Genomic DNA, 144,179 nt, shown 5'->3' with positions numbered 1-144,179 from the left:
AAACATGTTATGCTGAGATGAGAGTCCCTGAGAGTATGACTGGTCTGATGGTTGAGATCGAAACTGTGATGCTTGTCCATTTGGTACAGCATTTGGTCTCCTACATAACAATTTAAAAGAAAATATATATTAGAATATCGAAAACAAGAGATTTCAGGAAAATCCACAGTATTAGCCTAATCACAGTTAATACTTGAAATCATATTTAATTTGTTACGTTTTTGCAAGAACTTCACATAAACAGACGCAAGTTGAAAAGAGCAAGAAACAAAGAAACAGAAGCAAATTCGAACAATCAAATTCCCATAGGCTAGTTGCTGTGAGCATCATGGAAAGAAAATGAAATGCTAAGACTTCCTTTTCCTATCAGAAAGTGAAATCGGTACCTACAATGAGTTACAAAACGCTTACTGAAACAAAATCTGTGAATCCAATCATTCTAATCTCTTTTTCTATGTTTTCTCAGCGATCAAACAGAACCAATTAGAGCCAGAAGCGATTGAGATCCATGTGCTTCACAGGTCAAAAATTTATTTTCCTAGGCGTACTTCCATACAAATCAAACGAAAGATACTGTGAATTACAAATCGAACCTGAAGTTCATAAGAAAAAAAACAAATTCGAGCTCACAGTTTACTCAAATAAGTGAAAATCTGAGATGATAAGACGCTTCAGATTCAAAACTCGATTTTATCAGCATTTTTCCTATATTCTCGCGAGCCAAACATAACTCTCGTGCATGAAAGGATGCAGACTGAGATCGAACCTAGATAATTTGTCATCTAAACACAAGAAGTAGAAAGAAAGAAAAATCAAATAACAAGCTAGATTAAGTGAAAACTTTCTGAAACAGTGAAAATTAGAGATTTCAACAACTTCGACATTTTTGTGAATCATTTCCCTGCGTTTTCTCGTGAACCAAACAGCACATTGCGATTGAATAATGAAAATTCAGAAAGAAATTACCGAACCTTGTGTGAGGAGGAAGGACGGAGATGGAGCTGAGATCACAGACCTTGTTGATCTTCAACTTCATTCGCTCGAATCAGTACGACTTTGAGGTCGTTTGGGCTCTACGGAAAATGCAGAGTGGAAAACTACGAGATTAGAAGAGAGATCGACCTTTGATTTTGAAAAAGTACTCGAGGGATCCTTTATATAGGAAGCCTGGCGGGAAAGGGGTTCGAGAATTGCTTAGATTGGTTTAATGGGCCGGACTATAGTAAACAATTTTGTTACTGAGGCCCATTATTCATCCAATATTTTGGGCTTATGAGTTTGGAAGCCTTTTAAGTGTAAGCAGAGGGAGGCTGGCTACATAAGATGCTTATATTGCATGTTTCCAAATCGGAACCATTGATTATGTTGGTTCTCGTCTCTGAATATGTAATTCAAATTTTTAATTCACAAGTGAAATTTAGGGCATGAGTAGCACTTGATCCCTTTTGAGCCTCCCAATTCCATGCTTTGAACTCCCCCTAGATTCACAATTGAGTTTTGAAATATCACTCGAGACCTGCCTCGAGTAGCAGTTGAGCGCTCTCAAGGTCTCTCGATCAATGCTTGAACACCTCCTAGATTCATAAGTTAATTTGAAATGTAATCACTCCTGACCCACCTCAAGTAGCAGTTGAGCTCTCTCGAGACCCCTAAAATTCTTCAACATGTTCAAATGTGATTGATATTTAAAATTTTCTAATTCGCAATTTAGTGAGGTAAATGTTTGTCCGACAATAGAACATTTTGACAATTTATTATGTGTGAGTTTTTCATTTTCTTTGGGGCCTCAATTTCATTACAGCATTGCATTGAATCATAAGCAAGGGATGAGACAATGTCAAAATCCATCCTAGTAGATTCCTCACTCCTTCAGGGCATGTTTGGTGGGTCGACATGATTGGTCATGGCCAATTAAATTGAATTTGTAATCCAACTGTGAGAATATGATTTTTGAGGGCCGGAGTGAGGCTGATCGAAATAGTTACTAATGAGTCAATATTATATTATATATTGTCCTAATCTTAGTTTATTTTGGTTATTATTTTGAAAGAATATAGGACTTTCGACTTCATCTTAAGCATAAAGTAACGAAATAGACGAATTTTGGAGTGATTCTAATTGAAGGATGTTCGTGAATCGTTCAAGATGATTGTATTAAAGTTTCAGATTTTTCTACTTAGCCGTTTGATTGTGCAATGAAATAAAAGCCCAGCGCGCAACTTTCCCAGATTAACGTTTTTGGACGTTTTGGATATTTTAGAGGTCAAGATGGCATATTTTGAGGAAGATTTTCCTTCTGAGGATTTGTAGGGGACAACTTAAGCTTTCAAAAGAGACATTTTGGGACCAAATCAGAGTTGATTTGGTCGGTCAAAAGTATGATTTTATGAGAAATTTGAATTTCAGTTTAAATAGGAAACCTTTTATTTTCTTTTTTATAATTTATTATGTTTCCTAGTTTTATTCTAAGACATTTTCTAGGTATGGTTTTATTTTGTAATAGTATAAATAAGGTTATTTAGCCATTAGAGAGGGAGAAGGGGAGTAGAACACGCGTACTACTTTAGCGAGCTTTTGAAGTTTATATTCAAGGTGTTTTCTTTCCTTGTTTTTAATAATATTTTGTTTTATAATTGTTCTTAACTAATTTCTTTTGATAGGGCAAGGCCACGAGCCTTCACAAGAATATGTAGTTTCTTTTCAATTTACTTATGATATTATGCATGTATATTTTGAATTATTAATCACCGTTTTAAACTATCTAAGTGTCTTAGTGATTCGCAACCATTAGGATATTTAAAAAGGTAATTTGATGCAATTTTGGTCAGAAGGTTCCCTGAAATTGGCACTAGCTTATTGTGGTTATCTACACTAAAGAGGAGGAGGGTGGGTTTAGCCTCACAATGGGCTAGCAATAATGTGGTTCAAATTCGCCTTTGGCGAGAATTGAACCTAAGATATCTCACTTATAAATGAAGAGGAATACTGCTAGACCGTAGTATTAAGTGGCATAAAAATGTTGGTTAAGACGGAACAAACATAATACTCAATCCATTTTCTATGCATTTTATTATCCTCAATTGTTAATGCTCTAATTACTAATTAGTATATTAATTTCATATACTAAATCCATTTTCAATGCGTTTGTATAACACTTAAAACGATTTAGTTTTGAACATTTACATTGTATCATCAACATAGAAAAATCTGGACTCGGTTGAGACATGGACTGGGCAGTTTCAAGCATGCTAGAATTTCATAGAGGTGTATTTATATTTATAGGAATAGGTTCAAGGGACAAATAATTTGACAAATATATTTACACTTCTTTTTAGGCATTAGATTTTATAACATTCACAATGGTCTTGATTAAGAGTAATGTTGAAAATGTTAAGGGAAATTTTATTTAAACCCATTTAACCTCTTTTTACACCAAACTTAAATTTTAAATGTTAATTGTCTATTTTACCCTATTGCATAATTACTATTAAGTACAAAATGAAACACTATAATTAAACTCTGCGATCAGTCTTTGTTTATCCTACATTCATTCTGGCTAAAACTCTAATACCTCTCATAGAAAAAAATAAGTTTTTTTATTGATGGATGGTGATTTTGAAGTTTTGAATCCTTCAACCAAGGTATGACTTAATTTATGAATTTTTTGTTTGTTTGATTTCAAGTTTTTAGAGTGTAGAAGTTACTTTACTATAATTTTTTTTCAACAAATAGAAGCATCCTGAAGCGAAAACCATGATTCCTTTGCATTATCTTGCTTGGCAAAGGAGGAACAAAACGTCCAGATGATGGCATCAATGCTCGAGGATCAGCTCCAGTTCCAATCAGTACATGTACAATTTTCTTGTGTAATGCAACAGAATGAATCTGCATTACAGATCTTATGAAAGCTTAATTTTTTTTCTTTTAATAACGCAAGCATTACGAAAATTGCACCTCAACCCTTAAGGTCTTGCAATTCACAAACAAGCCTAGTACAAGCAAATCATGACGACACATTGATACTTTACCCAGCCATTGCCCCAAAAACCAAGGCTGACTAGATGTTTGCAGAGGAAAGTTATTAGCTTGGCAGAGTGGAGCATAACAGGGACAAAGACCGACAATCACTAATGTTCAATGGGTGTAAAAATAAATTCACATATTAAATTTGGTATATGAGGATATATTAGGTGTTAAATTTGGGTTTAAAGATATATTAATAGTTTAGTTAAAAATCAAATGGGTGCAAAGGGTAAGTTGGGTGTTAAATAGATTAGATGGGTTTAAATAAAATTTCTCAAATTTTAAACATTAAGTGACATGGATGATGACATGGATTATAATTAATAAATAAACAATTATATGTTATGAATAAGAATCAACTAATAGATTTAAACTCAAAACAACGTTGAAATCCAGGAATAGGGACTAGCCACGAACGTAAGAAGGAGAAGAGAAAATCCATCATCTTCACTCCATGTTGATTTGATTCAATTGATATTGTTAGAAATTTAATAATTTAAATATTAGTATTATAAATATTTAAATATTAAATATTCAAGTGAATGGAAATTAAAATAGAAAAATGGGTTAGTCTTGAATTGGCTATATATTAGCAGTCTGCAATAGTTCTTTTTAATTTTATTTTGTTATGAAAGTGGATATGGGTTTGACCGGTTCTTGTTTGAATTCAAACAAGAATTTTGAAAGACACGTGTATCAGTGCCCACATGTATAAGTTCCTTTTTTTTTTTTAACCAATGTGTCCTTCAAAATTCTTGTTTGAATTCAAACAAGAACCGGTCAAACCCATGTCCACTTTCATAACAAAATAAAACTAAAAAGAACTATTGCAGACTGCTAATATATAGCCAATTCAAGACTAACTCATTTTTCTATTTTAATTTCCATTCACTTGAATATTTGATATTTAAATATTAATAATACTAATATTTAAATTATTAAGTTTCTAACAGTCCCCACATGAATGAAAATTAATAAAATTTAATGCAAATGAAGATGCAAACACATAGAGAGAGTTTAATTGGACAAATACCGTATGTGGAGAGGTGGCTTTTGGCTTTGAACCTTCCTTAGTGAAATATTATCGGATTTACTGGCTAATCAGTGAACGCGATGTCTTGAACTGCTCAGCCGTTGATGTAAACCAAGACAATAATATTCACACGGTATTCCTCCGAACACATATGGTTCTACGGTTGGTTCATTTTGGCCCTGAACAATTCTCGGTAATCCTGAGTACTTTAGAGAATTCAGCCTTATAATTCTCATAGAATCGGCCACTTTTCACACTCATGTAGGTGATATCCCATTAAGAGTATCTTGCACAATACCCCACTTGTTATTTCCAAGTATAGGAATCATTAAAAGCAATGCTTATCCTAAACACGTTGCAGATAACACTGTTTCATCATAGGACATGGGTAGGAGATTATCTCCGCAGTGCTCCCACTGAATCATCCACAATTCAGTTGTCATTTTGAACCTAGATCTTGGGATCTCCAGTCAACTAGGTTGGGTTGCCATTATGGTGATTCTTAAGACATAGGCTTTAAACCCACTCCCCTCAATGACTTATAAACTTGCTTTCTAGTCAAACCTTTAGTAAACGGATCCGCTATATTTTCTTTTGACCTTATTTAATCAATGGTTATTATACTACTTGAGAGAAGTTGCCTAATGGTATTATGTCTACGACATATGTGTGGAGACTTACCGTTGTACATATGATTTTGTGCCCTTCCAATCGCTGATTGGCTATCACAATGTATACTTATGGCAGGCACCGGCTTTGGCCAATTAGGAATATCCTCTAAGAAATTGCGAAGCCATTCAGCTGCTTCCCCTGCTTTGTCTAAAGCAATGAACTCAGATTCCATAGTGGATCTAGCTATACACGTTTGTTTAGAGGATTTCCATGAAATGGTTCCGCCTCCAAGAGTAAAAACATATCCACTCGTGAACTTTGAGTTTTGTGTATCAGATATCCAGTTAGCATCATAATAGCCTTCAAGTACTGCTGGATATCTTGTGAAATGCAATCCATAGTTCTGTGTAAGTTTCAAATAATCAAGAACCCTTGCAATTGCCTTCCAATGATCCTTTCCAGGATTGCTCGTGTATCTACTCAATCTGTTAACTGAATATGCAATGTCTGGACGTGTGCAATTTGTAATGTACCTTAGATTACCAATTATGCGTGCATATTCACTTTGAGATATACATTGACCAATATTCTTTGATAAATGCAAATTAACATCATATGGTGTTTTTGCAGGACTACTTACATAATTACTAAATTTTGTAAGTATTTTCTCAATATAATGGGATTGAGATAACATTAGTCCTTCAGATGTTTTAGAAATCTTGATTCCTAGTATAACATCTACAACTCCCATATCTTTCATATCAAACTTACTAGCCAACATTCTTTTGGTAGATTTAATAATCTCATGATTACTACAAATAATTAGCATATCATTGACATATAGACATACAATGACATATCCCTCTTGTGTGCTTTTAGTGTAAACACATTTGTCACACTCATTTATTTTAAATCCATTTGACAACATTGCAGTGTCAAACTTATGGTGCCATTGCTTAGGTGCTTGTTTTAAACCATAAAGTGATTAAACAAGTCTACATACCTTTGTCTCTTGGCCATGCACTATGAAACATTCAGGTTGTTCCACATAAATTTCCTCGTCCAAATCACCATTTAGAAAAACAGTCTTGACATCCATTTGATGAATCTCAAGATTATGAATTGTTGCAATAGCAATCAACATACGGATGGATGTTATACTCGTGATTGGCGAATATGTATCAAAATAGTCTAAGCCTGCTCTTTGCTTATAACCTTTGGCGACAAGTCTTGCCTTATACTTGCCAATAGATCCATCTGCTTTCATCTTCCTTTTGAAAATCCATTTATAACTTCAAGGTTTATTTCCAGGAGGAAGATCCACCAATTCCCATGTATGATTTTGCATGATGGATTCAATTTCAGCATTAATAGCCTCTTTCAAAAATGGAGCTTCTAGAGAGGATATAGCTTCTTTATACGTTTGAGGGTCATTTTCTAGTAAGTAAGAAAATCAGGTCCAAAAGACATTGATACTTTAGCCCTCTTACTACGTCTTGGTTCAATTTCTTGTACATGTTCTTAGTCAACAGAATTATCATTACTTTCTTTATGACTGCTATTAAAGTCATCATAAGTTCTTTTCAAAGAACTTTTTTCTTGTGCAATTTTCCATGGAAATACATTTTCAAAAAATGTAGCATTTCTTGACTCAATTATTGTATTAACATGTACTTCGGGATTATCCGATTTATGTACAAGAAACCGATATGCACTACTATTTATAGCATAACCAATGAAAACACAATCAATGGTTTTAGGTCCTATTTTAATCTTCTTAGGATCAGGGACCGTGGCCTTAGCTAGACACCCCCAAACTTTGAGAAATTTATAAGAATGCTTTCTACCTTTCCATAATCATAAGATGTCTTATCTAACTTCTTATGAAGTAATTTATTGAGAATGTGGTTTGTAGAAAGCAATGCTTCTCCCCACAAATTCTAAGTCACCCCAGAACTTATCAACATAGCATTCATCATTTCTTTCAATGTACGATTTTTGCGTTCAGCAAGTCCGTTTTGTTGAGGTGGATAAGGAGCAGTAGTTTGGTGAATAATCCCATGTTGAGTACAAAATTCAGAAAAGGGTGCAACATATTCACCTCCCATGTCGCTTCTTATAACCTTTATCTTTTTGCTAAGTTGATTCTCAACTTCGATCTTATAATTTGTGAATGCTTCTAAGGCTACATCTTTGCTTTTTAGCAAATACACATAGCAGTACCTTGTGCAATCGTCTATAAAAGTAATAAAATATTTCTTGCCTTCTCTAGTTTGCACAAACTTTAGATCACAAATATCAATATGAATTAATTCTAGAGGTTATGTACTTCTTTCAACAGAGTGAAATGGTGCTTTAGTTGACTTTGCTTCCACACAAGTTTCACATTTATAACTTATATCAGTATGAAACTTAGGTAATAGGTCCAAGTTAATTAGCCTACGTATAGTATCATAATTTACATGTCTTAACCTCCCATGCCATATATTTGGCGATTCCACAATATAAGCAGAAGAATTAATTTTATTGATAATTTTGGGTACAACAGTCATTACATTCATTTTGAAAAGGCCATCACTAAGATATCCTTTCCTAACATACATTCCACTATTTGATAGTACAAATTTATCAGACTCAAAACCAAACGGAAACCATTTTTGCTCAACAATGGTCAGAATACTAAGTTCTTTCTAATGTCAGACACATGAAGCACATCGTTAAGAGTGAGTTCCTTTCCAGAAGTCATCTTTAGAATTACCTTTCCTAGGCCTTGAACCTTGGATGTAGAAGAGTTCCCCTTGAACAGTTGCTCTCCATGAGTAACTTCTTGATAGGTGGTAAACATTTTTCTATCAGAGCAGATGTGGCAAGTAGCCCCATTGTCAACCCATCATTCCTTCGTGTTTCCCACCATGTTGACTTAAGATACCACAGCCGCGAGATTTATGTCAGAGATCTCTTTGGACAACCTCTTTTCCTTGGTTATGTGTACCTCATTATTCTTCCTTTTGGAATTGTCTTGGCCTTTGCGGTTTCGACATTCGCTAGCATGGTATCCTATCTTGTTGCAAACAAAGCACTTGCCTTTGAACTTCTTAGAATTCCCTTGGCTTGAACTTTCACCAGAATGCTTCCTCTTTTTGTTATTCTTTGACCCACCCTCCACAATGTGTGCCTTGGCTTGCATAAGTTGACTGTTAGACTTCTTTTCGGAGCCACGATTATCCTCCTCAATCCTCAATCTTACGATTAAATCCTCAGGTCCCATCTATTTGCGCTTATGCTTGAGATAATTTTTGAAATCTTTCCAAGCAGACGATAATTTTTCAATTACTGCAGCCACTTGAAAGGTCTCACTTAGCGACATCCCTTCAGCACGTATTTCATGAAGAATAAGTTGTAGCTCTTGGACTTGATTGATAACTTTCTTGGTGTCTATCATCTTGTAGTCAAGAAATCGACCAACCATTAATTTCTTCATGCCAGCATCTTCGGTCTTATATTTCTTGTCAAGAGAGTTCCATAAGGCTTTTGCACTTATAATTGGACTATACACATTGTATAGTGCATTATCTAATGCATTGAGGATGTAATTCTTACAAAGAAAATCATAATGATTCCATGCATCTACTGCAACTACTTCTTCTAGGGTAGTTCCAGACACATGTGCATCTTCAGTCAGAAACTTCGCCAAGTTCAAAGTGGTGAGGTAAAATAACATTTTCTGTTGCCACCTCCTGAAGTTTGTCCCATTGAACTTCTCAGGCTTCTCACCATGATTTGTAGAAGTTGGGATCACCACAGGCACAACACTCGCAACTGACGTGTTGCCCAATTTACTAGAAGAATTAGTAGCATCATCCATTTTCCCTTAAGAGAGAAAATCACACAATTCAATATATTATAATTAAAGTAAAAAAAAACAACAAAGTATTTAGGAAACAAACAGACGTTAATTTCTTAATACTATAACCCACTATCAAATAAACAGTTCATGCCATACAACATAACCTTAACGCTCAAGCTTCACAAAATTAAAATTTAATGCAAGGCATGTAACCAACTAATTAAGAATATAATAATAATAATAATAATAATTATTATTATTATTATTATTATTATTATGATTATTATTTTCAGTAAATAAAACAAAACCACCGCTTCATATGCAAGATTAGATACTATATTGTCCCATAAAGTTAATCAGGACCAAGTATTACTAGCGTGATAATTTAATTCTCAAACAAACATAGCAATCAATCCAAAATCTTGTCTTAAGTTGTTGGAAAAACTATGGAAAAACTGTTATATATTCTTTTAAAAACTATTAAATAATACATACTAAAATTTCAATAAATGCAAGAAGAACAAGGAATAGAAGAATCTTAAGAGATCGAGACTAGAATTTGATTTTATAGCCTTAAGACAAAATTGCCCCTCAGTGGTGCCTCAAGGTTTGCGTTGGCAAATGTCTCCCAGGATACAATGATCTTTCTCTTTGCGGAAGTAGCACTCCAATCCACAAAGGACATCGAAACAAAAGTGTTTAAAACTCTTTCTTTCTTGAACACTAAACTACTCTAATTTCTATATGATTTTTGGATGCAAAAGTATATCTAAAATGCTTGACTTGGTAGTCTATTTATAGGCTTTGACATGCCCATTTTCAAAGGTTGTGTCTGCTTCCAAAAGACAAAGGATGCAATCTTTGTTCAACAATCATATCCCAACCTTGTGGAAAAGCTGGAGGAAACCACTTTGGTTTCCAAGTGATTCGAACAAAATAAGGCGTCTGATAGTTGGTATCAGTGCCCACATGTATCAGTTCCTTTTTTTTTAACCAATGTGTCTTTCGAAATTTTTGTTTGAATTCAAATAAGAACCAGTCAAACCCATGGCCACTTTCATAACAAAATAAAACTAAAAAGAACTATTGCAGACTGCTAATATATAGCCAATTCAAGACTAACCCATTTTTCTATTTTAATTTTCATTCACTTGAATATTTAATATTTAAATATTAATAATACTAATATTTAAATTATTAAATTTCTAAAAGATATAAAATTAAGAATCACACAAAGCGTATCAAGCTATCGCTCGATCTTTTGAATCATTTTGTTAGGTCTTTTTTCCTGATATCTTTGAGTGATAAATTTGATTGAGGAAAACAATTTTTTCCCTCATTGGCCAAGCATAAGAACAATCTGAATGGGAAAACATATCTCCCGATAAATGGTCAAAACACATGCGCTTGTAGAGTAAAGAGATCAAGAAAGGTTTTTTTTTTACCAAAGATCAGGAAAATAAAGACCAAGAGAAGATCCATATGCGGTAGAGCAATGGAGGTCTCTTACCCTCCCCTTAAATTTGAAGTTCGAACGCTTACGATTCTTTCTTATTTTTTTTCTTCCAGTTTTTATTATTTTTAGCTTTATTTATTATTTATATTATTAATTATAATCCACGTCATTTAATATTCAAAATCCTTCACATCACTCTTAATCAAGACCTTTGGATGTTATAAAATCTAATGGCTAAAAAGAAGTGTAAAAATATTTGTTGACACACCCTGACCCGGAATGTCCACTAGAACTCCGAATCGAGCTGTTCTGGCCGACACCTAGAGTGTGACGAAGCCATAAAGTGTGATCATGTGGCAAAAGTGAATAAATTTAAACCTAAAAGTGTTTAAATACAAGTGCACCGTGAGCGGAAATGAACCCATTTCACACATGACATCAGAGCATAAGTAAAGTATAGTAGAGTGGATTGAAAATCATACCATTGAAGGTAATCTCCAATACCAAGACTTGCCACAAATCCTCGTTAATACGAAAGCTCTGCTACTAGACCTGGAGGGATAAAACAAAAGTAAGGCCAAAAAATAAAGCTTTAATAAAATATGAAATCAAAAGTATACTAGCATTAAATCCAGAAGTATACCACATCACATCATCTCATTAGCAATATAAATAATCAAGTACTTAATAACCCATACTAGCACACCAGTCGGAGTCACATGTGGTGACCTGTACGACTACAACTATATCTCATCAATCAATGTTAGCTCATAAGTCGGAGTCACCTATAGTGACCTGTACGACTATCCATATCTCATCACATATGCTAGCTCATAAGTCGGAGTCACCTATAGTGACCTGCACAACTTATCCATAACTTATCATATATCCCTGCACACGAGTCGGAACCACCTATAGTGGTCTGTACGACAAAACTTGGTGTAAATAAGTACGCTCAAGTGCTACGATCACGTGAAGGCTGTGCAAATAATCGTTGGTCACCTATGAGTCAGAACCACCTATAATGGTCTGTACAACAAGCATGTGCACCTACCTTGGATCCAAGGTGAGCGTAAGGTACGGGAGGTGAACATCACGTGAAAGACTATGCCCTGGCCACGGGCAGGAGCACTAACACCAGATTGCAGGTTTATGAGCTCTCAATGCATCTCATATGACATAGACAACTCATAGGCAACCTGTACGACAATGTCAGAGTTGCCTAAAACATAAATGTGATCATGCCATAACTCAAACATTTCAACTAATACCATAACTCACCTGAACTTACCTTAGTGTTTTGTGTTCACCTTCGCACTTCAAAGCATTCACAATAATTATGTGCAGGTAATATACACATGGATATGCCATAATGCAAATCTAAAACTCAAGCATATCATAGTATTTTTCCAATATATACATATATATAAGGTGGCGTAAAATGCATAATCTATAACGCACTACTCCTGAATTATTTATTTTCTGAAATAATTATCGGGGATAAGTCCAACTAAACACTAGTTTAATTAACTATTATTACTTACGTTTCCTTATTTCTTGATTCCTTACACATTGATTTATGACCAACATTCAATCACTAAAAACATAAGGTTAAATCTCATATTTTCACCAATTTCCTTCACATTGCTCAATTCCTAAACAAGGTTTTTATTTCAAATATTGTATGGCTGCATCTAACGTCTCGTTAAACTGCCTATGTACTCTAAACAGGGATCAAGTCATTCGTAGTTCACATTAGTACTTCAAAGCATTCACAGTAATTATACGCAATAAGCAATTTATAAACATTGTGGAATTGTCAATCACACATATATATATATATATATAATATACTATAAAAAGGAAAAGACCCACTTACCTGAGGTCCACGCTACGACTCCCTAGCATGCATATTGAGACATCACGAACCATCGTCGCCTATGACCAATTATCAAATCACATCTCAGAGTTTGTACCAATAAAATACACAATTTACCTAAAACACATCCCTACGTATTCAATTCGGAAGATTTGCATCACGGATTTCCAATCCGTTGCTTCCAAAGATCCATATTATACTTCTAGAACAACATCCTAAAGTCCCATTACGATCCAACGATCGGATCTCCACCAATTGTCAAAACCAAGTGGCGGTTAACCTTTTATTTTATGAACTTACAAATCCAATTTTGGGAAGATCTGTATATCAGATTCCCGATCCGTAAGTTCCTATGGTCCTCAAATATTACGTACTATAACGTATTAAAGTTTGGTAACGATCCAACGGGCGGATCGTCGATTCATACAATGACATATTAACTTAACGTAGAGAATTTAGATTCCAACAATCAACCTACGTCATACAACTACCAAAACTGAATTCAATGCATCTAATTAGCCTAAGAATAACATCAACGGCCCCCTGGCTACGCGCCGCCGCACCAGCCGCCGTGGGTGGCGGTCGGCCGCCCTGGCTCGTCGAAAAACTCAACTATTTCTAAAAATTCTCAAAAATGACAGAAATGAAGATCTCAAAGAGTAGAGCAAACTTTATACTTGTGGTCAAGTACAATTTGGCCTGGAAAAGGCTCCAATTTTGCTAAAATCCTTCGGAAACCCTAGATTTGGTGTCTTCGATCAGTCACCTCCGGTGCTCTGCCACCTCCAAGGTTGTTTGGGCTTTGTTCTAGACCTCAAGGGAAGTCAATTGATGGTGGTAATTGTATGGAATTGTTTCAGAAATGGTGGATTGCCGCCGTGGGTGCCCTCGAAGCCATCGGTGCAAAATCACAAACTCTAAGCTTAAAATCCACCAATTAATGGATGAAAAAGGAAGAGGGGAGGTCATGGGGTTGTTTACAGGTGGTAGTTTGGGTTAATTCACTGGAATTTGGCCAGGAAACCATCAATTTCTATGGTTCTCGTCGACCGGGTCACACGGGTCGAGGAAGACCCGTTTTGGTTCCCTCATTTTCTTCTTCTCTCATTTCCCTCCTAGTTCTTCTCTCTCATTCGTCACTCTCCCTCTCTCCTCATTTCTGATTGGGCAATGCCCATCTTTTTTCTTTTTTATCTTTCCCTTCTCCCCTCCGTTTCTTCTTCTCCTTCACATTTCTTACCCTAAGAAAATCTTAAAATAATATAATGGTACTTATGAAATTATATAAAATAATAAATGGTAATATCATTACTCCAATCTGCTTCTACTTGCGCCTACACAGCCATATTGTCGAGTACTACTGGAATACGCTAAAAGAATATTTTGTACGTCTCATTATACGTTGGTCAAGGAAAGTCAATACCCTCACCTCTAAGGGCATTTTTGTAAATTCACACTTTTAAAATTTATAAAATCGTAGAATTAGGAACGAGTTGTCACATTTGTCCCTCGATCTTATCCCATATTTATCTAGTATATATATGCAATTATATATGCTGATTAAAATTTTGCCAAATATCAAAACATATGTTTTAGCAAAAAAATTAAGATAATCAATATTAAATTCATTTAACCTACTGAAAATGAGATTCAAATTTGAATGTAGAAGAATGAGCTCACTACTATTATCAATTTGGCTAGGTTCATGTCTGCGGGTATCATAGCATGTTGGTATTACTATTGGTATAATGGTATAAAAAAATTGTTTTCACATATTATTGATGAATTTAGTGTTTTTTTTTTTTAATCAACCATATACTTACACTAAAGAGTAGAAAAAAAAACGATCGAACTCGTTATTTACGAGATTTTAACTTAAGCTTTATTTGTTAATCAGGATACATACAAGTGGAATCAATTTGTGTGGTAGCAAAAATCCGCCGTCTTCAATCTTGACGAATTTGTACCTACAAAACAATCAACCCTTTTAATCAAAAGACCAAAGCCTCACGCGCCCACGAGTTTGGGCAATGGGTCTCTATACCTAAGTTAGTTTCTCTAAGAACAATGAGTGTTTTAATTAGGAGATAATATCTTAGGATAATGAGGTAAGTATCCTTGATTGATGGTGATGAGGATTCCTTACTTGTTTGAGTTGTTTTTTAATCACGAATGTATTAAATATAAGATTTGGTGATTAATCTTATCTTTAAGGCCTTTGACTTTTCCATGCCACGAGTAGGGGAATCTTGAGCAGTCGTAGTCAGCTGCTTGAATCTTCAGGATGTTGAGATGGGCGTTGGAGTATTTGAGAGCCATGCCCATTCAATGAGGACAATCCTGTCTTTCTTGATATAAAATCCATGTGTCGCCTCCATAATTTTTGAAAATATTTTTGGCTCCTTCTTTATGCTACTAGCCTACTACTTTTTCTTTTAAATTCCTTAGTATGCAACCCAACATGATCCTCCTTGGGTCCTTTTGGTGAAGATCCTGGAGATCTGTGAATCGTGTTCGTTCATCATATATTGTACGGTCAGTTTTTGTCAAGTATTGTTTATGTTTATTTTTAAATAAAAATATTTAAAATAATTTCTGACCGCACGATGTACGATAAATAGACACGATTCATAAATCTCAGGATCCTCACAATCGGATTCGGAATCGTTTGCAACTCTCTCTATGTACTTATGGGCATGGTGATGGACCAACTGTACTTTATGTGGATTATGTACACGTTCTGGAATCTGCACATACTTTCTGCAACATCAAATATCTTATAATTATAATGATTTTAATGATTTATAACTATAATTTATATTTCACAAACCACGGTTTGTTTATGTTTAATATATCCTTAAATCATTTTTTATTTTATTTTATCAACCTTTACTCTAAGCTTAATGATGGTGATAAATTAAGGTCATTAATTAATTAAGTTTCATCACCAGACGAATTGATCAACAAATGGAAATGCTTAATGTCCCTTTCTTTGGCTATTTATGTATATTTTTTTTTCCTTTTTTTCCTTTTCTCTCTTTACTTTTGCTTTCATCTCAAAGACTTCACCCAAGTCACTGATAAGTGATAACAGATTGTGGAATCTTCTCATCAGAACCAGTAATTATAATGTCATCAACATACAGTAAGTCGATTAACTCTGATTAAAGAGTAAATCATATATCTAAGATTTTTTTCTTAACAAAGAATGAAGTATTATTAGGTTAGAAGTAAAGGTTATCGCTAGACGTCTGATTATTTTTGCGTGTTTATGTTTTCTTAGATTCTGTTGCATTTATAAGTGGAGTATTAGTATTAAAAATTACGTTGGTGAATGATGTCTTTGTCTTTAACCCACTACATTATGAAAAACTTTACTAGTTCTTTTTAGTGTAACTTAAGAGCAGTAATATTGTTTATAATTAAAAAAAAATATGTTGTGTTGTAACCATGCAATAGGGACTGGCGGCTTTACCCTCCCGGCATGAGATGTACTGTTCTTCTAATTATCAATGAAAGTTTCCTGCCGTTGCTTTCAAAAAAATGCAATAGGCTAACGACTATAGTAATATCTTATGCAAATTTTTTATTTACAAATGATATTGTACACTAATCTATACTACAAAGGGAGGATTTGAACCAGTTCACAATAAATTGAAGAATAAGACCTTAACCACCACAGAAATTCACCGCTTGTGTATTCCAAAGCAATTTTAGTGGTCTACTTTTTTCTAGTATACTATGCAATTTAAGTCTATTCTAGCTACATGGAGAAAAAGACAAAAGAAAAGAAAAAGAAAAGAAAAAGAAAAAAGAAAAAAAAAGAGGCTATGTTGGAAAGGTATATAAGGTCATCTCCAACCGAATGGTCCAGAGGGGCAAAAAGCCGAAAATAGCCTGAAAACCATCTCCAACCGAGGGTTAGGCTAGAGGGCTCTGGAATCTGGGAGGGCTGAAGGGTTGGCCACTTCCAGCTAGCTAGCCAGCCCCGGGCTGGCCAATTTTTTTTTTTTTTGAAGTGTTGGATTTCCTGTCGGTTAAAACCGACAGGAATAGTATAGAATATAATGAATTAAAACTAACGGCTACTAGGATATTTATTAATTAGTATTAGAGTTGGTTATAACCGACACATATAGTTTGAAAAAAATTGAATACAACGGCTAGCTGACTGCAGCTAGTCGTTGTATTCAAAAAAAAAAAAATTTTGAATTTAAACCTTTTTTTACTTCTATAAATATGGTGAAGCTCTTTCAATTCTTCACTTCATCTGCAATATTTCCTTCAATATATTTTTCAATATTTCCTTCATCTACAATATTTCTTTCAATTTTTCAATAATTTCCTTCAATATTTTCTTCAATTTTTTTCAATAAAAATGGCCTCATCTGCAATGAAAGGTAGGGCGTTGACCCGAAAAGAAGATGAAGCTCTTTACAGGGCTTATAAATGGGTCTCGGAAGATAGTGTGAGGGGGATTTCTCAAACAAGTGAAGGTGTTTGGACTCGTGTGTCCAAAAAATACTTAGAGTTCTACGAAGGCCTATTTTGATAGGAAAAAAAAGGAAATTATGTCTCGGCGGCAGTTGTTTACCTCTGACTATACTCCTACAATGGTGGATGATGAAGATGATGTTGATTATGGATATCAAATTTAAGTCGTTGTAATTTTTAAATTTAAGTTAATGTTGTTTTTAAATTTAATTTGTAGTTTTTAAATATAAGTTGTTGTTTTTAAATTTAAGTTGTTGTAGTTTTTAAATTTAAATAATAAATTATGTTTGGCCCTCGGTTGGAGACGGTTTTTTGTGACAGGGCTAAAACGAGCCCTCTGGCCCTCTGGCCCTCGGTTGGAGATGGAGGCAAATATGGCATGTACTGTTAATTAAAATATTAATATCTTGGAGAATCTTGAAGGGCCAGAGGGCTAAAATGAGTCATTTGGCCAGCCATCGGTTGGAGATGGCCTATGCTCCTAGACCAAAAGGATTAGGAAAAGAAAATTACAAATCAAAGAAGGGGAGATATACATGGAGACCAGAATGTCCAAAAAAATTCAAATGTAGAAACAAAAAAGTCTCTAAAGCATGTCAAACAAGTGGAGATGATAGTAACCTTAAATTAATCGACAATTAAAATAGTCGATAACAAGAGAGTGAATTAAACTTAAAAACTTTTCATAATCAGTTGAACGGTATACAAGTTCATTGCATTTGGTCTTTTAATACTAGTAGGATGATTGACACATAATACTATCCACAAACCGATTGGTCCATGTGTTATGAAATAATAACTTGGGAGGTATCCATCGAGTGCATGAATTTCAAACTCATTCAATGACATCAAACAAACGACGTGAAAAAAAATCCAATTTGGCATCTGTGAGCTTTTCTTTTTCTTTTTTTTTTCTTTTCCTTCTTATTATACCTACGGACTTTGTCAAGTGTCAAAAACTTTTTTTATTTATTTTTTATTTTTAATAAACTGATATTATTCTGAAGGGATGGAGGGGTTTAACCTTACATAAACTAGTAATAATGTAGTTCAAACTCGTCTTAAACAATAATCAAACCTAGTTCTCGGTTTTTTTGTGTTTGTCAAGAATCAAGTAACCCGCAAACTAGGTGAACATGTACTTTCTAGTTTGGAGTTTTTGGCATGGGAGGAAGCCGAAGAAGAACCCGGCATGAAGATAATGATGGATTATTGTCTTATTGTTAATTAACAAACAAAAGAAGATAATGAAGATGTTAGCGCAGTAAAACACGAGTGCATAAGGACAATCCATGATCAATATTTTTAATTTGTAGCGTCGAATAATTGTTTTTTAATTATAATTTATTCTAGTATTTTAAGATGGACGACGTACGGTGCAGAAACAATTGTAAAATTATTAGAGAGGTGTGTCGAAAACTCGTTACCAACAATATTGATATGGTAAAGCTTGATAATTATTACATGCACAATTCATCATTTGTGACAAAAACCTCGATACTAATTACAATAGAAATAAGATATTTAAACTTTTCATTTAAAAAAAAAAAATTATGATCAACAACAATTACTGCAGTTAAGGAGGAGGAGGGCCGAGCAGAAGAGTCAAAATGGCGGTGAAGCCGAAGGCCTGGCAGCCGCGGCTCCAAATGGCGCGGATAAAGGCCGTGCGTGACGTTTTCAAGGGAAGGGATCACAAACGTGCGACAGGATATTCCACATTTGTACCTTTGCAATAGGCCCACGTTTCCTCCACATATGTTGACTTTGAATATTTTATTAATTTATTTTTAGCTACGTTCTTTGAAACTTAATTTTGATTTTATTTTATTTTTTAAAACTTAAAAGTCTTTATTTTGCTATTTGGAACTCAATTTTGATCTTACTTTGACCTATGAAACTTAAAAGTTATCACTTTACTTCCTAAAACTTCAATTTCGATCAAACTTTGTCCTTTACTCTCCAAAGTTGTCACTTTATTTCCTGAAACTCAATATTCACTCCATTTTGGTTTGTTTCTATGTATGTTGTTAAATAACATTTAAGTTTACTTATGTAGCATAATTGAGCCACACGTATGACTAACATGGCACAAGTATAAAGCTCACATAGCTAATCAAATGGTGTCACATATACTGTAAAAAATTTAATTTCCAAACATTGTATAATATATTAAAAACATAAAAAGTAAGAAAAATAGCAATAACAATTTCTAGATTTCATCTCTCCGATCCCTCTCTCATTTCTCTCTAATTGTTGCCCATACATTCATCCCTTCTCCCTCCATCTTCAACCACCTTATCATTAGTTTCATTGAAAAATAGAAATAATGAGTCACTTAGTACTATGGTCTAATGGTATTCAGGTTTTAGGTTCGATTATCCCTAAAAGTGAAATTGAACCACATTAGTGCTAACCCATTATGAGGCATAGCCCACTCCTTCACCCCTTAATGTAGATAATATCATGTGTTAAAAAAAAAATAGAAACAAGGCAGTGTAAAGCGAATTTTGAGTTTTAAGGAGTAGACTGGTGAGTTTTGAGTTTTAGGAAGCACAGTGAGATCAAAATCGAGTTTTAAAGAGTAAAGTGACGACTTTGACATTTCAAGGGGCAAAATGGGATAAAGACTGAGTTCTAGCAAGTGTAGCTAAAAATAAGCCTATTTTATTTGGGTGATGTGTGACAACCCGTCCCTAATTCAACATTTTTATTAATTTTAAAAGCTTGAATTGACGAAAATGCCCTAGAGGCAAGGACCTTTGATTTCCGTTGACCATCATCAAGAGAAACGTATGACTTATTCTTTTAGTGTATTTGTGTAGTACTCGGTGGTACGAACACATGGATGCAAACGGAACATAATTCAGAATTATAACAAAGAAGTTGTGGGCAAGTAAAAATAGGGATAAAATGGTCATTTGACCATTTTTTGGAAGGCTCCAGATTTCTGGAGCAAAGAATGGTCATGCCACATGTGTGGCTGTGATGGAAATCAAATGAGGAATAAAGATGAGTGCGGACCAATCAATGAAGGGGGGAGAGAGAGTGACCAATAGGGAGAGCATGAAAGGAGGGGAAAAGAGGGAGAGGAGAAGCACATGATCCACGACATGTTTTTCATTTTTCGACCCAACCTGGACGGTAGCCATGGAATCCGGAGGGTTTTCGTCAGTTTTTCCGGCGAATTACATCACCTAACCATCTAGAACCAACTCCACGACCTTCCTTCTTCACATTCCACTCCAAAATCGAAGGAATTGGGCTCTAAATTATGAAGTTCGAAGCCGTTGGCAACCCGTGAGTCTCTAGGTAGCGATCCGCCATTTCTGAAGGCAATCTCATCAATCCCCACCATCAAACAACTCCCCTTGAGCTCAAGAACAATTCTCAATCATTGGTTGAGGCGTCGGAGCGAGTATGGAGGACGAATCAATGCACACCCAAATCTAGGGTTCCGACGAGTTTGAGTGAAATTGGCCTTAGTCATATATATGAAAGTTGTTCCTTTCATTGAGATCTTCATTCCTGTAAAATTTGAGAATTTTTAGAAATAGTTGAATTTTCCGACGAGTCGGGGCGGCGCATGGGCCGAGACCCTACCTGACCATCTTAGGCTAATTTTGAATCACTGATTCCATAATTGACATTCGTTTAGTGAAATTACAATGTTTTAATATAGTTTCGTAGTTGACCACCTAATTGCCCATCATAGGGTCCTTATATGAATTGACGATCTGACCTTTGGATCGTCACCAAACCTTAGTACCATATAGTACATAATATTTTAAGATTATAGGAACTGACGGATTGGGAATCCGACTTACGGATCTTCCTGAATTGGATTTGTAAGTTCGTAAAATAAAACGTCAACCACCACTTAATTTTAGCAATTGGTGGAGATTCGACCGTTGGATCGTTCCGAAACTTTAGGACGTTGTTCTAGAAGCATAATGTGTATCTTTGGAAATTACGGATCGGAAATCCGAGGAGCGGATCTTCCGAATCAAGTTATGTAGGGTTGTGGACCCTACCGTCGACCTTTGACCGACGGTTGACTTTTGGTCAATGAATTTCAAATCATTCTAGAACGTCTTAGGGATGTGTTTTACGTAAGTTACGTGTTCTATCGATAAGAATCCTGAGTTGTTATTTGATATTTGTTCTAGGAGACAATCGTTCATGACGCCTCGATCTTGTGCTAGGGACTTGTAGCGCAAACTCCGGATGAGTGGGTCTTTTTCCTTTTTATAGTGTGTGTGTGTGTGTGTGTGTGTGTGTGTGTGTGTGTGTGTGTACTTTATAGTTTCCACGAATGCTTTGAACTGAGTTATGCATATCATGCCATGATTTAAAGGTGTTATATTTAAATATTGCATTATGATGAGATTTGTGATTATACCAAATGATCCTACAGAGGTGCAGGTAAGTTCATGTGAGTTATTATGTGATTGAAATGGTTGAATTATATGAGCATGTGTATATTTATTAGAGCTCATCATGGCTGCACCCCGGTATTAGTGCTCCCGCTTGGGGCCAGGGCCAGCCTTCACATGATTGTTCACCTTCCGCACCGCACACTCACCTTGGATCCAAGTTTGGTGCCAGCTTGTCGTACAGACCACAATAGGTGGTTCCGACTTGTAGGTGACTCGCAATTTATCGCACACCCTTCACGTGATTGTAGCACTTGAGCGTACATATTTATAACTAGCCTGTCGTACAGGTCACATTAGGTGACTCTGACTGGCATACTATTTTATATTAGTTGCACATTTGGTTTACATCTTTTAGTGCTGAAATATTATGACATGGCATATCTCAGTTTTCGCTGGTCTTGTGCATTGGTTTTCATAACTATGTAGTAGTATTTTTTAGAAACTATATGAGTTTTACGACGAGGGGTTATAACGTTTTCAAAAGGTTTTTATTAAAACTTTATTTTCAGGCCCACTCACCCTTGTTTTTTCGCCCCTCCAGGTTCTAGTAGCAGAGTTTTCGCACCGACGAGGATTATTGGTAAATCTTAGGGTAGACGATTACCATCAATGGTATAATTATCACCTTATTTTACTATATTGTACTTATGCTCTGTCATTACATGTGAAATGGGTTCCCACCCGCTCACCGCACACTCTTGTACTTAGGCACTTTTAGGTTTAAATTTGTTCACATCTTCCATATCAATACACTTATGGCTTTGTCACCTTCCAGGTGTCGGTCAACACAACTCGATTCAGAGTCCTAATGAACATCCCGGGTCAGGATGTGTCACGATGGGCTGCTAGTTACATTTTCATGATGTCTGCTAGTATTTCAAAACAAGACATGACAAAAAATTGTGCGTTATTAATAAATGTGTTATTTTAAAACGTGTTAAATAATGTGTATTAAATGTGAAAAGTACATATGTACATACATCATTTGTTCGTATTTACAAAAAAAATTGTGCAATTTAACAAATTACTAAAACAATATAGAAAATGAAAGGGTAAATCTATGTTTACTACCCTCAAGTTTCGTGATTTTCAAAATTTAGTACATCAAGTTTTTTCGTCCCAGAGTCATACCTAAAGTGTAAATTTTGGGATAGTCTCATACATCCGTTAGTCAAACTGTTAAGTATGCCGTTAACTGATGACGTGGCGCCTATATGGACAATGATTGGGCGCCATGTGTCATTAAAAATATTAAACTATTAAAATAATTAATTAAAAAAGTATTTAAAAAAAAAAACCGCACGTCTTCTACCTCCCCTCCCCTCCTCTCTGCACCGCCAAATCATAACAAAAAAAAGGCCACCCTTCTTCTTCAACCTGAGCTCTCAAATGGTCTACAACCAAACCATCAAAACCCTAATTGAAGTCTGACTTATAGTTCTCCAATTTCTAAACTTTCTAATTATTTATGTGATTGAATTTGATTTGACTTTTAGGGTTTAATTCATGTCTTGTAATTGGGTTTTGTTTTGATTTGGGGAAGGTTGCAGCTTCGTGATTTCGGGAAGAAGACGACGATGGTATGGATCAGGGGAGTCGAAGAGGAAGGAAGTGGGCTGGGGAGGTAAAGAGGGATGAGCAGGACGAGCACAAAGAATGTGGCGACTCATACGCTAGTGCAAATAGGTAGATTTTCCATTCAAATCCAAACTAAAAACATAAAAATTGAAGCATTTCCTTTCCTAAATCTACCCAACGACCAGCCCACCAACCAACCAATTTACAAAATCCCCAATCTGAAAACCTAACAACCTAACCCCCGAACCCGTACAAAGTCTTACCCTGCCTCTATAGCACATAGACGACGTCCATCATCGTCATAGTCTTCCTATTGGCGTGCTCAGTGTAAGTCACGACAACAAGGTCTCCAACGAAGGGAGAAAAGTGCTCGGACGACGGTAGAGATGGGCCTTCCTTTCTCCATGTTTGTGGGGTTAGGAATGAAATTTATGAAAGAGAATTGGAGATGAGATTGGGGTGGAGACGACAGAGAAGGGGATGTGAGTGGATCCACGAGGAAGGGGATGTGGTTGGAATGGTGGTCGGATGAGGGGGAATGATAGATGTGCAGATATTGGGGTAGGTGCAGTGGAGAGAAGATAGGGAGAAGGGAGGGGGTCGGTGACACACCCCGATTCGGAATGTCTACTAAAACTCCGAATCGAGCTGTGTTGGCCGACACCTGGAGATGATGAAGCCATAAAGTGTGATGATGTGGAAAAATATGAATAAATTTAAATTTAAGAGTGCCTAAATACCAGAGTGCACTGGTGAGCGGGAATGAACCCACTTCACACGTGACGTTAGAGCATAAGCAAGTACAGTATAGTGAATTAAGAATCGTACCCTCGAAATAATCTCCAATACTAAGAATTTCCACGAATCTTCAACGATAAGAAAGCTCAACTAATAAAACCTGGAAGGTGAAGACAAAACAAGGGTGAGTGGTCCTGGAATTAAAATTTTAATAGAGACCATATAACACATCATAACCTTTCACTACGCACCTGTATAGTTTCCAAAAATCATACCACGTATCAATGTAAAATCAAAAGTATATCAACTGTAAATCCATAATTATACTACAACACGGCATCTCATAAGCAATATCAATAATCATGTGATCAATAACCCATACTAGCACGCAAGTCGAAGTCACTTATGATGACCTGTACGACTTACCTATATCTCATTACATATGCTAGCTCATCATATATCTCATCATATATGCTAGCTCATAAGTCGGGAGTCACCTCTAGTGACATGTACGACTTATTCATATCTCATCACATATGCTAGCTCATAAGTCGGGAGTCACCTCTAGTGACCTGTACGACGTATCCATATCTCAATAAGTATACATGCACACGAGTCGAAACCACCTAAAGTGGTCTTTATGACAGGACTGGGTGCAAATAAATACGCTGAAGTGCTACAATCACGTGAAGACTGTGCGAATAATCGCGGGTCACCTACGAGTCGGAACCACGTATAGTGGTTTATACGACAAGACTATGCACCTACCTTGGATCCAAGGTGAGCGTAAGGTGCGGAAGGTGAACATCACGTGAAGGACTGTGCCCTAGCCACGGACGGGAGCACTAACACCGGGGGTGCAGGTTTATGAGCTCTAAGTGCATCTCATGTGACATATACAACTCATAGGCTACTTGTACGCCAATGTCGGGGTTGCCTAAAAGTAATGTGATCATGCCATAACTCAATTTCAACTAATACCATAACTCACCTGAACTTACTTGTGTGTTCTGCGTTCATCTTCGCACTTCAAAGCATTCATAATAATTTCATGTAGGTAGTATACACATGGATATGCCATAAAGCAAATCTAAAATTCAACCATATCATAGTATTTTTTTTCAATATATACACATATATATAATGTGGCGTAAAATGCACAATCTATAATGCCCTACTCTTGAGTTATTTATTTTCGGAAATAATTATCGGGGATCAGTCTAACTAAACACTAAATTAATTAACTATCATTACTTACGCTTCCTTATTTCAGTTTCTTGATTCCTTCCACATTGATTTATGAACAACATCCAATCACTAAAAACATAAGGTTAAATCTCATATTTTCACCTATTTCCTTCACATTGCTCAATTCCCAAACAAGGTTTTTGTTTCAAATATTGTATGGCTGCATCTAACGTCTAGTTAGACTGCCTACGTACCCTAAATCGGGATCAAGCCATTCGTAGTTCACAATAGTATTTCAAAGCATTCACATTAATCATAAGCAATAAATCGATTTATAAATATATATATATATATATATGATACACGATAGAATGAAAAAGACCCACTCACCTGAGATCCGTGCCACGACTCCCTAGCACGCATGTCAAGACATCACGAACCATCGTCGCCTATGACCAATTATCAAATCACATCTCAGAGTTCTGACCGATAAAATACATAATTTAGATAAAATGCATCCCTACGTAATTCAATTCGGAAGATCTGCATCACGGATTTCCGATCCATTGCTTCCAAAGATTCACATTATACTTCTAGAACAACATCCTAAGGTTTCATTATGATCCAACGGTCGGATCTCCGCCAATTGCCCAAAATCAAGTGGCGGCAACATTTTATTTTATGAACTACAAATCCAATTAGGGAAGATCCGTATGTCGGATTCCCGATTCGTAAGTTTCTATGGTTCTCAAATATTACGTAATATAACAAATTAAAGTTTGGTGACGATCCAACAGTCGGATCGTTGATTCAAATAATGACCTATTAACGTAACGTGGAGAATTTAGATTCTAACAATCAACCTACATCCTAAAATTACCAAAACTGAACTCAAGGCCTCTAATTTAGCCTAAGAATGACATTGACGGTCCCCTGGCCACAAGCCACCGTGGGTGGCGGTCGGCCGCCTCGACTCGCTGGAAAATCCAACTATTTCAAAAAATTACCAAAAATTACAGGAATGAAGATCTCAATGAGCAGAGTATCAAGGCCAATTTGGCAGGGAAAAGTTTCAATTTCACTAAAACCCATCGGAAACCCTATACTTAGGTGTGCTCGATTGGACCTCCAAACTTGCTCTGACGCCTCCACCACTGCCTGGGTTTTGTTCCTAGGTTCTAGGGGAGTGCCCTAGTGGTGGTAATTGGAGGAGATGGTTTCACAATTGATGAATTGAGGGCTAGGGTTTCACAGCACCCATACGGGGGTTCTTTGTGAAATCACATGAAACTCGTCGATTTTTGGGTCAATTTGGATGCTAGGATGTCATAAAGGTGTACAGGGTGATGGGAGGTTGAAGAAAGCTGGAGAATTCAACGGAAAACTCGTTGAAACGACCACCGTCAAGAGTCGGGTCAAGGTCGCGGGTTCAAGGGATTCGACCAATCCTCTCCCTTTATCCTCTCTCATTTCCCATCCTTTCCTCTCCTCATTGGGCAGACTCTCCTCCCTCCTCTTCTAATTCGTTCCTCATGGCCCTCTTTTTCCGATTGAGCATCCTTGCCCAATCCCTTTTTTCCCCTCTATTATCCTTCCTCCCCGTTTCCTTCTTCTTTCCCCCAAATTCCTAACAACAAACTATTAAAATAATATAGTGGTATTTATGATAAATGAATAAAATAATAAATAACAGTCCTTACCATGTACTTTCCCAATTTATAGTCCCGTAAACCTCTGTTGTAGTTCCTAATTCAATTTGCGTGCGTCTACGCGTTCGCACCGCCAAATACTTTTGGAATATATTAAGGTAATAGTTCATACGCGTCATGAACTAGCGGTCAACGAAAATCAATACCCTTACCTCTAGGGTATTCTCGTAAATTCACATTTTAAAATTTATAAACTTGTAAAATTTGGGATGGGTTGTCACAGTCAGGGTGGGGAAGACAAATGGGTTCTAAGTTTTTTTTTAATACTTTTTTTAATTAATTATTTTAATAGTTTAATATTTTTAATTTTTTTAAAGACACGTGGCGCCCAGTCATTGTCCACATAGACACCACATCATCAGTTAACAGCAAACTTAAAAGTTTGACTAACATATGTATGAGACTGTCACAAAATTTACACTTTAGGTATGACTCTGGGATGAAAAAAACTTGATGTACCAAATGTTGAAAACCACGAAACTTGAGGGTAGTAAACAGAGATTTACCCAAAATGAAAATATTTAAAAAAAATAAAATACATACATGTATAATTACTAACTATGGAATGCAGTTGAGGTTCCACCATAAAATCAAATGAGAACATCTTCTATAGGCTGCCTAATTGAGATTCTAAATTAGAGAGTATGATTGGAACTATTCTTTTATGAAAAACTTATTTTTTATGGGTTGAAAATTATATTAATTTCCTAAATTAGAGAGTATGTTTGGAGTAAAATTTAGAAGGAGCTCCCAAAATAATTTTTCAGTTTTGAACTAAATTTGATTTAAAAAACAGAGAACATAATTGGAGATTCTTTGACAAGAATAGCCCAACAATTAGATATACTATGGAGTTAATAAAAAAAATAGTACTCAATGTGGATTTTTTGTCATCTCATATTTTTGACATAATATTTTATGACGTTATCATTTAAATTAACGTTAAACTGTGAATGTCACTTTAAGAGTCTCCTTAACAGTTATCGCCGAACAATTTACAAACATGTACAAAGCTAATGACTTTGATGGAGAGACATTTATTTTTAACTCATACCATCCTGAATGTTTTTTTGAGATACCATCGTGAATTAGTGTAGCTTAAAATAGTAAAATAGGCTTTCAACTTTCAAGTGGTATTTTGGTCCAAATATACTGAAAATTAGTCGGTTAAGTTGCCGAAGATTTTCCATACCGGGAATGACACCTCATTTATGGTCCCACTCCCAAACAGTGGATCCCACGTCGCTTGTTCAACCTCAAGAAGCTATGCGAGCTGAGTCAGCACACAGAGAGAGGGAGAGAGAGGGGCTGAGCCGCCGAGAGCCGAGGCAGTGAGTGGACTCGAGCAAAACTGGAGCGCGCCATGGAATTGTTGAGGTTACTCCCTTGAATCTCATCTGTAATATACTGTTTTTAATGTAGGAGTGTTTCAACGGACAATCAAGACAAGCAATCTAATTTAGACGACCTAATCATATCGATAGCGACCTTCAAGAACCATCGCCCCTTTGTGTTTCTTCATTCATCCATTTGTTTCTACTAGCCCTTTTGGTTCACTTTAGGGAGTGGAGAGTTGAATTCCGCTTTCTGGGTTTGGGAGTTTTATGCCATAGAGTTTCTGGATTGGGAAAGAAGTTCAATTTATCAGATTGGGTGGTGATTTCTTTGCTGAATTGGTTAAATTTTGAGTTTATAGGGAAAAATCTGGACTGGGTTGGGTTAGATTTTGGTAAATTTCTTGATTTGGAGAGGTGGGTTTATTTTTCTGAGTTGAATTTGCTTCCCCTCGCTGTATTAATTTCTGGGTAGAGTGGAATTTTGATAAATAGTTTGAAGAGGAGCAAGAGTGAGTTGAATTTGTAGAGAGAAATTTGTGTGGGTAGAGTGAGAAATTGATGATCAAGTTCTAAAAGTTCAGGAAAAAGAGGGGTTTTAGAGGAATGTAAAGTTTTGGAGAAAGATTGAGAGGGAAATTCAGAGATAGGTACGAGGCTTTGATGCTTGGGGTTTTCAATAGCTTTTGGCCATGGCTGTAGTGAGTTCTGTGCCTGCAATTGCTCAACCAACAGAACGGATAAGGTACCCTGATATTTCAGCATACATGGCTCGCAGCGGAGAGATTGTGGAGGAGCCGGTTGCGGTGGTGCGGATAATCGAAGATATGATCTATGTTGCAGTGGGAAAAGATGTGAAAGATAGCAAATCAACTCTGGTGTGGGCGGTACATAATTCAGGAGGGAAGAAAATCTGCATACTTCATGTTCACCAGCCTGCTCAGATGATTCCCTTGAGTAAGTCTGCAGTCACACACATGTTTTGTTTGGTGAATGTTGTAATAAAAATCTTGTAACTTGTTGAAATTACTTTGGTTGATATAATTTGTTCAACTCACAATTACTAGCTTGATAATGCTTTGTCTGTTGAGGACCATGGTTTTCGGTTTGATGGGCAGCACGAGCAATTCGAGAAATTTGCCAAAAATTGAAGAAAAGTAGAGAAGTGTGTATATGTATATATATAAAGTAAATTAGGCACAATCAAAGTTTCATGAGTTGGCTGGGGTTTGAATCAGATATTTTGTATGCCAAAGTTTCTATTCTGCCTTTCTGTTTTAGGGTTTCCGACTGGATTTAATTTTCTGCTGTTTCCTTGATTTGCAGTGGGGACGAGGTTCCCAGCAAGCTCACTGAAGGACCAGGAAGTTCGAGCATATCGGGAAATAGAAAGGCAACACATGAATAAGATTCTCGATGATTACGTTTGTATATGTCGCCAAATGGGGGTATTTTTTCCTCTGCCTCTTCCTTTGTTTTCTTGTACAAAATAGAGCAATTTTTCTTAAAGAAGTTTGAATAACAAGATAACAGGATACGAAGTTGGTACATCGTAGGATAAAAGAATGCATTCTTGTATTGTCATATATTGCAAAACTTAAAATTTTGTTATTTTAGGAGATCCCTTTCAAATGCTTTGTAAAATGCCAAGTTTTATGACATATTTTGCTTTCGACTGTCCAATGTAGATTCGGGCTGAAAAAATACATACTGAAATGGACTGTATTGAGAAGGGAATTGTGAAACTCATCTCTCAGCTTGGGATCAGGAAACTTGTTATGGGAGCAGCAGCGGACAAGCACCATTCAAGGTATTTATGCCTTTTGTCTGTTATTTTTTTAGTCCTATGAACATTTTCAAATGTTTAATTACCCCGGATGTGGTTTAATGATTCATTTTGTATGCATCCAGCATAGATGAGATTTTTGTTTTCTTTCCCCTTCTGATGGGATTTCCAACAGAAGAGTTTATTTTTTACCAATGCAGTTTTTGTGTGTGTAAAAAATGAAAGTATTTAATAATTCTTGTTACATATTAGTAAATTTTACTTGGGGGTTCATTTATTATATGAATCCTTTACATTGAGATTGCTCAATCACAATTTAACATTGCAGGAAAATGATGGACCTCAGGTCCAAGAAAGCCATATATGTCTGCCAACAAGCACCTGTTTCCTGTCACATACAATTTATTTGCAAGGGGCACCTTATACACACCAGGTTTACTTGAAACTTCTTAGAAAGTAAAACTAAAATACTAAAGAAAAAGGTTTTTTCTTGATACTTCTGTTATTTATCATTACATACGGAAAATCCAAGCTTCAAAACAACCATATGGTTTTTAATTGTTTGTGTAATGGTTATTATAATTATAACTGTACAAATAATTTTCTTCTCAACACCTATTTTCTTTTAAATCATGAACTGTTGTTTGATTTTGATGATCATGACTACTAATGCATATACTGTGATAAAATAGGGAAGGGAATTCTGATGGACTTGATACAGAGGTTCCATTGCTGCGACCAAGTCCAAACACTGATATAGAACAGTCACCGCACCACTTTAGATCACAATCTGTTACAATCAAGCGGAATAATCGACCAAAACTAACCAATCCAGCTCAAGATTTGTTCCGCAGGGTAAGGTCCATAAATTTGGGGAATGGAAGCAGCACAACAGATGTCACTTACACAGATGGTACTGACGGGTTTTCAACTCCAAGAAGTAGCTATGAACCAGGAGCAAGTCCTGTGGAATGGGATCAGGTATCAAGTAGGAGTGTTTCAGGATATTCAACAGGCTCTTCTGCTGGATTGGGCGATTTAGCTTTGATTCAGTATGAGAAAGCTGAGGGAAGTGAAAATGGGTCAAGTGACTCACGCTCACTTTCTCATTTTAAAGATCTTAATCACTCATCCCCTCCCAGTGTATTGGTAAGTGCCAAACTACCCTTGGGCGTGCATAGATTTTTCATGAACCATCTGCATGTTTCACGTGCTGAATTTAAATACTGGAATTAGTACTTCAACAGTCACCTTAGAAAGAATCAACTGAGTTAATTTAAAACCCTTGATGGTCAAGCAGGATGGAAATGTAGATGATACTCTGTACGATCATCTTGAACAAGCAATGTCAGAGGCTGAAAATGCAAAGAGAGATGCATTTCATGAGGGAATTAGGCGTGGGAAAGCTGAAAAAGATGCCATTGACGCTATACGGAGGGTAAAGACTCTTTTCTATTTGGTGCTTCCTTCTACCTTTTCCATTTTCCCCCAACATAAATCATAAAAGTTATCTTTTCCTCTCTTCTGTTCTCCAATACTTACAGATGTAACATACACATTAAATTGTTCATCAAATAAGGTTATATCTAGAATTGACTATGTTCAGTTAACTATCATAGAACTTGATCATCTAAGATGCGAATATGAACAGGATCCTTTGTATTATTCCTAAATGGAAAAGACGCAAAATGTCAACTTTTTTCTTCTATGGTGGTGATTCTTAGAGGCAGGGGCATATGTGCCAACTCTCCCCCAACCCCTTAATATATCTCTGATGCTTGTAGTTGATCTTGTACCACTTAAAGTGTTAGTGGCTTTGGCATTGCATTTAACTGCATAACATTATTGGTTACATGTAATTTGGAAAAGAAAACATAATATGTTCCATGATCTCCGTTCTTTTTTCATAGCCAAAAACTCCGTAAACAGAAACTTGTGAATTGTTGCATTCACAGGCTAAAGCATCAGAGGTCTTATATAATGAGGAGTTGAGACAAAGGAAAGAAATGGAAGAAGCACTGGCAAAAGAGAGACTAGAACTTGAAAAGATGAAGAAGCGACGAGATGAAGTCATGGAAGAATTGATGGCTGCCCTAGATCAGAAATTACTACTTGAGAGCCAAATTGCAGAGTCTAATCAGATGGTCATGAGCTTGGAGCAGAAGGTTATCTCAGCTGTGGAACTTTTACAAAATTACAAAAGAGAACGGGATGAGTTGCAGGTGGAGCGTGACAATGCACTTAGAGAAGCTGAGGAGCTGAGGAAAAAACAAGGAGAAGCCTCGAGCGCACACATGCCTTGGTTCTTCTCTCAGTTCTCATTTGCAGAGATTGAAGAAGCAACTCAAAGCTTTAACCCATCTCTGAAGATCGGAGAAGGGGGATATGGGAGCATTTTTAAAGGTTCCCTACGTCACACCCAGGTTGCTATAAAAATGCTAAATGCTCAGAGTATGCAAGGCCCCTCTGAGTTTCAGCAAGAGGTACGATAACCTGAATATTGTATGCTTCCCCTTACTTGCAGTAATTTATATTAGGGTTCGAGTGAAATTTTATAATCAGGAATCTAATTGTTGTGTGGTAATGCTTAACTTATTTGTCCCAATGTTTTGAAAGGCGAAGGAGTAGGCGAGGAGTTTTATGGATAGCCCCGCCTAGGCTAAAGCCTTGAGGCGAGAGGCGAAGCCTCACGGGACCTCATCTAATTGTTGTGTGGTAATGCTTAACTTATTTGTCCCAATGTTTTGAAAGGCGAAGGAGTAGGCGAGGAGTTTTATGGATAGCCCCGCCTAGGCTAAAGCCTTGAGGCGAGAGGCGAAGCCTCACGGGACCTCAAATTTTAATTATATATATATATATATATATATATATAATATTATGCTTTGTAAAACAAATTAACCAAAAATAAAACAAACAATCAAACTTTCCGGTACCAAATTGAGATTAGATTACTAAAAAGCTTACTTGAATTTTGAAATAAATTGAGGTATGAGATTGGGGTAAAATTGAAATATGGGATTGGGATTGAGAATTTAGGGTTTGAGGAATTGGGGAATGGGTATTGGGTGAAATATAGCAGAGAGACTCGGGTATTGGGTGGGGAAGGAGGGGACCTGCTGTGATTATAAAAAAATAAAAATTAGACTTGGCCAAAGCGACATCGTTTTAGGCCAGGTCATTTATAAATAAATAAATAAATCCCTCTTCTTTTTTGCACTGATCTTCACGAGTCTTTATAAATAAATAAAAATCCCTCTTCTATGCGTGGTCGTCTTCTTCATGAAGACGCTGCTGCAACACAGAACCAGAGCAGAGGTTTCCCAGAAAATTTCAAATTTCAAGCAAGATTTTGGATTGCTGAAGGTTCCTGGAAATGCCCAGTCAAACACACACACCCCGACCAAGCCTAGGCGAGTTTCCGCCTACTCCACAAAACAGGGGCGAAATTGCTGCTGCCTGCCTCCAAGGGCCGCCTCAAGGCGTATTTTTTAAAACACTGATTTGTCCACATACTAAGAACATATTGGGGTAGTTTCTGGGTTGATGCATTTAATAGGTTACCTTAGTGATTTCTTGATTATCCAGTGGACTAGCCAAGAAGCTAAGCCTTGTTTAGGATGCATTTCTTGTTTCTTTGATGCAATAATTTAGAGACCATCGGATTATGTCATATTTATTTATTTTTAAGGGCAGGGGATGTGGATGAATGAGGGAGAGATGACGAAGTTGAGAAAGTAACGAATGAAATACAATGAGCTGAAAACTACACTAATTATATATGGTTTTCATTTAGTTTCCTCTCCTATACTATCACCTGTCCTCTCTCTTTGTTGCTTTTCTATCTTCACTTAATAAGTTTAGAGTCAACAGCATGTGATGGCATCGCTGTTCAGAAGTTAAAAATTGAGCATGTGAAATGTTTTAGATTTTATTGCTTTGCAGATGCCAGAACTTTCAATGTTATGCAGTTTTTTCCCGTTGATGTCTTGTTTACATATATATATTTTACAACTTAAAATTGGAAGAATTAAACTGCTTGGAAAGTACTTTAATTTGCATGATTGCCAATTTACTAAATTTAGTTGATGCTTCTCAGGTGGATGTATTAAGTAAGTTAAGACACTCCAATCTTGTCACACTCATTGGTGCCTGCCCAGAAGCTTGTACTCTTATCTATGAGTATCTCCCAAATGGAAGTCTTGAAGATCGACTCGGCTGCAAGGACAATACTTCCCCTTTGTCATGGCAGACTCGAATACGAATTGCCACAGAGTTGTGCTCCGTCCTAATCTTTCTCCACTCCAGTAAACCTCATAGCATAGTGCACGGTGATTTAAAACCGTCCAATATTCTCCTAGATGCTAACTTTGTTAGCAAACTCAGCGACTTTGGAATCTGTCGTCTGTTGTCTCGTGGGGAGGGTTCAAGCAACAACACAACACTCTGTTGCAGAACTGACCCAAGGGGCACTTTCGCATACATGGATCCTGAGTTCCTCGCATCAGGAGAGCTTACGCCAAAGTCAGATGTTTACTCATTTGGAATTATACTACTACGGTTGCTGACTGGGAAACAAGCATTGGGGATAACAAAGGAAGTGCAGTATGCATTAGATTCCGGAAAGTTGGAAATGCTCTTAGATCCTTTGGCTGGGGATTGGCCATTTGTACAGGCTGAACAGTTGGCTCGCTTGGCATTAAGGTGTTGTGAGATGAGCCGGAAGTGCAGGGCGGACCTTGTATCGGATGTCTGGAGGGTACTTGAACCCATGAGAGCTTCATGTGGTTGCTCATCATCATTCCTGTTGGGTACTGAAGAGCATTTCCAACCTCCTTCATATTTTATTTGTCCCATTTTCCAGGTAAGCTCTGTTCATTATTTGATTATATATTGCATGAACATTGTCATAATGACTATATTATATTGATTGAGAAATACGTGATGTATACACAGGCTTATCGATCTACAAGGAATATAGTTTCCGAGCATTCTTATTTGTTTGAAGAATTTCATTAATTAACTGAATACGTCGTCAAGTAAAGTGCGTTCCTCTTATATGCAAACTTGCAGGAAGTCATGCAGGATCCGCATGTTGCAGCAGACGGTTTCACTTACGAAGCAGAAGCTTTGAAAGGATGGTTGGACAGTGGTCACGACACATCGCCCATGACAAATCTTAAGCTTGAACACAAGAATCTCGTCCCTAACCACGCTCTTCGTTCTGCAATTCAGGAGTGGCTGCAACAGCATTGATCTCTTTATTCCTTTCTTTGGATATTTTTGTTCAACGTAGATATTTTGATAACAACATACATACATACATATATATATATATATTCACGTGTAAATAAATTATGTGGCTCTCTTTATGTACCGAAGACTGCACGTATTTGCTCCAACACTTTGATCCTTCTTTAAACTGATCATATTCTTGCTTGATCATGTATGTTTGACGATTATGATTACGGAAAAACGATGTTTATAACAGAAACACTTTTTTATTATTTTTTTGTCGAACGTTTTATTTATCATTTTAAAAGCAATTGCAGAACTCCAAAAAAAAAAAAAAAAAACAACACTTGCAAACATGGTTTTAGTCACGTGCTTCATAAATGACTTTTTAACTTTACCCGTCTCGGATAAAGGTTTTTTTACTATTTTTTATTTTTTTAACAAACGATATATTTACAATAAGAAGAAGAAATGGGCTGGCTAAACTTCACAATGGGTGAAGAATAATGTTATTTAAATTTGTATTTGACGAGAATTGAGCCTAATACTTATTATTTACAACTAAAGAGAAATATCATTAAACTGCACTATTAAATACCCGTTTCAGATAAAGCTTAAAAGCTTTGGCAAACGTGCTTTTGGAACTTGATAACCAAATGGGCCGCTCAGAGCAAAGGCCCAGTGATGTTAGGGCCCATCACATCTCAAGCACAGCAAAAAGCAGAGTTGGGCCCACCACATGTGACTGAAAACAGGCCAACCACACGTGTGGTCCCACCATTAAGTACGGTGGCATGTGTGGAGAGCTGACCACAGAAAAGTGAAAACATGTGCGGGCCCCACTTTATGGATTTAGTGCCGTGTGTTTAACGAAACATCAGTGCTCCGATGAGCGGAACGGGAGAGGATCCTCCTTCTTCTTCATTTTTCTCTGCAGTCGTGGCTTCCTCGGAGTCGGCGTCGTGCTTCCCCTGAGCCTTCCTCCCCCAAATCCCCACCATTGTCTACAAGCAGCCCTCTCTCCTCTACTTCACAGTGAAGCCTTCACCATCATGAAAATCAGAAAACCAAATATTGGAGAAGCTTTCGGGCGACCTTCACAAAGCCAAATATCGGAGAAGTCGTTAACGTTGGATTCGAACTGCGGGGAAAAACTGCAGAGAAAAATGAAGAAGAAGGAGGACCCGGATGATCCGGTGGGATTGGGTCCGGAGAGGATCCTCTCCCGAGCGGAACCCTGCGCACTGCTACACGTGTTCGCTTGCCAGTGAATGGTACGACGAAAGGACAGAAGGAATAATATTATTACCGCTTACTATGATGACATGCCCCCTTATGTTTACGATGAACTCGCATATAGGGACTCTCTAGTCTGTAATAATTTATACAGCCGTCTTATCTGTACGGTCCATACGGAGGCTTCAGACCAGTTAGGACAGTAACCGGTAACCTGTGAAAAAAGTCCACATGCTCTCTCACGCGCTTTTGAATTCTTAGTGTCCTGTTTTTCTTGGTGATCACAAACTTATTTTTATATTTCAACACACTTGTCAGTTTTCAACTTCGATTGTCGGATCGAAAGAAGATCTGATGCGGAGAGGAAAACAAAGAGAAGTTTTGAGGTCTCAGGTACAACTATGACCAAGCGAACATATAGCGAACTAGTCCCTGTTTACATAAACTCATTCAAAATTCATAGTCCGTTCCTTCGTTATTAATTTTAGCCTTTTAATGGGCTTAGCAGCAACCTGATTAAATACTAATCCGACTTCCTAGCCCGCTAAAACATAAAAAATAATAATCAAGTCCCACCCAACCACATAACTAATACCACAATATTCCAAATATTTGATCAATAAAGATATTAACCAGATTTGAAAACTGACCATCCCTGAATATCAAGAGCACAAATATTATCTTCAATAAAAATGTCAAATTACAATTGATGACTAATGTGGTAGTTTGAAGTTTTATGTTAAATTTTGTGATTCTCCAACCGAATTGTACAATATTGTTTTCTTATTAATGTAGAGCTTTAAATGGTTGTATTTATTTAAAAAAATTGTTGATTTTTTTATTGGTTGAGAGTGGAATAAAGAATCCATCATTAAACTAATCAAAATAAATTTATGTTAATCGAATAAAAATAAAATTGATAAATCAAATACACAATTGACATATATTAATAATCATTTTGTACGGTATTACTATTGTTAATTTGATACATATTTATAATTATCAATTAAAAAGTTAGATTCACAATTTGATAACATAAAATCGTTGCTTGATATGTATTGATAATTATAATTATGTTTCAAATTACCATATCTTGATAATAATCGCCTTTAAAGTTAGGAAAATAACTGGTGATTTGTGAATTGTGATATGTGTGCAAACTCTTTTGAAGTTCCGTGATGAGTACTATAAGAAAATGATACAGTAAAGTTTTCTCTAAAAGTAAGATGGGTGCAATTCAGAATATTAATCACCCATTAAGATATTTTGACAAAGAAAACTTGGGAATATATCAAGGTTCTAAATAGGCGTTAGTCGGGCAGCGAGTTGGGATCTAACGCTTAGGTGGCTAGACGGGCGCCTAGGCACACTAGGCGGATTTAAATAAATTTATTATATATTGTATAAATAAGTGTTTACTTATACTTAAAAGAACACCTAATTATATTAACATATATAAATTGCAAAATAAAATGATATGTAGATTATAAAGTATTAGGACATGTTTTTTGGTAAAACAAGGGGGAAAAACACCCCAAGACAACTTGACTCAAACCATCAGAACAAACATATCTTGTTTTGCGAATACCAAGCACATCATCTATAAGAGCAGAAGCAATCCAAGTAGGAGGATCATGGTGTTGGAATAATTGGGTCTAATTGTTATATTAAATCACATAAAAATTTAAGAAATAATTCATGCAATTATATATCAAAATTAATGCCATGAGTAACCAATGTTAAATGAACATGACATAATGGATTAGAAAAACCTAGAAAATACAGTCGAGTCAAGTGTCGGACACTTTGTCCTTAAGACAAGTTTACGCCCCACTACGGTGCTCATGGTTGATCGGCGCATGTCTCCCAAGATACAACGACCACGTCCTTATAATAGTAGCACTCCAAATCACAAAGCTCTATGAACCATGGTTGTGTTGAAAACTCTCTCATATGAACTCAATGAGACTCTTTAATATTTAATGCACTATATATATGTATGATGAAAAGTTAATTTGTGATTATAGGGGGCTTCCCTATTTATAGAATGTGAGATAATTCTTTGGAAAACATGTGACTATTCATGAAGAGTAAAAAATTGCAACTCTTCATTTGAGTAGTCACATCTTTCTACCAAAAGGCTCCACTTCTAATTTCCATTCAATTCATAAATTTAATATAATAATAATATTATTAAATTTTCCAACACATGAAAAACAAGGCTGCCCAAATTAGTATTGAAACTCCACATCGCCATCTGATTAGCAACACAATTTTGCTCCTTAAAAATATGGTTCAACTGACATCTGGCCAAACTATCCATCATTGTCCTACAACTGGTCACAATTGTATGAAGAGGATGGAAGTTATTGGATGAATTCTGCTTAAGCAAAGTAACAGTAGACAGAGAGTCCATCTCAATAATGAGACTAGTAACAGCTTTTGCAATCACAAGCTGCAATCCAAAATATAGACCCCATATAAAGTGTTAGGATATGTTGAAAACATGGGAAACAAACATATAATGAGTGTTCATCTAAGTATCCAACAAGTCTCTTACATTTTATTGACAAAATAGAGTGCAAAAAAAAGAAAGTTATTGATTTTCCGTCTAAGTGAAAGTCGCAACCTAGTCGGGTGCGTAGACTGGTTTAAGCAGGTTAGGTGGGTGCTTGGACGGGCTAGGGGGTGCCTAAGCAGCTCTAGGCGCACTTTCTTAATTTTCAAACGCCTTCGTACTAATCGAGACGGTGACCAGCCGCCTCGTGCCTAGGCATATTTTTTTTTTAACTAACAATATTATCTACACTAAGAGGGTGGGGGAGTGCGCTAAGTCTCACAGTGGGCTAGCCATAATAATGTGGTTCAAATTCATTTTTGACGAAAATCAAATCTAAGACCTCTCCCTTACAAATTAGTAGAATACTACTAGATTGTAATATAAGTAACCTTAAACGGAAATTTTTATTGAATATATATAAATTTTTGCTTAAAATAGATAATGAAATTTATGACATTGATTACTCACCAAAACTCCTTGGCTTAGCTAAGGATGGTTACTAAACCAAATAAAAAAGATGAAATCAAATCCCAGTCAAAAGCACAAAACCCAGACAGAAAAATTACTTTTCAACTTTCTTTCGTCTAATTTCCACAGTCCACCGCTACAGACTACAGTTACCCAGTCCACGGAGTGCCGGTAAGCAAGCCCACAATCGACACCGCCAATGCACAAAAGAGAACCTGTTCAACGGTTACCCACCTACACGGCCAAACCCCCAAAAACGACAACGTGGGGAAACAAAACGCAGACACCATCCGCGATATTTCTCCCCCTCTCTTTTTTCCTTTCATTCCCTCACATTTTCCATCATCATCATCTTCTTCTTCCTCTTCATATTCCTCTGCATCTCTGAAACCCTAAACCCCCTTCTGGATTTTTGGTGGTAGAATTAAAATTAAGTTCTAATCAATACTATTTTTTGCTGTTTGGTTGCTGTGGATAAATATGGATTTACAGAGAGGTGTGTGGGTGGTGGTGGGAGTGCTGGTGGTTAGTCTGAGTCTGAGCTCAGCTGGTGACATTGTTCACCACGATAATATTGCTCCCAAGAGGCCTGGATGCGAGAACGACTTCGTTCTGGTAATTTCACTGACTTTTTTGAAGTTTAATTTTTTTTTTAGTTTAATTTTGATTTTCTGTTTGGGTTCTGAGAAAACTGGGGAGGGAAGAGATGGGATTTTTGTTTGGGAAGGATGCATTGGGGACCAAGAAGCTCAATCTTGCTCTTTGGTTGCCGAGAAAATGGAGCAGGATTAGGGGATAGGAAATTTCTTGTGAATTTTCGAAGTGAGAGTTTAGTTTTGATTTCAGTGGCGTGGGGATCGAGTAGTTGCTAGTAGAGATATTGATTAGGTAAGTAATGAAAGAGAAAGAAAAAAACTAGAATCTCTGTTTCTAAGTATCAAGATTTTCGGGACCAAGAAGTTCGAGCTTGCTGTTTGATTGCTGAGAAAATAGAGCAAGATTAGTGAATACAAAATTAAAATGTGAATTTCCAACTATTTTGGAGTTAGAAATGATAATTTAGTTTCGATTTCAATGCCACGGCCATCTGGTAGTTTAAGCAATCAAAGCTGTCGCAGACAAATTTCCTACTTTTCTGCTCAGAATTTTAAATGTCTGTTTGATGTTATTTTTACTTTGATGCATTTTTATCTCTCGTCTTCTGTGTCCTTAACAAAGGAGAGATGTAGAGGAGGGATGAGTGACGATAGACAGCAAATAGAATTAGAATTAGATTTTTCTTAGAATTGTTAGTGTTTGCAATTAAAGTCAGTTAAGCTGTCTTCCTCGTGTCTTCATGACATTTCTCTGTCTCTTCCATTTCCCATCTCCCTTTTTCATCTCTCCGGCTATCCTTAATTTGGAAAAGAAAACACAACATAACAGAAACATTATCAGATGGGTGGTTAGATTTTAGGCAATACCTCTGAGGCTCTGACTTATTAAATTTTAACATATCTTTCAAGTTTTCATCTGATTCTTTATCTGGTTTCTAAGAAAATAATCATCTAGGTTCCTTGAAAATTATAATTTTTACTCAGCCAATCGTTGGAAATTTTTTACCAGACTCAGCCAATCATAAAATAGAGATTTTAATTAAGAATTTGTGAAACGAACCTATAGATGCTCTGGTTAGAAAATGCAATTATGAGACAGAGGCTCAAGGCAAAAGGGGTAGAGGAAGACTTGGATAGAGATTGCAAGAAAGTCACATGGAGTACTTGGAGCTAACGAAGACTTGAGGGAAAATCGAGTGCAGTGGCCTTCTAGGATTCATATAGCCAACCCCACTTAGTGGGATAAAGGCTTTGTTGTTCTAAAATGAAAACGAATTTCGATTCAGTTATTAATATTTTATTTCAAATGCTTCCTAGACATGTCTTTACCTTATTGGGCATATCTTGGCCACCTATCAACAGTTACGTGTAAGAACCAATCTTCTATTTCTTTGGCTCCCACAAGTTTAGTGGAAAATTCAATTCAGCTAAGGATCCAAGATAGTATATTGGGATAGTTGAATTTGTTTTATTTTTTGTTACCCTAGCTCTGTTACAGGTAGTCAAATGTAGCCTAAGCTTGTAAGGGAGGCATTGCACTTTGTTTTCTTCACTTATGTATATTGTGACTACAGGCTTGCCATTACATTTAAATTCTGTTTTGGTCTATAGGTAAAGGTCCCAACTTGGATCAACGGCTTAGAAGACGCTGAGTATGTTGGTGTTGGTGCTCGATTTGGACCTACCTTGGAATCAAAGGAAAAACATGCCACCAACACTAGAGTGGTTCTTGCAGACCCCCCTGATTGTTGTAGCCTACCCAAGAATAAGGTAATACTCGACCAAAATTTTCAGTTCTATTCTTAACTTACACGAGTTTAAGAGCCATGAAAATTAAGCATCTTCCTAATTAAAGGTGTAAGATATGCTAATTCATTTTATGGGTTCATATTGGGGATTGTGTGGATTTTTTGTAGCTCGCTAAAGAGGTCATTTTGGTGCACCGAGGGAATTGCAGTTTCACAACCAAGGCAAATATGGCTGAAGCTGCTAATGCTTCAGCCATCCTCATTATAAACAACCGCACAGGTATTTTTCTTTTCTTGATATAAAAACCTTTTAATCCTAGGTAAGAATTTCCAATACAACCATATGAGTTACAAGGGGAAAAATTATATCTTGCAGAAAAATTAGATCTTACCATTATAGAAAAAAACGGTTGTCAAAATTGATTGTAAAGTTAAGTTTCTGTTGCATAAAGTACTGTTGTCTGACCTACAGAACTTTTCAAGATGGTTTGTGAAAATGATGAACCTGATGTCGAGATAGGCATACCAGCTGTTATGCTTCCCCAAGATGTTGGTGTAATCTTCGAAACTGATTTAAAGAACAACTCCATGGGTATGGTTTTCTCTCTGCTATTATACACGAAGCTCCCCACTTAGGGGAAATGGCTTTGTTGTTGTATTATACACGTAACTGTTTATAGTGGCCAAGCCTTATCTTGTTTAAAAAAAATAGTTATCTTGTTTTTTTTTATATCGTTATCAGCTATTTATTCTGAGTGAGTTTTATTTTGTCTCTATCATGGCCTTTGAAATCTCTCTCTTCAGTTTCTGTGCAGCTGTACTCTCCTTTGCGTCCACTGGTTGATATTGCAGAAGTTTTTTTGTGGCTTATGGCTGTTGGTACCATCTTGTTTGCTTCTTATTGGTCTGCGTGGAGTGCAAGAGAAGCAGCTATTGAGCATGAGAAGCTATTGAAGGTTATATTGATTCCAGAGCAGCTATGTAATTTTTAGCAGTTATTTTACATGGGGCTTGAACCCTTTCAGGTTAATTCACTAATTCCTCAATCAAATCATATATGGTTTGGTCCTCTTTGTGCAGGATGCTTCCGATGATTCTTTACCTATTGAAGTTGATCGTTCCAATGCTTTAGTGGAGATTAGCACCACAGCAGCAATCCTTTTTGTTGTGATTGCTTCATGCTTCTTGATTATGTTTTACAAACTCATGTCATTCTGGTTTGTGGAGATTCTGGTGGTTTTGTTTTGCATTGGCGGGATAGAGGTACACTCTCTTTTTTATAATACAGACTTTGTCACTATGATTACAACTTTTATTTAGGTGTAGATGAATTGTTTTAGTTATTATGCACACCTCTTTTGAGGTTAATGCTGAACCTTGCAGTCCCTTCTGTTTGCAGGGCCTGCAGACTTGCTTGGTGACTTTGTTATCATGGTATACTACTTTTGTACTTTTGTTTAAGGTTTTTGTTCCTTACAGGGCTGTCTTTGCCCTCCGACCCTTATTTACTCCAGAATGTGATCTAATGATTTGTTAAAAGCATAATTTTGACTTTTGAGCTGTTCCTTATGTGTGTGGATGACTTTTTTTGGTAGTATGAAGCTGACAGTTAACCAAATATAGTTTCAGACGGTTTAAACGTGCTGGGGAATCATATGTTCGGCTGCCAATCTTTGGAGCTGTTTCATATCTGACACTAGCTGTTGCTCCCTTCTGCATAGCATTTGCTGTTTTGTGGGCAGTGTATCGCCGCATTTCATTTGCTTGGATCGGTCAAGATATCCTTGTAAGAAATTAATTCTCTTTTCTTGGTTTTAGTGCTGACGTGGTATTGTGGTTATATATTTCCATTGGAACATCCAAACATTGTCAAGGGCAATTTTGCTTTTGTTGTTTTGTTTTTGGAGTAAGCGAGTCAAGCTGGTAAAACTTTGATTAAAAAAGTATCTGACAAGGTCTAAAATCATACTTAAAGGTTTAAAATGGTTGGGGTATCATAATTTTGTTGTATATTCTTATGGTAAACACATGGAGGTTTTATGGAAGCAAAAGTATGTTAATGGTTCTCAAAACTGGACAGCTATATTTTGTCTGCTTTGACTGAGTGGAACTATCCTGTCCTTATGTTGCAGGCATTACTGTATTTTATTTTGTAAGGCCTTTCAAGTCCATCACCCGTAAGTAGGCAAGTGGAGCTGATGACCCATAAATAAGGATTGATGGATTCTGTGAATGTTTCCTAAATTAAAAAGTTTGTTGCAGTTTGTCTGTGCTACATATGTGGGCAGATATCTGGAATTCTTACTTCTATACATGGCTTGTTCGTGTTTTTGTTTTCCGTCTATTATTACTTAGTCTGCTCTTAAGCTAGCAATTTCAGATTTATCTTCTTATGAAAAAAAATTTAGTATTTAGAATTGTCTAAATGTGATATGTGTTGATTTGGTTGGCTCCTTTTTCCTACAAATATACTACTTGTTGATTAGTATTTAGTACCTGAAGAAAGAAATCGTATATTTGGACTGCACATTTTGTCTTTACATAATCCTTTACATTAATAGGTGCAATTTATCTTTCACTTTCAAAGTGAGTTTGTAATCTCTAAAATGTTGGTAGACGCTAACATATGCTCATACAAAATCAGGGTATTGCACTGATAATCACAGTTCTTCAGCTTGTTCGTATACCGAATCTCAAGGTGATATTTCAAAAACATATCTTCTTTTTTTTTTAAGTTTTTTAATTTTTTAATTTTTAATTTTCTGGTTCTTGTTGAGAAGAATATGAATTTTTAGTTGTTCATCAGTTATTTGTTGCCTTTTTTGAGGATTTTATGTAAGAAATGCAAGGAGGTACTTAACTAACCTATATTGATTTTTTTTTTCTGGGTTAAGTAAATACTTTGTCTTAAATCCTTATCGTATACTTATTTTGTTGAGAAAAATTGCACCAGAATTTTTTTATTTATCCATCTGGCAATCATATCTAGCTTTTCTAGATTATTTTATAACTTTTCTCTCTTTAATTAATCAGGTTGGAACAGTTCTTCTGAGTTGTGCGTTTTTATACGACATCTTCTGGGTATTTGTTTCTAAATGGTGGTTCCATGAGAGCGTAATGATAGTGGTGAGTAAATCATAAGAACTCTCTTCCTTCCTTTCTGCCACCCTAAATAAAGGTTGCTTTTTGACTATGGAGACCTGCCTTGCAAGTGATAGAGATTTAAGTATTAATCTTTTCTCCTTTACAGGTGGCTCGTGGTGATAAAAGTGGAGAGGACGGTATACCAATGCTACTGAAAATCCCACGGATGTTTGATCCCTGGGGTGGCTACAGTATCATCGGATTTGGTGATATTATCTTACCAGGATTGGTTGTAGCCTTTTCACTAAGGTCTGAAAAGAGATTCCAAATATATCTTCAACATCCCTTCTAAGTCCCTAGAATTGAACCTTGAATGTCACTGTTTCAGATACTGTGTTTCGATTCTGTTATGTCCTTTTTAAATTGCGTAAACGTAAAGTGAAAACATGTTGTGATTGATTAGGCATTTCAGTTCTCGCGTTAATCACGAAGTCTGGATCAATTAATGATGAAAACCATGGGACTCATAATTAACAACATGAGTGCAGCATCTAAGATACTCGCAAATTTTCAGCTATTACTACAAATGAGGGTTTGTAATGTTGCACATTGTCTCAAAAGTTCATTAATCTGATTATTGGTTGGGTAACTTTGCAGGTATGATTGGTTAGCAAATAAGAAGCTCCGAGCTGGTTACTTTTTGTGGGCTATGACCGCTTATGGTTTAGGTATGAAATGTGCTAAAAGTTGGGGCATTTTGCATTCTTTTTCTTTTTGCGAAACAAGAAATTCAGAAAATCCATCTGATTGAGATTGAGCTAGATTCAGAATTTTATCGGCATGGTGTTTTCTATTTGTATATGGAAAATAAAGGTCAATGGATTCAATGATGTTTAGCGTAACAGACAATTGCCTATTTATGAATGGCTGGTTACCAATTTGCAATTGCAGGTCTCCTTATCACATATGTGGCTTTAAACTTGATGGACGGCCATGGCCAACCAGCTTTGTTGTATATAGTTCCGTTCACACTTGGTAAGAAGCAAGCTTGGCTAATCTGCACTAACATCTATATTGCTATTGCTCACTGGAATGGAAATAGGTTTTGCGCTGAACGTTTGTGGCGAAATAGAATCCATGAGCAGCCATTGACATAAGCTAGTTGCATTTCTGCAGGTACCTTTTTGACTTTGGGACACATGAGAGGGGATCTCAAAGTTCTGTGGACAAGAGGAGAACCGGAGAGGCCATGCCCGCACGTCCATCTGCAACCCTCCTCTCAATAAACGAAACTAGGAAACAAAGGAGTAGTGTGGCAGATTAGATCAGTAGTAACTCAGAAAACCTCTTTACTTGTCATAGTTGTAGAGGATAGCAAATATTTACAAAGGTTGCAACTGATATAACATGGAGACATTTATAACATCCGGACTCATTGTTCTTATAAGTGGGTGTCATCTTATAACATAGAGACATTTACGAAGGTTGTGATGTTTACTTTTAATTTTTTTTTTCCAAACACGTTGTGCAAATAATGGAATGATATTGACTAAGTTAGGGCGTAGGTTTTTTTTCAAAAACTATAGTGCACTTTTCTTCTGCAAAAGACAATTTTAGGTGCTGGAAACCGTTCCTCCCTTGAATTCAATAATATTTCTTCGTCTTCCACATTTCTTTGGCTGTCCAAATGCAATGCCAGCCTTGTTCATCTTGACCTCATGGACAACCGATTAACTGGTTCAATTCCCCATTTTTTAGGAAACATGAGCTCTCTTGTTCATATAGACCTCTCTTATGACCAAATTGAAGGAGGGATTCCGCAATATTTTTCGAGGTTATGCAATCTGCAAACATTGGACCTTTCCTACAACATTGTTAGTGGTCATCTTCCCAAGCTGTTCCAGATATTAATGTCTACATGCCCTGATCAGAACTCACTCCAGAATTTGTACCTCTCATCCAATCATCTTTATGGATCAATTCCTAATCTCACAAACTTTTCATCGATAAAAGATATCTCACTCTCTGGAAATCAATTGAGTGGAACAATACCTGAAAGCATTGAGCAAATGTCTAAGCTCGAGAATATCGACCTTAGAATGATTGCTTTGGAAGGGGTGGTTTCGGAAAGCCTCTTCTCCAATCTCTCGAGATTAACTTTTTTGGATTTGTCCTCTAACTCACTGGCTTTAAGCTTCAATTCTAATTGGATTTCTCATTTCCAACTAGTTTACTTAAGTTTGAGCTCTTGCACAATAGGTCCGCATTTTCCAAAAATGGCTTCAAACTTAGAAAAGTTATTGGTATCTTGATATTTCTAATGCAAGAATTTCCAATATCCTTCCAAGTTGGTTTTGGGACTGGCTGTCTCATGATCATGATATTGGGTATATAGATCTTTCCAACAACCGAATTGGAGGGATAATTCCAAATTCAAGATTTGAGTTTCTCTTATATTCCATTACTCAAGTGAACTTGAGTTGGAATTAGACTTAGCAGTTTCTTACACAACACGATGACACGACACGAAAATAACCGGTTTCGGGTCAACACGATAACTAATTGGGTCATTATTAGGTGACCTATTAATACGTGAGTAACCCGTTTTGACTGGTTAAGAAAATTAAATTATAATTTTAAAGTTTAATTACTAAAAAATTTATTATAAAATACAATAGCCATATTGTATATATTGGTATATTCTATATTAAATATATATTTTTGTATTATTATTCTATATGAGTTAAAAAAATTAATTTTTTTTCATTTATTTATTTTTATTATGAGAGTTTCTTATTATCATTAATAGGATAAATTTTACTTAACATGTTGTCCAAAATTAAAATCAACCAGTATAGTATTAATATAGGCAATAAGACATCCCTACAAGTATGAAAAATGTGAAAGAATATATAAACACTCGTGATTCATTATTCCTCCACGAGTAGACAATGGTTACACTTACATTATCGTTTAGATTTTTAAAACCCTCCAAACTGTCATGAATAGTGTTTTTTATTTGAGTGTAAAAGTAATAAAATTAATAATAATTATTGTAGAAGTGTAAGAAATGTAAAATATATATATACACATACTATCACTCGTAGTGACAAGCTTTACAACTTTTGTGAAGGGGTCAACTTCGAAATCCGACACTATAATCCATAAACCTTCAATTTGTATTTAAGTGTCGATTGTCGTTTATGCTTTATTCTTTATATTGAATTTCATTTTTAAAATTTTCTTTTTTTGAAAACATGATCTTCTGGGGGATGTAGGATGAACGGTTCAGATCTTTGATATCACGTCTCGATATTTACGGTTAATTGAAATATGAGTTGATGTTATATAGTTTGTAGAGACTTTATAAATATCAAGCAATATTTTCACTAACGCTAAAACTCTGAACATAATATCAACGATCCGAACTGCTCATCTTCCTGTATCCTTTAATAGATCATGTTTTCAAAAAAGAAAATCTAAAAAAACAAAATTTGGTGAGAAAAATGAAGTATAAATGTAAACAACAATCAACAATTAAATTTTGATCTATGATTGATATGATTATAGTGGCACATTTCAAAGTTAAGCCCTTTCCAAAAGTTGTAAAGCTTTTCATTATGAGCGTTTATATATATTTTTCTATATTTTTCACACTTCTACATTAATTAAAAAACTATTAAAGACTTTACTTAAACAATAGCCATAGGATAAATGAGAAGAGAGTGCTAATGTAGAAAGCCTCACTGAAAATATCATCAATATAACTCTTGAAGACAATATATCAAGCCAAAGTTCCAATAACATTTCCCATGGTGATTGAAGAAAATTGAAGAGTTTGTTTGTAAGAAAATGTGCAAGGTTCCAAACCTTGAAACATAACTCCCTTAATTTTGCAAATCTTTTGAACATTTGATATTTTGTAATGTTCTAATGTTTTTTTTATGGTCTTATTTTGGGTATGTAAATATGTAATACTTGAAAGACAAATGCATTTTTATGTTTTGAATGTGATAATAAGGTATGTATATACTTATTTAGTATTATGATTTTCATTTGATTATTTATTGGTTTAAAATATATCTTCCTTAACGGGTAATGGGTCGGGTCATATTACATGTTAATATTATCGGGTCGATTTTGGGTTAGGTCATTTTACCCGTTTATTTTAACGGGTGTTACACGACACGACCTGTTAAGATATCAGGTATGACACGAAAATGACACGAACACAGGAAACATGACACGAATGCCAAGTCTAGTTGGAACCAATTGGAAGAACCAATCCCTTCATTCCTTTCCAAATCGGTAATTCTGGATCTCTCCAACAATAAGCTTTCAGGGTTAATTTCGTTGTTTTTCCTTCTTTTTTAATTGCAGAAATCCAAGTGTATTTGATGTTGGAGAAAATAACTTATCAGGAATGATACTTGAATGGTTAGGGGTTGGACTTCCAAATTTGGCTATCCTTATCCTCCGTTCTAATTACTTTTATGGAAGCATTCCCTTGCAGTTATGTAATCTAAAACACATTCAAATTATGGATCTCTCTGTAGACATTGAAATTTCGGTGAAATAAATGTTCACCACCACAATAAATTTTGACATGCCACGCATACATGACATGTGCCATGTGTCTCACAAATTGTACACATAGATGTGACTCGTCAAAATCGGACGAGTTATCAAGAAGGACATGTGTCAACACTTGGCAGGAAATGAATTATTTGATTTTAATTTAATAAAATCAAATGTTAATTGATGGAGTCAAATCACGAATTGGCCCACAAATCGAGTCCTTGTTCTTTCGTTAATTAATCAAGCCCACAATCAAGACCAAATCTATTTGTAGTCAAGGCTTGGAGAGTCTATAAATAAGAGGCTCAAAGACAAAGAAAGAGGTCCAGAAAATCATTCACGCCCAGACGCTGAAGCTTTGAAACTCTAAAGCTCTCACTCAAACCCCCCAAACACTCAAACACTCAAGAAGACTTGGAAAACCCTCCATGTTCTTCGTCAAACCCTTGAAGAATCACCAAACACCCCTACACGTGCTGGTTCCTCCATTGCCATGAGCCAAAACCTTGAGGCATCCGTTCATCCAGGATCAAGTCATCACGACCCTTGGATCAACAACACTATACCTTACATTAATACAAATATTCTTTGTACACGTGTTCTCTTGTCATTTTTCGTAGGATTTTCATGTTTAAAAATTTTGCACGCCCAGTGGGACAATCTCTACCTCTCATATTTTTCTCCGTTCAAACTTCACACATCGTCAAAACCAATGACTTGAAAGAAGGAACAAGCTGCTTTCACAACCAAGGGAAGGAGCATCAGCACTTCCGTTACAAGTGAAGAATCCATTGGCGTCACGACACAAAGTAAGGCAAAGATGGTGACCATGCTTTATGCCACTTCTAAATTAGTGCTGTTAAGGGAGCAAGATGAGTGTCAAAGACGAGCTCGTCATCAACCTAGCCTATCTCAGGGCACCAAAGCTTGCTTCTGCAACACGCACTTCCCGAAATGATGAGTGGTGTTCTTCGGCTTCAAAGAATTCAGACACAAACTCAAGCACGGGGTTATGTCACAGATTGCTGACTAGCAACCATCGCCCGGATACTTCTTCGTCATGTTGCGGCTCATCTCCAATTTAAGCGATGGCCTCAATGAAGCCTCAAGTTGAACCGTGCATGCAGAAAAGAACATGATATCTTTCGCAACGAAGCGCGACTTGGTTGGCATCATCTCGCGAGGCAAGATGAATGCAACCTGACACACTACTCCGGTAACGTTTCCACCTAAATCATATGAAGGTTGTCGTGAGAATCAACCAGCCATCAACTTCATCAATCGAAGCAAGTCAAAGGCTACTGTTGCCATGGCGTATCCATCTAAATCACATGAAGTATGTCAAACGCACAAGCCGATCATCTCTACTACTTCACATGAGGCAAAAAAGCTTGTCTCTCGAAGCAGTGAAATGGGCTCGCCAAAATCCAAGAATTCAACTGAGAGTTCACCATTACATATCTCCAGTGTCAGCTTAAAAGTGCACCCATGCATAGGTTCCATGTAGGTGATAATGGTGAGAGTTACTTATGCTGATGAACAACTGGCTTATATGGCTCAAGCAGTCAAGATGCTAACAAAGACATGCAAGTAGCGTCGCTTATAAACAAGCTAAAAGAAAGGCATGGCGGAGAGTCAAGCAAAGGTGCGCCTCATATGGAGCAAGAGGCGCGTCAAGAATTCACATTCAACAAAAAGAAGTAGTCAAAGCCTGATTTCGTTTCAGTGGCGTCTTTGTCAATCCAACAACTCCAAGACATGATCGCCAACACTATTAAAGCACAATATGGAGGTTCTTCCCAAAATTCACTCATGTACTCCAAGCTGTACATGAAGAAACTTGATAATCTTTGAATGCCAACTGGGTACTAGCCTTCCAAATTCTTGCAGTTCGATGGAAAAGGCAACCCTAAACAACACATTGCTCACTTCATCGAGACATGCAATAGCACTGGTACCGATGACGATTACCTTATGAAGAAATTTGTTCACTCACTTCGAGGCACCATATCGATGGGTACACAAACCTGGAACCAGAGTCAATTGATAGTTGGGAACAAATGGAGAGAGAATTCCTCAACCGTTTCTTCAGTACACGTCGCACCATAGGTATGATGGAGCTCACCAATAGAAAGCAATGAAGGGATGAGCGAGTGGTCGACTATATTAGCCGTTGGTGTCATTAAGCCTTGTCTGCAAGGATCATCTCTCGGAGTTGTCTTCCGTAAAGATGTACATACATGGAATGCATTAGGGTTTCCAATATATCATTCAAGGGATTAAACCTCGTACATTTGAAAAACTAGCCACTTAAGCTCATGACATGAAGCTAAGTATCGCTAGCCATGATGAAAGGAATGATACAGTTGGTGACTAGATGTCATATTTAAAGAAACTTATAATAAGTACTGGTCTGTTCGAGTCCTCGGTACGAGACAAGAATGGTGTGAAAAAGGCTGAGTCAAGTCAAGTCCAAGAAAGGTGACGACGCATATTGAAAGGAGTAAAAGAGAGAAGTATCATTTTCCCGACTTAGACGTCACTCATCTGTTAGAAGATTTGCTCCAAAAGAAGGTGATCGAGTTCCCAGAGTGCAAATGGCCTGGAGAGATGAATCGCACTGACAACCCAAGATACTGCAAGTACCACCGCATCATTAGTCATTTGGTGGAAAAGTGCTTCGTGTTGAAAGATCTTATCATGAAACTGGCTCAAGAAGGAATCATTGAGCTAGATCTAAACGATGTGGTGGAGTCAAACCATACCACCATCACTTTTGGCCTTTTCTACTCAATATCATCACCTTGATCGCTGGGGGCATGCTCCAAAACCGTGCAAGTCAAGCCAAATAAGCTCTCATCAACCTCCAAAGCGACATGAAATAAAGATGATGAAATTTCGACACGGTGCATGATTTCTTCCCCGAAGACTTCTTCAATCAATCGATTAAGACTCATAGCTATAAAGTTTGCGAGGAACGCCTCTCCAAGATCACTTGACAAATTAACATCAAAAGCCCCTTGCCTACAAGAGCTAAAATTGCAACACGGCATCAAACGCTACTCGCCTGCATAAGCTAAAATTGCACTAGGCACAAATGCTCTTTGCTTGCATAAGTTGAAATTGAAAATGGCACCGAATCCACACCAAATGCTTTTCATCCGCACGAGCCTAAAATGTGGCAGCAAAATGCTCCTAGCCCGCAAGAGCATAAACTGCGCATGGCAAAAAAAAAAAAAAAAAAAGGTTGACAAAAAATGTCTGCTGAGTTTAAAACACAAAAAGGCAACTCAAGCAAAAGTTAGGTGCCAAAAAAGAAAAAAGAACCTGAAAGGGCAACTCAAGCAAAAGTTAGGACACAAGAAAAAAAAAAGCAAACACAAACAAAACATATTTGAACTACATTATGACTTGATCTTTTTTTTTCCGGAAGGGTAAAGGTAGCTCGAAAACGAAAGTCGAGTTCAGTCACATGAAAATGAAAATAAGGGTTCCAACCTTTGAGAGGAAGATGCAAGATCAAGCCATCACTCTGAGACTAAATCTTTGAAGTTGTGCCACTTGAGCAAGCCTCCTAATGTCTTCAATGCATCGGTGTCTTCCACGGACAAGCAAACGGCAAGAGCAATGTAGAGCAAAGAGTCTCGAAGGTGGTGCGGTCGAAGATGCGGTGCAAACACAAGCGTAATATGCATCAGAGGCAGTGCAGTCCTAGAGGTGGTCGACTGTAGAGGCGGCACTTGCAGCGGTGGCAACCATCAATGACATCACAACTTGTTGTCACAGCAGCTCATCCTTGTAAGCAGCCACATGTCCTTGTCCAGCAGGCAGCGATGTATCCTTAAAGGCGGTGGTGTGTCCTCATTTTCTCAGGCAACGACAATGCGTGCAGTCTAACAACTTCTTTACAACAACAACAGTACGTGCAGTTGAATGACCTATTTACGGTGAGAAGCATCCTTTGCGGTGAGCACATTCCCTTGCAACGAGTAGCCTCCATTGCAGCAAGTAGTGTTCCTTTGTAACCGAAAGGTCACAGGTTAGAGTTGTGGAAAAGTCTCTTTGTAAATACGAAAGACATTTCCTCCCGACCCTTGCAACACAGAGAGCCTTGTTAGCTTGGGGTCGCCCTTTACTACAAACGAGGGTTCATAATGTTGCACATTGTGTCAAAAGTTCATTAATGTGATTATTGTGTGGGTGACTTTGCAAGTACGATTGGTTAGCAAATAAGAATCTTTGAGATGATTACTTTGTGTGGGCAATGACCGCTTATGGTTTAGGTATAGAAATGTGCTAACATTTGGGGCACTTTGCACTTGTTTTCTTTTTTACTAAACAAGACATTCAGAAAATGCATCCGATTGAGATTGAGCTAGATTCAGAATTTTATTGGAATGGTGTTTTCTGTTTGCTTGTGGAAAATAAAGGTTAGTGGATTCAATGATGTTTAGCATAACTAACAATTGCCTACTTATGAATGGTTGCTTGGCGATTTGCAATTATAGGTTTTCTTATCACATATGTGGCTTTGAACTTGATGGACGGCCATGGCTAACCGGCTTTGTTGTATATAGTTCCGTTGACACTTGGTAAGATGCAAGCTTGGCTAATCTTCACTAACATCTACGTTGCTAGTGCTCACTGGAATGGAATTAGGTTTTGCGCTGATCGTTCCTTGCGAAACCATAATCCATGAACATCCATTGATATAAGCTAGTTGCATTTCTGCAGGTACCTTATTGACTTTGGGGCACATGATAGGGGATCTCAAAGTTCTGTGAACAAGAGGTGAACCGGAGAGGCCATGTCCGCACGTCCATCTGCAACCCTCCTCTTAATAAATGAAACTAGGAAACAAAGTAATAGTGTGACAGATTAGTCCAGTCTAGTTCAACGCAGTCCCCCGTGAAACAAACACGAGACTAAACTAAGGGTTAGCCCAATCTAGTTCAAGAAAAGTTAGTGAAGCCAAACAAATGGACCCAGAATATTAAGTTAGAGCTTGCATAGGACATATTCTCCTTGCTAATTCATCATGTGACTATTGTTCATCAGATGGATAATGCGCTTTTAAAACATATGAATTTTTTCTACTAGTTATATTCATTGCGACTAAATTTTGGTTGAACGAGAAAATCTCATTCAAATTCTTATTCTTGCTAAGTAGGGGTGGATATTAATCGGGGAATCAATTTAAATTGAGTAAGAGAACCAATTTTGATACATTATGACCCCCAAAAAATCTTGATATTACAAGTTGCAATTTTTTCCAATGCACCGTAGTCTTGAGTGGTATGAAAAAATGAATAACTTAAATTAGAATAGAAGATCTAACAGTTATGGAAATCAAATATATAGCACATCCCTTTTTACTTCATACACTCTTTTAATTTGCGGCTGTCAGATCGACTAAATTAAAGAAGATTAAATGATATATAAATTAACACGGAGCGTTTAAGAAGTAAAAATGAGTGTGTGGATACCATTGATTTGCGGTGTCATATTTAAGGACGACATTGATCGATTTTTAATTTTAGAGACTATCTTGATAAGATAGGTCAATTTCAAGAATCATTTGTGATAAAAAGCCTAAAAAAAGTAACACTGAGTGCTAACATAGCATTAAAGTCAAACCCTACAAGTTGATCAAACCAGTATGAAAACCACTACCGATTCACAATTTTTAAATCCAAGCACTCTTAGGATCAGAAAATGTGTTTTTTCTTAGTTACAATAGATGAAAATGAAACATTTGACCTAATTTAATCCTAATCCAAATCTAATAAAAAGTGATCTTCAACCATCGATCGATAGTGGTTAGAATGATATCGTACGACGGCTCGTATTACCCATACATTGATTGAGGTGGCCTTTAATATGAGTTCTACTTTGTAACAACTGCTAATCATTTACGACCATTTGGCCTGCCATTCTCGGATTCTTTTAGACTTGATATTGCTGATAACTTGTTGGGCCTCAACCAACTACCTTGGTGGTGTGGGGTTTGGCATGCATGAGTTCATGCTCAAATTCTCTGATTAGGTTTTTATTTACTACCTGAAACTAAATACTTTATTTTTCAGAACAATCTACTACTTGTTGTATATAAAATTTCAATTAGCTAAGGGTTGCGTACTATACTTGCACACTGCAACGTTTTACTTCATTTGCCTAGACAATAAGGCCTGTTTGTGTTTATATATAGATTGATCTTTCAAGTTGGTCTATGAATTATTACATGGGTGGAAATTAAACCTTTAAACTACTTTTTTGGAAAGTGTTATTGGCACTCCAAAAATCTCATTTTACATTCCTTACGAGTGTATTTTTCTTTCCAAATATAGAAAGTTTGGAGTGTACAATGAGATTTTTGAAGTGCCAATAACAATTTCCATTTGTTTTCCTGAAAAATAAGTCCTTAAAACTCATTACAAATTGTCAATTGCATTCATACTATAAGCTTCAAAGCTACTGTATTCATATTTTCTTTAATTTAAGTCACATGATTTACATGTGAGAAACTTTATAGTGTAATCTTATCATTTTCTAGCCTACAAGCCTTTAACATTGCATACACTACTTTTTCAAAAAAGAAAATCTTAAACTCATAAAAATTGTCAATCTACCCTTCAAAGTCTACCTCATGCTAGTCATGTGACTTAAATTGACATATATTTTAATAGAATAACTTCGAATCTTATAATAGAATGAAAATCTGACAATTTTTAATGAGTATAATGACTTTTTTTTTTTTTATAAATAATTTAAGGACTTAATTTTCACTCGCGTAAGAATTCTGAAACCAACTCGGCTTCCTTGGTTGATTTAGGGATGTAAATAAAAAAATATAACCAACTCGGAGTTTCACTAATGCTGCACACCTTACATAAAGAAATCATCAAACGTTCCGGGCTAAAAACTTAAAAGTTTTAAATATAACCACACTGAGCATTTTTTTTCTTTAATTAATCAATGTTTGGTCATGATTATCTATTGATAAAGGCATGCCAATTTTAAATTGAACAGTTCACAATATTCCACAAAATAATCCCAACAGGAATAAAATAAAATTTATTTAATTTAAGCAACTTTGTTCATTTGTATGTACATGCTGAGTATACAAGCATATCAGCGTGCAAAGAAATTTTATGAAAACGGACTTATCTTCATCGAGGCGTTTTAAATGAAAAATTTGTAGTCATTATGACATTCTTGATTAATAATGTAATGGCATGAACCCGTTTGATAAGAGCTTGTAAAAATAAAAAATGTGCGCAAGATTTGCAAAGTGATGTTATTCGAACTTCGTCCTTGAGTAATTTGAACATAGTTTGTACATAAATGATGTGTTTCTATAGTGTAGTGACTTTTGTAAAATGCATGCGCTCTTTGTTTTTCTAGCATCGAGGGACTTTTCAAATCATGCTTAAAAAAAAAGGAAAATTAATAAAAAGGATTTGAAAACTTTGAGTTTTAATGATAAGGACAAAATAAAGAGTAAAGTGAATAGTACCATGATTGACTTTTTAGTGTAAAAATATGGTTTTTCGTTAAAGTGAACAATAGCAGGTGCTTTTCGTTAAAGTTCCCTAAAAAACACGGAACGAAAAAATCACTACTTAAATTTCAATTGTAATATAACGAGACTTTCCAGGTGCAAACAAAATATGTTACATATCTATATATAACCAGTATTTTAACGGGCCAGAAATATATGTTATTGGTGCAGCATTATAAAATTCTCCTTAATATATGATAGGCCCATTACTGAAGAGAATACAATCATCATCTTGGAGACTTGGAGTTCAAGTTTTTTTCATTATTTATTTTTAGTACATTGATATGTTTGCATTAGAGGAGTGAGAGTTCGACTAAGTTACACAATAGGCAACCTAATTTGGTATTGAATTCACCATTCACGAGATTTGAACTTAAGATCTCTCACTTTCAAGTGAAGAGAAATATCACCAGACTGTAGTACTGAGTGACATTGGAGTTCAAGTTTTAGAGCAGGTAATCCAAATTGTTATAACTTTATAGAATTGTCAATTTCATTAAGCAAAAATTATTAAATATTGGTCGGGGGCTATACAGTACTACGGTCTGGTGGTATTCATCTTCACTTGGAACTAAGAGATCTTAGGTTCGAATCTCGTGGATGGCGAATTCGATGTCAAATTAGGCTACTAATTGTGTGGCTTAGCCGAACTCCCCTCTCTTTAGTGTAAAATTATTGAGGTACTCAAAAAAATAAAAAAAGGTCATGGAAGGCTGAAATGCCTCTGTGAGTCTTTTTGGTCTCTAAAAAAGAATTGCCATAGTGGAGCCATTAGATGGTCCTTTTAAAAAAAAATGGAACTTTGAATTTCATAAAAATTAAAGTATGAATGTAGCCTACTAGCCGTTGTGTTCTATGTTGTTGCAAAATATTCCACGTCAAGAAATATTACGGATAATCTTTTAAAAGTAAGACCCTCCGCATTGTGTTTTATGCATGATATTATATAATATCGACACGAAATTTGATGACATTTCTCCTATTAGAAATTTCACAACTTTTTTTTTGCTTCTATGGGCCTTGTTCTTGAGATAATTCCACTTACATTTACCTAATGGGACAATTATATACCGTTGGATGTCTCATTGCCCAAAGTTACCTTCGGCCTTATAAACAAATGCCTTGGTAATAGGGTCTTTCTATTGCCTCTTTTTACACTCGTCGTTATCACTCTACACATTTTATTTTATTTGGTGCTATACTACGTGTTTATCTCAGTAGTTTGTACTATTAGATAGATTTTACAATTATTAGATTGACAGGTAAGAAAAATAGTATATTCTTAATTCAATTTTATATTATATTCTTCATTCAATTTTGATCGTCTATTTCTGTATTACTTAATAGTTCAGATTATTAAAGAAAAAATAGTATATTATGACGAAATTATGTATTATCGACTTACATAATGACATGCAAATACATGGACAACCGAGAATACGCAAAATTTTGATATTAGAACATGAGAATCAAACCTAAATTTCCCTACTAACAAATGAAACAGATTGTAAATAGACTGTATACAAGGGAAACTTAGCTTTAACATATTGGATAAGTGGATTAAAAGCGAAGGAAAAAATAAAAGGAAAACTAATGAAAAAAACTTGAAAACTTTAAGTTTTAATGATAAGGACAAAATAAAGTGAAAAATAAATAGTATTAAGTTTGACTTTTTAGTATAAAAATATGATTTTTCGTTAAAGTAAATAGTACCGCGAACTTTTCGTTAATACTCTAAAAAATAAAAATGAATAAGAAAGGTTGGAGGAAGATAAGATAAAATTGTCCAGACTCCAAACGGGTCTGCAGAATGATAAGGAGACACTCCACCCACCATTCATGACATGGATTGGTGACAGCAAAGCTCTCCTCTTTTCTTCACTTTCCAGAAACATCTCTTGATTAGAGTAGGATTATCTCCTCTCTTATTCTCATTCCTTCTCTCTTTTACTCTCACACTTTGTTTTTTGCCTTTTTGTGTCTATAAAAAAAAATTAATATAAAATATTAATGTGATTTAATTGTAACTGTTCAAATAGGAGGAGAAAAAATATGAGAGAAATTAAGAGGAGAGATAATCCTCATCCGATTGATTAACCACAGAAAACATTCCATTACCACTAAATACTTGTATTTACTAGAAAAGGGTAGAAAGGTTAAGATAAAAAATTAAGCGCACACATTTTAGGAATGGTTCCAAAAAATTCACCAACTAAAATGCCAAAAAGGGTGTCAGACTCAGTCATATGTTGTTTTCTGCTCTGGAAGGTGTTGATTCTATTCATCGATTAGCAACACAACTCGAAAACAAAAAATTGCAAATGTTTTAGCTGGAGGAGGGAAAATGAATTTATTTCACACATTAGCAATCTTTTTATTTGAACATTCTCGGCTATAGTTTGAAACTCATTTTCATTTTACAATATTGCATAATGATTGACAATTTATATCATCTGTAAAAAAAAGAAGAAAAGTAGTTATTTTCAAAATTGTTTAGTCATTTTACACTAATTTAATAAATAAACGAATCATATTTTTAATTAACATAAAATTTTGACAATATTGACTTTTGTTAGAGTTAAGTTTTAAAGAATGACCTAAAACTTAGTGATCATAAAAAGAATAACAAAGAATAGATGATGAAACAAGAAGGTTGTGGAATTCAGTGTTTTTTTAATAAAAAGAAAAGAAAAAGAAAAGAAAGGAATAAAATGCCTTTTCATCATTTCATTTCTAACGTACTTTTTATTAAGGGCAATAATGTAAACTCATCTTCTAGGAACAATATTTAGAGATTAAGGAAAACTGCTAGTTTGTTATGATAAGATTCCTCTTAGTTAGAAAGTTGATATACCAGGGATAGCTCACACATGTTATATATATACCTCAAGTGTAATCTTATTCATTCGTGAAATGAAAATATATTTTCCTAATACTTTTAACAGTTCACAAAGACAAACAGTTTTCCTTTATAAATCTCACTCCATTTCTTACACAACCATCATAACCTCACTTCAAAAGCTAAACCCTTCCAACCTTTCTAGAGAGAGAAACCCCAAACCAGAGAGTTCTAGAGAGAAAACCAGAGAAATTGAAGGAAAAGAAGAACCAACAAATTCTCAGAGAGGCAGCCCATAGGGACTTCCGCATAGACAGACAAGGACTACAGGGAGCCACCGCGGGCCCTGCTGTTCGAGCCCGGCGAGCTCAAGTCCTGGTCTTTCTAGAAGGTTGGGGTTGCTGAGTTCATAGCCACCTTTTTCTTCCTGTACATAACTGTCCTCACAGTTATGGGGGTTTCCAGAGCACGCAACAAGTGCGCCTCTGTGGGCATTCAGGGCATTGCATGGGCCTTTGGTGAGACTATCTTTGCCCTTGTTTACTGCATTGCTGGTATCTCTTGTATACTCTCTCTCTCTGGGTATTCAGGGCATTGCATGGGCCTTTGGTGGGACTATCTTTGCCCTTGTTTATTGCATTGCTGGTATCTCTGGTATACTCTATCTCTCTCTCTCTCTCTCTCTCTCTCTCTCTCTCTCTTGTTTTGTTCTTTGGTTATATTTGTTGCTTGGCATGCTTCCTTTTACTGTGGTGTTTAGAGAATTAACTCATGCATTATGTATTTAATGTCCCACAAATTATGAAATTTAAACAAATTCAAATAATATTTTCAAAATATAATTAATACTTAAAAATAAATATTATAGAAATATTGTCCTTCACAAAATTATAGCAAGAAAATAATGTACCCACATAATTATTAACATATTTAAAAAAAATAACTACTGATATATTTTGAAACATAAAATAATTACATATAATTAGCATGGGTACATTTAGCACAATTGAAAATGGGTACGTAAAAATAAATTAAAAAAATATGGGATATGACACACCCCGACCTAAATCGAGGCATGCTGGCCGTCATGTGAGGATGATGTAGCCACATAATTATTAACATATTTAAAAAAAATAACTACTGATATATTTTGAAACATAAAATAAATACATATAATTAGCATGGGTACATTTAGCACAATTGAAAATGGGTACGTACAAATAACTTAAAAAATATGGGGTATGAGTCATGACACACCCCGACCTAAATCGAGGCATGCTGGCCGTCATGTGAGGATGATGTAGCCATGTGCACTGTGTGGCAGTGAAGGTGATAAGATAACGTGGGTAAATAAAAACCAAACTAACTAACTTACACTAGACTAGTATATAAGTACGAGTGGAAGTGTTAGAGTGTAGATACACATAATCAGAGCGTAGGTACCAAAGCACAGTCCAGCAGGCTAAATACTAATTATATAGGATATGAAGAAAACCCTACATTGATGGATGTATGTCAGAATCGCGGTAGAGTCCTTGTGAGCCACCAACACGAACTTCTAACTAGAACCTAAATGGGTGCAAAACAGAAAACGTGAGTGGGCAAAAACAAAGCTTTTTAGAATCATTTCTCTTTCCAAAAATAATAAAACCTCACCATAAAACCCGTATAATTTCCTAGAAAATAATACATATGTATATAGAAATCATGCTGAAAACCAAGTATATGCCATGTCAAGTATTTCAGTAATGAATTAAGTACGCCAGGTGAAATAAATTAATATAAAGTGATATGTCAGCCGGAGTCACCTAACGTGACCTATATGACTGAACCTATAGCTCATCTACCAAATCCTGCACACGAGTCGGAACCACCTAATGTGGTCTGTATGACAGGCTGGGTGTAAATAAATACGCTCAAGTGCTACGATCACGTGAAGGCTGTGCGATGAATTGCAAACCACCTACGAGTTGGAACCATCTAATGTGGTCTGTACGATAGGCTGGCACCTGCCTTGGATCCAAGGTGAGTGTACGGTGCGGGAGGTGCACGTGAAGGCTAGGCCTTGGCCTCGAGCAGAGCACTAACACTGGGGTGCATGATAATGAGCACTAAATGCCTCTAAACAATACCATACACACTGCAATCACTACCATTAATATATACTCACATGAAGCTTACCTGGGCATCCACAGTGTCATGCAATAATATGCATAGCTATAGTAATACACATACTAAAATGTAATGCAATTGGCATGGCATTTAAAATCGTAAATCCATTTAAAACAATTTTTGGGAAAATGTAAAACATATATATAGAGAAATATATACTCACTTGAAGCTTACCTGGGCGTCCACAGTGTCATGCAATAATATGCATAGCTATAGTAATACACATACTAAAATGTAATGCAATTGACATGACATTTAAAATCGTAAATCCATTTAAAACAATTTTTGGGAAAATGTAAAACATATATATATATATATATATATATATAGAAAACCAAAACCCACTCATTGGTATGTAGCAGGGTCGTAACCCCCAAGTCTTGTTTGGCTACGCTCGTCCTCCGGGAACGTCTCACCTATATGTGAAACCATTGATTTAACGTTAATTTAAGCACATAATCAAAATTGTATAAGAACTTCTCATACGTTGCTCAATTTGGGTGTTTGAATATACCATCGTGGCCTACTCAACACCATGAGCATCCTCATATTTTTAGAATAATTTTCCAATGACCCACGCGCCCTCATGCGTCGGCCACGCGCATGCACGTGCTTGGCACGTTGGATGGAAACTTTAAAGCCGTTAGAGAATATTCCGTTAAGTATACTTGACGCCGATAGTATATTCTGTAAAAGTTGATGGAATGTTCTCCTTTCTTCTCCTGTGGATCACCGGATTCTGTTGCCGGTTTCTAGAAAATTTTAAAACTTCAATATCTCACATATTTTTCAACCAAATTCCATGAATTTTATATCAATTTGAAGCCCTAAACGAGAAGGACATGTTCTTACCTCTTATAGGTCCTAAAATAGACGAAAAATAATCGAAAAGTAGCTCGACACAACCAGCCAAACTTGAAACTTGACAAACCCAAATGTTCCGACTTTCTAACCACTCCAAAATTAGCCTGGGATCCTAATAGAATTGCTTAGTACCATTTTTTAGCCTTAAAATCCCGTGAAATGTCCACGACCATGTTGGAGTAACAGGGTGCCTCTCCGGAGCTCACGAGTTCCAGGGTTCTCGAGGTTCTTATGTCAAACAAATGGTATAAATGGGATTGTGGGCATATGAGGAACACGATGGAAGTCCTTAAAGGTTCGATATGTGGTGTTTAGGTGGTGTTTATGAGTTGGAGATCACGGTTGTACGGACGGGAAGGAAATTTCGAGAAGAGAGAGGAAATATGAAGGTTGCACGTGTGTGTGTGTGTGTTTTGTCACAGGTTGGTCAACAATAAACAAAATCATAAGCCTTAATTGAGCTATGGAAATTAGGGTATAACAATTGGGTCCAATTGAATATAAAACCAATCCAATTTTGATTGGGTTATGGATTGTAGGAATTAGGGTGATTGGTGGCATATGATGACAACCCAATTTATCTTTATCTATTTGTAACATTTTCGTTACAAACCCGATTCGAACCTAATTCGCGTCAATGCTCTCGTGATGTCGAGCACAATTTAATTACATCGGCAAAAAATAATTTAAAATTGTCTACGTACATCGACGTCACAAGGCCAACGAGGGTGAAATAGTCATTTCCATGCATTCGAGGATAAAATATATAATTATTCAGGACGGATCGTCACAACCTACCCCGTTAATAAAATTTCGTCCCCAAAATTTCTATACGCTAGCATACAACATATCAATATCCATAAAACAAACGTGGATATAAATCTAGCATACGATGCTCCATCTCCCAAGTAGCCTCCTCTACTGAATGGTTCATCCACCAAACTTTCACCATGCGCACAGTTTTATTTCTAAGAACCTTATCCTTCCAATCTAAGATCATCACTAGTTCTTCATCATATGTCAAGTCTGGAATAATTTCTAGTGGATGAGGAGGTATCACGTGTGATGGATCAGAGACATAATTATGAAGCATAGAAACATGAAAAACATCGTGCACCCATGATAATTCTGGAGGTAACTCAAGTCTGTAAGCGACTTGACTGACTCGCTCGGTGATCTGGCATGGTCCAATGTAGTGGAGACTTAACTTACCTTTCTTACCGAACCGCACAACGCCTTTCCATGGAGATCGTTTCAAAAATACTCAATCTCCAACTTTATACACCCCATCAGTGGCGTGTTTATCAGCAAGGCTCTTTTGTCGATCCTGGGCCGCTTTCAGGTTTGCTTTAATTACCTGAATATTCTGGGTAGTCTCATCAACAATCTTTGGGCCCACTAACACCCTCTCATCAACTTCTGACCAACATAGAGGAATACGACATGATTTACCATAGAGTGCCTTGAAAGGTGACATACCAATACTAGAATGGTAGCTGTTATTGTAGGCAAACTCCATCAAATCTAAACGCTTATGCCAAACGTCGCCAAACTGTAGCATTGAATATGTTAACATACCTTCTAATGTCTGGATGGTTCTCTCGGATTGCCCGTCTATCAGTGGATGATACGCCGTACTATAATGCAATCTCGAACCAAGAGCTTCCTGAAATGCCACCAAAAACTTAGAAGTGAACCTAGGATCCCGGTAAGAAATAATATTAACCGAAACCCCGTGGTATTTAACAATCCCTTATATAAATAACTTAGCCAATCAACTTAAAGAATAGTTCTCTCGAACTTGTATAAAGTGTGCTGATTTAGTAAGCCGATCCACTATTACCCAGATGCCATCATAACCATTTGGCATACGAGAAGGCTTGTATACGAAATCCATAGTAATATTTTCCCATTTCCACTGGGGAACAGGAAGTGGTTGCATCAATCCAAAAGGCTTCTTCCTCTCAGCTTTGACTTGCTGGCAAATTGCACATCTACTCACGTATTCAACAATCTCTCTTTTCACGCCAGGTTAATAGTAGAAAGGTCGAATAGTGTGATACATCTTGGTACTCCTAAGATGCATCGCATAGGCCGATATATGCGCTTCATCAAGAATATCTTTCTTTAATTCTGCAATATTCAACACGTACATTCGACTTCCCTGCATAAGCATGCCATTAGATTCCTGAATTCTGAGATCTTTCTTCTTCCTTTGTGACACTGCCTCGGCTAATTCATGGGATTCCTTATCCTCTATTTGAGCTTCTTATACATGATCAATTAAAATTGGTCTGACCGGGAAACTAGCAAGTAAAGCTTTTTTCTTAATATATCACTCCCAAATCAACTTCAGTAGATCTCAATTATGTGAGAAGAGGGATATAGCAAGCATATAAAGCATTAATACGGCCTCGAGATTTCCTGCTAAGTGCATCTGCAACCACATTTGCACGACCAGGATGATACTCAATCGTGTAATCATAATCACTGAGTAATTCTATCCATCTCTGCTGTCGAAGGTTAAGATCTTTCTGGGTGAATAGGTACTGGAGGCTTTTATGATTCGTGAAAATCTTGCACTTTTCTCCATATAAGTAATGTCTCCAAATATTCAGGGCGAAAATGATGGCTGCTAGCTCGAGATCATGGGTAAGGTAGTTCATCTCGTGTGGCTTCAACTTTCGCAAGGCATATGCAATCACCCTACCATGCTACATTAATATGCAGCATATGCCATTTAAGGAAGCATCACTGTAAATCTCAAAATTACCACCCTTGTCTGGAAGCGCCCAGACAGGTGTGTGAGTGAAACAATACTTTAGTTGCTGGCAACTCCACTCACAATTGTGGAGCCAAAAATAATCACAAGGTGACACGTGGATCTTTGGATAAAAAAGGACAAGAATACCCTTGAGGCGTATCGGGATTCATATGCGCAAATAGCGGATAATCATCTTCCAACCAAGTCAAAAGTGCCCAAATTAGGTAACAATTCAAAACCTATTTCATCCAACCACATCAAATCCTTCCTACAAGGTAATTCTCAAACACATTCCTTTTAAATTATGCTAATTGACAATTAATGGGTTAATTATCCAAAAAACACCATAAAGGCCGGTTATCCTCCACACCAAGGAAATTAGCCATGCCTCTTACCTTTTCTACCACACCTTTCCTTTTTATGATAATAATTAGCTAAGTTAATTAAGGAGTTATTTTGATTAATTACCTAATTATTTCATAACCCCTAATTAAACCAAAATTAAACCTAAAAAACCCTACCTAATGGCCGACCACTCTTTCTCCAAAGGGGACTGGCCATGCCCTATATATTGGCTCCCATTCTCACCAAAAACCTAGTTCCACACTCTTGCAAAGCGCCCAAAAACTCTCCAAATATTTTTTCTCTCTAAATTCTAACTTTGGCATTGGAGGTTCTTTGGCCAAAGCCCTCTCATTCATCATGGGTGCGTGAGGCTCTTGGCCTTGACCTAAGGTGTTAATTGTTCTGTAGGTGCAATTTTGTCTAAGATCAAAGAGGAAGAAATTTGCATCCACAAATTGGTGCTTTCATTGAGAGTTGAGATCCATACTCGTAGAAGACTCTTGCATAAAAAAGGTTTTTCTCTATTTTCTAGTCCATTTGAATATTTTTCATACGTTCTTATTATTAGAATTTTTTATTTGCAAAGGTTCTTTTGATAAAACGTATAAGAAAAATATAATGGCTAGAAATTTAGAAAATTCCACAAGTGAAAATTCGAATACTCAAGAAATGGGATCGCGGCGATCCACGAGGGTAAATGTGGTCATAGGCGGAGTGGTACCACCACTACGAGGTTTCACGATGGCCCAAGCCGTGCCATCCAAGCTTGCACGAGCCCGAGCCCAAGCTTCGCATTCACATGCATCACGCATTGAGCAGCCTGCTCACGCCGAGCAGCCCACTCCCGTGGCCCAGCCTACTCCAGCCGAGCAACCAGCTCTCATGGCCCAGCCTGCTCCCAACGAGCAGCCCACTCCCGTGGCCCAGCCTGCTCTCACCGAGTAGCCCACCCTCGCGACCCAGCTTGTTCTCGTGGCCCAACCTGCTTCCGTGGCTTTCCAAGTAGCCCAAGTCGGCCTAAGATTTTCTCAACCATCTGGACTTACCATCAAGCCGGGGGCATTCTTACTATATTTTTTCACAGATTTGACATTTCCCAACTCAAATCTCATGCCCGGAGTTTACCACCATTCCACTACCCAAGGAGGCACATTCCTTCCAAGCTCTTCCAATCCAAGTGGCAAACAACACTTGTCTCGACAAGTCATAGAGTTGACGATCACCCTTGCACAATAGACGACTTTGGTGAACCAGTTCTTGCAGCGCACTAAGATGCAACGTGCCTCAGACGAGGTGTTCCGAAGTAGGACAAGGGCTGACAAAAAATCTCTTTAGCAGCGTCTCGGCAAGCAGCCACTCGACTAGCCATGAACCGAGTGTTCAGGCAGTGTGCACTCCTGATTGGGCCCCCGAGATAGCGTATACTCCCGTCTTAGAGCGCGGAGAAGCCTGAACTCTCGACTAAGCCCACAAACAAGCATACATTTAGGGTTGGGGTCACACTCTGATAATCAACATGAGCAACCTTCCAAGCGAAGTGTTCATTTACGGCTAAGCCTACAAGGAGCATCATCCACTTCACATTGGAGTAGGCAGCACGACGGACAGAAAGAATCAGTCACTCAATACGGCTCAAGTTCAACCGGCAGCCTACGAAGAACTCGCTCGCCTGCTAGGAACGAGCTACACGCACCACATCCGCGACATAGACTAGCCAAACACATGAAAGAGTAGCCTAGACCAGCAAGTCACTGTTGGGGGCAATCGAGCGGTCCACTACCTCAACAAAGGCAAATTTAGGAAGAAGTAGAGAAACTCTTGGCCAAGCAATTACATAATTTCCAACGCAACGAGGCACTATGACGGAACATGACCAACATAAGCAGGTCACCCTTCATGGATGAGATCGACCAGGCAGAGCCTCCATGCGAGTTTAGTATGCCATATTTCATATCTTTCAAAGGGGATGGAGGCCCGGAGGGACACTTAAAGCACTACCGAAGCACAATGATCCTTCATTGAAACAACGACAGTCTCATGTGCAAGATATTCACCACTACTTTACAACGTGAGGCGCAATATTGGTTCTACACCCTGCCGCCACAATCCATGCGGAGTTTTGAAGAACTTTCTTTGATTTTCACCAAAGAATATTCAACCTATCGCTCGATCAAGAAGATGTCCGACCATTTGTTCAACATCAAGAAGAACCCAAAGAAGCCGCTTCGTGATTATGTGAAGAGGTTCAAAGCAGATAAGGCAAGGATAGTCGGATACAACGACTTGATAGCTAGAGCAGCCTTCCAAAAAGGACTTTCAGCAGACCACCCGCTATTCAGAAAATTGATCATGAAAGAAGATCTAACTCTGGCAGACTCTTTCACTCTGGTAGAAAAGCATGCACTTTGGGACAAGGCACGCCAATGCACATTTAAAAACTTGAAGAAGTACCCGACATCACTTCTCTACTATCCAAACTGGAAGCAGCGGATGACTCATTCGCATGTTTGACGATATCTAAAGCAGCAATAAGCTCTATTATCATACGAGAAGGGCTGAGGACCCGACCACTTGTATTCTACAATTCAAAAGCTCTCATCGCTGCTATTAGAAATTCAAAAGCTAACTTTTGCGATAGTTGTTGTAACCCAGAAGCTTAAGTTTTACCTTCAAGCTCACACAGTCATCATCATGACGTACTATTCTGCCGAATCCAGACGTGCGACGATAAAGGCGTAGACCTTGGCAGATGCAAAGTTTTCTGACGAACGCAACAACTCGACCCAAAAGACACGCCAAAGGCAAATGAACACTGGAAAGAACACTCAGAAGCATGTTTTGTCATCGTCGCCCCAAAAGATTCTACATAAGAGCAACATGTATCGGTAGTTCAGCACTACTTCCCGCTCGCGTCACAATGCCCGAGCCAACCCTTGCTCCATTATTCAGCTCTAGAGTGGCCCAACACTACTAGTTGAGCATCTCCTACTACATGTAACATGGCCCCAGCTCCATAGATCCCTACCACGCATTCACGCCTAGCTTTGACCACCCAACATAGTGGCCCAACGACGCCCCGAAGGCAGCCGATTACACTTTAGCCGCACCTGCTCCCTCAATGGAGATTTCTGGCATTTGCATGTCGACAGCACATCCAACTACAAAGGCTCGCGAGCAGTCGTGATTCTTGTCACCCTAGACGACTCAATGCTCGAGCAGTCAATCACTCTAAGCTTCAAAGCATCTAACAATAAAGCAGAGTATGAGGCCTTACTAGCAGGCCTCCGAATGGCAAAAGACTTGGCGGAGAAGAAGCCCGTAATTCTGGGCAGAGATTTAGATAAGTTCTTCCAAGAATATGGCATCAAGCAACACATGTCTATGCCGAGATATCTTCAAAGCAATGGGCAGGTCGAAGCATCCAACAAAATGATCCTCAATTGCCTCAAGAAATCCCTAACCAACAAGAAGGAAAAATGGCCAGATGAACTCCCTGGATGTTTATGGGCATATTGCACCACCAAAAGACAAGCAACTGGTGAGACTCATTTCTCTTTGGCATTTGGTTCGGAAGCAATCATTTATCCCAATGTCATCAAGCCAAGTATCACCGTTCTACTACCAAGCATTGAGCAGAACAGTAAGGAAATGGTCACAAGCTTAGATATGGCAGAGGAGAAGCGCGAGCATACCATCATTCATATTGCAGCCTACCAACAGAAGCTCATTTCCAGCTACAATAAAAGGGCTAAGGTCCGGCAGTTCTAGCTCGAAGATCTAGTCCTAAGAAAAGCTTTCATCACTGCCCACGGAGAAGGCTCCAAAAAGATGGATCCTATTTGGGAAGATCCATACAAGATCAACATAGTAGGTAGTAAGAGTAATTACACCCTCGCCACCATGAAACGACAAAAAGATCGAAAAATAGTGGAACGCCTACAATTTAAGAAAGTACAATGTGTGACCTCCCGCTACATCAAAGCCCGAAGACTCAAGCAGCTCGACATGCACCACCTCACAAGCTGAAGACTATCCAGTTGTTATACAGTTTCTACCTTACAGCTAAGTTCTCGTTTGTTTCACTCGTTTTTCAATGAGGAATTCAGAAGTAATCATAACTTGGCTTAGCTACAACTTACAACAACTGATCACTCTTGCATTTCAAAGAAGATTGCGCCCTTCTTAGGGATTCATCGCAGGAATTGCACCCCTCGAGGGATTAACCATGCTCTCCAGTGCGATAGGGTAAACTAATTCCCCAACACCCACATTCGTCAGCTCTCCAAGACAAGAGGATAAACTTTACACTCCGAATATCTAGATGTGGATGAGCCTGGCTGCCCTAGTATAACTAGATGCACGATGGCTTACGTTGGGATTCCTAAAAGTAGCCACAATGGTCTTTTTCAAGGTTTAGCTAACTTAAGAATTTTGGGTCTCTTGGCTTAATCCGAGGGGAACCGGGCCCTAGAGAAGGAGGGAGCACATTATGCAATATGCCCTACAGACGGCTGCCCTGGAACTCGAAAACTGCTACCTAGTGCACTAAGGTATCTTACGGTTTCTGGAAGACTGCCTACGGCTTGCCTTTCGAGCAGTAAAGCTGTGCTAGACTTATACAACCGCACATTCTTATGAAAGGTTAAACAAGCTAGCGTGTATATACGACGTTTTATCCACTGCCGACATGTTACGTAGTCGATAAGCTTCACCTTTGCCAAGCGCGGAACAACCTACACCAAGTCCTAAATTGTTGTGATACTTGCTACGCAACCTACGCAATTGGAAAAAGCCAAGGAATAACCTAGTGGTTACGTGGACTTGTCTGCTTCTGTAAGCAAGGCATCCGGCTGCCAACCCTATGGCTAACAACTTGGCAAAGTTCTACACCAACACCTACGACTGCATAGGCTATGCAAGCTTGTCTGCTTATAAAAAAGTAGCATGTTTTCCACTGGTCTATCAAGTCTAAAGGTTAGGGCATGAACAAAAGAAGTGAAGATGAAGAAAAGTGAAAGAAGCATGTTTATAAACAATTAGCAAAGGTCGAAGGAGTTCAAGCAAAACAAAAGCTAGAAGGAAAAACAAATAAAATCTTAAAGGCTACCTAAAAGACTACAGCAGCTTGGACATCCCACGACTACTCGATTGCCACACTTTCAGCAGTTGCGACGCTCTCAGCAGCGGTATTATCCGGTGCCTCTCCTCCGACTACCCCAGCCTAGACACTAACTTCTCCAACTACTTCACCAATGGAAGCCTCAAAAGTAAAAGCAAGTAAGTCTTCCGGAGAAATAGAGAAGGTCTCGAAACCTCAAGCCCAGCCTTCTCACCCTTCAGTTGCTCATTCTTCTCAAGCAGACCAACACGGATGCATTGCAGCTCATCCACTTCATTCTTTGAACTTTTGTTGATCTTCAATACACCTTGAAGTTCCAACACTTGGGGTTCAAACCTATCAACAACCTTCTTGAAGTGGATCACTTGATTATAAGCAGCAATCGACTCTTCATCCTTTACATAAGCAGCGAAACGAAGCTTAGAAACTGCAAACTCAAGATCTTGAATCTGAGGTATGTAACATCCAATCTCCTTCTCTGCACTTTTATACTTAACTTGGATCGCGTCAAGCTTGGTCTTTAAGTCAACAATATCTTGGCGAACGGTCTCAAGCTATAGAGAAGTGGGGGCAGAAATATTAGACCCTTTCAAAACAACAAGCTAAGAATCCAACCTCTTGATCTTCTCGGCTGAGGAATAAGCTTCAGCTGCCATAATCTTCACCACCTTCTTGGCAACCTTGCTATATATGCATCATAGCAAGCAGAGCAGTCCTTCTATATTGGGTCATATGCTTTACAAAGGAACTTGGGCAAACAACATATCTATTGCCATCAACAAACTTAGCACAAGCGTCAATGTCTTCAAGCAGATCTAGTTTCAAAAGCACACAAATCTCAGTAGCCTCCTTAGAAGCAGGCTTAATGGATTTCTCACAGCTGCCCACGCGAGCAGTCTCTTCCTTCCTAGCGAGCTGTTGAGCAAAAATTGTATATAATATGTAAACAAATAATTCACTCGACACAATTTCACCCTCGTTCATTTTTCTGAAGAGGGTTTTATTAATTCGAGTTCGACCCATTTTAGGCTATGCGCCTATTAATTATAACCCTTCTTTTGGGAAAGGAATACCTTTTGATTCCAATTCGAAGAAAATGTAACTTGAGGATTTTGGTGTTTGTTTGATTTTGTGACTGCACCTAGGTCGAACCCTAGATTGCCTACGTACCCTCTTGAGGGATCAAGTCACTCGTAGTTCATGTATGCTTGATACTTGTTTGGATTTGATACCTTGTGCAGTTTTAGCTCATGCGGGTGAGGACTTTGCGCCATTGGAGCGTTCGTGCCTTGTGTAGTTTAGGCTCTTGCAGGCGAGGACTTTAAGCCATTGGAGCTTTTGATTCGGTTTCATGCCATTTGAGATTTTTCTTCAGCTTCATGCCTTTTGGGATTTGACACAGCTTCATGCCATTTGGAATTTGATGTGGCTTTGTGCCATTTGTAATGTGAAACGGCTTTGTACCATTTGAAGCGGCTTCGCATCATTCGTAATTTGAACCAGCTCGCTTCTTTTTTACTCTTCGTAGAATTTGTAATTAGAAGTGAATTTAGTTTATATAAACTAGGGATTCGTCTTGATTTCACGGTTGTGTCTATAATTTGATATCAGACTGCCTACATATCCTTAACGGAATCAAACCGGCGTAGTTCATAAAGTTTGATTTGATCTTGTGTTCGGACCTTTGGAAAAATGAGAAGCCATTTGGATTTGTATAATTAATAGGTAAATGACCCATTAATTTAGAATTTTAAGTATAACAATTTAGAAGGGTTTTAGAGCCCTTGTGTTGATTTTGAACGAACTTGGAATTTGGATTTTGAGATTTGAATTTTGGAATTTTGATTGAATAGGTGGGTGACCCATTGAAGAATTTTTGTGGTTTCGTACCACTAGAATTTGGTTTATTCAATTAGCCTCATGATTTGAAGGCAAGTAACAGCTAACTTGATGTAGTCTAGCATCAGACTAATATTTAGCATGGTGCATTTTGGTGGTTGTAGATATACTCTACTTTTGGCAAAAGAATTGGCTGTTTTGATTGCCACGTCACATCACCATTTTCTTCAGTGGTGCTTTGACTTCTTTTCTCCTAATTTTTGTTTGGTATCAAAGAGGTGAGGTTGCCTATTTTTCTTATTCTTTACTTTCTGGGACCCTTGTCAATTTGTTCCCATTCATTACCAATTCCCACGTGAACCATTTCTCCTTCCTTACTTTGTCAATTCCCACGTCAGGTGCATATCAATAATCACCCCGCTCCGCAGGGTGGCCTCAACATTCCCTTTTCTCTTTAGCTCTGAAACCCGGTGGTTTCCCTTTGGAAATAAAAAGCTAATCCGATATACTTGGGCTCCCGTGGATTTCGTTATATTTCAGACTTCTATTTGGATTGGGTATCTGATAGACGCATATTTATGCGACTTAGTTAACTAGTTTTCTTGCATTTACGTTATTAGTTCTTAGTTATTTTAGTACTTTAAGCCATTTTCGTGTGTTTGTAGGTCCAAAGGGCTAAGGTAGCAAGAAAGTGCATTTTGGAGCAGTTTTGAGCTTGTAATGGATTACATATGATATGAGCAAGATGGATGGACGAATTTGAAGACAAAAGAGGCTAGGAACATGCTAAAAATCTGGTGAAACAAATACAAGTTGCAAGAAGGGATAAATTTCTAGAAGGATTGGCCAAAACTTCACTCAAAACCATGCATACCCCATAAAATTCATCAATGCCGTGGCCTTCCCTTTGTTTTACTTCCACCAGATTTTTTTAGTGATGATGCAATGCCTATCTCACTATGACATTTGAGTGGATGATGTAATGCTTAACTCACCATGACATTTGAGTGGATGATGCAATGCTTAACTCACCATGACATGTGAGTGGATGACTCAAAACCTACCCTCACCAACAATTCTCCACCTTGCCATGCCTTACCTACTTCATTCCACCAGATTTTTGCATTAAACATGTCCATCCTCTTCCTATAAATACCATGGCAGCAACCTCATTCAAATCATCCAGAAATTAACCATTCTCCAAGCCTTTCCTTGCCTCTCCTACATATCTAAACCCCTTCCCATCCATTCCTCCAAATAACCAACCCTTCAACATCATTCCAACCTTGTTGTGGCGGCAAGGAGAAGGAGAAAAGTCCTTGGACGCGCTTGCTATCCAACATGGATCGTTGGAACGTTTAGGTGCTTTCTTCCCTTTGTTTTTCAATGGTTAAATTTGTTTATCTTTGTTTTGTAATAATGAGGAACTAAACCCCCCTTGGCTAGGGGGCGATTCAAAACCATGTTTATGCTTGCTATATGATTTGATTACTTCCAATTGCGTTTCTTGAATTGTGAATTCAATTTAATTATCCGTTCGTATAAAAACTAATTTGTGTATGTTGGTTGAGAGTGCACGCTTAATTTTCATGCATGAATTTGATGCTAGAATATAAGGGAGTTTCACCTAATCGTTATGAACTTATATTCACAAGTAGTGAAGGTTGCTAGTCACAATCACGTTAAGTAAATTCTTGGCATAAGTTTCATGCAAATCATAGTAACGAGTGCCTCGTCAATGCTTATGTTTTTCATAGAACTTAATGATTCTTGCTTGTATCTCTATTATGCAATTCATGTAGGGAACTTGTAGGGAATGTTTTGGGTTGTCGTATGCAATCATCCAATCTAATAACTTGTTGAAAAACTGAGAGTTAATTAATGCAATTCACGGTTAATTTGGGGCGTTGAGTATTCATAACTTATCGAAGAGCAATTGGAAATCATTTTGTAGGCAAGCAAGACATGTGTGGAGAAGAACCCCTTAGCTAGCCTTCCATTATCCATACAACCCAAATTTGTTTAAAATCTATTTAAGTTTTTAGTTTATTCGTTTTTACTTTCAACTTCACCAAACTCAAATCCCCCTTTTACTTTCTTGTTTTAAAATCTTTTGTTTACATTTTTAACTTTGTTTCTTTTTGTTTTTGAGTCAGTTTAGAGGTTTTAGCAAGCCCTCCTAATCCCCGGTTTAGAACGATCCCTACTTACATACTTTGCTACAATTGTCAAAAAGAGGGTTTAATTTGTGTGCTTATATTATTCGCATCAGTATCTGCTGATTTCAGAGTAAAAATGGGTAAGGTTTGTTAGAGCTCAGATTCTTTGTTCAAATTACTTCAATTTACCACCGTTTCTCCTTAAATCGCAAACCCATTTTTGCACAGGTCATAAAAGCTTTCAGCTTTTTTGCTGCCTCGTTTTCTTGCTCTTGCCATTTTGCTTGTTGTTCTTTTTGTGGATCGAAAGCTCACCACTTTGCTTGTGCTTCCTTTTATCAAGTAGGTTACCCATTTTCTTTTCTTTAAGTTCTAGATTTGCCTATGTCTTTGGGGGTGGAATGAAGCTATTAAACTGTGATAAATTTATTAACTTTTTCCATGCAGGAGTCACATGCAATGATATCTCTTCGATTGGTTGTTGGACAAACCATTTTGCAGCCCTGAGTTAGTTGAAGACAATTGTTGATTCATGGCTCCAAAGGTGAAAGTTGTACTCTGAAATTTGTAGTAACGCACTCATAGTATCTGCCATATTTTGAATGAGTTTTGATGTATTCGTGTGCAATTATCACTCTAGTATTTCTGTTTCCACAAAGAGATTTTACTTGATTGGCCTTGACAGTGTCATTTTGACACCCTTTTTATGTTCCCATTCATGTTGCGCCTTCGATACTTGCCATATTTTCTCTTTAACATTTGTACAGTGTGATGCCTTTTCCCAAAAATCTTTCTGTAGTTTTGATTTGTCTACCAAGTCTTCTTGGTGTTTAATACAAAGGTTACCATGTGAATGGGTTTCCCAAATAATTTGGGAAATTTGGCAGTAAGCTTTTCCCTCTTTGTAAATTTGGGATGGCAAGTGTTTAATATAAAGGCTTTGAACCTTTTTTTTTTCTTCACATGGCAGAGCAGCAAGTGAAATTTTTTGACACAATGAAAATCTTTGTCCCATCTTCACGTGACAAAGAAGGCTTTGAACCTTCTTTTAGCTATTTAAAGATTGGGAATTATACTTTTCCATTTGAATGTCCCGTGGGTGGTTTTATAATAACCGTGCTCATAGTAGTTTTGTCCTGCTTGTTTTTCCTTCTCATCAATATTAGCCCTCCATAACATTTTTTCTTTAGTAGGCATGAGTAAATATGGTTTGTCTTTGAAGTGTTTTACACGGCCTGAACATAGCAATTACTTGTCCTTTTCAAGTTTAAACTTCACATGGCAGAGAAGCTTGAAACTTTGAACCTTTTCCTTTTGTCCCATTTTCACATGGCAGATAAGCTTGAAACTGTGAACCTTTTCCTTTTGTCCCAACTTTGAAACTTTGACCCCTTGAAACTTCTTCACGTCTCCTTCATCTTTTTATTTGTCTTGTGTTGAAAACTTTTCTTCTTGTGGAATTGGACCAACCATGAGTCGGTCATGTGGTATTTTTTCTTTTCCTTGTCTCTTCCTTGCTGTCTTTCTTTACAGAAACCAGGCTTGGGATTTTGAAATTGCACATGACAGTCCGGTGAGGGGGTATAGACCCTTTAGACTTGGTTAAAATTTCACGGAGTGATCTAGGCCACCCCAAAGAAATTTATGGGATCCTTGGAGATTATTTCTGCTGCAGTTAGTGGGGAGTTAGGTTGTTCAAAGTCTTCACCTCCATTTGTTTGGTGCAGGAAAATACCAAACAAAAAAAAAAAGCAAGAAGGCTAAAAGAAAGACTAGGAAAAACAAATCCGTTGTTGTGGACCTCTGCATATTCTTTCCCTTTCTTTTATTTTTTCCTTCTATTTGTTTCTCTATGGTGGTCTATGCTGCAACGCTTTTTACGTTGCTCTGTTTTTTATTCTTCCTACAACGAAACAAGAGAAAAATAATAATTTAAATATAACTTGTTTCATACTTGGTGATGAATATTCTTCTTTGGTTCTTGACTCGAACGATTGAATTCCTTCTCTTTTTGGCAGCACTTCGTTGCTCTGAGTATTTTCTCTCAATGTTTCTCTATTTTTTTAGCAGAGTATCCCCTATCTTTTTTCTGTCCCCGCTCTCTTGTTGTAGCTGATGCCTATTTATAGGCATCATAGGAGGGTTCTAGAGCTTGTTATGTGGGGGGGGAAGATGGAGGGCATGACTTCCTACCACTCTCTCTTAACCTCTCTTAACTGACCCCACGTTTTTTTGTTGCAGGAAAGGGGGGAACCTGTTTATTACTTCCCCCTTTTGTAGGAAATTTTCCTTATTTACTTATTTATATTTTATTTATTTGTTTATGGATATTTGGTTTGTATATAAAGCCCATTCTTAACTTTTGGGCTGGTTTACATCTTTGTTTTGCCTTATAGTCTGACCCAATTTGTATGGACTCTATTTTTTTTATGTTGTATATTTTTGTTGTTCAACACGGGCAAATCAGTCTCAACAGTAAAGGGAGTGGGCCTTAGCGCCACTTTAGCAGCAGAGTCCACCTTATCATTATTCATAGTAGCAAGCCTCTCCAAAGGTGAACCAGACTTAGCTCCCAATAGACATCTTGGTACAGACTTCGGCACTAGGGGCATGACAGGACCTTTACGCTGAACAATCCTGTCAACAATCATACTAGCCATTCTCGACATGGCAGGTGCCACATGCACAGATCTAGCAACCTCATTTTTTCTTCCCATTGGAAAAAGTTACGTTAATCACAGGTATCTCGGTAACAGGCAGACCCTCATGAGCAACGGAGGAAGTCTTCAGTTTTTCTCAACTGGCATCTCTTGAGCAGGCGGGGAAGATCTCTTTTTTCCACCTTCATTCATAGTGGGCTCCACGACAGCGATCAGACGAGCCAATGCATCTGCCTTGATCTTTTTTACCTCATCTTTCGTGGGCAGTCCACTTTTCTCTCAGTGAAGAGAACTAAGCAGCCAATGCCATTCACGGTACTCAGCAAGGGAGTTCAACCTAGCATTCCAGCAAGCATGAGGCCTGCATGCCCAGCATTCCAGCAGCTTATGAGGCCTGCGACCTTCTTTTTTCTCTCAATCACCGACCTAGCCCGTGTCAGGACCAAGAGTCCAAAAGACATGAGCCATGCAGCTCGTCTAGCACTACGTCCCAGCGTTTCAATCCGTGGCCTCAGCTGCATAAGTTGTCCATGGCTCTAGCTAAGTTGAGCAGCCTAAAGCAATGGTCACTGCCACAACACCTCTTTAGCCTACTCCTGGCCCCTGCCGATCGACATGCCGCACCACCCCGACGGCTGCCCCGCAATAGCATTATCCAAAAAATTAAATTTTTTCTTACATCGATGTGGCACAGAGAAGATGAAGAAATCAACGAAAAACGGTCATTTGCACGAGCAAGATGTAGAAGATTGCTAGAGAAGGGGGAACAAATATCCTCTAAGCTCTCTCTCTCTTATTGGGTAGAATAAATCGCTCTCCAAAGTTGATTTAATAATCCACTTAAGGTGAACTTAAATAGGCTTTGAGAGAAATTTATTTCCCTTTCCTAGAAGGATCTAATTTCATATTAAAGAGAGAATCAACATCAAAATAGGAAACAATCCTACGTTTCCTGAAGCAAGAAGATCTCTACACCTACTGCCTTTTCCTGCGAGCAGCCGAACAGGTGTAGGGGCATTTGTGGAGCCAAAAATAATCACAAGGCGACACGTGGATCTTTGGATAAAAAAGGACAATAATACCCTTAAGGTGCATTGGGATTCATACGCGCGAGTAGCGGAGAATCATCTTTCAACCAAGTCAAAAGTGCCTAAAACAGGTAACAATTCAAAACCTATTTCATCCAACCACATAGGACAATAATACCCTTAAGGTGCATTGGGATTCATGCGCGCGAGTAGTGGAGAATCATCTTTCAACCAAGTCAAAAATGCCCAAAACAGGTAACAATTCAAAACCTATTTCATCCAACCACATCAAATCCTTTCTACAAGGTAATTCTCAAACACATTCCTTTTAAATTATGTTAATTGGCTAATTAATGGGTTTATTACCTAATTAACCCATTAATTGTCAATTAAACCATCCATTATATCCAACAAACACCATAAAGGCCGGTTATCCTCCACACCAAGGAAATTAGCCATGCCTCCTACCTTTTCTACCACATCTTTCCTTTTTATGATAATAATTAGCTAAGTTAATTAGAGAGTTATTTTGATTAATTAGCTAATTATTTCATAACCCCTAATTAAACCAAAATAAAACCTAAAAAACCCTACCTAATGGTCGGCCACTCCTTCTCCAAAGGGGACCGGCCATGCCCAATATATTGGCTCCCATTCTCACCAAAAACATATTCCACACTCTTGCAAAACGCCCAAAAACTCTCCAAATACTTTTTCTCTCTAAATTCTAACTTTGGCATCAGAGGTTCTTCGGCCAAAGCTTCCCATTCATCGTGAGCGTGTGAGGCTCTTGGCCTTGACCTAAGGTGAATTATTGGGCTGAATAAAACCCTTATTAACCAATTCCTGCAACTGGGTTTTCAATTCCCGCAACTCCGCAGGAGCCATTCGATAGGGAGTTAAGAAAATAGGATTTGTACTTGGGAGTAAATCAATAGTGAATTCCACTTCTCTATCTAGTGGTAATCTAGGTAAATCATCCAGGAAAACATCAGGGAAATGCCTAACTACCCATACATCTTCCACACGGGTAGGCGTATCCTCATTTAATACCATGTGAGCCAAATACCACTGACAACCTTTCCTCAATAACCTTTTAGCCCTCATGGCAGAGATAATACTATGCCTTAGTCCACTATGTACACCCATAAATGTAACCACGGGCAAGCCCGACCGATGAAAAGTGATTGTCTTCTCATAACAATCCATCTTGGCACGATTGTAGTGTAACCAATCCATGCCTAGAATAACATCGAAGTCAACAATATCTAATGGAACAAGATTAGCTAGCCTAACGATGTACTCCACTAGAACGGGAAATCCTTGATATACCCAGCTAACATAGCATGTCTCACCTTTAGGCATCGAAAACTTTAATTTATAGCCAAGAGGTGTGGGGTAAAGTTGCATCGTCTGAGCAAACGTATGAGAAATAACAGAGTGTGTGGCACCATAATCAATTAATATTCTAGCAACATGGCCAATAATATTCAACGTACCCATGATAAGATTAGGATTGTTCTGGGCATCCTGCAGAGTAATATGGTGAACACGACCTTATGGCTGCTATCGTCCTCCACGACCTCTGTTAGCTTGGTTTCCAAGTCTCTGCAAACCTCGTCCCTGAGCAGGTTGATTAGGTTGCCTCGATGATCCTGCACTACTAGAAGCAACCTTAACGTTCTGGAATTGTCTTCCTGGATACCTCTGTGATCCACCAGCTGGATATGATGGTTATGGCGGGTAACCTCCTGAATACTAAGCATAACCACTCTGATGATACGGATCGTACGAGTACTAATACTATCATCCAGAATATGGAGTTATATCACCCTGATAATGATATGCTCCACCATAACCCGTCTGGTATAACTACTAAACCTGGGAATTTGCTGAATAGAAACTGGTGGTGGTAAGGCAGATGACTGAGGCTTTTGCTGGCTCTATAGGCATTGAATAGCTCGATATCCCGTCTGACCACAAACAAAACATCCTTTGCTGCCCTGTCTATAATCCCTAAAATGTCAACCATTACATCTACGACATAATGGACCACTAGAACCACTAAAATCCATTTGTCTCTAAAAGTGGGAACCTCATGAATGGCCGCCCATCCGCGGTACCGTGGAACTCGAACCCCTACTAGAAGAGCTAGAACTAGTACCACTTCTCTTAAAACTCTACGTTTTATGAGGTCCCTGTGATGACTGACCTTTATCTTTATTATTGTTTTTCTTCTGATTATTATCTTTTTCTTCTTCTTCCTCACTGTCACTAGGCATGTTTTCAAAATCCTCAACCCGCAGTAGAATCTCATAAAACTCCTGATATGTAGAGCAGGGAGTCGTGGTCGCCATAGAACGCCACTTCTTTCGAGTACGCCACTTGAATCTTCTAAGCATCTCAGCAGGATTCTCAGCAATCTCGTGACCATACCGAGATAAATCAGTGAACTTTCTATAGTAGTCATTAGCTGACATTTTCCCTTGCTTTGGACCCATGAATTCTTGCTTCTTACGATCTATATATCTATATACTCTGGAGGTACAAATCTCTTCTGGAATAGCTGCTTAAAAATCTCCCAGTCCGCGGCTTTTTCTGGTGACAATTGAAAAGATTCCTGCCTTCACCAGGATGCAGCCTCCTCACCTAAAAACCAAGTAGTCATCTCTACCCATCTATCCTCAGGGAAATTCCACTGCCTCTGCATTACTCGATAAGTTTTCTCGACATGATTGAGCCAACGTTCAGCTCCCTCGGGCCCCTTGGTACCAACAAAATCATTAAACTTTAAATTATAAACTGTCTCCAGGGGAGACCTCTAGGGAGGGCGCAATGAAGACTAAATGACATTAGCAATGGCTTCACCCAACAGGCCAATATCAGGAAAGTAAGATTTGGAGGAAGTACGTGGCTCTCTTTGAGGCGGCATGGTTCTGGCATAAGACATCAAAATGCTTAGAATACTCCTAAAAATATGCAAGACTGCCAAACCTAGGCTCTGATACCAAACTGACACACCCCGACCTAAATCGAGACATGTTGGCCGTCACGTGAAGGTGATGTAGCCATGTGTGCCGTGCGGCTGTAAAGGTGATAAGATAATGTGGGTAAATAAAAACCAAACTAACTAACTTACACTAGACTAGTATATAAGTACGAGTGAAAGTGTTAGAGTGTAGATACACATAATCAGAGTGTAGGTACCAAAGCGTAATCCAGCAGGCTAAATACTAATTATATAGGATATGAAGAAAACCTACATTGATGGATGTCTGTCAAAACCGCCGTAGAGTCCTCGTGAGCCACCAACACGAACTTCTAACTAGAACATGGAAGGGCGCAAAGTAGAAAACGTGAGTGGGCAAAAACAAAGCTTTTTAGAATCATTTCTCTTTCCAAAAATAATAACCCCTCACCGTAAAACTCGTATAATTTCCCAGAAAATAATACGTATGTATATAGAAATCATGCTCGAAGTAGTGAAACCAAGTATATGCCATGTCAAGTATTTCAGCAATGAATTAAGTAAGCCAAATGAAATAAATCAATATAAAGTGATATGTCAGCCGCAGTCACCTAACGTGACTTGTACGGCTGAACCTATAGCTTATCTACCAAATCATGTACACGAGTCGGAACCACCTAATGTGGTATGTACGACAGGCTGGGTGTAAATAAATACACTCAAGTGCTACGATCACGTGAAGGTTGTGCGATGAATCGCAAGTCACGAACGAGTCGGAACCATCTAATGTGGTCTGTACGACAGGCTGGCACCTACCGTGGATCCAAGGTTAGCGTACGGTGCGGGAGGTAAACGATCACGTAAAGGCTAGGCCCTGGCCTAGGGTGGAGCACTAACATTGGGGTGTAGGATAATGAGCACTAAATGCCTCTAAACAATACCATACACACTGCAATCACTACCATCAATATATACTCACTTGAAGCTTACCTGGGCATCCACAACGTTATGCAATAATATGCATAGCTATAGTAATACACATACTAAAATGTAATGCAATTGACATGGCATTTAAAATCGTAAATCCATTTAAAACAATTTCTGGGAAAACGTAAAACATATATATATATATATATATATAGAAAACCAAAAGCCCACTCACTAGTATGTAGCAGGGTCATAGCCCCCAAGTCTCGCCTGGCTACGCTCATCCTCCGGGAACGTCTCGCTTATATGTGAAACCACTGATTTAACGTTAATTTAAGCACATAATCAAAACCGTATAATAACTTCTCATACGTTGCTTAATTGGGGTGTTTGAATATACCATCGTGGCCTACTCAACACCACGAGCATCCCCATTTTTTAGAATAATTTTTCGATGACCCACGCGCCCTCATGTGCTGGCCAAGGCAAGACCACATGCGCCGGCCATGTGCAGGCACGTGCCTGGCATGTTGAATGGAAACCTTAACGCCATTAGAGAATATTCTGTTAAATATACCTGACGCCGTTAGTATATTTCTACAAAGTTGACGGAATATTCTCCTTTCTTTTCCGGTGGATCATTGGATTATGTCGCCGATCGCCACTGCGTCATCGGTTTCTGGAAAAATTTAAAACTTCAATATCTCACTCATTTTTCAACCAAATTCCACGAATTTTATATCAATTTTAAGCCCTAAACGAGAAGAACATGGTCCTACCTCTTAGAGGTCCTAAAACTGATAGAAAACAGTAAGAAAGTAGCTCGACACAACCGGCCAAATTTGAAACTTGACAAACCCAAATGTTCCGATGTTTTAACCACTCCAAAATCAGCCTAAAATCCTAATAGTATTACTTAAGACCCTTTTTGAGCCTTAAAATACCATGGAATGTCCACGATCACGTCGAAGTAACAGGGTGTCTTACCGGAGCTCACGAGTTCCAGGGTTCTCAAGGTCCTTACGTCAAACAAATGGTATAAATGGGATCGTGAGCTTACAAGGAACACAATGGAAGTCCTTAAAGGTTCAATATGTGGTGTTTAGGTGATGTTTAGGAGTTGGAAATCATAGTTGTATGGACGGGAAGGAAATTTCGAGAAGGGAGAGGAAAGTTGAAGGTTGCACTTGTGTGTGTGTGTGTGTATGTGTGTGTGTGTGTGTGTGTGAGTGTGTTTTGTCACGAGTTGGCCAGCAATAAACAAAATCATAAGCCCTAATTGGGATATGGAAATTAGGGCATAACAATTGGGTCCAGTTGAATATAAAACCAATCCAATTTTGATTGGGTTATCAATTGTAGGAATTAGGGTGATTGGTGGCATATGATGACAACCCAAATTATCTTTATCTATTTGTAACATTTTCATTACAAACATGATTCGACCTTAATTCGCGTCAGTGCTCTCGTGACGTCGAGCACAATTTAATTACGTCAGCGAAAAAGAATTTAAAATTATCTACGTACATCCATGTCACAAGGCCAACGAGGGCAAAATATTCATTTCCATGCTTTCGAGGATAAAATATATAATTATTCGGGACGGGTCGTCACAGGGTACAAATACAAATAAAACTTTAAAAAAATATGGGCACAAAAAGAAATTAATATATGGGTACAAATTAAAACTGAAAAGAAATTTGGTACAAATTAAAAAAGGGTTGCAAATTAAAAATGGGTATAAACTAAAAATAAAAATATATGATAAAAATTTTAGCCATAAATATAAATATACCAAATGTAACATTTATAATACTAAATGAATCTATATATATATAAAGTTTAATTGCCCTTTAAGAATTTCAAAAATTACAATTGAACCAAAAAAAGTTTAATTGATTCACCACTTTTTAATTTTCAATGAATATAAATTTAAAACTTTAGAAAAGAAAAAAAAAATCTCCCACGTTAGTAGGTGGTTAGGTTTCATGTTTTTGCTTAATTTTTTTTGAATGATTTTTAATAAAAATGTATATTAGCTATTTAAATAAAAAAATTTAAAAAATGAAACATGGTCTAATATAAAAAGGCCAATTGCCACACGCATACACGTGTGGCAAGAGGCTAGTATATTTAGAAATAAAAAATATATTTTATTATTTAAATAATTAATGACGTTTATTAAAACCTAAGGATCTTGACAAAAAATTGAAAAGGAATAAGGTTTTAATCAATGGAGTAGTAAAAATAGGGATGAAAATCCAATTTCTCCTTAGTTAGGGTTAAATATATATGTGCAGATATGTACAAGAATATTTGAGTTGTTTCTTAAGTTGATGTTTGGTTCCCAGGAAAATGAGGGAAATAAAGTTTCTTTTATTTTACTTTAGCTTTCTGAGAGAACCTACTGGAGGATTGGTGGATTTTCTGTTTTACTAGGGTTTGTGAAAAATAAAGAAACCACTTACCAAAAGAAAGAAGAAAAAAGTGAGCTTAGGTTTAGAACTTTATATTATTCGGATTAACTGAAATTTCAGAGGGTTATTTTTCTTCAATTCTTGTTTGGTTAACGATTTTTACAGCAGAAAATCAGAATAGTAGAGTAAAAAAATTTGGATTTGAAGGTGCAAACTTTGTTCCTCATCTTTCTTATTGGACTTACTGGCCTTTTATAACTTTACCTTACAAATCCAAATTTCTGGAAAAAAGAATTGCTTTGCAGTAAAATTTTGAAAGTGTGTTCATTTTAGTTACCAGTTTTCTCTGTCAATTCTCACTCTGTTTCCCAACTAATTTTCATATTTGTTATATTAATCGTCGATTTATTGATAATTTCGACAGGTGGTCACATAAACCCAGCTGTGACATTTGGTCTCTTCCTAGCAAGGAAGCTCTCCCTGACTAGAGCTGTGTTCTACATTGTGATGCAAAGCCTTGGGGCAATTGCTGGTGCCGGGGTGGTGAAGTGGTTCCAAAAGAACCAGTATGAGTTGCTCGGTGGCGGAGCTAATGTGGTGAACCATGGCTACACTAAGGATGACGGCCTTGGTGCTGAGATTGTTGGTGAACCATGGCTACACTAAGGATGACGGCCTTGGTGCTGAGATTGTTGGCACTTCTGTTCTTGTGTACACTGTTTTCTCTGCCACTGATGCCAAGAGAAACGCCAGAGACTCTCATGTCCCTGTAAGTATATCTCACCTTTGATTGAGTACTTGTTTATACGCTGTTCTCTTAAGGATTTTCTGTAAAAGCCATAAATATGCATGTCTACTTGTATGATCGTTGTAATGCCATGGTTACCAACTTTTCCCTTGTGCCAAACTTACCATTCTGATTGGTCAATCTTCTCGCTGTGATTTTTGGATCTTAATGAAATTCTTAAAGATAATCATAGAGTACTATATTAGAACATTGTCTACATTATTTAAGTAGCACACGAAATTCTTCCGTGAAGTAGCAAGTGGTATCCTTACCGCAGCAGCTATGTCTATAGCTTCCATTTCCATCGGTTATTAAACAAGTTTCTATGTACGAATGGAAATGCAGATCTTGGCTCTGATAGGATTTTTAACGTCTATGCAAATAGGATCAAAATCACATGAAATACTTGCAAGAATACAAGAATATTGTAGTATAGATGCTCATGCAAGGTCGTTTTCCTCAAGGACTATTTGGATAATTTATGTAGAAACAATTCCTAATTAAATACTTAGAATTAAACCTTGAGAAAAGAGAGTTTGAGAGTGGGTAACATTAAAAAACAAATTTTAAACAAAAACTAAAATAATCGAAGAAAAGAGTTTTAAATACCAATTTATAAAGGCACTAGGGTTCCACCATCACCTAGCAATTCTATGTATTTTTTACTAATTACTTATGATTTACACATGCCACTCCGAATGTTAGGTTTTCCTAATGTATATTCTCCTCATGATATTCAAGCAAGAACGTATATCTAACATGCAATCCGTCTATGATATTCAGATCAAATATGAACATGCAAGACTCATTAAGTTTTATGAAAACCTTTTGAAGAACCATGCAACCCCTAAGAACGTGATATTCGTCTTAGATGAAATTACAATTATCAATCACAAGAAGCAATACTCAATCCTCCGGTGATATTCCAACCGAATTGCATCCAATTACTTGTCTAAACATCCTAATGGTGGCCAGTCATCAAGATAATTAGATAGTTTAAAAATAGTGATCAATAATTCAAAGTGTGCATGCAATCAATCATAAGCAATTAAATAAAAATTACATATTCATGCTAAGGCTCAAGGTTTCGCCCTAGAAAAAGGAATTAGTTATGCATATTCATAATTGAAATCATAGAAAATATTATTAAAAATAAAAGGAATGAAAGCACCTTAAAGTAGAAAATCTTCAAGAACCCTAGCTAAGTTCTTTGTCTCTGAAATTGAATAATAATAAGCGTAGAGAAAAATTGTAAACGGCCAAAGCAATATATTTGCTCAACACTCACAAACCCAAAGACATAGGTTTCTTATTCCAACTAGGAAACTAAGAAAAATAATAAAATATCTTAGAAAATAAAACCCTAATTAAACTAGGAGAATCGGCCAAGTACTTGTCCAGCCACGTTTTAGCCTCATATCTCCTCCAAATCCGGCCCAAGATAGGTTGTTTTAAAGATCAGGACGTTCCGAACACATCTCCAGAAGGCCATGAAACCATCTGAGGTCATCTTGGACTCCAAAAACGCAATTTAAGCCCAGAAACATCATTTTTCAGCACCGCGCATCGCTCCTTTATTTTATCGCCAGAAAATAACCGCTTGGTGGAAAAATCCAAAATTTTGATATGATCAAGCTAATTGAAGCACGAACATATTCCAACGGAATTACTCCAAAATTCGTCCATTTGACCACGTTTTGCTCCAGAGGAAGCTGAGAGTCCTATATTGAAAATACAATTCAAAGTATCAAAATTCTTCCAAAATATGAACCAAAATATACCAAGAATAGGGTTAAATATATAATATAAAATTCACTTATCAAAATACCCCCAAACTTAGCTTTTTGCTTGTCCTCAAGCAAAACAAGACTCAAACAACAATAAAAACTTAACAAACTAAATAACTAGCTAAAATTAACTGACAAAAATTTTTACCTTCAAAGTTGCAATCCATAGCAAATTTTAAAAACTAGAACATCTTTTCAAAAGTTCCAATCAATCCCACCACAGAGTCTAAGCCATTTAGAATCAATTAGAAAAGAATTCACAAACTTCCTTTGGTGTAAAGTGAACCAACATAGTTAAAGAGACTCGACCAAAACTCTTACCTCTCATCCCTTTATTCATACTTCACACACTAACTTCGCATATATTTTTTTCTTTCTCTTCTTCTTCTTCTGTTTTTTTTAATTGAAGTAATAGTAGTGGTCGTGCAATTTCGGTTCACTTAAGTTTTCGATCCAACCCATGTAGCGAGCTTTAGGTCAATAACTCCCAATCCACTAGGGCTTTAGGGCACTAGATGTAGAACACCCTTAAGGACTTATTAACCCGAGCTAAAAAGGCTACGAAACCAACTAACTAGCCTGTCTCATGCCAAAACCCTACCGTTTGACGCGAGAATCACTACTGATTAGGCAGAACTAGCCCGGTTACTAGGCAGAACCTCGGGTGAGACAATTATTACTTTATAACACATATTAACTTTACTTTATTTAGAACAAAAATAAAAATACACTTGGAAAGAAAGCAAGTGTTTCAATCTCACTCCCCAAAACCATGTTGGTTGATGTGCAATTGTCAAAGTATAATTCGTGAATTAGTGTCTAAGTAACGTTAAATAGAAAAGACTCTACCGTGGGATTAACTTTCATCATGTCCATTTGTTCTAACGTTTAAAATAATCTATGGATATTAACTTAAAAGAATGAAATTTTAAACTAACACAATCTTAAAAAAAAAAAAACTAAAATTTTATATTTTCCCACCTCCAAACTTATTTCACACTTTGTCCTCAAGGTGTGGAAAAATAAAAGAAAATAAAGCAATAACTTTAAAAGGAAAATTAAATATTAAAACGGACATTAACTAAACCTATGAATAATTAACAAAAATAGGACAAAGAAATGACAAAAACGACATGACAAGGAACAAAATAAAGAACATAAAAAAAATTGAGAAAAGACTGCACCTGGTAGAAGTTTAATCCATTGTGGCCTGACAAACTGTGGGCCTTGAACATTAAATTCGCACAGAGATATTGGAATGGCATGTAGCTGGCATGCCAACATAAAGTAGCCCACTTGCGTGCACGCAATGCAGCACACGCATGCACTCAATGCAGCTTTGAAATAAACATTGGATCCCCTTTTAAATGTGTCTCGAGCTTAGAGTCAGCCAACAACTCTCTTCTTTTCATTAAACCCAGAGCCAAATGGCTCTTTATTTCCCCATTTCAAATTAGTTTTCTCGGACAGACAAGAAGGGCTCCAGATTTGGACACGTGTCATACATTCGTGTAAGGAACTCCTTAGGATTCCAATAGAGATGCTGAAATGTGGTGCAGTCACCCATTATCATGTCAGATGGCTTTTAGAACCCCTAGGCCGTATCATTTCTCACAAGGTGCTCAACACTCTTTCGAAAAGAAAAAAAACAGCGGTACCTCTATAACAAAACCTTCTCTCTGATCACTCTGAACCCATTTCTCTCTGAAATGAAAAAAAACATTCCGTCTCTCTCTCTAGAAAATCCAAAGAGACTCACGGAGCTCTTGGCATGTTCAAAACTCGTAAACCTAACCAGTAAGTCAAACCTCCATGTCACAGCAGCTCCTATAGCTTCTCGAAGAGCTATCTCTGTAGCCTTCCAAAACCCAGCAACAAACAAACCTCCGTGAGTCCCGAGCTGTGATAGAGTGAGCGGAAAAACGAAGATGTTGAAGGTAAAAATCCTCCTCAATTTGTGTTACTTCCCTGCCAGCCTTATGTATTTGGGTGAAAGGAAGCAAGATCTAACACATGATGTGTGTTTATCCGTAGGAAGTCCCCCAAAATTGCAGATCTTAGCTGATCTATACCACGCACTCTGATTGGCAACAAAATCTGAAACCAGTTAGTGTCTGCCATAGAAATGAACGCACAGTGCAGCTTCAATCATCCCACAGGGGTACACATCTTCACTCAACTAGCGCATTGTGGTGATTTCCATGTCTCCTATAACTCCACCCCACAAGAGTATAAGCTGTGTCTCGTTTGTGTGCAAATGTGTTTGAGCTAGATGCTGGACAGCAGCAAAGACATGGCAATAGAGACGACATTGCTAACTTGAGGCATGCAGAGGTAAAAATTTTGTTCTTCACCAATGATGACCCCCAAATGGTGAAAAATGTTGCCTTATCCATCAGTGATATTTTCGAATGTAAAAGCGATAGATCCCAGAAGTACCCCACCTTTGATGATATATGAACACTTCCGCTGTAACTCATACACTGGATTGTTGTGGTGCAGGGATGACGTCCAAATGGTGAAGACACATTTGGCTTACCAAACTATTGGCCTGCAAAGAAGAATGGCCGCGGAGCAAAATAGAGAGGTATAACATCCCATCCCTGCTTGTGTATTACAGATGGGGTTGGTATTGGTGTAGATCTGCTACTGGATGCATGATTCCGTCTAAAATGATCTCTCTGTGCCTTAAGTCTTGTTTGTCTTGTTTGCTGGCTGCATAAAAATCAGGTGTTGAAATCATAGATAAAATGTAGAAGATACTATCGGTAAAATAAAACACGTAAAAACAATTTTTTTTTTGTCTGTATTTTTACTGAACATGAAATGCTGCCTAGGAATTTAAATGCAGCTAGAAATTGAAAGTAATGAAATAAATATGAAAGAAAGTAAAGAAACAGTTAGAGAATTGGGTTGCCTCCCAATAAGCGCTTTATTTTAAGTCTGTAGCTAGACGTCGCAGAAGTCCGGTGGCTAGATCACTGGTTCCTTCAGAGTCAAAGACTCGCTTGCACCAAACTCCTTGGGAATGGCTGTAGTAGAGACTTCTTGACCTTGAGCACACACCCCCTGCTTTCTACTTCAATGTCCACATTACCGTTTTGAAAAACTTGCTTAACCATATAAGGTTCCTTCCACCGAGACTCTTGTCTCCCTGGAATTAACTTGAAACTGGAATTTAACAACCACACCTTTCTACCAGGCTGTATTTTTTCACAACTTGGAATGCTTTGCAACTTTTGATTCTTGCCTTTGACACTTAGATGTTTTTGATCAATCTGGTGGCCTAGATAGTTGTAAAAAAAAAATGGTTCTGCTTTTGATTTTTGCACTTCAACTGGTTGAACTTTTTGCTGCTGCACTTTACTATCACACTCACGAATCACATCTTGAGTTTTTGTGGGAAAATAGTCAGTTAATGATCTGGTCATCAATTTGGCACTAGGCAAACCATCTAATGCATCAACACGCATGCATTCTTGCTTATCATCTGGATATGTGGTGATTTCAAACAAATTGAAAACAACTGTTTGATCTTCAACCCTTAGTGTTAACGTTCCTACTTCAACATCAATAAGAATCCGGGCTGTTGCCATGAAGGGTCATCCCAAAATGATGGGTGTTGTCAAATCTTCATCCATGTCCAACACCATAAAATCAGATGGGAAATATAAATTGGCAACCTTAACAATAACATCTTCGATGATTCCTCTAGGATAGGTAATTGAACAGTTAGCCAATTGAATAATGTTGGAGGTTGGCTTCAGCTTACCTTCACCTAAACGTTAAAAACAGAATAAGGCATTAGTTTACACTAGCACCTAAATCAATTAACGCACTTTTAAAATCAGAATTGCCAATAGTACAAGGAATAGTAAAACTCCCTGGATCTTTCTTCTTTTGAGGTAATTTGTGCAGTAGAACTGCACTGTATTGTTCTGTGAGCACAATTTTCTCTGTTTCCACGAGCTTTTTCTTCTTAGTGCAAACGTCTTTCAAAAAGTTGGCATAAGAAGGAAACTTGTTAATTGCTTCAAACAATGGTAAATTAATTTGAACTTTAGCCAATGTCTGTATGAAGTCTTTTAACTACTGATCCTTAGCCTTCGGCATTAACCGTTCAAGATATGGTAATGGAAGATTATAAACATGCTCAGAAACCTATTTTGGGGCAGTTTCTGATCTGGTCAGATTCTGTTTTGCTGCAGGATTGGCAAGTTCTGCCCCTGTTTTTGCAGATTTTGTAGATATTTCATTGCTGGCAGATCCTGTTCAGCGCCGTTTGCATGGTTGTCATAACTTTTACCACACCTTAAAGTCCGTATTGCACAACAATCCTCTGTACCTCTTAGATTAGGCACCGTTTGACTAGGAAACTTTCCCTTTTCTCTGTCTGACATCTGCGCAGCTAGCTGCCCAAATTGTGACTCTAAACTTTTAATTGATGCCTCAATATTCTAAAATCTTTGATTACTACCTTCCATGAATGTTTGTGTTGTTGTTGCCAGTTTAGCCATTTGATCCTCCAATGATGGTTTGGATGGTACAAAAGGTTTTTGTGCTTGTTGGAATGATCTTGTATTATTTTGATTATCACCCAATTTGAAATTAGGATGGTCCCTCCATCTTGGATTGTAATGAGTTGCATATGCATCATTCCTAGGCCTTTGATAGCTATTCATCATATTAACATGTTGCTCCACAAGCTCTGGGTATGATTTTTTATGCGGGCAGCCTAATATGTTGTGTGTAGCCATGCTGCAGATAGTGCAAAATGTTGCTGCAGGTGGCTGCTGATATGTAGAATTTGCTATCTGTTGTAAAATAATGTCAAACTTTGCATCAATTTTCTTCTCCATTTTTTCCATTTGTGCAGACATATTAGGGGAACCTGCTGATAACTCAAAAATGCCCCTTTTCTGTGAATGTTCCGCTGCCCACTGTTGAGATTCTGTAGCCATTGTATCAAATAATTCAAATGCTTCTCTTGTAGATTTATTTGACAATGAACCCCTAGCTGATGCATTAACATGGCTTTTAGATGTAGGATTAAGCCCATCAAAGAAAATATTCATTTGTGTATCTGGATCAATATTAACATGTGGACATTTTATATACTTCTCTGTATATCTCTCCCATGCTTCATGAAATTCTTCGTTTGACTTTTGAGTAAATGTCATAATCTCCCTCTTGTAATTTAATGTCTTGGATACTGGATAATATTTGTTCAGGAATCTTGTATGCCATTGTTGCCAAGTAGTAATGCTATTAGCCGGTATAGTGAATAACCAAGTTTCAACCTTATCCTTCAAAGTAAAAGGAAAAAGATGTAACTTAATAGCCTCGGCAGAAAAACCCCTGATCAAGATATTTTTGCAACCCACGATAAATTTTGTGACATGTAAATTCGCATCCTCGTTAGGCAGCCCACGAAAAGTAGGTAAAATTTCAAGCATATGGTACTTGACTCAAATGAATCGCCATCTTCCTGGGCAGGATACACAATACAATTAGGAACATCATTGGCTCGGGCAGCCAATGACTCTCTGAGTGGCCTGCCTGCGGCAGGCAATTGCAACACCATTGTGATTTTACTGTCTACAAAACTAGCAAACAATTCCTGCAGGAAAGTGCCTTGCAGTGCACAGTCCCAAACCAAATTATTTTCTTTCCTCTGTCTATGCACTGTGCGTTCGGGTTCTGGATCAAACTGTGCAATCTGGGCAATTCCTAATCTGGTTTGGACCATGCAGTTTACAGAATCTACAATAACACAAAAGCGTTAAAATAAATTGAATTTATTATTATTTTTTTTACGAAAAATAATAAAAGAAAATAATCAGAAAAAGTTTAAACAAAAATTATCTAAAAAATAGTCCCCGGCAACGGCGCCAATTTTTTGATAGGATTTTTAAAGTCTATGCAAATAGGGTCAAAATCACATGAAATACTTGCAAGAATACAAGGATATTGTAGTATAGATGCTCATGCAATGTCGTTTTCCTCAAGGACTATTTTGATAATTTATGTAGAAACAATTCCTAATTAAATACTTAGAATTAAAACTTGAGAAAAGAGAGTTTGAGAGTGGGTAATATTAAAAAACGAATTTTAAACAAAAACTAAAATAATCGAAGAAAAGAGTTTTAAATACCAATTTATAAAGGCACTAGGGTTCCACCATCACCTAGCAATTCTATGTATTTTTACCAATTACTTATGATTTACACATGCCACTCCGAAGGTTAGGTTTTCCTAATGTATATTCTCCTCGTGATATTCAAGCAAGAACGTATATCTAACATGCAATCCGTCTGTGATATTCAGATCAAATATGAACATGCAAGACTCATTAAGTTTTATGAAAACCTTTTGAAGAACCATGCAACCCCTAAGAACGTGATATTCGTCTTAGATGAAATTACAATTATCAATCACAAGAAGCAATACTCAATCCTCCGGTGATATTCCGACCGAATTGCATCCAATTACTTGTCTAAACATCATAATGGTGGCCAGTCATCAAGATAATTAGATAGTTTAAAAACAGTGATCAATAATTCAAAGTGTGCATGCAATCAATCATAAGCAATTAAATAAAAATTACATATTCATGCTAAGGCTCAAGGTTTCGCCCTAGCAAAAGGAATTAGTTATGCATATTCATAATTGAAATAATAGAAAATATTATTAAAAATAAAAGGAATGAAAGCACCTTAAAGTAGAAAATCTTCAAGAACCCTAGCTAAGTTCTTTGTCTCTGAAATTGAATAATAATAAGCGTAAAGAAAAATTGTAAACGGCCAAAGCAATATATTTGCTCAACACTCACAAACCCAAAGACATAGGTTTTTTATTCCAACTAGGAAACTAAGAAAAATAATAAAATATCTTAGAAAATAAAACCCTAATTAAACTAGGAGAATCTGCCAAGTACTTGTCCAGCCACGTTTTAGCCTCATATCTCCTCCAAATCCGGCCCAAGATAGGTTGTTTTAAACATCAGGATGTTCCGAACACATCTCCAGAAGGCCATGAAACCATCGAGGTCATCTTGGGCTCCAAAAACGCAATTTAAGCCCAGAAACATCATTTTCTAGCACCGCGCATCGCTCCTTTATTTTATCGCCAGAAAATAACCGCTTGGTGGAAAAATCTCAAATTTTGATACGATCAAGCTAATTGAATCACGAAAGTATTCCAACTGGAATTACTCCAAAATTCATCCATTTGATCACGTTGTGCTCCAGAGGAATTTGAGAGTCCTATATTGAAAATACAATTCAAAGTATCAAAATTCTTCCAAAATATGAACCAAAATATACCAAGAATATGATTAAATATATAATATAAAATTCACTTATCAGGCTCCACTCCCCATTGGGTTTGCAGTGTTTCTGGTTCATTTGGCAACCATCCCCATCACTGGAACCGGCATAAACCCTGCTAGGAGCCTTGGGGCTGCCATCATCTACAAGTACAACAAGGACCATGCATGGGATGATCACGTGAGTAAAATTAAATTGTTACGTCATTAAGTTGCATCGATCTAAATTCGTAGACGAGAATACATGTCTTACATCTTCTATGATTTTGTTGTGTGTTTGTAGTGGATCTTCTGGGTTGGACCATTCATCGGAGCTGCACTTGCTGCACTCTACCATCAGATAGTCATCAGAGCCATGCCATTCAAGACCAGGGATTGACATATTAATCCCCTTCGGTGTCTCTCCATCGAGCCTGATTCTGTCTAAATGCTGCGATTGTGTGTATTTCGTTCATAGTGTTTTAATGTCGAGAGTGGAGTATTTGGGGTGCTAATGTGCATATAAGTTATTTATCCTGTTACATTAATGGAAAGCTTTATTTAATTAATGTATACTTTGTAATTATGTTAATCCTCGTTATTGCATTGGAAATCTTTAGCTGCAAACCCCCCTTTAAATTGTTTAATCAACAAAATTAGCATGCTTGACGATCAAGTAAATAATAATACAAGATGTTGGTATGCTAAAAAGGTCACTTTACTCAATTTCTTTCGTTTACGACGGTTAGTCGACACTCGACAACAAGATGTTCTTGACAGGATGACAATCAGCAGTCCAAATTCCAAGTGAGAACAACTGAAGAGGGGTTAATAGTGTAGAGTGAGTTGCACTTCCAAAATTTTGGGTAATTCGGATTGAGTTTGCACTAAGTGGTGGCTAGTCCTGGTGGTGGGAGCTTTTATCTTCACATGACTGCGTTCCCGGATTTAAATCTTCCCTCTAATTAGAGTAGTACTATCGATTGTATTCAAATTGAGTTTGTAATGAAAGTTACAACTAAGCTAGATATTAAGGTAATTAGATGTACGAAAAGATTGAGTCCGGTTCTAGCCCACATGAGAGATCCTACTCGCAATGACTAGGTAGCAAACAAACATTTGGTGCTGACTCACCGAGTTTTGCAATGAAAGTGATTTTGACATATTTGGAGCGTATGATGTATTTAATAATTTTTTATGAATGATAAACACACATTTTTTCTGGAAAAAAAAAAACATGCGTCTTTTTTAATTTCTCACATATTCATATTTAATTCTGATCATTATTTTTGTTTAATTTATTTAATTTAATGGCCAAAAATAAAGAAAGATGTATCATAAGCTAAAAAAAAATTGTGAAGTCATTTCCCTAATGTTTATATATATATATTTAATACATTTGATATTATCAATACCAAGAGGTAGGAGAGTGGACTAAACCTCACAATAATCTAATCATAATAATTTGGGTCAATTTCGCCTTTGGTAGCAATCAAACCTAAGGTCTTTCACTTACCAGTGATGAAGAATACCATTAGACCGTAATACTAAGTGGCAAGGTGCCTGTTTGTTTGTAATTTGTTTTGTTTTGCCCTATGATAGTTTTTTCAACCATGTCTTTTTAAAAGACACAACTTTTATTCCTGATTGTCACATTTTGGGTTTTGGATATGGAAAAGGATCCTTGCCAAACTGTGGCCGTTCATCGTGCATCATGTGGTAAAAAATCATTTGAAATTTAAAATTTAAAATTAAATATAAATAGTATCTAACGAAAACTAACCGTACGATGTACGATGAACGGCTACGATCACAGGATCCCCTTTTCCTTTGGATATCTTTTGTATGCTATCTTATATGTAAGTAGCTCAATGATTGATGATGAATTTCAGACCCTATATAACACGGCATATGCTGTAATTGATTCCTAGTGCTAATGAATCACATGATGGTGATCAGGAAAGGCTCAAAGCCTCAACTGCCTCTATGAGTTTTTATGAACCCCAAAAAGATGGACTTCTGTGACGACGCTATCAATTTCTTTTTTTTTCTTTTTTATAAAAAAATAAAATAAAATAAAATAAAACAAAAGAGAAGTTGGGTGGCAAGGCGCCCAAAACAAAAGTTTCAATTCCACCCCGCCCAAAAGCCCAAACTCCAATAACCCAAACTCTCCCATCACCCTTCTCCCACTTGTACGGTTCTACCTCGACATTTCTCCATCATCTCTCAGCCCGTCTTCAGCCTTCACGCCACCACTGCCAGGTAACACCGCCACTCACCCTCCACTGCAATTGCAGACTTTTCAATCTCTCGGTATTTTTCCAGCAGTAAATTCAATTTATGTATTTTTGTTCATTTGGTTTCAATCTTCCCGATGCGTATGTAATTCTCACAAATCAACCTCTCTTTCTGCTTTGTTGTGTTAATTGCTCCTGTGCTACGATGCAATTCTATGTTAAGCAAATAGAACCCATATAGTATAGAGCTCCAATTTTGATTTTCTTTCCAGTAATATAACTGTTTTCTTTTCAATCTGGGTATCTTGGTAGACAATTCGGTGAAGTGGGTAGTTCCTGTTCCTCTCGAATTCACTAAAAAATTTGAAATTTTAGTTGTTGTTAGGATTCTGGATATGGGATTTGGTGGATTTTGATTAATTTGACATCAATTAGATGGGTTTTTGACTAATGATGGATTAAACTGGTTTTTGTGCTTAGTGTATCTTTGGAATATCTGTGAAGTAGTTTGTTGTTAGTACCAACATAAAAGTTAGTTGATATCAGGGGTAGTTTAAATAGGGTTTAGTAGACCATGGAACTTGTTTTTCAAGGAATTCTTCTTGTGCTGTAGTATTTGTAAGTCATCCAAGTTCAAAAGATGAATTCGTCTTTTGATGATTCAGTTCTATGTTTAAATCGTTTCCTGGTGTTCATCTTCCCTTTTTTGTTCTTTGGATTACAGATTCTACTCTTTTGGTACATTTTTAAACCTCTAATTTGTTGTAATACTCGGTTGTTCTGTTGATTCCGAATATTTTTTTGTTCTTTTCAATTTTTGATTTGTTATCACTAGGAGCAGCACATTGTTTCCCTAGTAATGGCAAAGAAAGATTTTCATAAATTGCCTTGCATAATTTGATAATCCTAGTAAACCCTTTGATTTATAATGTACATATTGTAGGAAAATATAATATAGCTTAGTCTACATTAAAATTGTGTTTATCTTCTTTTCGTGGTTAGTAACAGGTAATATCATTATGGAAACACCGAAGAATCCTTAATCTTCTATGGACAACCAAACAGCGTATTGCACTGCTGAGTTCATCTACTGCTTTCTCGTTTCTAGGTCGTACCCAGTGCACAAAGCTCCCACTTTACGCAGGGTCTGGGAGAGGCTGCTTTCTCGTTTCTAGGTAGAAAAAAAAAAATCATTGCTTGGAGATCCCCAAGGGGAGGCAACTATGTCGTTCATGAAAGGAGATTTACTTACGAGAACTAGAAAGCTGGTGAAGGGCCTAGCCAAGGCCGAGCCTGTTTGGCTCAAAGCCATGGAAAAGTTTGTCTCTCTCTTTCTCGCTATTCTTTTATTCTTGTAATGCCTTTTCTTTTTATTTAGTTGTTAAAAACGTAATGTATTGTGGCTTTTTCAGGGCACCGCCTGTAACATTTCCTCGTGCAAATGCAATTCAGAAAATCACTCTCCCAGAGGATGTTTACATAAAGAAGTTTTTCCAGAAGCATCCAGATTCCAAACATGAAGATGCCATAAAGTATGATTTATCTTTGTATTCTGTTGCAATGCCAATACTTGGTGTTCATTTACATCCCATTTCATGTGTTGTTTACCATCAAGTGTGTGAGCATATTAGTTGTGGTCTCGTTACAAATAACAATTGGGTCTTGTTATGAGTTTATCCTTGGCTAATAGATGTGGTTAGTAATTCAGGATTTAGTGTGTTGTATGAATCCGGAAGACATATTAACTTCTTATTAGAAAACGCAAGATGTATTAACTTATCCATTATGTTTGAACAGGATTTCTTCTTTTGATCCTCCACCAGCCCGTATATTTGGTTTGCGGGTGCTTGAGTTGAAAGAGCAAGGGGTTTCTGAGGAAGAAGCAATGGCAGTAGCCGATGTATGTATTTGGATTTCCTGTCCCTGTATGTATGTGCTTTCTAAATTTTTTTCTCACGTTTGTTTCATATTGTCTTTTAGATGGAATACCGGATGGAGAGAAAAGAGAAGAAGAAGGCATATTCCCGCTTGAAGAAAATTGCACACCTTCAAGGGAAGAGGCCTCCTCCCAACCCATATCCCAGCGCTATCAAGGAAATACAAGCTGAGGAGAAGAAGTATGTTCGCGACCGCTTTTACAATCCCAAAATTATTCAACTTGTAAGGAAATTGCAAGAGGAGAAGGTAGCTGAAGCGCAGGAGAGATTCAGAGGAGGAGGAGGTTCCTGGTAACTCAAAGTGCCATCTTTTGATAATAATTTTGGTCCGTTAGTTCTTGAGATTTCTTACTGATTGGCTTTAGCTTTTGATCAAGTATTAGACAAGTGCATTGGAAAGGATTCTTAAATAGTTTTCTTTCGCAACCATTTATCGAAGGTTGATGAAATGCTATACATTTGTGAAAATCACGTTATCTGATTGTTACATTTTCCGATTTGTGTATTTTTATGAACTGCTTTTCCTTCTTGCTCACTTGCAACTTCTTTTGTAAGGCCTTACTCGATAATAGTTATTTCCAGCGTTTGAACTGTTTAACCTCTTGGTTTTAAGGTGCGACTAACAACTCTAGGTCTAGTGATACTTCTTCTTCTAATTAATTAGCGGTGTGGGCAATTCAATTCTTATAGAGCTTCAGTTTCATTTCGTATAAATCCTTAGTTATCAATCATACCATATTTAATTTATCAGACGTGCATCCAAACTTGTTGAAGATGGAAGAATATGTATGCTATTAAAGAAGGGACAATGTAGAACACTTCAATGGAGAACTTGTGTGATTGCATCCAATGGGGACGCTAAGGTGGCTGTTTACCAACCAATCACGTGATGCCATGCGTTAAAGCACATGATATCGGATGACAGGCTTGAGATACTGTCACCATTGGTGTCGATGTAAGCCTCTCATGGTGAATGGCTTGATAGGACGGAAAGAATCCAGCTACTCTTGAATGTGTATATAGTATGCATCCCGGGTGAAAGGCTGCTCAGCCTATCATAAAAATCTCTGTCAACATTGTTAGGCAAACTAACTAGTAACTACTGAACTTGTAGCACCTCGAGCTATCATACGATCAATCGCCTACACATGAATGATCGCAAGTTCCGTTTAATCCTACACCCACTATCAGTATTCGATTCTCATTGGTCATAAAAGTCATTTCCACCATTGATTTCGATTAAAAAGTTGTTGAGGTGTTTTAACTGTGTTTGATATTAAAGGTACTAGAAACACAATTGTTTAGAGTCAATGTTTGGTTCAACGCTGTCACCTTCTACCTTAATCAAGTCCACCAAATAATAGCAGCTAATAAATTACACATTTAATAACAATCAACTTCTATCAGCACTTCTAACATTTTTTATTATTTGACAAAAGAATATTTCTTTTTCTAGAAAAAGGAGTATAAAGGAAAATATTACTGGTGAGAGTGATAAACGATATACTCGAGACAGAAGAGAATAACGGCTCGTTTGAGATTGCTTTCGTATGAAGTACTTATACTCGTAAGCGATTCATTTACAGTTTTAAGGGTAGTCCCAAAGATGCCCTTAAAAATAATAAAGAAACTTTTTTTCTTTTTGGATGCCCATAAGAAAACAAGAACATAAATGACCAGAAACAGATAGGAAATCAAAAGAGCTTATCATTTCCTTTCCTATAGCTGAAAATATCATGTATTGGCAATTGCTATTAACCTAAGGATTTCGATCGTTAATTTTATTTAGTCAAGATACATCATTTGCAAATATAGAATACGAAGATATGTGCATCACCACATGGGAATATGTAAGTATTATCCTTAACCTAATGGATGGTTTTCCTCATAAACAATGAATTTAACAACATTCTTACACATAATATAAGGTAGCAAAACTTTTCTAGGCAACCAAACAAGTCCTAAAATTAAAACCTTGCACGCAATCACAGAAGTTGAGACAGATTGATAAGATAGATGGAACAAATACGAATGGGAAAAGCATGGCCACCAATAAAAAGCAGAGCTGAAATAATCATTTAACCCCTTCAAGACTTCACCTACTCCAACCAACACCCTGAAGATATTATTAATATTTGCTGGGACTGATCATCCAACCTCCAACGAAATTCTGTGTCCTCTATGCTTCCTGCATTTAATTTCTTGGGACACAATTTTCTTCTCCACAAAGTCAATTACATGGCAAATCTAGATGAGCTGCAAAGGCAGTGTTGTCGCTTAGGTCGAATATTTTTTTTCATAAATAAAAGTAATTTAGAATATCGTCATATTAAAATAATAATAAAAATGGCACAAATTATTATTTTTCGTTGGAATGAATTAAGGTATTCATACTTTAATTATATTTACTTAGTTGACCTAATTTGTTATCGAGCAACTGTTGATTATGACAATTGGCTGGAGCAGTACGTTTTTGCTCATTTGCACTCAAGTTCAAATCCTCCTCATTGTTTTAGATTTAACATTACACGAGTCCTTAAACTAACTATCCTTTACTTGAAGAGAAATATTATTCTTCATGAAGAATGAAACATCCGTCGCCAAACTTGCACATCATCAAACATCTGATTGTTATGTTGAAAAACTTTGTTGCACAACAATGTTTGCCATCAACCACTTTTTAAAATGTGTCCGGATTATTATTTTTTCCCATTTTGTATGTTGTTGAACTGCATTGTGTGACCTAGCAAATGAATTTTTTGTAGCATACAAGATACAACTCTTACATACGACATCACTCTCATAAAACCGATCACATAACTAGCATGTGGGGAATTTAATTTAATTTTATAAATGGTTGCATCATTTTTTTTTTCTTGCTGAAAATGCCTACCCTAACATGCAAGCATTTTTTTTAACGACATTGGCCGAGGTCCTAAACAGAGTTACTAAAAATGACTATTGCTTCATATTGTGACAAGTTTAGGAATGAATACTCGCATATAAGTAGTTCATAGACCAAAGCTTCGATAGGACTAATATTGAGAGACTTGTACTCACAAACTTGTAGTTCATAAACCAAAGCTCCAATACAACTAAAAATTAAAGACGAACATTCCAATTATCTCTGTTTACTAATAAATTGAACTGATTACCCGCTTGTATCTCAATTTGCTTACCGATCCATGCATTCTTTCATTTAACTGTCATTACGTAGGTAACGCATTCGACTGTCTTCCCTGTTCATTTAATTGTCATTCTATATTTGTCCATAATTAAGCAAACAATAATTAATTTACGAAGGAAACAAAATACAGCAAATAACAGACATTTAACACTATCGCATATATTCAACTCCAAAGTATGAGAGGTTTCGGGTTTGAAATTTCTATAGTCTCTCCGAATCTGAAAAGAGTAGATAATTATGATTTACTATCAGTTATTCCGTTTAAAAAAAAAACAAAATACCTCCAAAGTCAAAACCCAACCATATTTCCAGCCAAAATCATGAAAAATGCTTACAGCGTTAATTAATTTCACTAGAACCACTAGGGGTACCACGGTAATTTCCTTCCCACCACCCTCATTTAAAACCCCCGCTTAGTTTCTCCCTCTCACTCACGCCACTCCTCACTCCAAAAATTAGCCAAACGGAACAAACGCGTTGCTTTCTAGTAAGAGAGAGAGAGACCATGTCGTCGCAGAAGCAACGGCGGAGCTTCCCGTCGATCGCGGCCTGCAACGTGGGCGAAACGGCGTCGTACGAGTCGATCGCTGCCGACCTGGACGGGACGCTGCTCATCTCCCGGAGCTCCTTCCCTTACTTCATGCTGGTGGCTATCGAAGCCGGAAGCCTCCTCCGCGGCCTTGTCCTCCTCCTTTCCCTCCCGCTCGTCATCGTCTCCTACTTCTTCTTCTCCGAAGCCGTCGGCATCCAGATCCTCATCTTCATCTCCTTCTCCGGCCTCAAAATCCGCGACATCGAGCTCGCCTCCCGAGCCGTCCTCCCCCGGTACAGTAAAATTATATGGATGTATTCGTATATCTATCTTTCTCGTGTCACGTAAATATTTTAATTTGAAATGTTAATTCTGAATTTATGAAACGATTGTTAGGTTTTACGCGGCGGATGTGAGGGCGGAGAGCTTCGAGGTGTTCGACAAATGCAAGAGAAAGGTGGTGGTGACGGCGAATCCGACGGTGATGGTGGAGCCGTTCGTGAAGGACTTTTTGGGTGGGGACAAGGTGCTGGGGACGGAGATCGAAGTGAATCCGAAGACGAAGAAGGCGACCGGGTTCGTGAAGAAGCCCGGGGTTTTGGTGGGAAAATTGAAGCGGTTGGCGGTTCTGAAGGAGTTCGGCGACGAAGTGCCGGATCTCGGGATCGGCGATCGGAGCTCCGATCATGACTACATGTCACTTTGCAAGGTATGGGTACTTGGCAATTTAATCTAATTATTGTTATTTTTTAGTTAATTTGTTGTAGTAAAATCATGGGACCCACCATAATCTTAACCATCCCCAACTACCTGCCAGCTAAAATATTGATCCCTGTGTGGTGTGGTCAAGTCAAGAAATTATGGCGCGCTAGCAAAAGCTAAATAAGATAATTAAGGCAATCATGCTTTTGGATGCAAAAATATATAGAGGCAAATTTTTTGCCATCCTACTTTCCGTGACCTCTTATTATGTTCAATTGTTACATTTCTAGTACTCCACAACTATATATGTAGCGTTTTAATAAATTACATTACATATATCGGTAGTTGTTATTGACATTATATAAAAAAAAAAGAGTAGTGTTATTTAGCCTTTAAACAATTATTTTTACTTCTCATATTCTTTTTAATTTTTAGTCAATGAATTAAAGAATAATATCAAAAAATTAACAGGGTGTGTAGATGGTAAAAATAAGTGTGATTAGCACTCTCCTAAAAGAATAAAGTACCCATTCATGAAATGTAAGGCAGTTGTCATTGGCACTGTTAAATGACATTTTTTTAGTGTAAATAAGCAAAATTTATGGTGTTACGAAGTAAAAGATAAGATATTATTAGCGTTTTAAGAATCTTGATTTTGTAGTTTTTACCAAAGATTTATTGGGAATCTTAATGAAACATTTTGGTGCTGTTTATTTTAACATTAAGGATATTTTTATCATGAAAAATCAATCGTGACATCATTTTCTTACATCTTTATTTTGTCATTTTGATTAAAACTAAAGTTTTTGATGACTTTTCGTGTTAAAAACTCAAAATATCTGGTAGTTCGAAACATCGAGTAAACCCCGCGAATAACAGCTTCTAACACATTACACATTCATGACATGAAAAAAATCATTTACTTAACGACATTCTTGATATTTCATATGCCGGATATTACGAGTATCATTGTTATTTTCTGGTGAAATGCAAACTCTCGATTACTATGGAATTACGTTTGGTACATTTTTGCTCACCATGTTTGTTCGGATCAATATTGAGCAGGAGGGTTACATGGTGCCGCCCAACAAATCAGCCCGTCCAATTTCAAAGAACCGTCTCAAAAACCAAATAATTTTCCACGACGGACGCCTAGTGCAGCGCCCGGACCCACTCAACGCCATCTTAACCTATCTCTGGCTGCCATTTGGCTTCATCCTATGCATTATGCGTGTGTACATCAACCTCCCTCTCCCCGAACGCATCGTCCCCTACACGTACGCAATGCTCGGGATCAAGCTCAAAATCCGCGGCAAGCGTCCCCCGCCGCCCTCCCCCGGCACCCCAGGAAACCTCTACGTCTGCAACCACCGCTCGGCGCTTGACCCGATCATCATCGCCATCGCGCTCGGCCGCAAAGTCTCCTGCGTGTCGTACAGCGTGTCCCGCCTCTCCCGGTTCCTATCTCCAATCCCGACCGTCGCTTTGACTCGCGATCGCGAGGCCGACGCAGCACGACTGTCGTCGCTCCTCCAAAAGGGGGACCTCGTGGTGTGCCCTGAGGGCACCACGTGTCGCGAGCCGTTCCTGCTGCGATTCAGTGCTTTGTTCGCAGAGATGAGCGATAGGATCGTCCCCGTGGCGGTCGACTGCAAGCAGAGCATGTTCTACGGGACCACCGTCCGCGGGGTCAAGTTCTGGGACCCGTACTTCTTTTTCATGAACCCGAGGCCGACGTACGAGGCGACGTTTCTGGACCGGTTGCCGGACGACATGTCGTGCAAGGCCGGGAAGTCGTCGATTGAGGTGGCGAATTACGTGCAGAAGGTGTTGGGGGATGTGCTGGGGTTCGAGCGCACCGGATTGACAAGGAAGGATAAGTATTTGCTGTTGGGAGGAAATGACGGGAAGGTGGAGTCCATGTACAAGAAGTGATGAGCCTTGTGGGTAAGGGTATTGTGGTCATTTTCGGTTGACAGATGACGAGATATGTTCGGCTGTTCGGGGTATTTTGCTAGTCTATTGGGAAGGTGTTGAGAAGGGTATATTGGTCTAAGTGTAGAGAATTTATATGTGAATTTGGTTGATGTCATTGATACAGCTTAATGTAGCCGTTTCTTGGGGTTAACAACGTTGATCTATTTATAATATTGTTCATGGAAAAGTCAATCTTGGCCTCAACTTTGTTTTGTTTTTTTGTTTTTGTTTTGTTTTACCAAACGATATTATTTACACTAAGAAAAATATGTGGGTTTACTGTTTAGTTTCATAATGGGCTAGCAATAATATAGTTTAAACTTGCATTTGACGAGAATTGAACCTAATACATTTCACTTACAAATGAAGAGAAATACTACTAGACCTTAATATTAAATGGCAACAGTGATTACCAAACCATCCAGAATCAAATAATTGTAGGATCTGCATAAAATCAACATTTCTGAATCTTTCATACTTTTCAATCTAGAGAGAGATAGGATGTACAGAAAGAAGGTAAACTAAAAGTAGCCCTTCTCCAAATTTATTTTTCAAACCATTGGCCACTAATTTCTTTGCCCAAAAAGGGTAGACGCTAGTATGCATTTCTAGTCATTTACAGTCGAGCTTGGTCTGTTGTCCATTGTTTTCTTTGCCCAACAAGATTCTTTCTTCCTACTCTAACAAGATCTTCTCTGTATTCTCCACATACTTTAAATTACACATTCACCGAGAATTAGTGAGAAAAATGGAGTAGGATTCTCCTTCCTCCTATTCTCATACATTCCCTCTATTAAGGGCAATATTGTAAATGCATAATCTAGGGATAATACTTAGAGGTTAAGGAAAATTGTTAGTTGTTATGATTTAGTTAGCCTACACAATTTGTGTATATATATACTCAGATTGTAACTTATTCATTCAATGGAATGAAAATATCTTTTCTCAATATGGTATCACTTGTTGACGTCTCACGACTTCTCTCTATTCGATCCCCAATTTTCCCGCTTCTCTCTGCTACAAGCTTCTTTCCGTGCCTTCTTGCAGATTAATCATCTTCGATCTTGCTACTCTCCGATCGTGAAATTTTTTGTTCTTGATCGTCTCTGAGTTCTTCTCTCTCCTTTTGGCCATGGCGGCCACCGCCTCTCCGTCCTCAACATCGGATTCTCAGACTTTTCCTCCGCCTGCATCCTTATACCTTTATTCCTCGAATTCTGCTTCAATTACCATTTAGAACATCGGCTCCATGGTTCCGATTATGCTCACTACTACCAATTACCTGACATGGAGTGCTCTCTTTGCTCCAATTTTCCATCGATATAATCTCACATGTTTGATTTATGGTTCTTCGCCGGCGCTGCCTCAATTTCTGACTGATTATTTAGGAAATCGCAGCCTAAATCCGGAGTATGTTGCTTGGTTTGAGAATGATCAAAACATTCTCATTTGGCTCAACTCAACTTTCTTTGAATCCCGAATTCCCTACACTGTTGGAGTTTCCTCAGCTCGAGATCTATGGGCCAAATTAGAGTTGCGTCTTGCCGTCACTTCACACTTTCACATTCATGAACTCCAATCTTGCCTTCGAAGCCTCACCAAAGGCGATCTCACTCCGGCTCAATATCTTCAACGCACCGAGGAAATTGCTGATGCTTTAGCTAGTGCTGGTGCTTCGGTGGAAGACTCTAAATTAATCTCTGTAATTCTTCACGGCTGACCTCCAGAATTTGATTTCTTTGTGGATGCCATTTAGTTTCACCTTGGTTCCACAACAATTGATGAGTTACATGGTTTGCTTCTTAGCAAAGAAATCCAACTGAATAATCGCAAGCAGAGAGTGCACCGGTGTCATCTTTTCAGGCTTATAACACCTCCACTGGTATTCTTCCTCTACCTGTTAACTCCACCTTTCAAGGCTATGTTGCTAAGAATACATCTTCCTTCAACACTTTAAGCTGTGGAATGGAGCGTAATTTCAATCGCACCACCAACAACAATCGTGGAAACTTCAGGCACAATAATAATTAGAGGTTCAATCATTCCCTTGGGGCAATAATCAAAATTATAATCGTGGAGTTCGGTCTAATTTTTCATCCAATAGAAAACTCTATTGTCAAATTTGTCGTCAACCTGACCATGAAGTATGCGATTGTCCTCATCGTATGGATCTTCACTACAATGGCAAGTCCTCTCAATCGGCCTTGATTGCTAGTGCCTCTACTCCATCTCCTACATAGATTGTTGACTTCGGAGCTATATCTCACATGACCAACAACTATGCTAATCTCCAGAATCATGATGCTTACACAGGCCTTGAACAAGTGTATATTGGTGATGGCAAAGGTTTGCCTATCACTCATTCTGGCTCTTCTACTATTACTACTTCACATAGCAAGTTTGCACTCACGAATGTGTTATATGTGCTTGCTTTAAAACACAATCTACTCTCTGCAAATCAATTCTTAATTGATAATCACTGTTCTATGTATCTTTATCCCTTTCACTTCACTGTGAAAGATCTTTCTTTGGGGAGGATGCGTTTTAAAGGTCCTGTCCAACATGGTTTCTATCCACTTCATCACTATTCTCAAATTGATGATAAGCAGCAAGCATTCACTGCTACCACCAAAGCTTCAAGGAACCTTTGGCACAGTCGATTGGGTCACCCTTCAGCCAATATTATCAATAAACTAGCTTCTAGTCTTGTATCTTAATTGTACAGAATGTAAATAAATCCTTTTGCTCAGATTGTGCATTAGGAAAATGCTCTAGTCTACCTTTTGCATCTACTACTTGTACCATAAGGAAACCACTAGAACTCATTCATACAGATGTTTGGGGTCCATTTCCTATAGAATCTCATGGTGGTTTTAGGTATTATCTCATATTTGTGGATGATTTTACCAGATACTGTTGGTTTTATCATCTGAGGAACAAGTCTGATGTACTCTCCATCTTCATGCAATATAAATCCTTGGTTGAAAACGTTCTATGTACAAAGATTATTGCTTTACGATTTGATTCTGGTGGTGAATTCATGAGCAACCTCTTTTCTAATTTCTTGGCCAAGTATGGTATCCAACATCAACTTTCTTGTCCACACACCTTGGAACAAAATGGGTGTGCAGAACGTAAACACAGACATTTTGTGGAAACTGCACGGACCCTTTTGGCAGCATCTAAAGTTCCTTATCACTATTAGGTTGAAGCATTTGCTACTTCTATTTATCTTATCAACAGGTTGCCTACTCTTACTCATTGTTCACCATGGGAGTCTCTATTCAAGAAGGTATCTTCTTATAACACACTGAAGGTTTTTGGCTACCTTTGTTTTCCATGGTTGAAGCCTTATTCCTCTTCAAAATTGGATCCCAAAAGTAAATCTCGTGTTTTCTTGGGCTACAGTCTCAATCATAAGGGGTACAAATGTCTTGATCCCATCACAGGGAGAATTTATATCTCTCGACATGTGCTCTTTGATAAGGGTACTTTTCCATTTCATCAACCTCATCCTCACTCTCCTATCCCTCACCATAATTCTCCTATTTTATCTCATGTCATACTATCAACCTTAACCTTTACCTTCAATCCTAACATGCCTTCCCCACCTATCTTACCTGTACCAACCTCATCCTCATCTCACTTTATACCTCAATCAACTTCCACTTCCTCACCAATTCCTTCCTCAGGTTTTTTACTAAGCAACCCTGTCATAACTCCAATTAACAATCACCCTATAAAAACCCGATCTAAGTCAGGTATCTACAAGCTTAAAGCTCTTACTGCCACTAAACATCTTCTTCCATCTCATTTGTCACTGGATTATATTCCTACAACCTATCTACAAGCTTCTAAACACCCACATTGGCGCTGGGCAATGCATGAGGAGATCAATGCTCTTCTAAATACTAGAACATGGTCTCTTGTTCCACATCATTCTTCTCAGAACATAGTAGGCTGCAAATGGATTTTTCGCATCAAACGAAAACCTAATGGCTTGATAGATCGATACAAGGCCTGGCTGGTTGCCAATGGCTTTCACCACTAGGAATGCCTCAATTACACTAAAACGTTTAGCCCTGTGGCTAAACCTGTGACAATCTAAATCCTACTCACCATGGCTGCTCAATTTGATTGGTTTTTTAACCAACTCGATGTTAGCAATGCATTCTTGCATGACACTCTCTCTGAAACTGTTTTTATGCAGCAGTTTCTTGGATTTGAATACTCAACCAAGCAAACTCATGTGTGTCAGCTTCATAAATCCTTATATGGTCTAAAACAGGCTCCTCGAGCCTGGTATGATAAGTTACATGCTGCTCTTCATTCCTTTGGCTTTGTTGGCTCTCCCAGTGACCACTCTCTCTTTGTCAAAAAAGGACAAATCCTTGGTCTTTATTCTCGTGTATATGGATGACATTTTAGTCACTAGTCTTTCATCCGTTGATTGTCAAACTGTGATCAAACAGCTCAACACTTTGTTCTCGATTAAGGATCTTGGTCCTTTACACTATGTTCTTGGCCTTGAGGTCAAACGATCTTCTACTGGTATTTTCCTATCACAAACAAAATACATTCTAGATTTGCTCACTAAAGCCAAAATGGTTGGTGCTAAACCCTATAGCACACCACTCAGCACTTCCAAACTCGATCATGATTATTCTCTTCTTGATAATGCCTCCAAGTATAGGTCTTTGGCGGGTGCTCTTCAATACCTAACCTGGACAAGGCTAGATCTCAGCTTTGTTGTAAATCTTGTATGTCAGTTTTGTTGGAAATATGCCCTGAAAGTCAATCTTTGGAAGAAATCTTTCAGGACAAATGAATCGATGTATGGATGATTCTTATACATCAAATGGCAAAGACACGAATTAGGACTATCTCAATTAACGATATATGTCCTAAATAGTGTATCCATGGACAATGGATCGATTGAAGAAGTAATCTAATGATGTTAGACTACAAAGACCTTCTTCACATAACCATTGTGTCCAAAAAGGTTCCTGGTCGTTGGATTGTCGGATGGATACTGACAATGCGTAGACCGGTACATACTATGTCTGCTTCAATTGGAAGGATGGAAAGTCTCATCCCATTCGTGTTGTGACACTAAGACAAGTATGTAGGTGCTCATTAGGGGAATGAGTTCACTGAACACAATCGAACGAGAGTACTTGCATGGAGGTATACTCACATGTCAAGCAAGTAACTCTAATGGTTGGAAAGATGTAAGTAATCCTTAGACCTGAGGCATCGTCGTTGTCTTGTGGTTAAGTACTTAATCTTTGATTATGTCAAAGTCTCCCCATTCGAGGGTGTCCACGGCATAATTGGGGTTAAGCCACTTAGTCATGAAGGCAAGTGTATGCGCAACAAGGAATCTCTAATCCTCGATAAGAGAGGAAGAATACTCTAAGATATGATTCGGGAATCTTCGGCCGAAGTATCGAGCGTATTGAAAGGAAAGTGTTCCTATACGACTCAAATGAATCATATATGAAGGAATAATCACATTAGGGGTTTGACATGATATACCCATACCCTAATGATGTGATTGAGAGTATTGTATTAGAGAAGGATTGAATTACATTGTAATTCCAACTGACTAGGTTCTTCGAATAAACTTCTACATTAGCTTGGGTAGCTATGACATATGGTTAGATGTCACTCATAGCTTGTGAGTTCTTCTAGATGATTAAATGTAGTCATCAAAGAAGAAAGGTGAATTAAAATGAGGTTTTAATTCACTAAGTGATTGAATTAAATATAAGCAATTGGATTGATGCCAATCACCTCACTGCCTTGCTAATTAGAACCTAAAAGATTGTTCACCAAAACACTATTGTGGTGAGTAACTAATGGATGATGGAAACAATTAATTGGATTAATTATGTGTTGTGATTAATTTAGAAAAGTCTAAAGAAATCATAAAAGCGATAAAGATCGTTTTGGGCTTAAAGAAACGTTCGGGTTTAATTGGGCCCATTGGGCCTAAACCCATTGGGCTTTTATTCAAGCATTGGATGACTTGAAATAAATGAAAGCCCAAAGCCCAAACAACACAAAGAGGGCCGGCCATATTTAGTGGGGAAGGAGAGAAAATTAGTCAAGTGTTGACTAGGTTTCTTTTGTCTATATAAGCAACTTTATAGAGATAAAGTTCATTAGGGTTTTTGTGTGTTAAAACAACAAAGAGGCAAAAGAAAAAGAGCTCTCTAAACTACACAAAGGCCGGCCACCAAAGGGGGTTTTTACTAACCTCTCTTACACCCTTTTGGTTATTCCTTCATCCTTCTCACTACACTAGTGGGTGATGATCTTTAGAGGTTTCCTACTTTGGAAACTTGAAGAGAACCTAGGAGCACTCATTGTAACAAAGTGGAGGAGGCAAGGAGGGAAGCTAGGCTCAAGGATTTCAAGGAGCAAAGGGCTTGGAGGTGGTCCATCATTGGTCTCAAGTCTAGATCAAGAGGTATAAGACTAACCTTCACCTTGTTCTTGATTCTTTAAAATGTTTTGATGCATTATATATAAACCTATGAACCTTGAAGGGGATTTGCATGACTATAGCTTTGATAATATGTTATAAATGCTTCCGCTGCTTTCGTATATTAAATTTGATTTGAATATGCATGATAGTCATTATGAAATCCCATTCTAGAAATCTCATAAATTTCCCTTCAAGTGGTATCAGAGCCAATGGTTTATATTTAATGTGTCCTTTTGGATTTTATGCATATGGGTATTAATGTTATGCATGACATATTTATTGTTTCATTCAAAGTATGTTTGTCTTTTGTTTTTCAATAGTTGAAAAATGTTAGTCAAAAGTTGAGAAAGATATGTTTGCAAAAGTGTTTTGTATGCATGAATGAAAAATGAGTTTAAGACAAGTTTGACATATTATTTCTTCATTTAAAAGTATGTTTGTCTTTTGTTTTTCAATGGTTGAAAAATGTAAATCAAGAGTTGAAAAAGATATGCATGTAAAAGTTGTTTTGTATGCATAAATGAAGAATAAGTCATGAACAAAATTTGGGGTTTTGTTCAAAAGGGTAGGCACGGTTTTGGGGGTGGTTTTGGGTTGTGTTTGTGTTTTATTGTAAACCACTCACACATCCTATTAAAGCTTAAAAGAAGTGTTCTTGTCACTTTTGTTTTTGGGTTTGAAAAATCACCAAGAATACACAAATCTTGAAAAAGTGTTCATGGTTTTGTTCTTGGTGTTCATAATTGGGTTTTGGGTGAAAATGGTTTTATATGGTTTTCATGCATGGTTTTATGGTTTTGGGTGATGTTCTTACCATCCATAACTATATTAAAACTTATTAAAACCCTAGACTTGACTAGGAGGATTTCCATCACCCATCTCACCTAAGTTTTAATGGCAAAACCAAGTGACAAGCAAAATTTAATTTTTCTTACATAATGTGGCTTTTAATGCATGTTGTGTAAGATTGTGTAAGAGACCTCCCATCTCCATTTAGTGGCCGGCCTCCCTAGTGGATTTATCCACTTGTGGGGCTATTTTGTAATCTTTGAAAAGTTGATATTTACTTTGAAATATTTACGGTTTTACCCCTAACTTTTCATAATTACATTTAGGCCCCTACTAACTAGAAAGTTAAAATATTTGATTTTAATTTTGTTAGTTGTTTAAACTCATAATACTATTATGCCCATATGCACTAAATCTAAATGTTTATGTTGCATTCCCTAATGATTATTTAAATGTGTTTAAGTAGTTATGAAATGGATGACTTTGGACTTATGCCTTAAACGATAATTGAGCTATATGATAAGGCGCTAAAATCAAATTGTTTGAACCTTGGGAATGTGTTTTAATTACTGTTTAATTGGACCTTGTCACGTTTGACGTTAATCTTTCTCTCCCCTTTTAGTATATGTAATTTATAGGAATTTGTACAAATCGGTTTGTAATTCTTATTACTTCTTAATCTCTATTCGTTAGTGGATTCCCTCTAGTGCTAGACTAGAGTTTCTTTAACTATTGGTAAAGGAGACATAACTAAAAGAGGGGTTTGACATGAGATTAAAGATTAAAAGGGTCCAATGCCCTAATTAGCAATGAATGATTGTCTTTCATTTCTAATGGCTCAATGAAAATGGTTTTAATTGGATTGATAAGCACGTAATTAAATTGACACAACCTCCCCGAGTTTATATTCAACAATGATGGCTCGTTGTTGCAATAACCTAATAAGTCCATGGTCATCCAAGAGCCTAAGATAACTATAAAGTCCAATTTCAAAGGAATGCAAAAACTGTAGTAGTAGTAATTACTTCCAATATTTGAAAAATTCGTTTTTGATATTGATTTGTTTTTTCTTAAAACAAATAGTGGGAGTATCATACGCTACTAGACTATAATGAATACAATTAGTAGTTATATATATCTCCAATATTTTGAAAAATGTTTTGATATTGATTTGTTTTTTGAAAACGAATAGTGGGGATATCATATGCTACTAATTTCATTAACTTTGGACTAGTAGTTATAATAGGACAATTTATTTGATTATGATTAAATAAATAAAATTGATGAGACCTTAAAATCCCTCAACCAAACAATATTAAGTTGAAAGCGTAAGAGTGCTTAGAACACTTTTTCGTGGCCTTCCACCGTGGTAGGCTCCAAGCGTTTATGACTTGTACACCGCCTTCACCCTATCATGGGGAAGTGACAAAGTGCATGCTTATAGTCAGGAGGAGTTTATTTAAAACATTTGATGAGGTTAAGGTAGGCAACGAGTATGGCCAACATCGTATCATCGTGAGGTCATGCTTGAACCCCTAGCTAAACCGGCATGGTGGGAAAGAACTTAACTAAGAAACATAATGCCAACATCGTATCATCGTGAGGTATTATTTTCTAGAGGCCAAAAAGATGGGTAATCACAAGAGGTTGTTGTGAATGGGTAATTGTACCCTCTCATTATTATTGTTGCTAGCCAAACATCGTATCATCGTGAGGTGGGCTTGGTAATAGTGAGCCTCCCATAACCCGCTAGGAGCTTTCTTTGAAATCTCCCGGATTCCATTATGGGGGATATGGAATTTGCCAAAAATGGTGGGTGGTGTCATTCGGTTTAAAGACCCAAATCGTTTGACTTAATCAACAATCAATCTAATTATTTTATTTGTTTATGTATATAGATATGGTTGGAAGCACACTCGCGAAAATACTCGACAAACATTGCCTAGAGGGGCACAATTTCCCATCATGGTATCGTAATGTCAAGATTCTCCTAACCTTGGAGAAGATTGTTTACGTACTAGACAAGGCTCCACCTCACATACCTCTTGGCCCTGACGCCACTGAGGATGAACGTGCTAAGTATGACAAGCACGTTGAGGATGATACACAAGCCAAGTGCTATCTGTTGGCTTCCATGAATGAGGAGCTACAGAGACAGCACGAGGGCATGGACAGTGCATCTTCCATAATACTCCATCTTACGGAGTTATATGGTGAAGGGACGCGCAACCGTCGCTTTAGCACTGTCTGTGAACTTGTGAAGACCAAGATGGTCAAGGGGGCTCCAGTGCATCAACATGTACTGAAGATGATAGGATTCATTGAACAATTGGAGAACCTTGGTACTCCACTTGACGGGGAATTGGCCCAGGACTTCATATTGGCTTCTCTTTCTGATTCATTCTCGCAGTTCGTAATGAACTACAACATGAATAAAATGGATAGCACTCTCTCCGAGTTACTAAACATGTTAGTAACCGCCGAGAAGACTATGAAGAAAGAGAACGTTGTAGGGACTGCTGCAGTAGCCTACAACAAACCATCCTCTTCCAAGGCCAAGTCGCAAGGCAAAGGCAAAGGGAAGGAGAAGAAGTCCCCCACTCCTAAGCCGAAAGGAGGAGTGAGGAAAAAGAAGGCAAAGGAGCCCAAAGGGACTTGCCACCACTGTGGAAAGGAGGGGCATTGGAAGAGGAATTGCAGGTTATACCTTGCAACTCTTAAGGACAAGCCACAAGGTATGGTTTATGTCCTTATCTTCAATTCTAAATGTTAGATCTTCTAAATATTTATATTTGATATAAAGAGCTAATCACTTGTATAATTGTATATAGGTGGAGAAGCCAAGTAGAAGAAAGACAAGCAAAGAAAATATGGAGAAGGGTTCGGCCACTATGATTCTTGCTTACTACTTAGGAAGTTTTGTTAGGCATTTAAAGATTGTCTTTAAAACTTTCTTATTTTGTTAAGAACTAATTATATGGCTTCATTTGATGGAAGGCCACTATTAGTGCCTAAATGTATAAAGACATTTATATTAGTCTCTAAATGTATAGAGCTAATACCTTTTGTATTAAACATTATGAATGTTTGAACTATCATATTAATGTAATGTGAAGTATGCCTTTTTGATATACTATTTCCTTAAAGTAGTGTTATGAATTGAAAATTGTCTTGTTGTATCCTAGATGAGATACAAGAGTTATATCACTTAATTGTAATGTGATAAACCAAACTTTAGATTTATCAATTATGGATAGATCTCACATGTAGGACATAAAAGGATACAATGAATCTTTAGATTTGGTTCCATTTGTCTACTTATGAGTTCTATATGAATTGACAAAAGTCTAGAGAATCCTTTCTTGAAGAAAAGGAAGATCACATTACAATGATATAAGTAATAAGAAAAACGTTTCTTATGTGGTTATCACTTGAAACACAATGATCAAGATCACTCTTGATTCAATTAGTAGTTTTGAACAATTAATTGGGCATTCTTAAAATTGTTTTAAAATGTCAATGGTGTTAGTGATTAAACCAAGAAAGAAGTGTCTAAATCTATAAAAGGTTTAAAGACTTTAGTCACTTAAATAACAAGACATTAAACTTAGTGAAGAATGAAACAAATAAGCTTGAAATGTTTCAAAGCTACTACACAATGTCTTCTACCAATATAATCCACTTTTATACATTTTGAATGTATGAAATGATTTCTCATTAAAGTCATGAGAAATAGTGGGAGGTGTGAAAATGGAAATAAACTTGAATGTGAATGGTTTATAGTTGTATAAAGAATAATAGTACTTGACTATTACTAAGAGTTTGTAATTTTAATTGTTAAAAGGACTCAAGCTCTTCAATCGTTAAAATTCTATGTTGTGTAACATTTAAAGAATAGTCTTTGAATGTTGGTTTCGTCAACCTAGCATAAAATGGTTATATGTTAGGAGTTGTCCATCATTCTCTTTTATGAGAACATGCTAATAACAAAGCATATGGACAAGTTGATGAAACAAAAGGGAATAAGTTTCAAAATGAGTCACAACATATGGTTTAACAACTAGACAATCCAAATTCAACATCTCATGTAACGATATTGCTCTATGTAGTTTTGATAGAGAATTATATTAACCACCTAGAAGGAATGGTTGAGTACCTATATCCTTAGTAGGAGCCATGCTTCCACTAAGGAATTGGATAATTCTTATATGACTACATTAAAGGTCTTAGTATGACTAAAACTTGAAGTATGGTGTATGACATCGTATAATTAAATGAATAGACTTGATAAAACAAGTCACATATTCAAAAGGAATTACTTTAGAAGGAATTCTTTTGTATGTGATTCGTTTAAATAACTTGTGTTAGCTAGGGTTGTTGATGGTCTCAAAATTGTTGAGACATCATCAATAAGCTAATGGATCTCAATGATTCTCAATGGATCCAAGACAAGTTAGTGGGAGCAATATGCATTCAAATCAAGAAAATCTAATTGTTATTTTGAATGAATGCTAAGTTACAACAAGGCCAGTGGGAGTGATGTCATAATTTGAGCAACATGATGTGAATAAAGTCTATTTGATAGACTTGATGAAACATAAATGTTACTCGAAAATGACAAAACATGACACGGTCAATTTTGAAGTATAGACTTGAAATTGGACTTATTGATATAGCAAGGCTATCTCAAATAATGTTATATGGGAATTAAATCTCAAATGTTGAAGATTTAAGAAAGCATTTTCCTATGTGATAGGAAATCACTTTCATAACCCTTATAATGAATGTGTCATAAAATCACAAAAGGGACACATGTATTGACTTGTGAAGTAGATATCCAAAGGTGAAGAAACCACTGTGTTTATCACTTTAAGATATTACTATATCCCAGGATCAGAACCAAAGCAACTGATAGAGTATTATTGCCTTTAAGAAAGAAACATCAGAGTGGGACTCTGGAAGCGTGCATTCACTTAGGTTGTTAACCAAAGTGAAAATAAGCCATTTTAACAAATGGAACTTCATAATGGATGAAGTACTAATCATATGAATGAATTGTTAGTATTGTACTACAATGGTCTCAAGCTTGGAGCAAGGTTTGTATAAAGTATACAAACGAAATATATGAAGATATATAGTTTTAGAAACTGCTTCAAAAGGTGTTTTGAATGGAAGGGGTTCTTTTAGAACCAATGATTGAATCCAAACCATAAGGTCGTTAGTAGAGTACTACGACGTAATGGGGCGATAGCTCAAGCCATGGAATCAAGGTCTCATCAAAGTATTCGAACACAATAAAGAGACATCATCAAATGTTTTGGAAACATTTGATAAGTAAATCCCTTTTAAATATAAAAGAGATTAATACATAACCAAGTTAACCTACGAGCATAAACTCTCTCGACAAGATGTATAAGATACACTAGTGATTGACTTTAGTGCAAGTGGGAGATTGTTGGAAATATGCCCTGAAAGTCAATCTTTGGAAGAAATCTTTCAGGACAAATGAATCGATGTATGGATGATTCTTATACATCAAATGGCAAAGACACGAATTAGGACTATCTCAATTAACGATATATGTCCTAAATAGTGTATCCATGGACAATGGATCGATTGAAGAAGTAATCTAATGATGTTAGACTACAGAGACCTTCTTCACATAACCATTGTGTCCAAAAAGGTTCCTGGTCGTTGGATTGTCGGAGGGATACTGACAATGCGTAGACCGGTACATACTATGTCTGCTTCAATTGGAAGGATGGAAAGTCTCATCCCATTCGTGTTGTGACACTAAGACAAGTATGTAGGTGCTCATTAGGGGAATGAGTTCACTGAACACAATCGAACGAGAGTACTTGCATGGAGGTATACTCACATGTCAAGCAAGTAACTCTAATGGTTGGAAAGATGTAAGTAATTCTTAGACCTGAGGCATCGTCGTTGTCTTGTGGTTAAGTACTTAATCTTTGATTATGTCAAAGTCTCCCCATTCGAGGGTGTCCACGGCATAATTGGGGTTAAGCCACTTAGTCATGAAGGCAAGTGTATGCGCAACAAGGAATCTCTAATCCTCGATAAGAGAGGAAGAATACTCTAAGATATGATTCGGGAATCTTCGGCCGAAGTATCGAGCGTATTGAAAGGAAAGTGTTCCTATACGACTCAAATGAATCATATATGAAGGAATAATCACATTAGGGGTTTGACATGATATACCCATACCCTAATGATGTGATTGAGAGTATTGTATTAGAGAAGGATTGAATTACATTGTAATTCCAACTGACTAGGTTCTTCGAATAAACTTCTACATTAGCTTGGGTAGCTATGACATATGGTTAGATGTCACTCATAGCTTGTGAGTTCTTCTAGATGATTAAATGTAGTCATCAAAGAAGAAAGGTGAATTAAAATGAGGTTTTAATTCACTAAGTGATTGAATTAAATATAAGCAATTGGATTGATGCCAATCACCTCACTGCCTTGCTAATTAGAACCTAAAAGATTGTTCACCAAAACACTATTGTGGTGAGTAACTAATGGATGATGGAAACAATTAATTGGATTAATTATGTGTTGTGATTAATTTAGAAAAGTCTAAAGAAATCATAAAAGCGATAAAGATCGTTTTGGGCTTAAAGAAACGTTCGGGTTTAATTGGGCCCATTGGGCCTAAACCCATTGGGCTTTTATTCAAGCATTGGATGACTTGAAATAAATGAAAGCCCAAAGCCCAAACAACACAAAGAGGGCCGGCCATATTTAGTGGGGAAGGAGAGAAAATTAGTCAAGTGTTGACTAGGTTTCTTTTGTCTATATAAGCAACTTTATAGAGATAAAGTTCATTAGGGTTTTTGTGTGTTAAAACAACAAAGAGGCAAAAGAAAAAGAGCTCTCTAAACTACACAAAGGCCGGCCACCAAAGGGGGTTTTTACTAACCTCTCTTACACCCTTTTGGTTATTCCTTCATCCTTCTCACTACACTTGTGGGTGAGGATCTTTAGAGGTTTCCTACTTTGGAAACTTGAAGAGAACCTAGGAGCACTCATTGTAACAAAGTGGAGGAGGCAAGGAGGGAAGCTAGGCTCAAGGATTTCAAGGAGCAAAGGGCTTGGAGGTGGTCCATCCTTGGTCTCAAGTCTAGATCAAGAGGTATAAGACTAACCTTCACCTTGTTCTTGATTCTTTAAAATGTTTTGATGCATTATATATAAACCTATGAACCTTGAAGGGGATTTGCATGACTATAGCTTTGATAATATGTTATAAATGCTTCCGCTGCTTTCGTATATTAAATTTGATTTGAATATGCATGATAGTCATTATGAAATCCCATTCTAGAAATCTCATAAATTTCCCTTCAAGTTTATGCATACTCCCAAGGTGTCTCATTTCCAAGCTATCAAGCGCATACTCAGGTATATATACTCAGATTGTAATCTTATTCATTCAATGGAATGAAAATATCTTTTCTCAATACCCTCATCTTCTCTCACAAAATGTTTTTTTGTCTTCTTTTGGCTATTAAAAAATTAATACAAAACGTTGATGTGACTTAACCGTAACCATTCAAATAGGATGGGAGGGAATGAGATGGAAACTAGGAGGGAAGAAAATCCTACTCTGAGAAAAATAGCATGGCCGGGATTATGAGTGCTTCATAGATGGTATAGTCACTTCATGGTGCATGAGTATATATGATTATATATTTGGTTCTTGTAGCATAGCTAGGCTAATAGACACAGAGAGTGTTACAATTTAATCTTTACTTCAGGGTGCTAGTGTGAGAAAAACAGTTTCAGCCTTGTGATTTTAAAAGACAAAATTCAGTTTTTCTTCATGGTTTTTATTCGGAGTTTAAATGAAATTAATTATGAAAATGTGTCTTGTGATTTTTGTAATTGAGTAATTTTGAAAAATCATTTTATTTTACATACATTCTGCATGATCGCGTTAGTATCTTGCAAAGTTCGAGGAGACAGTGATTGACGGTCACGTTAGTGTCGTGCCACTTCCACTCGAAGGCTGAAGAGAGATCGAGTAGCAAAGTGTAGAGACAAAACTACCTACTAGTATGCATGTCTAGCAGATGAGTTTTGTAAGTCTTTCTGTACTCATTTCTCTTAGTGTTTGTCCTGACTTGGGAGCTCGAGAATTTTCCTAGTGGTGGGCTTTGCCTCGTTAAATCCTAAATCCTGTATGCACATTTTATTTATCATTTTAACTGCATATGAGTGATAATTTGATATGTATTGTGGATGTGAAAATTAAACTGAAAATTGAATTGAATTTTTATGTTGGAACCTATTCACCCCCTTCTAAATTAAATTAGTACCCATCGTAGAACTTTCATGTATTCCTCATCCCACCCTTTCTCATCCTCACTCTCTCCCCTTTCAGATGAAACCCAAAAGCCACTGTACTTTTCTCTCTAGAATATACAGTTGCTCTCTCTCTTAGTAAATGGGGTTTCGAGATGGGATTGGCAGGTTGAGCATTTTTTGAGCAAGTCCACAGATACTTGCTTTTTAAGTAAGTCCTCCTAGAATTTTCCTTTTTTTTATTACATTAAATCTTTGTCATTTTTATTAAGGTTTAAGTTATTTTTATTAATTTCTCTACTAATTAATAAAACACTCATTGTTAACCAAAATCCTATGAAATTACCAGTTTAACCCTCTAATTAAAATAAAAACATGAATAAGAAATATGAAGCAGAAATGTAATTTCACACAACCAAATTTTGTTGCTTTTTTTTTCAAAGTCTCACATACATGTAATCCTAACATATCTCTAATTAAAAACAAAAAAACAAAAACTTCACACTCCCACATTCTTTACCACTCTCTTCCTCTCTCATTCTATTTCAAAAACAAAAATAAAATTTTTTTTCCCTCACTTTGTGTGTAACCATATGCTAGTTTTTATTAAATAAAGTAATAAAAGATAATTTTTGGTTAACATAAATTTAACCTAAACCTTTTTCATTAAAGCTCCTTAAAATTAGAGCTTGAATATGTAGAAATGTGCAGTATATGGTAGAGAGTTTATTCACTATATTCATTATTTAAAAAAGCTTGAGTGATTGTACAAAATAATTAGAAATTAAATTTCAATTGTTGAATTGATGAAATTAAATATTAACAACTTATTGAAAAAATATTGACTACATAGCAAATGAAGAGTGATAACGATAATGACACAGCACAAGCTAACAAGGGATAGAAATGTAAACCATAGAAGAACAATGTTCTAGAATTCACCAGTGTATATGTCACATCCCAGCCTGGGTATGTCACATCTTGGTCTGGTCCCCCACCACATCTCGGGCTCGACTCCACCGTAGCACGATATTATCTGCTTGGAGTCCCGACCACGCCCTCATGGTTTTGTTTATGGGAACTCACATGAGAACTTCCTAGTGGGTCACCCATCATGGGATTGTTCTCGCGCGAACTCGCTTAACTTCGGACTTCAGATGGAACCCGAAGCCAGTGAGCTCTCAAAAAGCCTCGTGTTAGGTAGAGATGGGAATCTACATATAAGGCTTACATAATCCACTTCCCTGGGCGATGTGAGATGTTACAATCCACCCTCCTTAAGGGCCCGACGTCCTAGTATGCACATTTCTGGCCAGGGATTGGCTCTGATACCAAATTGTCACATCCTGACTCGGGCCCCCACCACATCCCGAGCTCGACTCCACCGTAGCACGATATTGTCCTCTTTGGACATCGACCACGCCCTCACAGTTTTGTTTTTGGGAACTCACACAAGAACTTCCAGTGGGTCACCCATCATGGGATTGCTCTCGCACGAACTCGCTTAACTTCGGAGTTTCGATGGAACCCGAAACCAGTGAGCTCTCAAAATGCCTCATGCTAGGTACATATGAGAATATACATATAAGGCTTACAGGATCCACTCCCTTGAACTATGTGGGATGTTACAATATAGGAGAAATCTGAAAGGTGTACTTGATTAATTTTGAATGTGTAATAGAAGCCAAAAGGCTTAATAGACATAAACTCAGCCCGGAGGAAGTTTAGTGGTCCTAGGGAAATTGAAATGACATAAATTGGACAAAAAACCAAAAGTCCGATTTTTATTACAAACTTTAAAACGATGTTTTGGATGTTTAAACGACCTCGGATGGCTAAAATCCACCCTATGTGACAAAGAAATAGTGAGCTTGAAAAGGGATGTTGTGCTCTTTCCAGAAAGGTATTATGCGTCCAAAACGAAGCTCGAATGCCAAATTTTTAAATTCCCGCTGCGTCCTTTTTTCTTCTTTCAGTTCGTTTTGTCTTCAATCCACTCGATCATCTATTCTACATCAATAATCACAATAATGAAATATTGACGACATAAATGATTGTTCATTTTAGTGTACTTTCCAAAGAGCTTAACATCTAAAAAGCATAAGAGAAGAAGAAAAATAATGAGTGGTGATGTCAATGTATCTTCTTTGTTTTGTTGTACTCTATTTCATCCATGTATCTTCATTTATGATTCATAAAACAAAATAGTTTTTTAATTTAATGAGCGTTAAAAAGAGAAGAAGTATGTATTCGTGAATTGTGATATATGTATATGAAATTAGTTATTTGTAGGACTGGGTAGCCATAATGAGTAACGGGTTTAGAGAACCATTATTTTATTTTAATAGTTTCGAACTTTTCTCTTTCCTCCTATTAATAGTAAATAAAGCCACATAAGTTTCGAATTTTTCTCTTTCCTCCTATTAATAGTTTCGAATTGTTCTAATTCAAACTAAAAAAAAAAATATGTCTAGAATTTATCTCAAAACATCCAACATCTTTTTTCACATAATTGAAAAAACAAAATTTTAAAAATATTTTTATACAATGTGATAAATATAAAAGTGTTTCAGTCATATTTAGAATAAGAATGTGATTGTATAAATCTTAGTAGATATGAGAATGTATCTTATATTCCTATTAGGACTAGATTACCTATTAAATGTTGTAATCTTAAAGGGAAATATTTTTACCTATCCTACTACTATAAATAAAGGCACAATGAGGTGAATCAAACACACCTCACAATTAAATCAATCTCTTTTCTCTCTAACCATAGTCGGCCCCCCTCTCTCTAAACCCTAGATCGTTCAATCAACTAAGCTTACAACACGTGATCAGCACGCTCTTGCCAGAAGCTGAGGAATTGACGCATCGTAGGAGGAGGCTATCATCCACCAAATTCAAAGGCTTATTCGTTTTCTACTAATTTGGTATGCTTAAAATAAAAGAAGATATTTGAAACGTCCACGAAGCATGAAAACATTCCCCATGATGCATGAACCCCTTTATGTTTATATTTTCCTTTCGATATATATATATATATATATATATATTGTATATGTTCATATATTTGTCAATATATATATATTTGTTTCATGCATCGCACAATTAAATTGTTATGTGGAATTTGTGAGTCAAATTATATAAAATAAATTAGAAGCACATTTAGGGTTTCCTAAACCCTAAGGGATTTCAAAGAGAGAGAGAGAGAGAGAAGGGAATTGGACATGGTGTGGCACACCATTGCACCATCACTATGGACATAGCAACCAGGCCATGACCTGGACTTCACCTCGTTAGGGCCTGAAGCCCCGAGCCCAAAACGCTGAAACTAGCCCCGTTTGGCCGAGTCCACTCTCCTGCATGTCGCAACCTTATGGTTGTTGGGCTTGTACAGAAGCAAAGGGCATGCAACCCTGGCTTTCAGTCCACATCAGTAAGCAGTAAAGCTTGCTAGGCCTTGCAGCACCTCGGCTCGCCTTGCATGACAGCCAACCCATTGTGGCTGGGCTTCCTCGTGCCAAACCCATGGCCAGCTCATGTTAGGCTTTGTCTCGTGCCCTCCCCTCGGTCCAAAATTGAAACCCAGCTGCGGCTGGGGTTTCTCCCTCACCCAGTGACCTGAAGTTCACACCCGAGGCCCTTTTTGGGCCATGCCTTTTGTTCAAGGCACCCAACCCGAGCCCCAATTATTTTTAGGGCAATATTTTTTTACCCAAATGCCATTATTTTAGCATTCCAAATAATTTTAACCCATATGTTCATATTATTTAGCTTCTACAATCGACCATGTATGGCCCGATTTTTGAATTAATTAAAAGTGACCTGCAGTCCATTAATCTGATAATGGATCCAAAATTATTGACCTGAAGATCACTTTTAGACATTAACGATTCAATAATTTATTTTTATACTTTGAGCCGTCACATACTTTCGTAATAACGAATCTCTCACACTTGAGTTCCTGAAGAACCTTAAATCCACTATATTCAAATTAGTATATGCATTATGTGTTTCTTGCAGGAACCTCTTATTATGAACTAATTGTTCATAAAACTAATTGAACCTGTAGTTTCAAATTTAGTGCCCTTGAAACCCAAAGTTTTCATTCAAAACATATCACATGAAACCTGTAGTTTTTATGCATCAGTTAAACCAATACATGTCTATAGAACCTATATATACTACGATATATGTCTATGGCTTACCATATGACTACTCACGTTTTTCCCTCTATTTTAGGGACATGTCAAACTTAAACAAGCTCAATTTCTCCGCTCTAAAAGACTACAAAGGGCATTAGAGCCACCATTGAGGCACTTATCACCGACAAACCTGTTGATGAAGCTTAAAAGGTTACTGCAATGATCTTCATTCGAAGACACATCCATGATGCATTGCAAACTGAGTATCTCGTTAAAGAGGACCCACGCACTCTCTAGCTTGCTATGGCCGACTGTTCGATCACTAGAAAGACATATACTTGCCTGAAGTAAGACACGACTGGCAGCATCTTCGCTTCCAGGACTTTAAGTCCGTTAATGAATATAACTCAGAAGTTTGTAGAATCCGTTCATTGTTGAAATTCTGCAAAGTGGAACTAACAGAATTAGATATCCTGGAGAAGACTTATTCCACCTTTCATACCACCAATATTGTCCTGCAGCAACAATATAGGCCACATAAATTCACCAAGTTTTCGGATTTGATATCTGTTTTACTTTTCGCTAAAAAGCAGGACTAACTCTTAATGAAGAATCATCAAGCTCGACCCACTGGCTCGAATGCTGCGCCTAAAGCGCATGCGACCTATTCTAGCAACCATAAACGACGAAAGAATAGTCATGGCTATAGAAATGGGTGGCAAGCCCAACCATGGGCCCAAGGTCAATAGAGTGCCACACCTAAGGGAAGAAATGTGACCCAGCAATGTCCACCACTCACCCCTAAGGCCCCAAACTTTAAGAATAAGGGTAAAGCTCCCATTCAGCCCACTTCTACTAAACTGGAAATGTGCTATCGCTGTGGATTAAGGGATCATTGGTCATGCGTATGCCAAGCTTCCCCTGAGGCTATTGCTAAGTATCATTCTCGTCGTGAGTCTAACTTTGCACATATGGATAATCCGGAAGATGTAACTACATCAGTGGAGATATTGGATTTTCAAGAGGCATCATCGCCTATGGATGAATAAATTAGACATGTTTTTAGGGTGTTTACCCCTAGTGGTCGAACCCACTAGGAGTGGCTGGCCCTACCCCCTATTTTTCTAGGTTTATGGTTTAATTTTGAACAATTTTTCTAAGTATTTGGAATAATTTGTTTGGTTTTAGTTTGTTTTGAATTATGGATTGTTATTGGAATGGATATTATTTTCTCGAATTGCTTAATTGAATGAATGGACTTATATTTATGCATGTGACCAATTCAATCAATTTATTTCTAGGTATGTCTAGTGGGGAAGTTAGTTGTTTGGCAGATAGTGCAACCATGCACACCATCTTGCATGAAGAACACTATTTTACTAACTCAATACCCAAGAAAGCTCATTTGACAACTTTCTCAGGCTCATCTAACCTGATTGAAGGATACGGAAGTGCACGTATCATGTTGTCTAATGGTACAATCTTGACCACTAAGGAGGCCCTCTATGCTCCACGTTCCAAAAGAACATTGCTGAGTTTTAGAGATATTCGAGATAATCAATATCATATTGAAACCACTGAAGATAATGGTTCTGAATTTCTTTGTATCACTTCATAAGAATAGGGCCATAAGCGTATTCATGAGAGGTTGGAACATCTGCCGAGTGGGTTGTACATCACAACCATTCGCGGCATAGAAGCCTACAGTGTGGCTGGCCTTATGCTTGAGTTCTAGGACACTTTATTGCTTTGGCATGATTGTTTGGGACATCCTGGACGTGACATGATACGCCGTATCCTCAAATCTTCACACAGGTATAAATTACATCCCTATGTTGAACTCCCGCCATGCAAAGCATGTTCTTTAGGGAAGTTGAATACTTAACTTTCATATACAAAGATTATTCACAACCCCCCTAAGTTTCTTCAGAGGATTCAAGGGGACATTTGTGGACCTATCCAACCAATATGCAGATTATTTATATACTTTAAGGTGTTGGTTTAGATACTTTATGGTGTTGGTTGATACATCAGCAAGATGGTCACGTGTTTGCTTGTTGTCTACATGCAACGCCGCATTTGCTAAACTCATAGCTCAAATCATTAAGCTAAGGGCTCACCACCTTGATTATTCGATTAAGTCGATTTGACTAGATGATGCTGGAAAGTTTATGTCACAGACTTTTGACAATTATTGCATGTTAGTAGGGATTGATGTAGAACATCTTGTACCCCATGTTCACACCCAAAATGGCCTGACAGAAGTTTTCATAAAGCGCATTCAATTGATAGCTCGAGCTTTGGTTATGAGAACCAAATTATCTGTATCTGCCTGGGGCTATGCAATATTGCAAGCAGTTATGTTGGTTTGCTTGAGGCCCACCGCTACTCAACTACATTCACCATTACAGTTGGTCACTAGATACGAGCCTGACGTCTCGCATTTACGGATGTTTGGGTGCGTCATTTACGTGCCAATAGCGTTGCCACTACGTACCAAAATGGGTCCTTACAGAAAAATGGGAATCTATGTCGGTTATGATTCGCCATCAATTGTTCACTACTTAGAACCCTTGACAGGAGATCTCTTTACCATACGTTTTGCAGATTGTCACTTTAATGAGACAGTCGTCCCGTCGTTAGGGGAAGCTAAGCATGCTAACGTTCCCGTAGAACACCGCAAATTGTCGTGGTATGCTCCCATTATGTCTCATTTAGATTTCCGCACTGCACCAGTCTGAAATTGAGGTGCGACGAATTATAGATATTTAGAGCATTGCTTAAACCATTCTAGATGCTTTTAATGATCTAGCAAGGTGACAAGATCACATAAACCGCTGCAAACACACTTGCAAGGATAAATGTACCCCGTGTACGTTAACAACCCGCATGGGAAGGTAGGACCGTCCCCAAAGGTAGGGAGGCCGCACCTTCCACGCGGCAAGGTACATTGGCGACTAGCCAATCATTTGCTCCGACCCTGAAGCGTGGCAGACCTCTTGGTTCAAAGGATTCACAACCCTGAAAGAGGAAAATGACACTAACTAGTAACCCTAGTTTGAATCTGACCATCGCTCACTCATCATTTCCAACGCATGAGGTTATTCTAGATTACGATGATGCTTAGACGAAACATGCCGGCCTTCCAAAAATTGTGAGATATCGGTCCATTACGCAGTATTAGATGAGGTTTGGAATAGGAATGAGATGATCGTCGACGATACATTTGCGTACTCAGTAGCTATTGACATTATGCGTAGCAATGACATTGAACCACGTTCCTTCGTGAATGCCGACGTAGAACTGATTGGTTAAAATGGAAACAAGCAATCTAGGTCGAACTCGATTCGCTCACGAAACGTAAGGTGTTTGGACCTATAGTTCCTACACCATCACGCGTGAAGCCTGTTGGTTACAAGTGTATTTTCGTGAGGAAGCGTAATGAGAAGAATAAAATAGTGCGATACAAAGCACGCCTCGTAGCACAAGGCTTCTTTTAGTGTCCTGGATTGATTACGAGGAGACGTATTCTACCATAATGGACATTATAACATTCCGCTACCTAATCAGTTTGGTAGTTTCCAAAAAACTGAATATGCAGCTTATGGACATGGTAATCGCGTATCTCTATGGGGATCTAGATACATAAATTTACATGAAAGTTTCAGAAGGACTTCCATTGATTGGTTCAAATAGTTCTAGACCACGGAACACTCTCTCAATTAGGTTGAAAAAGTCAATTTATAGATTGAAACAATCCGGGCGGATGTGGTATAACCGTCTGAGTGAATATTTGACAAGTCAGGGTTATGTGAACAACGAATTATGCCCATGCATGTTCATAAAGAAGTCACTTTTTGGATTTACAATCGTTACAGTTTATGTGGTTGACATGAACCTTATTAGGACTCCTATAGAGCTTGAGGAAATTGCTGCACACTTGAAATCGGAATTTGAGATGAAGGATCTTGGGAAAACTTGATACTGTATCGGCCTAGAGATCGAGCATTGTTCGGATGGAATCTTAGTACATTAATCGAACGACACCCAAATGGTGTAACGTCATTTTAAGGAAGATAAAGCGAAGCCTTTGAGTACACCTATGATCGTTTGGACTCTAGATGCTAAATGAGACCCTTTCCGTCCAAATGAGGATGAGGAAGAGATTTTGGAACCCGAAGTTCTTTACCCAAGTGCAATTGGGGCTTTATTGTACTTAGCTCAGTGCATTATACCTAACATCTCATTCGCTATGAATCATTTGACAAGATACAACAATGCGCCCACACGCAGACACTGGAATGGTGTTAAAGACATTTTTCGCTACCTCAATGGTACAATGGATTTGGGCTTGTTCTTTACCCACAAATCTCCGAGTGTTGCTGCCCTCTATGGTCATAGGATTGATTCTCGCCTTGTTGGTTATGCAGATGTTGGATATCTGTCTGACCCACATAGAGCACGTTCTCAAACGGGTTATGTCTTTACCGTTGGAGACACCGCTATATCTTGGAGGTCTACCAAGAAAACGCTAGTTGCGACTTCGTCTAACCATGCTGAGATTTTCTCCCTGCATGAAGCATCGTATGAGTGTTTTTGGTTGAGAGAAGTTATGGGACATATTCGAAGCACTAGTGGTCTTACATCAGTCGTTGATCTTCCTACGACAATCTTTGAAGACAATGCAGCATGTATCGAGCAGTTGAAGAAGGGATACATCAAGGGAGACAACATCTAGCATATAGCGCTGAAGTTCTTTTACTCACACCAGCAGCAGCATTAGAACATTGAAGTCAAGAAAATTCGTTCCCAGGATAACCTGTCCGATCTCTTCACCAAGTCATTGCCCAAGTATGCTTTTCAAAAGCTCGTCCAAGGAAGTATGCGTAAATTATCTGAGTTGAATCGCTTGTAATTCTCTTATTTAGAAGTTATGTCTAACTCAAGGGGAGTATCTAGAAGCATACTCACATGATCTTAATGTACTCTTTTTCCTACGATTATGAGCATTTTTCCCACTGGGTTTTTGCTACCTAATAAGGTTTGAATGAGGCACCCATCCTGGGATGATCATACTCCGTTAAGTTCATTACTTTCGTCCAGTTTGACGTTTGTTTTAGACATTATGCATACTTCTCACTTTTCTCCTTAGTCTATGGGTTTTTCCCATGCCTTGGGTTTTACCATAGCGAGGTTTTATGAGTTTTACTACAAATGCATACTTCACTTAAATTTGATACTCGTGATCACCCGTTGTGCCGATGACTTTATCAACTATTCTACTTTATCTGCTGAAGATCTGGTGCGATGGTTTGTTGAGTATTTACACACTTAAGGGGGAGTGTTGTAATCATATTTAGAATAAGAATGTGATTGTATAAATCCTAGTAGATATGAGAATGTATCTTATATTCCTATTAAGAGTAGACTACCTATTAAATATTGTAATCCTAAGGGGAAAAGTTTTTACCTATCCTACTACTATAAGTAAAGATACAATGGGGTGAATCAAACATAGCTCGCAATTAAATCAATCTATTTTCTCTCTAACCATAGCCAGCCCCCCTCTCTCTAAACCATAGATCATTCAATCAAATAGGCCTACAACAAAAAAGACTCTCCCATCTCCATTACATAAAAATATCTCATAAAAATTAACCTAAACTATCTCTAGGGGCGCTCCCATAATAACGAGAAATATTTCATTGTAACATGAACACGGATGGTACATCACATGTTTTTATGTAAGTGGTGGGAAATTTTATTTTTTAAGTTATTAACTTTTTAACACACATATCTCACTAGTTGTATAATAACCATCCCGTGTTTAGATCACACTGAAAAATCTCTTCATAATAATATGAGGCATTTCCAGAGTGCAAAAGCATGTGCAATAAGACTTAGTTTAATATGATTTCTTGTTTAAGTAATTAAGTAAAAATATGGGTGTGCTATTTACACGTCTTTTTTCAATTCTCACACATTATTTGCTAATTTTTGTCATTTAATATTTTTTTAATTCATTCAATCTAAAAATAAAAAAATTAGAAGAATGTGTAAAAAATAAAAACACGTGCATGAATAGCACACCCCCTAGTCTGAGCAATCACGTGACCGGTAAGGATATGTGAGACGGGACTTTTGAAACTTAGAATGCTACACCGAATTGTCGTCGTTTGTTAGCCTGTGTTATGGGGCCAAAAAGGGGTCGTCGTTTGGATCAGAACATTTCCGGAGACAAAGCCAGAAAGAGAAAGAAATAATTCTCCGGAGTTGGGAGTGGAGACGAAGCGATGTACTTGAAGAAGCCGCTATGGAGCGAGGGAATAACACCGAAGGGCTCGTCGGGATCTGAACAAGAACAGCCATCCACCGCCGTCGGCGATCTGGTCAACTCGTTGACCCAGCAAAGAGTGTACCGCGAGGTCACGCTCGCGCTCCGCAGCGGGCTGCGCGACGTTCGCGCCGAGTTCTCGTTCCTCCGTGTCCGCGGCCTCCGCGGCCTCCTTAAGTTCCTCCGATCGGTCGCCGAGACCGACTCCACTATCAACCTCTTCTCTCAGACCCAATCGCTCCCCGAGCTTCAAGGTAACCAGAAAGTTACAAACATCGTACTTTCTGTTTAATCTTCTGATTATTGAAATTAATTTAATTAATTTTTTACAGTGGTGCCGGTGCTGTTTCAGCACTCGCTGAAAGATTCGGGCGATGAGATCGTTCGGAATTTGGATCACATTTTCGGCGTCGAGCCGCTGAAAATCACGAGCCCTTCAACCGATTCCGAGGTCTCGCTCGCGCTTAGGGTTTTGGAGGGTTGCTGCCTGCTTCATCCGGACAGCGCGGTCTTGGCTCACCAGCACAAAGCCATTCAGGTACTCAATGTAGCCACAAAGCTCAACCAAAATCTGTGGAGGTTGGATTTCTGAGATGAAAATGTAGTTTCTGTAATTGTTTTTTGTGTAGGTGTTGATGAATATATTACCGACTCGCGGCGTGATTGAGCAAGGAGCTTGTTTGGATGCTTTGATTTCTATTATGTTGGATTCATCAGCTAATCAAATGGTAAGGCTTCAAACTTCAATTTTGGTTCAATTTTATTGTGCTTGGTTTCGGTGTGGTGATGGGGCTTTATGCTTCGATTGTCTTTGTTTTTGTGTAATGCGCAGGATTTTGAGGCTTTTCATGGTATTGAGGAAGTTGCGGAGCTCATAAGAGATAAGCAAGTTGATGAGAATCTCAGGTTTTGATTTATTTTCTCTTGTGCTTGCTTTATTTTTTCTTATGTTAATTTCAAGTGCACAATATCTGGAATTATGATGTTGAGATGGTGTTCTCATTGTCCTGAATTTGGATTTGAAGCTCTATCTGCTTAGTGTAGTTTTTGGAGGGTAAAGTCTTTTGAATGAGTAGTCCTCTGGATAAATTCTGGCGTGATTGGCAAAAATAGGTGTGTGGTAGCCAGACGATTGTTGTGTCCTGTGTGTGCTAGTTCCTCATCATAATCCTTGCATCTTTATCATGAGTTATGCCATTTTCGGCTTGCATTGGACGAGTCTTGATAAAATCCCGTCATTCCTTACCTTCTAGTTTTAAGTTGAGCTATGTCCTGTTGCTCATTTTCATGTTTGTCAATTGAGTAACGAGGCCATTTTTCATTGCTAATATAATGCACACTGAAGAAAAACGCCTGTTGCATTTGTTTAGGTTGAAATGTGGAGAGTTCTTGCTGCTGCTCATTGGTCATGTAAATGGGAGGGATAGGCCACCCTTGGCAACTGTACATGAGGACATAAGGCGGCTTTTGGGTGAGAAATCTGCTTCCTTGATATGGGCAGCCAGTCAGTTTGGTTCGACTCTTGATCCGGAGCAGAGACTAACTGCACTTCACATCCAAGCTCGTCGTGTGATAGAGTCCTTAGACTTGTACTGAGTCTGAAGGTAGAACGCACCCTAGGAATTTCCGTTTGTTTTTCAGTGAAATCACAGTTAATCTGTAACCATGTTTTTGTCCATTTGCTTGTCTATTAGTTTACAGTGGTTGATTTTCAAGAATGTTAAAAAAAATGAGTTGGAAGAAAATGTGTTTCATAAACGAAACAAGTGTAGGGCTGTAAATTGGCTCGAAACATTTCGAGCTCAACTTGTTTTTGTCTCGTTCCAGCTGGGTTTGTATATCAGGCTTGCTAGGAAACGCAAAAGGGGATTCAGTGGATGGTGTGGAGTAAAATGTCGAAAGGAAGGCATCTGGAGGGCCAGGTTTTAGGGAAATTATCTCTTTTAACTTAGCCATGTTAGGAAAGGTTGGGTGGCGTATTATTTGTAATCCAGATTCTATCCTTGCTAAAGTTCTCCGGGCGAAATATTATCCTTCCTCTTCTTTTTTAGAGGCACCTATGGGAAGAGGTACTTCGTCGGGGTGGAAAGGGATCCTGCAGGGTTGGAAAATATTGAAAGGAGGGCTCCGATGGCGGGGTGGGAATGGTGGGACTATACGGATTGCTACTGACCCATGGATGCCAACCCCACGGACCTTCCTTCCCCTTTCCCGATCCGTGTATATGCCACAAATGGTTGGGGAGTTGGTGGGCGCGGATGATGTATGGACGAAGGATATAATTAACAGGTGTTTTAATGAGGAGGAGGCCCGTGTTATCTTAAGCATGTCTCTTAGGAAATTTGGGTGTCCGGATCGAATCATTTGGCACTACGTACGAAATGGCCTATACTCTGTTAAATTGGGTTATAGGATTGCTCAGGAGATGAATCAGAATGGAGAGCTTGGGCGGAAGAGTGTGGGACAGTCAAGTGGGGAGCATATTAGGGATCCTGTTTGGGTGGATTTATGGAAGCTCCAGGTTCCTCCAAAGCTTAGGCATTTTTTTCGGAAGAGTTGTAAAAATATCCTTGCTGTTCGAATGAATTTGCTACGACGTGGAGTTCGTTTAGAGACATTGTCCACACTGTGGGAATGAGGGAGAGACACAGGTACACCTCTTTTTTAAATGCCCATATGCTCGGGTCTTTTGGTTTGGTTCTCCTTTACAATTGGATGTGGTATCAGTGGAAGGGGAAGATTTCCTGGAATGTTGGAAGTGGCTGTGCAGAAAAAATGGTTTGGAAGTGGAGGGGGTTCAGTTCATGCGTTGGGTTGTATGCGGGTTGTGGAGGATATGGAAGTGTAGGAATCAAATGGTTTTTGAGAAGACTATGGTGGAGCCAAATGTTGCTTTGGAACTATTGCAGGGGCACTGGGGGGAGCTTGACGGTTTGACCGAGAGCATCCACGGCCTGCAAGTCGTTCACGTCAGGTTGGGGGTGAGGGGGTGAGGGGACTCGGGGGGCATGGGTGAAGCCTCCTTTTCAGACAATTAAAGTGAATTTTGATGGTGCTTCGTCACTTGGTGTAAGCAAACGGGAAGGGGAGGTTGTGGATGGGTTACTAGAGATTTTGCTGGGATTTTTAAAGGAGCCGGTGGAGTGGGGAAGGTGTTTTGTGAGTTTAGTTTGATGGCGGAAGCAGAAGCAGTGCGTGCAGGTTTGTCGGCGTGTGTGGAAAAAGGCTATGGCTTTGTGGAAAAAGGCTGTGGCTTAATCCAACTTGAGACAGATTCTAAGGTTTTGGTGGACATGTTAACGGGTGTATTACAACTGGAGGCATCTATGGAGGCTGTCATTTGGGATATTCATCATCTAAAGCAACAATTGAGTTCAATTGAGTTTCTTTTTATTCCTCGATCCTGTAATGGGGCTGTGCATTTGGTGGCAAGTTATGTCACGCAGCTAGAGGGTTATCATATGTGAGATTTTTTAGAACCGAAGTGGTTGTTTAATGCTCAGGTTTTTTATGTAAACATTTCCATGCTCTGGCCTTTGTCTTTAATAATATTATTCTCTTTGGAAAAAAAAAAAAGCTTTTGGTATTTTAGGCTCATAAATCCAAATATTACATTCATTTTTTTAAAATCCAATGTCTTGGAGCCGAGCCAAACTGAAGTTCGAGCTTCTCTGCAAAATCAATTCATTCAAGCCAAACAAAGCTTTGAGTTCTGATTAAAAACGAGCGAAACCAAGCTTTGAGCTTATATTATTCATTTGAACCAAACTTGAAAATAGGTCTACGAGCTTATTCGAGCCGATGTTGAGCACCTTAGGCCATCTTCAATCGAAGGAGGGCCAAAGGGCTATGTTTAGCCTTATAGTCCTGCAAAAAATTATATTTTAAAGAACAGTGCCATACCGTATTTTATAATATCTTTAACTGAGGGGGCCAAAGAGTCATAGGCCACACATAGCCTTTTGACAAAAAACTTATCTCCAACCGAGGGGCCCAAATGGCCATAGGCCAAACATAACCCCCTCAATAATTTATTATTTTAATTGAATTATTATGGTTAATTGAATTAACATTGTTTTGATCTTCCATTGCAATTCGTCTTGAGTTAGAAAATGGTTCACTGAAACACCCTTTTGCACCTGCCAAAAAGTTAAGCTTGACATTCTGACACTAGTTAGCTGGACTGAAGGGCTGGCTGGAAATGGCTAGCCCACTGGCCTGATTTAGGGGTTTTGGCCTGGTGGGGCCCACAAGCCCTTTGGCCTAGCCTTCAATTGGAGACGGTTTTCGTGTCATTCCAAATTATTTTTAGCCTTATGACCCTTTAGCCTCATTCCGAACTATTTTTACTCCCCTATTTGAGCCAAAACATTAACTTAAATTTGAATTTTTTTTACGATATTCTTATTATTTGGTTGGTTATAACATTAGCAGCGTTGAGCCACTTAGTATTATGGTCTAGTGATATTCTTTTTCACTTGTAATTGAGATGTCTTAGATTAAGTTTTCGTCAAAGGCGAATTTAAACCATATTATTGCTAACTCATTGTGAGGTTTAGCCCACTCCCCCATCCCCTTAATGTAGATAATATTGTTTGTTCAAAAAAAAAAAAAAACCATTTGGTAGTGTTGAGCACGGACATTTTGACAAATTAGAACAAAAATAATAAACACAACCAAACACCAACATATCTCTTATTAACTTGAATGGGAGTCAATTCTAAAAGTCCATGGAGTGTCCCACCTTAACAGCCTCTTCTTAGCATTTCTCTTCAATTGAAGACACCTCGATCAATCTCTATTATGATTGTTTTGGTGGCCAATTTCCAACTTTATCTCATCAAGAATGACTTTAATCTCGTCGACAACGACTTTAACAGTGTAGAAAATATATCTCAATTCACTACTTACAATAATCTCAATAATAAATGCTTTTGATTGGCTGGAATTGGAAGCAGTTAAAAACGGCCTGTCTGGTAACGTATTACAAATGGTTTTTGAAGAACCATTTTGTAAAACGAAAATGACGAATAGGATTTGCAATTTTATGATCTAAGAACGCGTTTGGTAGTTTAATCTGAGAAATATTTTTTTGAAGAAGAAAAACATTGAAAACGAGTTGGGTGCCAAATGTAAAAAAATATATAATAAATTTGTATTTGACAGTAATGGTGATGGAAATGGTGGTGGTGGTGGTAGGGATCATGATTGAGATGAGAGTGGTGTTGGTAGCAATGGTGGTTGTAGTAGTGATATTAATGCAGACAATAGTGGTGTTAGTAGTGGAAGATATAGGTCGTGGCAATAGCAGGGCAGAGGGTGGTGATGGAGGAAGTGAAAGTGGTGGTTGCTGCGACGACTGCAAGTGGTGGTGGTGAAAATGTTGGTTGAGAGGTGAGAATGATAGTGACAGAGGTGGCGGTGGCCATGGTGAGGATAATGAGGTGGAGAATGTGTGGTGGGAGGTGGTGGTGGTGATGGTGGCCATTGTGTAAGCGGAGGTGCAAGTGGTGGTGGTTATGGTGATATGGTGGCAGTAAGTTAGTTGTGTCGATAGTGAGACGGTAGAGGTGGCAGAGAAGAATATGGTGGTGATGACAGTGGTGGAGGGAGGTGGTGGTGGTGGTATGGAGACAATAGTGGTGGCATACATGATTTTATCTTTTATTAAAGGGTACTGTTATGAAATTTTTTATTTGAACTCATATTACCTCTTTCTATACTCAACTTACTCCTTAATTAAACTATCAACACGCTTGACCTCCCAATTGTGCCAACAGACTTGAGAATCGATGGCTTGGTGAGCCTCTACTCCCACCCCGGGCATAAGAACTACTCTTTGTGAGCAAAGGAATTGTGTTGGCTGGGTTTATTGACGAACAATACTTGGCTACTAAAATGATGAGTAGGAACTCCTATTCAAAATTGTTTGTTACCAATTTATAGAATTTTGTGTTTATAATCCGAACTATTCATATTATAAATCACCTTATAAAGATCATCTCTGCAAAAAATCAATTAAAACTAAGGTTGTTTAGTCATCGAACTGTATAAAAACAAATGAACGGAAATGGTAAAAGCATTACAAACCGTTTGTATATTTGCTAGAATACATTGACTAAACAATCTTAGTTTTAATTCATTTTTTGCAAAGATGATCTTTACTGTGTAATTGATAATATGAACGGTTTTGATTATATGCACAAAGCTTTGTGATTCAAATACTAAAAGTTTTGAGTAGGAGTTCCTACCCATCTTTGAGTAGCCAAGTAATGTTCTTTAATGACACCCAAAACCAACCATTCCAAAAGGTTCTTACAGCAGGAGATGTGTTTGTTTTCCCAAAGGCTTTGCTTCATTTTTATCAGAATGCTAGGTACGATTTCACCACTATTTTCTCAATTTTCAATAGCTAGGATCCAGTGATTGTGGGAATTTTTTATGCCATGTTTCAGTTTGATCAGGATATGATTGAGAGGAGTTTGATCAGGATATGATTGAGAGGATGACAAGGGGGTTTCTCACTCATCACATTGGAAATCTCACTCTTAACAAGCAGCAATTCAAAAAGTTAAATCCTACCATTTGAAGATAATTAAATGGTTCTGAGCGTATGATCTAGTAGTTAAATTCATAGGTGTGGCATTATCTCATGAGTTTGTGGTTTGTGATTAAAAATCATCATATTCTAAGCTATTCTAATTTATAAGGAGAGGTTCGGATTTGAGTATAAGGAGATGGACACTATCTTAAACAACATTCCTAATTCATATCTACAAAAGTGATTATAAAGAAACTTAATTAAGATAGCGAAAAGACAAACCAATAAAATCTTGAATGAAAAAAATAAGTAAAAAGACATAAAAATGCTTATAAATATAAAATACCAAATGAACCGGACAACAAAAATGAATTAACCTCAGAAAGTGAAGAAATGTATATCTATGCCATCTTGTACAAGGGAAGGAACATGTTACAACAACAACAACAACAACAAAGCCTTTTCCCACTAAGTGGGGTCGGCTATATGAATCCTAGAACGCCATTGCGCTCGGTTTTGTGTCATGTCCTCCATTAGATCCAAGTACTCTAATGGGGCAAAATAGCACGTGCACAATGTGAGCACCTAATTAGCAACATTAATCAGACCGTGTTCTGACAGCACCAGATTTCAGTTTCTCAGTCACACTCACACCAAACCACCTCTAGCAGTAAATTCCAAATTAGCAACAACAACAACAACAACAACAACAAAGCCTTTTCCCACTAAGTGGGGTCGGCTATATGAATCCTAGAACGCCATTGCGCGCGGTTTTGTGTCATATCCTCCGTTAGATCCAAGTACTCTAAGTCTTTTCTTAGGGTCTCTTCCAAAGTTTTCCTAGGTCTACCTCTACCCCTTCGGCCCTGAACCTCTATCCCGTAGTCACATCTTCGAACCGGAGCGTCAGTAGGCCTTCTTTGTACATGTCCAAACCCATTTTGTGTACGTGTTGATGCTTCACCGCCCAACATTCTGTGCCATATAGCATCGTCGGCCTTATTGCCGTCCTATAAAATTTTCCCTTGAGCTTTAGTGGCCTACGACGGTCACACAACACGCCGGAAGTACTCTTCCACTTTATCTATCCAGCTTGTATTCTATGGTTGAGATCTCTATCTAATTCTCCGTTCTTTTGCAAGATAGATCCTAGGTAGCAAAAACGGTCGCTCTTTGGTATTTCCTGATCTCCAATCCTCACCCCTAACTCATTTTGGCCTCCATTTGCAATGAACTTGCACTCCATATATTCTGTCTTTGATCGGCTTAGGCGAAGACCTTTAGATTCCAACACTTCTCTCCAAAAGTTAAGCTTCGCATTTACCCTTTCCTGAGTTTCATCTATCAACACTATATCGTGTGCGAAAAGCATACACCAAGGAATATCATCTTGAATATGTCCTGTTAACTCATCCATTACCAACGCAAAAAGGTAAGGACTTAAGGATTGTTGATGCACAAAATCAGTGAGGACTTTGGTACAACAGAAAGTATTAAGTTTGTGATCTTCGCTAGATTGCTCTGGTCATTAGTGTGGATAAGTATGTAAATGGATAGAGATAGGAAAGCAAACACAAGATGTACGTGGTTCATCCAGATTGGCTACGTCCACGGAGTAGAGGAGTTCTCATTAATTGTGAAAGGTTTACGCAGGTACATAGGTTCAAGCTCTCCTTTAGTGAGTACAAGTGAATGATTTAGTACAAATGACATAGGTGCAAGCTCTCGTCTTCACTTGCCTTAACTGTCTCATAGGTAGATGTGGCATCTTCTTTGGAAGTACGCTTCCTCCATCTAGGGGTGGTATCTTTAACTGGTGGAGATGCACAAGGTAATGTATCAATTTCACTTGAAGCTTACTTATAGTTTCAGGCTTGGTCAAGCGCGATACAAACCATGTAGTAGGAGTCCCCCAAGTCGCCGAGCTAGGGGATCTGCTGAAAGAGGTGACAGACAAGGTAAGCAATCAGAGCTCCAAGCAATCAGTCCCAGATCAGAAGTTTGATTTCGAGTTCCGGCTGATTGTTCTCATTCTCCCTATCTTACAGGCAGCATGAAAGATAAAGAGAAGAAAAGGAGAATAGATGATATGAGATACTTTTGCTTTTGAAGAAGTAACTTTCCACATGCTTATTCTTGAACTGGGCTGGAGGATTTTCTGGTTTCCTCCAGAGTATAAGGCCGAATGAAGAATTTGAAGGTCAAAACACGTCCATCAAATCTAGAGTACGTTTGACCCTGCTGATATGGGATACTTTTGCTGTTGACAAAGTAGTGGATGTATCGGCACGTGTTCTGTTACGCTTGTCTCCACATGCTTCCTTGTATCCTTCTCACTTTCCCTATCTGTTCCTCAGGCAGATGTGGTATCTTCGCTGGAAGCATAAGATGTTGAAGATGAGTACTCGAGAGCAATGCCAAGTAAGTAATCAGGTAAGGGGTTCCAGGCAGTCAGTTCCTGACTGGAAGCTTAATTCCAAGTGCTGACTGATTGCTCTCTTTCTCCTTGTCTTGCAGGTAAGAACAAGGCCAAAGGAAAAGACAGGGAAAAAGCATGATATGGGATACTCTTGCTTTTAACCTTGATGATATGAGATATTCTTGCTCTGGTGTAGCTTGTTTGCAGAGGTATTATCGGGGGGAAAGAAAGCTGAGTATTTCGAGAGGCTTCGTTGGGAGTGCCCTCTCAGATATGAGGAAAGGTTGAACATTTTTGCAGGTCTGCCTGTCCGTTGAGGATGAAGGTCGACATATATAGGAGATTTTTGCAGGTCTCTGGAAAGCTGATGTTGGGTGTGAAGATTACAGACAAGCTTTATCCAAGGAGATTTGGCTCTCGAAGTTGAGAAAGCGGTGCCTCTTCGGTTTTCGTACAAGCAATCCTGTCGGGGATCTAGCTTTCGAGATTCGGAAAACGGTGCCTCTTCGATTTTTGAGAGAGCAATCTTGTTGGGAGTCTAGCTCTCGAGATTCGGAGAGCGGTGTCTCTTCAATTTTTGAGAAAGTAATCATGTTGGGAGTCTGGCTCTCGAGATTCAGAGGACGGTGCCTCTTCGATTTTGGAGCAAGCAATCTTGTTGGGAGTGTTTTCTCGAATGTAAGTAAAGGTTGGGCATGTTTGCTAGTCTACCTTGCCACAGAGCACAGAGGTTGACACACAAGGACTTTCCAATTATCCAGCAGCGGTGTTGTTCCTTTACCCTTGTAGGTAATAATATGATAGCTAGACCTTCAAAATTTATATGTCTAAACTTTGTTAGTGCTGTTTCTTTGCTATTCTTTTACCCTTCTTGGTCATAGCGATGTAGTGGGAGCTGCAAGCTTCACGTGTCTAAACTTTGTCAGAGATCTTTGGCAAAGTTATCTGTGGTACCCATGAGCTGATGGTGCGTGTGAAAAGTGGATGATTGAACAGTAAGATTCACGTGCTTTCTACTTCACCAGAAATCTTAAATAGAATGCCCGTAATTTCAGCAAAGCTGAGTGTGCGTGTGACAGGTGCTGACAAGGCTGAAAAAAGCAGGTGCCTCTTCGATTTCTGAGATCGGCCCTCGTGGTCTCTGAGCAGGCCAGCTTTTGAGTAAGCAAGTGCCTCTTCAATTTCCGTGATCGGCCTTCGTGGTCTTTGAGCAGCCCAGCTTTTGAGAAAGCAAACGCCTCTTCGATTTCTGGGCAGGCGCCTCTTCGATTTCTGGGCAGGCGCCTCTTCGATTTCTGAAGCTCCGTTGAGTGCAGATTTTTATAGAGGTTGGCATTAAGTTCCAAAGCACACTTGAATCTTCACCAGTAGAAGCTCTATTCTTGCACTTATAAGATCTTGATTTGTCCGACCTCTTCTCTCTTTAACACCTTTGAAAATGTCTGGCCCCTTCGACCGTCGTTTTGACTTGAACCTCGTTGAAGAGGCAGCCACGCCTTCTCCAGACAACATATGGCGCCCATCCTTCTTATCCTCTACTGGTCCGCTTACCGTTGGGGATTCCGTGATGAAGAATGATATGATTGCTGCGGTGGTGGCCAGGAACCTTCTTACTCCCAAAGATAATAGACTACTTTCCAAACGGTCTGATGAGTTGGCTGTTAAGGATTCTCTGGCTCTAAGTGTTCAGTGTGCAGGTTCTGTGTCTAATATGGCCCAGCACCTATTTGCTCGAACCCGCCAAGTTGAATCATTGGCGGCTGAAGTGATTAGTCTCAAACAGGAGATTAGAGGGCTTAAGCATGAGAATAAACAGTTGCACCGGCTCGCACATGACTATGCTACAAACATGAAGAAGAAGCTTGACCAGATGAAGGAATCTGATGGTCATGTTTTACTTGATCATAGCGGTTTGTGGGTTTGTTCCAAAGGCATTTATTGCCTTCGTCTTCTGGGGCTGTACCGCGTAATGAAGCTCCAAATGATCAACCTTCGATGCCTCCTCCTTCTAGGGTTCTGTCCAGTACTGAGGCTTCGAATGATCCTTATCCGGTGCCTTTTCTTTCTGGGGCTCTATCGACTGCTGAGACTTCTCCTAAGCAACATTTGTGAAGGCTCCCTCTTGTTTGTTTATTTTGACTCATGTATATGTACATATTTGTAACTTATCGGAGATATCAATAAATAAGGTTTGCTTCATTTCAACGTATTGTGTTAAATACACTAAAGCCTTCTTCACTGAGTGGGGTCGGCTGTATGAATCTTAGAACGCCATTGTGCTTGGTCCTGTGTCTTGTCCTCCGTTAAATCCAAATACTCTAAGTCTTTTCTTAGAGTCTCTTCCAAAGTTTTCCTAGGTCTTCCTCTACCCCTCCGGCCCTGAACCTCTGTCCCGTAGTCGCATCTTCTAACCGGAGCGTCAGTAGGCCTTCTTTGCACATGTCCAAACCACCGTAACCGATTTTCTCTCAATTTTTCTACAATTTCGGCTATTCCTACTTTACCTCGGATATCCTCATTCCTAATCTTATCCTTTCTCGTGTGCCCACACATCCAACGAAGCATCCTCATCTCCGCTCCACCCATTTTGTGTACATGTTGATGCTTCACCGCCCAACATTATGTGCCATACAGCATCGCCGGCCTTATTGTCGTCCTATAAAATTTTCCCTTGAGCTTCAGTGGCATACGGCGGTCACACAACACGCTGGATGCACTCTTCCACTTCATCCATCCAGCTTGTATTTTATGGTTGAGATCTCCATCTAATTCTCCGTTCTTTTGCAAGATAGATCCTAAGTAGCGAAAACGATCGCTCTTTGGTATTTCCTGATCTCCGATCCTCACCCCTAACTCATTTTGGCCTCCATTTGCACTGAACTTGCACCCCATATATTCTGTCTTTGATCGGCTTAAGCGAAGACCTTTAGATTCCAACACTTCTATCCAAAGGTTAAGCTTCGCATTTACCCCTTCCTGAGTTTCATCTATCAACACTATATCGTCTGCGAAAAGCATACACCAAGGAATATCATCTTGAATATGTCCTGTTAACTCATCCATTACCAACGCAAAAAGGTAAGGACTTAAGGATGAGCCTTGATGTAATCCTACAGTTAAGGGGAAGCTTTCGGTTTGTCCTTCATGAGTTCTTACGGCAGTCTTTGCTCCTTCATACATATCCTTTATAGCTTGGATATATGCTACTCGTACTCCTTTCTTTTCGAAAATCCTCCAAAGAATGTCTCTTGGGACCCTATCATACGCTTTTTCCAAATCTATAAAGACCATGTGTAAATCCTTTTTCCCATCTCTATATCTTTCCATCAATCTTCGTAAGAGATAGATTGCCTCAATGGTTGAGCGCCCTGGCATGAACCCGAATTGGTTGTCCG

The 144,179-nt window shown here is 37.7% G+C and overlaps 6 protein-coding genes, 2 long non-coding RNA genes and 1 pseudogene across 13 annotated transcripts in view; 8 read left to right on the top strand and 1 right to left on the bottom strand.

Moving 5' to 3' along the window:
- LOC126628125 (putative recombination initiation defects 3) overlaps window positions 1-1,113 on the bottom strand; it is a 4,277-nt gene extending 3,164 nt beyond the window's left edge. For both annotated transcript variants that reach the window (XM_050297712.1, XM_050297713.1), the window contains exons 1-2: window positions 972-1,113; window positions 1-100 (exon numbers count right to left, since the gene is read on the bottom strand). The exon at window positions 1-100 is cut by the window's left edge and continues 48 nt beyond it. In XM_050297712.1, the coding sequence (XP_050153669.1) occupies window positions 1-100; window positions 972-1,036 (165 nt within the window). In that variant the 5' untranslated portion in view covers window positions 1,037-1,113. The remainder of the gene's footprint in view (window positions 101-971) is intronic.
- A 27,163-nt stretch (window positions 1,114-28,276) lies between these two features.
- Window positions 28,277-35,614, top strand: LOC126628806 (U-box domain-containing protein 33-like). Its single transcript, XM_050298642.1, has 9 exons — window positions 28,277-29,287; window positions 29,657-29,778; window positions 30,019-30,140; window positions 30,445-30,549; window positions 30,809-31,265; window positions 31,417-31,554; window positions 32,072-32,599; window positions 34,213-34,977; window positions 35,187-35,614. Exons 1-9 carry the CDS (start codon window positions 29,023-29,025, stop codon window positions 35,367-35,369), a joined length of 2,685 nt encoding a protein of 894 aa, XP_050154599.1. The 5' UTR covers window positions 28,277-29,022; the 3' UTR covers window positions 35,370-35,614.
- Window positions 35,615-39,769: 4,155 nt separating this feature from the next.
- LOC126629720 (signal peptide peptidase-like 4) lies at window positions 39,770-46,523 on the top strand. Its single transcript, XM_050299825.1, has 14 exons — window positions 39,770-40,227; window positions 41,820-41,978; window positions 42,125-42,236; window positions 42,429-42,548; window positions 42,761-42,912; window positions 43,037-43,219; window positions 43,356-43,390; window positions 43,580-43,742; window positions 44,601-44,654; window positions 44,990-45,082; window positions 45,207-45,349; window positions 45,698-45,768; window positions 45,992-46,075; window positions 46,217-46,523. The coding sequence occupies exons 1-14, from the start codon at window positions 40,093-40,095 to the stop codon at window positions 46,324-46,326; spliced, it is 1,614 nt and encodes a 537-aa protein (XP_050155782.1). The 5' UTR covers window positions 39,770-40,092; the 3' UTR covers window positions 46,327-46,523.
- Window positions 46,524-53,972: 7,449 nt separating this feature from the next.
- Window positions 53,973-95,729, top strand: LOC126630154 (aquaporin PIP1-3-like; annotated as a pseudogene).
- On the top strand, window positions 73,687-76,150 carry LOC126628785 (uncharacterized). Its single transcript, XR_007625600.1, has 3 exons — window positions 73,687-75,420; window positions 75,509-75,622; window positions 75,728-76,150. It is a non-coding gene; the product is annotated as an uncharacterized LOC126628785 (long non-coding RNA).
- Window positions 89,428-90,616, top strand: LOC126628784 (uncharacterized). The gene is made up of 4 exons (XR_007625599.1): window positions 89,428-89,472; window positions 89,507-89,791; window positions 89,889-90,188; window positions 90,357-90,616. It is a non-coding gene; the product is annotated as an uncharacterized LOC126628784 (long non-coding RNA).
- A 1,543-nt stretch (window positions 95,730-97,272) lies between the features above and the next one.
- Window positions 97,273-99,872, top strand: LOC126628783 (uncharacterized). 5 transcript variants are annotated; one of them, XM_050298620.1, is made up of 6 exons: window positions 97,280-97,425; window positions 98,409-98,508; window positions 98,576-98,718; window positions 98,813-98,932; window positions 99,198-99,300; window positions 99,381-99,872. In XM_050298620.1, exons 3-6 carry the CDS (start codon window positions 98,624-98,626, stop codon window positions 99,630-99,632), a joined length of 570 nt encoding a protein of 189 aa, XP_050154577.1. In that variant the 5' UTR covers window positions 97,280-97,425; window positions 98,409-98,508; window positions 98,576-98,623; the 3' UTR covers window positions 99,633-99,872. The 5 variants fall into 5 exon arrangements, with proteins under 5 accessions (XP_050154575.1, XP_050154577.1, XP_050154574.1 ...); XM_050298617.1 differs by having other exon boundaries at window positions 98,409-98,511; window positions 98,580-98,718; XM_050298622.1 differs by having other exon boundaries at window positions 97,285-97,425; window positions 98,403-98,508.
- Window positions 99,873-102,940: 3,068 nt separating this feature from the next.
- On the top strand, window positions 102,941-105,927 carry LOC126628782 (probable glycerol-3-phosphate acyltransferase 8). The gene is made up of 3 exons (XM_050298616.1): window positions 102,941-103,349; window positions 103,453-103,765; window positions 104,824-105,927. The coding sequence occupies exons 1-3, from the start codon at window positions 103,030-103,032 to the stop codon at window positions 105,691-105,693; spliced, it is 1,503 nt and encodes a 500-aa protein (XP_050154573.1). The 5' UTR covers window positions 102,941-103,029; the 3' UTR covers window positions 105,694-105,927.
- Window positions 105,928-131,665: 25,738 nt separating this feature from the next.
- On the top strand, window positions 131,666-133,569 carry LOC126629669 (uncharacterized). The gene is made up of 5 exons (XM_050299765.1): window positions 131,666-132,078; window positions 132,157-132,362; window positions 132,454-132,552; window positions 132,657-132,730; window positions 133,195-133,569. Exons 1-5 carry the CDS (start codon window positions 131,784-131,786, stop codon window positions 133,418-133,420), a joined length of 900 nt encoding a protein of 299 aa, XP_050155722.1. The 5' UTR covers window positions 131,666-131,783; the 3' UTR covers window positions 133,421-133,569.
- The last annotated feature ends 10,610 nt before the right edge of the window (window positions 133,570-144,179 follow it).

Source organism: Malus sylvestris, chromosome 7, assembly GCF_916048215.2.
Source record: "Malus sylvestris chromosome 7, drMalSylv7.2, whole genome shotgun sequence".
In the NCBI taxonomy this organism is placed as follows: domain Eukaryota; kingdom Viridiplantae; phylum Streptophyta; class Magnoliopsida; order Rosales; family Rosaceae; genus Malus; species Malus sylvestris.
The sequence above is the reverse complement of the archived record's forward strand: the minus strand, read 5'-3'. Positions and strand labels throughout refer to the sequence as shown.

Bases quoted from the DNA above. Each gene is read 5' to 3' on its own strand.
- LOC126628806 (XM_050298642.1), top strand. From the start codon at position 29,023: ATGGCTGTAGTGAGTTCTGTGCCTGCAATTGCTCAACCAACAGAACGG. The intron at 30,550-30,808 runs GTTTACTTGAAA...GTGATAAAATAG, and splicing joins GGGCACCTTATACACACCAG to GGAAGGGAATTCTGATGGAC. The intron at 34,978-35,186 runs GTAAGCTCTGTT...GCAAACTTGCAG, and splicing joins TTATTTGTCCCATTTTCCAG to GAAGTCATGCAGGATCCGCA.
- LOC126629669 (XM_050299765.1), top strand. From the start codon at position 131,784: ATGTACTTGAAGAAGCCGCTATGGAGCGAGGGAATAACACCGAAGGGC. The intron at 132,079-132,156 runs GTAACCAGAAAG...AATTTTTTACAG, and splicing joins ATCGCTCCCCGAGCTTCAAG to TGGTGCCGGTGCTGTTTCAG. The intron at 132,363-132,453 runs GTACTCAATGTA...TTTTTTGTGTAG, and splicing joins ACCAGCACAAAGCCATTCAG to GTGTTGATGAATATATTACC.
- LOC126628783 (XM_050298618.1), top strand. From the start codon at position 98,624: ATGTCGTTCATGAAAGGAGATTTACTTACGAGAACTAGAAAGCTGGTG. The intron at 98,719-98,812 runs GTTTGTCTCTCT...TGGCTTTTTCAG, and splicing joins TGGCTCAAAGCCATGGAAAA to GGCACCGCCTGTAACATTTC. The intron at 99,301-99,380 runs GTATGTATTTGG...ATTGTCTTTTAG, and splicing joins AAGCAATGGCAGTAGCCGAT to ATGGAATACCGGATGGAGAG.
- LOC126629720 (XM_050299825.1), top strand. From the start codon at position 40,093: ATGGATTTACAGAGAGGTGTGTGGGTGGTGGTGGGAGTGCTGGTGGTT. The intron at 43,391-43,579 runs GTATACTACTTT...AACCAAATATAG, and splicing joins TTGGTGACTTTGTTATCATG to TTTCAGACGGTTTAAACGTG. The intron at 46,076-46,216 runs GTAAGAAGCAAG...GCATTTCTGCAG, and splicing joins TATAGTTCCGTTCACACTTG to GTACCTTTTTGACTTTGGGA.
- LOC126628782 (XM_050298616.1), top strand. From the start codon at position 103,030: ATGTCGTCGCAGAAGCAACGGCGGAGCTTCCCGTCGATCGCGGCCTGC. The intron at 103,350-103,452 runs GTACAGTAAAAT...AACGATTGTTAG, and splicing joins TCCCGAGCCGTCCTCCCCCG to GTTTTACGCGGCGGATGTGA. The intron at 103,766-104,823 runs GTATGGGTACTT...AATATTGAGCAG, and splicing joins ACTACATGTCACTTTGCAAG to GAGGGTTACATGGTGCCGCC.